Genomic DNA, 144,179 nt, shown 5'->3' with positions numbered 1-144,179 from the left:
GGTGTGGGTCCTTGTACAGTGCCAGGCTCACAATGGACATGCAAAAGTGGTTGTGCAATGGGTAAATAGTATTCAAATGATAGCTTTTATAATTGTGATAAAAAGATGAGACCATTTCTTTACTCTCTAAAACAATGTGAAAGCTTTTTATGGGCATCAGATTCACTTTTTAAATAGCGAAGTGGTTAAAGGAGGAACTTTTATTTCCCATTTTCTACACTCAGGTTTTGTTTGAAATTTTACAGTAGGTATGTGTTGCTTTTATAGTCAGAGAAGAAACAAAGATATTTGTTTTGCTGAAAATGGGAAATGGAGTTTTGGTACTGTAGGGAAGAAAAAGTGTTATCTTTTCCTCACCCATCGCAAGGTTCATGGCTGAGACACCTGTAACAAAAGACAGATTAACAAGAGAAAAGCACGCAAATTTAGCTAATAAGTTGTACATGGCATGGGAGGCTTCAGAAATAAAGACAGAAAGAAATGGGGAGATCAGGGTCCTCCAAAAAGACAGAACAAATAGGATATACAAGGGTACTTCCAAAAGTTCATGGAAAAATAGAATCTTTCCATGAACCTTTTGAAGTGTCCTTGTATATATAGAAAGAGATAGATATATGAGAGGGGATTTAATAAGGGAATTGGCTCTCGTGATTACGGAGGCTGGGAAGTCCCATGACAGGCCATCTGCAAACTGGAGACCCTGGGATTCTGGTAGCATGGCTCATTCCAAGTCCAAAAGCCTCCCAACCAGGGAAGCTGATGGCTTCTCAGTCGGAGACTGAAGGCCTGGAAACCCAGAGGGCTGCTGGTGTAAGTCCTGGAGTCCAAAGGCTGGGGAGCCTGGAATTCTGATGCCTGAGGGCAGGGGGAGGGGAGTGTCCCAGCTCCAAAAGAGGGAGAAAGGAAATCGTTTTCTCTCCCTTTTTGTTCTATCTGGGCCCCCAGGAGATTGGACAGTGCCCACTCATATGCCAATCTCCTCTGGAAACACCCTCACAGACACACCCAACTTGAACTACCATTTTTCTGGGTATTCCTTAATCCAGTCAAGTTGACACATAAAATTAACTATCACAGTGTCTTCAGGGGACAAAGTTGGAGTGACCTTCCTAGGTTTATGGCCTGCTTCAGGGAAGAAGGGGCAAGGGGGATTCTAGTTTCTATGGCCCACTTCAGGGGAGAGGGGGCAGGAGAAATTCAGAGAAAGCTTCCTGCTTCTGCAGTTTTCACAATTTCCTTCTGCTAAAAATACTCAGTATGCCAAGGAGCCATATTTGGGGGTAGTATTTCCTATACCTTATCAGTGCTTTAAATCAGTGCTGTCCACTGGAACTTTCTGCAATAATGGACATGTCCTGTATCTGTGCTGTCCAGTTCAGGAGCCACTAGCTCCCTGTGGCTATTAAACACTTGAAACGTGGCTGGTTCAACTGAGGAATTAAATTTCTAATTTTATTTATTTAATTATTTTAAATGCCAATAGCCCCAGGGCACAAGTGGCTACTGCACTGAACAGTGTAGCTTTAAACAATCGGTGTATGCTGACATACACAAGCTCTTTTCCTACTAAATTGTGCATTCATTCTGTTTATTCCTACTTCTGTAAAGAGAGTTTATATGTTAGTTTTATGTTAATTTTTGCATACTTTCCATTTTCCCACGTTATTTATATGGTATTTATACTTTGCTATTTGCTGTTTCCTATATGTTATAAACAAACCTAAAAAAGAATTTCTAAACAATGCTCTCATCCGAAATAATCTAAATGTGGGACAGTGAGGGAACTGGGAATCGACTCCTGAGGAGCACATTGTTAGGCAGACACCAGGAGTGACGAGGACGAGGATGAAGAAGAGTTAACAAGAAAAGGAAAAAGATTACACAGCTAATGTTAAGTGGGAAGGAAAGCAGGATACAACATTGTTTAGATAGTAGTTTCTCAACTATGCTAAAAACTACGCATAGAGAGGGCTGGCCAGTTGGTTAGTGTCGTGCTGATAACACCAAGGTCAAGGGTTCGGATTCCCTAGACCAGCCAGCAGCCAAAATACACATATATACACAGAAAAATGACATTGATGTATTTTCCAAAATTCTACAATGAACAAAAATAATAATTGTCATCTCGTTCTTTGTGTTTAATTTTACCAGCCCTAGTTTCTCAGTATCTGTGGATGTTTTTCTGGGCAGATATTTCCTTAGCTTGATTCTTCCAGAAGGGGCTTTGTTAACTTTCACTATTTTCATTTCACTTTTCCATGTAATGAATGTTTTGTTGAATTTCTCTGGTTTTTTTAAATTTGATTTTTCTTCTCTTGTCCTTTTGCTCAGCCACACTGGGATTATCGTCTACAGAGGTATGTTACAGTAAGAAGGCCAGAATTTACATGGATACTGCTTTTGAGGATTTTCCTAGCCAAAAATAATGTATAGCACTATTGCTTCTTCTTGTTTTTTTTATTAATGTATTTTTTTTCTGGTGGTGGCAATAGCATGTTTTATCTGGGCAAGCTCCAAGATTGGTGTTAAGTAAGAGGAGGCAAGTAAACCATGTCTTAAATCAGATGGCATAATCTTGAGTCCAGTACCCAGTGTTGTACTGGGGCTCCCCAAACCCCTGAAACTAACCGTAATGGGGTAAACAGTACCCTCTACATGGGTGTGTCTGTGAGATTATTAGCTGATCACCCACAGTGGCAGACATTTGCTTATTTAGAATCAAAGACACATGGCAACTCTGTGTAGAAGCTGGATTAATAATTCGGTTCTGCCATTGTAGCAAAGCAGCCACGGACCATACATCAGGAATGGGCATGGTTTTGAAAAACTAGATTTCCAGTGGTTCTGAGCACAGTTGCCTTTGACTGTGACTATTCTGACGTCCTGCCCCTCTGGCTGCCCACAGGACGAGGGCGAGGAATCCTGGTACCACAAAGTGTGCAAGTGCGATTGCCAAGGAGGAGCCAGCGCTCTGTGGTCTGCAGGCGCCACCACCCTAGACTGCATACCAGGTGAGTGTCCCTTCTCCTTAGGGCACCAGATCGGAACAGTCCTTTCGACCCAGCTGAATTAACGCTGTGAATGCTATGCTCTGGGTTTTCTCCAGTTGGCCTCTGAGCTTCAAGTCTCACACTGGCCACTGCTTCAGCAGACTGCACTGATGTTGTTCAGAAATAGCTTCCTGGATCTCTACTTGGCCTGGCTGCAGTGGTAAGCTGGGACCCGATTTTGTTCTTTTTCTGACCAATGGAAGTGACAGTCCTGTGCCTGGATACTATGCTCACCAAACGCCCCTCACATTTCCCAGCCCCCTTGCAGTCAGGTGGCACCCTATGAGCAGTTCCAGACCACTTCCAGGCCTGGCACTCAACTCTCCAGCTCTCCTTTTCCCTGCTGGGAAGCCACCTGTTGAGATAGTGGCTTCTTCTTCAGCCTGGTTCTTGCGTGATTAAGTGGAGCAGAACCCCCTGCCCACCCACAGTAGACAAGTCACCTGAGTGAAAAATAATCCTGTGTTGTGTGAAGCCTCTGAAATTTCCAGGACAATTTGTTCTGCAGCGAATGTAGGCTGTCCTGGCTAATATGAATGCCTTCCTCTAAGACAGGGGCCAGCAAACTTTGTCTGTAAAGGACCAGACAGTAAATATTTGTGGCTTTATGGACCAGTCTGTCTCCACTACTCAGTTCTGCCATTGTAGTTGGAAAGCAGCCATAGACAATATGTAAATGCTCAGGCATGGCTGTGTTCCAATAAAACTTTATTTACAAAACAGGTGGTGGGCCAGATTTGGCCCAAGGGCCACAGTTTGCTGACCCCTGTTCTAAGGGGCAGTTGTGAGAAATAAATAAGATGAGGCATCAAGGCATCTTGGGTTGTACCTTGTGAACTGTAGCATTTAATAAAGGTCAGTTCCTTTTCTTCCTGCCTCCTAAGAGCTCACACTCTGAGGACTTTCAGAGGCTTTTAGAGGACTGGTCAGTCCCAGCAAATATTTGCAATGCTTAATCCTTTCTAAGGTTCAGAGCCTATTTTGCATAAAACTGGCCTTGCCTCCGCTCTTCAGGGTGATGATGGTGCCCTGCAACCTCATTCACTTTACATAATTGCCTAATAATAGCTCCAAGAGAGGCAGGTTTGTGGCTATGTGAGCGAGCCTCCCTTCATTTTTTTGTTAAATTTGCATTAAAACGGCAAATTGCTGCATAGGGAGAGATAGGGTACAATGGCTTCTAAAGCCTCTGTTTTCCTATTTACTAAAGGAGTAGGAAGGAAGTCTGTTCTCCAGGGGGACACTGGCATCCGGGTCCTAAGGAAAGCAGCAAGCGCTGTTCTGCCCAGTGGACTCTTCCTCCGGGACATCCCTTCGTGCCAGGCATTAGCTCCTGCAGCCGTTACGTGTCTGTGTGATCTGCCCAGTCAATATCGAAGCACCTTCCTTAAAATCCACTTACAATTCAATTCGACCCTCTTTCATTCTGTACCTATGATGTGCCAGGCACTGAAAGGGAGATAGAAATGAAGGCGCTGTCTCCACCTTGGAGGAATTTACCATTGAGTGGAAACAAGCGTTCTTTTCAATAGAGACATAAGAACTAGTGGATTCCATTCCAAGGAAGTTCTGTCTAAGAAGAAATTGAAGAGAGATTATTTATGTGGACTGGCTTCACTGACCTCAACAACTGTGACGCTGAGAAGGGCCTGGTCCCCCAGTCTACCTCCCCTACATGAACTTGAAGTTCTAAACTTAGCAATTCTTTTAGCCTAAGTGTTCTCTCCCCACTGGTTTTTTTTTTTTTTTTTTTTAACAATGCGATATTTTCAGAAAGGAAAAAAACACAACCTCAGCGTTAAATGGTTGCTTCATTGGTATTAATTGGTTCTTCCATGAAAGAGAGGATTCAGGGCAGCAGGACTAGCCACAAGCTTCCAGAAGTCACTTGCCTGGCAGTACCTCAAATTCTCATCGGAATGTCAAGATGGCTGCTTGGTTTCTCTGGACCCTGAGGTTCAGTGCTTCCACCACAGCCCGCCTTGGGAGAGAAGAAGACCCTAGAAAACACAGAAGGACAGTGGGGTCACCTAGAGCTGCCAGGCGGAGCTGCTGGTGCACACTGCCTGTTAATGTCCGGGGCCCCACCCTCACAGCAGAAGGCTGGGTGCATTATGGCCCCCTAATCTGCAGCTTAACGCTATTAGAAATACTAACGGGTCCGTCTTTTCCACAGTTGAGCCAAGATTACCCCAGCACTCTGACAGCAGGGAATAGGGTAGAGAAGGTATCGAAAGGATAAGCAATCCAATGAGATGCTAACGCTTTACTTTTATTCTAGATTTTATATTCTATGTTATGTTTGAGTTTATAATCTAGTCCTCCACAAATATTATGCTATATATTTTATTATTCCTATCCTATTATATTGTCGTATAAATTCAAGTCTACTATATGTGCATGATACTACTCATGTCTCTCTGGAATGTCTTGTCAAGAATGTCCCTGAACTCTTTGTGTTTCTTTAGGTTAACATTCTTTATAAGTACATCTGGCCTCCATGCCTACAAACCCAGAAAGTATCGACTGAATGAAAGGCTCATTTGTTCAGCATACAAAGCCTCTTAGCAGCACATTACAAATACACCTTTATCCACCCAATTATCAAATCATGGCTCAGAAGAGCCACTTCAGCCACAAAAGATCCAGGTTTTTCCTTAAGAGTGAAATGAGGATAGAAACAGGTTTAATAGCTACAGCGACAAAGTTTCATGGGGCAGAAAACTTGAGAAGGTCATATTCTCTGTGTGTCCAATGAGGATCCCCTTAATTCCGTTGGCAACATTATTTATGTTGCTTTCTAGTTTATCCTCAGTTTACAGTGTCTTTTTGATTAGGCCAGAGGGAATTCTCTTGGCTGCAGTCAACTTCCGCTTCCTCCCTGAGCTCTCTGCTTCCTGTCTCTGCCATTTTCTTTGTGAGTCCCCAGTGGCCACCCAAGGCCGGGCAGCAGTATTTGCATGTCCCTTCATCCATCCATCCGATCACTATCTAGTGAGTGCCCAGCACGTGCAGGCATTCTGCTTGGCTCAGAACACACAATGGGGAGCAAGACAGACAAGGGGAGCTGACAATGAAGCAATCAGAAGGAGTGACAAGTGACAGGCCAGGCCCCTTATCCAGCTCAGATGGGCAGGGGAAATGGGCAGAGATCTCAAGGATGAGGAAAGTTGGCCAGGTGAAGGGGGAGGGGAAGGACAGAAAACAGCCTCAAGAGAAGGCCTCCTGGCCCGCATGGGACCTGAAGGGAGCTCCCCATGACCGTGGAAGGAGGACGGAGGGGGAAAAGAGGAGTCAGGAAAGATCACAATAATAGAACTGGAGTGCAGTTTATTTTACGGCACACAAAATGTGAGAAATGTCACACTTTTCTATTTTTCCAAGTTAAAATAAATCCAGTTTGAGCCCTCTCTCGTCATGGCCTGTTGAGGAGTCTAAGGATAGGACTTTTGAAGGTCCTTTCTCTCCCTTTCGGACTACAAGAACCCTGCTTGCAAGGGCTGCCCAGGGGCAGGGCCTGGGCTCAGGCTGGGTGCTGGGCTCCTTGCCTGGTCCACGGCCCCACTGGAAGGCAGATACCTCCTCGGTGGCTCCTGTCCCTCTGAGCCAAGCTCGGTCCTAGAGACCTTCTCAAGTTGCCTGAGGGTTTCCAGAGCACAAGGCTCCCAGGCTGTTCCCTGGTGCAACCCCACTGAGCTTAGGCCCCCACCACACCCCTGCTACCTTAGCTGGGGCTGTCACCTCCTCCTCTGGAACAATCGGCTAATCCCTGTTGAGGCCTAGATCTTCCAAATCCGTAAGCCTGAGAGATGCTGTCAAAAAGGCTTCGCTTCTCTCAGACCACAGGGAGGTGATGGTGAGGGGCAGGTATGATGGCGGCATAACAGAGTAGGGTAGAGGGGTGCTGGATTTTTCTTCTTGGTGAGTCTTCGCCAGAAAAAGATGCGAAACTCAAGAAGATAATCAATATAGTCTCATGAATCCACCCTATTACACCAATGTTAACTGCTACTTTTTAGCCAGGCTTTATGCTGCAATCTCTACAGTCTCCAAACATTATTTCACTTAATCTTATAGCAACTTTATGAAGGCAAGTACTACCATTGTGCCCATTTCACAGATGAGGAGACTGAGACTCAGAGAGAGAGGTTAGGCAGCTTGCCTAAACTTGTGCCAAGGGAGAGTGGGATCCAATGCAGTCTCCTTGACTCTAAGCAGGCATTCTTGACCTTGGCTGCCCATGACCTGTAGCTTTGTCCCAGTGCCCAGGCCCCACCCAAGACCAATTACATCAGAATCTCTGCAGGTGTGGCCCAAATATCAGAGTTTCTACAGCTCCCCAGGTGATTCCAGGATGCAGCCCAGGCTGAGACCCACTGGTCTGGAGTCTCTGCTTTGTGCCCTGGGCCAAACCACCAGGTTTCTGGTTAGGCAGCTGGGGAGCTGGAGGTGTCACTGCCTGAGACAGGGAGCAGGCTTGGAGGTCAGATAATAAAGGGCTCAGTTGGGGGCATATGGGGCACAACACTTCTTTGGGTCACCGATGTGGAAATATTCACTTGGAAAATATTCAGGGGGCAGTAGGATGAGGCTGGGACCTGGGAGTCAGGCATTGGCTCCCAGACACCAGTTGAAACCACAGGGGACGGAGAGATCATCGCCTCCCCTGGAGAGTCGGTGCAGGATCCATGTGTGGACAAACGGGTCTTTAGATCACAAGGTGAACAACAGATTCCCTGCTGCCTGGACAAGCTCTCACAGGCCTCCAAGGCCATTGCCACTGGCCAGGTCCCCCTGCAGGGCTTCAGCCCTCTCTTAACCATTATATAGGCTAATTGGGAAAAAAAATTGCAAAAGAGATGTGAGGGGAAACAGACAGAGCAAAATGCCAAAACTAAGGTGGGAGAGGTAGCAATAGATTTTTCTGTCCCCTCGGTCTCCTCCTCAGAGCCAGTGGCCCTGAGCAAACAAACAAAAAAGAAGGAGGTTCAGGTTCAGGCATCAGATGCTTGACTTGACATGGAGGGGCCTCAGAGACATCCACGGCAGAATTTTCCAGATTGCAGCCCTGCTTTCCGATGCTGGGGCCTGGTCCCTCCCTCCTGTTACGTCTTCCAGGCTGGAGGGGTTTTGGCGGAGTGGAGAAGCCTGTGTGCCCCGGGCACTCAGTCCTCTGAGTCCGCCAGCCAACAAAATGCCGTCCCTGGCAGGCCAAGGTTTTCAAAGTGCACTTTGAAAGTGTGCTTGTTAAAAATGTGGATGCTCTGGGGGTAGAACTCTGGGAACTACATTTTTAACAAGCTCCCCTGAAGATTTGGCCACACGGGCATGATTGAGTGGCCTGTAAAGTGCTCATCTCCTCTCCCCCAGGAATTGACATTATTTTAATAGACTCACAAAGTCTTCAATGCTTGATAAAATACAAATGCTGTCTCCTCACCCCCAGCCTCACCAAGCTGCCAATACTGATGGGGGTTGGGGTTCTTCCTTTGGTGCATTAGAGCAGTAAGGAAGTTAAGCTCCCTGGCCGGAGGCCTGAAGCTGTTCTTCTGTCTTTCAGCCTCTAGGGACAGGGCATGGCAGCCTCTGTAGACATTCTGGAGCCTGGGGATGGCCTTTAAGCTTTTGCATGCTTCATTCAGGTTTGCTGACTTGAAAAATTGTCTTCCAGAAAGACTTCGGCACTCATTTTACTGTTACAGGAGATGATGCCCCAATAAATATGTTCAGATCTCCAACCTGAACTCAAATTTACACATGGAGAAAATAATTTAATTTGCCTTACTTGGAGTTCATCATTCACAATCAGAAAACAAGGAGACTGTATTTACATAAGCTTATTATTTGTTTCATACAGAAATTTAGTTAGGAACTGAGTTTGGTTACAAGTAAAAGACCCCCTAAGTAGTGGCTTATTGAATTAGGAGCTTTGTTTCGACTCACGGTAAAAAGTCTAGGGGTAGAGAGTTGCTTAAGGATACCAGAGCTGAGGTCTCTGCAGTTCTCTTGGCCTTAGCCCCCATGGTGCAAGATGGCTGCTGTTGCACCAGCCATCAAGTCTTCCTTCAGTCTAGGCAACATGAAGAAAGAAGGGGCAAGCAAAACCTGACCAGAAATCCCCAGCAGACATCCTCTTACATCTCCTGGTCAGAAATTGTGCCACATGGTCACTTCTAACTGCAAGGGAGGCTAAGAAAGGTGGTTTTTTTAGCTGGCCACATTGCTGCCCCCCAATAAAATTAGGGTTCTTTAGTGAAAAAAGGAGAGAATGGATACTGAGTTGGCGATTGGCAGTCTTTGACCAGGTAATCCAGCACTGTTTGTAGTGAGAGATGACACAGAGACCAGAGGAAGCAGCAGACGGTCAGCACGTAAGAACCACCTTTGGCTATTCCCATCTGGGAAAAGCAGCTCCTTTCAGCTGTTCTTTATTCAGCAGTCGCTCAGGCACACATCATCCTTTTTTTAAATTTTCATTAGACTGGTGAGAAAACTGCAATTTACAAGTGGAAGTCATTCTCAATACATAATTGCCCTTCTTGCCTCTCACCATTGTTTTGTTCCTGTGATTGGCATCATCTGCTGCCCAAGGACAATGAAGGACCCCGTTGTCATCATGCAGGATGGCTAAACCTACGTTAATGAGGGAACTAAAGCTGTATGGCATTTAAAGATGATATTTTGCTGTGCACTTCTTGGTTTTTAGGTCTCTACGTTGGGGGAGGAGGTGAAGTATTTCTCAAAATTCCTCCCCTGGCGAGGTTGCCATAGAACCGCCTCCCTCTGCTTTCACGAAGGCTGTGGGTCTCTGTGGCAATCCCTTCACTGCATCCTTCACTCTCCTCTCGCATGAGCAGTGGGCAGTTGAAGGTCCAGCTCTACCCATGCTGAACCACGCTGACGAGGAAAACATTCTCCATCTCCTAAGCGCAAGTGAGATGGGTTTGTTTCGGTATTTCAGTCTTCTCGTGTTTGCCGAGGATTGAGAGATGAGTGTCTGAAATGTGCATTGTTTTTCCTTTCCCAGAATGCCCATATCACAAGCCTCTGGGTTTTGAGTCAGGGGAGGTCACACCAGACCAGATCACCTGCTCCAACCCGGAGCAGTACATGGGCTGGTATTCCTCGTGGACTGCAAACAAGGCCCGGCTCAACAGTCAAGGCTTTGGGTAAGCAGGGCATGTGGCCCAGGTGATTTTCTTTTACATGCTTTGAAAAAAATAGGTCTAATAAATGAACAACACAGAAGGTGCTTATTTTTTCAACAAATCTTGATTGAGTGCCTTCCATGTGCCAAGGTCTGTGGACATAGAGTGGACAAGATGGATGAGGCCCTTGCCTTCAGGAAGCACACAGTTTAGAGGGGGAGATGGACTGGAAGCACATCGGACAACTGGTTACTCAGTAAGCGCGTGTGATGAGTGTCGTGGGGGAGATGAAGAAAGAAGGCAGGCTTCATCCAGTTGAAGCACAGGGAAGTCTTTCTAAGAAAACAAATATCTAACCTGAGATTTCAAGTTAGCCAGCTGAGGGAGGGGAAGAGGCACGGGCAGGTGCAAAGGCCCTGAGCTGGGACGATACCCCCAGGGCATGGATGTGAAACAGAGAAGGCGAGCCAGGCCAGGGCACAGGGGACAGAAGGGAGAGAGGTAGACAGAAGCCAGATGGCGTGGGCCCTTGGAAGTCACGTCCCCGATTATGGTCCTTAGTTTAGGGCTATTGGGAGGACCCTGGGTGTGTACAGTCGGCCCTCTGCATCTGTGGGTTCCACATCCATGGATTCAACCAACTATGGATCAAAAATATTCGGGAAAAATTTCACAAAATTCCAAAAAGAAAATCTTGAATTTGCTGTGCATTGAGGTCTACATTGATTCCATGCAAATAAAGTGATGTGTAGGTATTGTAGTAGGTATTATAAGTAATCTAGAGATGATTTAAAGTATGCAGGAGGATGTGCCTAGGTTATATGCAAACACACCATTTTATATCAGGGACTTGAGCATCAGTGGATTTTGGTATCCAAGGGGAGTCCTGGAACCAATCCCCCACAGATGCCAAAGGACGACTGTGTTATTGGCACATGAGTTTGTTCTGCTGTAACAAAGAGCCCCAGGTTACAGTGACTTAAACAATGTGGAGATGTATTTCTTGCTCCCCTAAAAGTTTCATTAGGCCGTCTAGGGGTGTTATGGCAGCTTGATGGTATTAGGGCCCAGACTCTTTCTGCCTTGTAGTTCTGTCATCCTTAACACGAAGTTTCTATCCGGGGGCCCAAGGTGGCTGCTCGAGCTTTCACCATTCACTTCCATATTCTCGTCAGCAGGGAGGAAAAAAAGAGCAGAGTGTACGTGCTTTTCTTTCAAGGATACAAATAAATCCTACTGGCCACTTCCCATTGACCAGAATTTGGACAGATGGCCCCACCTAGCTGCGAGGGAGACTGGGAAATGTAATCTGAGCCAGGTGGCCATTTGCCCAGATAAATCTCAGGGGTCTATTGCTAGAGGAAGATGGGAAGACAATATTAGGAGACGATTAGCAGACTCTGCCAGATAGATTTAAAGTTGAGAAGTATCACAATCAGATTTGTGTTTTAAGAAAAGTTCTATGGCTCCTGTCTGTGGGGGGCGTTGTGTAGTGGGTGGGGGGAAGAGTAATCCAGGGAGACTAGTTAAGGTACGGCAAGGAATGAGGGTGACGGCTGGTGTGGTGGCAGTGAAGATGGACAGAAGTAGGATGGCTCAGACACATGTGGCAAGGGAGCCAATGGATGGATTGGACGTTTGGGGTGGTGGAGCGGAAGGCACCATGGACGGCTCTCAGGTCTCTGGTGTGAACGCCTGGGAGGACGGGGTAGCACTTAGAGAGGAGTCCTGGAAGAGGCTGGGCCAGGGGCACGGGGGGCAGCACAATGAGGAGCTCACTTTTGGACAGGGCTCATGTGCGAGGCTGTAAGGCATCCAGGAGAAGCTGTCTAGCCGGTAAGAGACTCTGGATTTGGAATTTAGAAAAGGTCTGAGATGGAAGTAAAAAGTCAGGAGCCACCCATGGAGCAAGTCTAGAAAAAGAAGAAAAGGCAGCCAAGGACTAAGTCCTGGGAAGCTAATTAATATGCAGTAAACGAAAAAAAAGGAGGGGGAGACTATAGGTTTCCACAATTTATGAGAATGTGGCTAGAAAACAAATCAGTTTTGTCAATGGTTATTTTGCTTTTACACTTGTCAAAGCCCTTCCAGATCCGTGTGGACCAGTGTTGTGCACATGGTAGACACTTTCTGAATGCCACGATGGCAGCATCTGAAGGAGACTCAGACAGGTATGAAGAGAGTGAAATTTTTTTAAAAAAACCAGACTTATGGAGAAAGAGACATCAGGAGAGACTAATGCAAAGGGAAGGCGCTGGCAGGTGTCACAGCCAGGCGCGGGCATGTCTGTTTCCCTGCCGCTGGCCAGTACTGGGGTCCACACCCTGGGCCTTGCTGTGTAATACTGCGCTAACCACTGCGCTAACCACACAAGGCTGCGCTTGTGTGTTTTGAAGAAAGACATGTTTCTTTGACAGATGAGTTGAATCTGGCAATTTTTCTCAGGAGGTGGAGGTGCAGGGCGAGAGCGACTGAGATGCAAGTGTAACAGAGGCTGGACACTTGTCGGAGACAAGGCACAGGGTGCTCTTGGACGGCAGCCTGGCCTGCCTGAGCTTTGCTGGGGACTCTTGAGGCACCAGCGTCCCCCCAAACACCAGCAGCCGCCAGCTTGTGGCTGGCACTCACAGGGAATGGCTCCTGGTGGTGATTTGGCCTGTTCTCGGCAGGTGCGCCTGGCTCTCCAAGTTCCAGGACAGCAGCCAGTGGTTACAGATAGATCTGAAAGAGATCAAGGTGATTTCGGGGATCCTCACCCAGGGGCGCTGTGACATCGATGAGTGGATGACCAAGTACAGTGTGCAGTACAGGACTGATGAGCGCCTGAACTGGATTTACTATAAGGACCAGACTGGAAACAACCGAGTAAGTCGGGCGTACCCCAAAGCACCTTCGGCTCAAACCCACTGGGACTCCCCTCCCATCCCTGTGCTCCTGTCGCCGCCCTCTGTCAGAGCACTGACCCCCTGGGCTGGTGGGTCATCTGTGTTGTAGTCCTGGTGCCCAGCACAGTTTGAGAATGAGTGCCACTCATTTGCAAAAGACCTATTTGCCTAAATTCTCAGGTCAGCATATAGTCGAATGCTCATATCTGGCCATTTGAACTACTCCAAACTTACTGGATCATCAAATGCTCTTTGCTTCATGGGTCTGGCTTGATCTGATACTGATGTGGATAGATAATCGTCCATTTATAGAGATATGGCCTCTCCTGACTATTGATTGAGATCAACTGCTGAGAAACTTTTGACAACCTAGCAAGTTAGCCAAATAACTATGCAAATAGTTAAAAAAGACTCCACCAGTGCAAATACGGATGCACTTAAAACTTTGGGCAACTCTATATCCTATTAATTTTTGAGGATTGAGACCGAAGTCTTCTTTAGAGAAGACTAAACACAGTAGGCTCCTGACTACGTATATTTGCAATGAATAAAAATGAACGAACAACCCACTAGCTGTTTGAAAATGTTAACTGTCCTTTAGCCTGAGAGTAAGGAATTCCCCAGGCTAATTTTGACATTTAATCAGGTTAAGTAGACATGTGTGGCTGAGGATCAGAAGGCTTTGTATCTCTGATGACAATTTCTACAGCAAGACATTCATGGGTTGAGGTTTCAAAGAGTTTGGACACAATAGGGAAGACCATCTTGATACTTGGGCATCTAATTTCATTTTTGTCCTTATTAGTTGGCTTCTCCAAAAGATATGAGAATTTGTTTTCAAGCCCTGCATTTCTGAAGGCCTTGATGGTTCTTTACAAAGAGGCACTCCACTCCATACCTGTGCACTCTGGCGGTGGAGCCTGTTCTGTCGTCCCCTCTTCACCTGGCTCCTGATCTGAATACACTTCAAGGATAAACAGCTTAGAGAGGGCGGTACTGGGAAGAAAGGCAAGATCATGGCAGACAAGGCCCTTCCTGTTTTGTGGATGAATGAGGTCAAATGCAACAGCCAGATTTTGCAGGAGATAATCCCAGAAGGAAATGAAACGTTCCAGCGTCATGGGGCAGAGCAGTACGACTCCGGAAAGAGTGGAAAGCATGATTTCTTTGGAAACAGTGTCGAACACCCACTGCACCTTTCCATGTTACATCCTGAAAAACACTAAGCAAACCCTCTTTCTTTCTACTCTGGCACTGCCCTTCACTTTCCAGAATCTTCCCTCTAGTTTTTGTCTTTTTGAAAAAACATTTTTCCAAGTCTAAAAGGTACTTGTCACTTGTATCAAAGTAGGAACACACATTTAAACTTTGGCTCACAACTTCGGAACCAGGCACAACTTTTTATTTGAGCCTCATTTTGGATACCTGCAGAACACGGGAACATTCCTCTTATGGGATTGTGATGTGGGTTTTCAAAACTTCTTGTCAAAATGCAAAGGATAAAAACACAAAATTGGTGATAAGAGTCAAGAGGCATTTCCTATCAGGGCTATCCAATAGAACTTTCTGAGAAGATGGAAATGTCCTATCTGCACTGTCCAATATGGTGGCCTCTGGCCACATGTAGCTACTGACCACTTGAAATGTGGCTAATGGGATTGAGAAACTGAATTTTTCTCTCATTTTAATTCATTTAAATTTAAATAGATGCATGTGGCTACCATGTAGGATGATGCGGTTCCAGATGTCCCCATGTAGTGAGTGACTCAGAGATGCCACCAGCATGTAGGTGCTGAACATCACTCAGGGTCAGATTATGGAGAGCACCTGCAAATTCTCTGTGCTTTAATCACTTCCTGAGATTTTACACGGTTGAAAGTTGGAGCTAGCTCCACACGAGAATTGTTCTTCCATTCCCCTCCTCTGATGTGACGGTGACAGGATTTCCTCTTTCCTTCTTCCGTAGGTCTTCTACGGAAACTCGGATCGAACTTCCACAGTCCAGAACCTTCTGCGGCCCCCGATCATCTCCCGCTTCATCCGCCTGATCCCACTGGGCTGGCACGTGCGCATCGCCATCCGGATGGAGCTGCTGGAGTGTGTCAGCAAGTGCACCTGACACCCACCGGCGGGGCAGGGACCGGAGCGGGCCGTGGGGTGACCCCTGACATACCACTGTGATCAACAGGGCTGTATCTTACAAGCGCTTTTCAATGCAGAGCCAGGTAGAGAATATATATATATATATTTGAAAGAGTTTCTGATTTCAGTGAAAGAGAAAGAAAAATGAACTTATTTCCCACTCAGGGCCAAAGAAAATAGGAAGAAAATGTCCCTAAAAACAATTTTCTTACAAAAGCCTGAGTAGCAGGAGTGATTTGCTGCTCTCTTTTTATCTCAGTGACACGGTGAAAGGTGCAGTCAGGGGAACTCCAAGCAGCCCTGATAATTTGAAAATTCTTTTGATTTACCACATTCATAATAGGAACATAGAGTTTCATAAAGCTTCGCTTTGAATGCAGAAGGGGAGCAGACTTGCAGTTCCTCCTAGTTAGGTTTTCATTAAATCCCGGCCAGAGGGTAGGAAGTTGAAGGTTTCGAAGGTGGCTGGGTGGCAGGGATGAATGCAGTGGATGAGATCCCTGGCCTCCTGAGAGCTTGTATACAACAAACGACCAAATGTCTGAGGTAGGAGCCTCCCCTGCTCTGAGTTTCCACCCCTAGGAACAAAGGGATTGCGGAGGGTCTAGAGTGCTCACTACACACAGCTCCATTCTGCAACACGTTTAGGCAAATTACTCGTCTGTGGTCACCATTTAGGTGAACACATATGGGACAGGCTGCACGTGTACGAAGTCAAGTTTCCCTATACTTAGGAACCCCAGATGACCAGAACACACAGGAATTTCCCTTTATCCAGGGGTACCATTCTTTAACACAGTTAACATATTTTGAAAACAGGTAGCGCATGAACTATTCCCGGCTACTTGGAGGAGGCCCATTAGCTGACTACATGCTTTGCAGGAAGTGGTCAGGATGCACATCATAAAAAGGACCATGTGGCTTCTCCTCTGGAGGCTTCTCACCGTCCAAACTGCCTCATAATACACAAACATGCCTGCTATTGACGCTTGAAACCCCTCTGGGAAGGAATGGGCCTGGCCTGGCCTTCCCTTCCCAGAGGAGCTCAGTAAGCAGGGAGCTTGGAAGAATGGCAGTTTAAGTCTCATCTGTCATCTATAGCTCAGTTTTCAGGTCCCTTCCTGTGGCGGGGCGGGGAGGGAGCAGGAGAGATATATGGAAAGTAGGAGCTGAGAGGGGGTAGAATCAGAGGATGAGGACCCTCCAAAGAGACTGGGGAATCCAAAGACTGTTCTGGCCCCTAATTCAGTGTAGCCTTTGCTAGCCACTCATTTCTGAGTTACTTTTTGTTTTCAAATGCCAAGGTGAGAGAATGGACTCACACTAACCTGATCCTGGATGTCACATTCACCTTCTCTGTGAACAGGCAGCATCCTAAAAGCCCCAAATCTCCTTCCTGGTGTTTTGGGGCTCAGAACAGCTTTATATTCAACCCAGCATCTTTCTAATCCCCACGCTGTATACTTAAACCTGGAAAAATGCTTTTCCCTGCCCAATCTTCTCTCAAATATAAACATATCACTTTGGGGGAGAGGGAAGACCCCAGTCTTAGGACACATGGACAAATCCATTTTGAATAAAATGCCTGGGCAAAGATCCTTATTTGGAAAGTTGAATTAACTTTGATCACGACACAGATCGTCAGAGAAAATGGCAGTAGCCCAAGAGTTAAGGACTTCCACAACAGGCTTCCATATCAAACACAGGAGGCAAGTAAGAGTACAGCTCAGGGAACAAAGAACAAAACACTGTGAGGCAGGGATAAAGTTCTCCAAGTAATTGTTCATGTTGGAAGCTTTTGTTTAGTGACCGTTTTATTGAAATAAAATTCACATACCATACAATTTTCACCCACTTAAAGTGTACAATTCAATGACTTTTAGTATATTGATTTGTGCATCCATTATCACAATTTTAGAAAATTTTCATCACCCCAAAGAGAAGCCCTTGCACCAATTAGCCATTCCCCCGACCCCAACCTACCAATTCGCCCCAGAACTAGGCAACCACTAATCTACTTTCTGTCTCTATATAGATTTGCCTGTTCTGGGCATTTCATATAAATGCAATCATGATTTGTAACTGGCTTCTTGTTTTTAAAGCATAGTGTTTTTAAAGTTCATTCATGTTATAATATGTATCAGCACTTCATTCCTTTTTATTGCTGAATATCATTCCATTGTATGGATATACCACATTGTTATTTATCCATTCATCCACTGATGGACACTTGGGTTGTTTCCACTTTTTTGGCTATTATGAATAATGCTGCTAAGAACATTTGTGTACAAGTTTTTGTGTGGATGTATGTTTTCATTTATCTTGGAGTGCAACTGCCGGGTCACATGATAACTTTACGTTTAACCTTTTGAGGAATTACTTTCCCAGGTGGCTGCTCCATTTTACATTCCCACCAGCCAGTGTATGAAGGTTCCAATTTCTCCACATCCTTAGCAACATTATTATATCTTTGATTACAGCCATCTTAGTATGTATGAAATGGTATCTCATTGTGGTTTTGATTTGCATTTCCCGAACGACGTTGAGCATCTTTTCATGTGTTTACTGGCCATTTGTACATCTTCTTTGGAGAAATTTCTATTCAGATCCTTTGCCCATTTTAAAATTAGCTTACAACTTATTGAGTTGTAAGAGTTCTTTGTATATTCTAGATGCAATTCCCTTATAAAATATATAATTTGCAATATTTTCTCCCATTCTGTGCATTACTTTTGTTACTCCCTTGACGGAGTCCTTTGAAGCATAAAATTTTAAAAATTTTGATGAAGTCCAATTATTTTTTTCTTTTTGGTTGCTTGTGCTTTTGGTGTCGTATTTGAGAAACCACTGCCAAATCCAAGGTCATGAAGATTTACCCCAATGTTTTCCTCTAAGTGTTCTATGTTCTACCTCTTACATTTAGATCTTTGATTCATTGTGAGTTAATTTTTGTATATGGTATGTGACAGGGCTCCAGCGTCATTCTTTTGCATGTGGATATCCAGTTGTCCCAGCACCACCATTGATTGGTCTTGGCACCCTTGTCCAAATCAATTGACCATAAATGTGAAGGTTTACTTCTGGACTCACAATTTATTACTTCACTGTCTTCATTACTGTAGCTTGGTGGTAAGTTTTGAAATTGGGATGTGTGAGTTCTCCAACTTTGTCCTTCCTCAAGATTGTTTTGGCTATTCTGGGTCCCTTGAATTTCCATATGAATTTTAGGACCAACTTGTCAATTTCTGCAAAGAAACCAGCTGGGATATCACATTGGAAAGTGCTCAATACTTCAGAATTTAGTAAACAACGAGATAGTGAGATCCATAAAACATTTGTGCATTATTTGCTTCTGACAGCATACTAATTATTTACTTCATTCAATTCATGACAGAATGTATTAAAAAAAAATAAAACATTTATTGAAGGAAATCTGAAGCCTAAGAGAATCGTGCTGTTAAACACACAAACTGCGTTTGGAGTATCATTTCTTTTGTGGGGGAAACTTTTAATTTAAAAAAATATAATGTAGCAAAAACTCACTCTTACCTTATTTTAACATGTTTCCTTTATTTTTAGAAATGCTGGAGTGTGGTCTACACTTGGAGATTTTTTTTTTTTAATTGTGGTAAAACATACACAACATTTTGCAGATTTTTAAATAATTAAATGAAATGTTATAAACAAAGAAGTAATCATTAAGTGTTGCCAATATCAAGAAAAAAATCTGAGCTAATTCTGGTACTCAGTGTGGGAGGAGGTTACTTGGACAAAGCAAAGGTATTTCAAAATAGAAGTACTGCTATAAATCCGTTCTCAGAGCCCAGAAAATTGTACCCCTTAAAGTGAGCTTTTGGACAAATGCTGTCTCTTCCCCCTGTAATCCCAAGACTAGCTCCAAGCTGGGCTGTTCTTAATCCCAACCACCTTATAGGACTGATATGAAGATCAAATAGGGTACATGCATCTAAAGTGTTTGGCAGCCACCCAATGAGCTCTCTGGAACTGGCATCAAGATTTAGTGACATTCCTTCTCAACTTCATGGAGCTGCCAACTGGGGCACAAATAATAACAATAATGTTATAATAGCTAATATTTATTGAGACTCAAGTGTTTTGCAAGTTATCATCTCATTAGATTCTCACAACAACCCTATGAGGTAGGTACTATGATTATATATCTTCACTTACAGATAAGGAAACTGAAGCAAATAGAAGTTAAGTACCTTGCCTCAAGTCATATGAGATGTAGGTGATGGAGCCAGGACTCTACTCAGGCAATCTGACTCCAGATCCTAAGCTTTTAACCACTTCACCAGTCTCTGGACCTCCAGTGACCTGTTTCAATGAAATGTTCCATTCTCAATCAAATCAATTACCACCTGCTGGGAGATGGAATGGAAGGTGGTATGTGAACTGTTGTGAACTTTTAGAAAAGAATGTCATACATTGTGAGGGCTCATCATTACATGCTCCAATTAGTATATTTATCCCATCAATAAAGACAGCCTTTTCTAAGTCTGTTATCCTTTTCCTTCACTTGACTAAGTTGCCTTTATTTCTGCACCTAGAGTCCCTTCAGGCAAACCTTTTATATACTCTGTTGGAAACTGTTTTTGAAAATTTGAACTTTGGTGTTAGTTGAATAAACAATATCTGAATGTGACCATCATTACATTCCATGTCAGTTTCTGTACATAGAGATGAAGTAACTTTAACAGTGTTTAAGGGTACAGGCTTTACAGGAAACACATTTGGCTTCAAATCCTAGTGTTGCCATTTCCAAACTCGGTGACCTTGGCAAGTTATCTACAAAACGGGGGTAATAATAGTACCCACTTCATTGGGTTGTTGCGAAAAGTCAATGTAATAATGTGTAAAACACTTGGCGTTGTGCCTGGCCATAGTAAGTGCTACGAGCATTAAAAAAGCTATAAGCCCCAGATACTTTGATTCAGTCTTGATAAAAGTATAGTTGAAATCACAGGCCACAAGTTTCCATGCCACTTAAGGAGACACTCAGAGAGAAGAACGGGTTGAAAGAAGTGCTTTTAAGAATGCAAAGCACTGAGTTCTAGCTCCTACCCTTTGTTCAGAAAGATAAAGAAAACTGAAGAATATTTTATATATAAGTTACCATGAAATTTAAGTTGTTTCCCCCAATTGTGCATTTACTCAGTTGGTCTTACACTAAATGACAAAAGTGAGGGCCTAAAACAGGGGTCAGTGACCTATGGCTGTTCTTGTAAACAGAATTTTATGGGACCACAGCCATACTCACTCATTTGCATATCATCTATGCTGCTTTTGCACTACAACAGCAGAGTAGTGGTGACAAAGACCTGACGGCCCACAGAGGTCTTTACCATCTGGCTCATTACAGAAAAAGTTTGCCACCCCCTGTTCTAGAGCAAGAAGAAACCCTCATTAGGCTGTCCATCTTTGCTTTCTCCACAGCACCAAGCATGAGGTTGCCATCTCTTCCCCTCCTCCTCAAACCACTGAGTGAGTGTCTAACAATGTGCAAAGGTAACAACACTCAAGTGTAAAAGAAAACAAAGTTTTCAAAATGCTGTAAGAGGGAAAAAGCTTTAAAAATAGGAAAAAAGTTACCAATATCATTAAGTAACAGGACTTGCCTTTCTTTACTTTAATTTCTGTCCCGTAAACTGATTACATCTTCAAAGGTCCATTATCCCATATTTGAATTCGAATGCGTTCTTTCTTAACAAAGAAAGAACTAAAATGGAGCTGCTTGCTGCTTAAACATGAAGGACCACAGTGCTCAAGATTGGGATAGCCTGGCAGTCACATCAGTCAGTGCAAAATCTGCATTTTATTAAAGACATTTGGGAAGATCCATTCAAAAATACATTGTGCTCAGTAAAAATTAACCATTTCATGCTGATAATGAAGGTTACCACGGAATAGATATTTGTATAATATTTACAGCAACAATAGAAATTTTACAGAAGTTTAGAATGGAATACATGCCAGAAAAAACTTGATAAGATGTACCAACACATGATACAAAGAGTTATAGAAACGCTTTACAAATGGTTCATAATTAGCTTGTGAGGAATTTAAGTATTCAACACTTTAAATTCAGTTTGGATTCAAAAATTAAAAAGATTAACAACCACGTCACACCCTTGCCACAGTAAAAAGTATGGAATTACACTTTATATAATGGATTATAAAGTCTGTGCAATTAGGAATTTTCACTGATTCTTCATCTACCACAAATTGGATGTCACATCTTTCTGGCTTATCCCTGTTTTTGTTTTCAAGAATGAGCAGGGTCTCAATGTCACCCTGCCCTGTGTCTTCCCAGACACCACGTTTAAACTTACTAGAGATTGAAGAAGCTCTGAATAGTTGTCCAAGTATATACAGAATAACTACCTGAATTTAAAATGGCACAAAGTAATTCTTGGAGATAGGAATTTGGGGCAACTCTTTTGTTTGGTTTGTTCCTATTAATCCAAGTTTACAGTGACAATTTACTTCTTTCAACCACCGCATTACCCATCCAAGCCTGACTCAATCGGTGACCAAAGAGTAAACAAGGAGAGGGAAATTGATGACTAGAATCAATTGTACATCTCTAGTGAAAACAGATTTTCTGCAAGCTTTGCTTTCCATTTTGGAAAATCTAAGCTGTTGTGGAGAACTTACAAATTCTCTAGGAGGAAAAGCATTGTTCTTTTCATGAAACTCTACAGAGTTTGAACTGGAGCTTTTGACAACTCTGGCAATAAACACGTTAGTCCCACAACAGGGACAAAAGTCAAGGCATCTACCTTTTCTATTCCTGGGTTTCTTCTGATTAGACCTGAAGCAGGGCACTAGGACAAGCTTGTCTACGCCTGAAATGAATCAGATCAGTCTTTTGGGAAAGTAAAATCCCCAACCAAAGGAAGTCCTGAGGAATTCTTAGCAGTCTGTCAAAACAGAGGGGATGGAGGAACAGATAAGGCCTCTTTCTCCCTGATACTCTGCATTGGAAGAGTAGCGAACAAGGCAACTTCTAATCTGCATACAACAAGGAGACCGATTTTCAGATTCCAAAGGAGGATCAATATATGACCCAAGGATCAAATGGGGTTTAGAGAGCTTAACCTCATGGGAAATGAAGGGCCTTACAAGTGAAACCAGTTTCACTGCTGTGGTTCTGCGGCCCCTACAAATCCAGCATACAGACTATTACAAATTTTTTTCTGGCAAAACAAGAGACAAACTTCCCTTAAATTTGGGAGTAAACAGTTGATGAATGAAAATGCAAGGCAGGTCATGATCTTATTTAGTAGCCTACAGGAAATACACAGAAAGGTGGAGTCAGGACTAGGCCTAAGGCTTATGAACTAACAAAGCACTGTGGGAAATGAAGATCCACGTAGTAATTGGCTCGTACAAAAGTTTATCATCTTGTATAGTACATTCAATTAAAAAAAACAAAAAGAATCAAATGGGACAGCAGGCCCAGAGTTTCCCAGCCACCTTACTGGTCCCACATTGTGTGTATACAGACAGATGAGGGATTTCATTTTCTTGCCTGGTTTCTTACTCATGGTTTCTGAGACAGAATTCTTTAATCAGCTGAACTAGACCTCTAGATATTCTCTATCTCAGCTGATCAAGAAGCAAAAGGAAGAAATCGTAATCACTTCCAAGGCTGTTTTTTGTTTTCTGTTTTTGTAAGTGGCCTTTTAAGTCTCTAAGAGGACCTTCTCGTGCAATTCTGGGCCTCGGGACTAGCGACAGAATGCTCACAGCACTTTGTACTGTCTTTCCTGCAGCCCCTTTCAAAGAAACCAGAATTATTATTTTTTAAACCATAAATAAGTTTTCTCTGCCTACACACTTTATTAGTGATGAGCTGAAGGAGGCAAGGAAATATTTTCTAACTTGGTTCAGTGTATCATTATACATTCCCAGTTCAAAAAAGTATGAATCTGTGGATTTTAGTACCCACGTGGAGTTCAATATTCCACTATAATGCAGGAGGTAACAACCTACTAGATATAAAAGCAATGCTCTCCAGAAAATGTGTTCTGACCAGGAGAGAATATGCAGATTTACTGAGTTCCAGATGAGCTCTAGCAATGAATCACAATGAGCTATTGCCCTTGCTGAAAGAGTTCGGACACCACCAGGACCTAGGTGAACAGAAATGGACAGATCCTTCTACACATTTGAAAAGTAATCCTCTAGCCTTTGAAAAAAAGTTGTATACTTATGAGTCATTCTCAATACATGGCTAGAAGAAAAATAAATGGCTTTTTTCCTTATTTACTCTAAAAACTACTTTAAGAGGTGAAGATACTATGATATTCACTAAGAGGTGCTGGGAAGGGAAATGGGATAGTGTTTCCTAGTGTAGTCCACTAATTTTCAGATTAGGAACATGCTAAACTGGCTAATTCTACAATCACAACATACTTTATAATACACAGCGTGACTAGAGACTGACCAGCATAGTTCTGAGCTTAGAATTAAAGTACAACTGCATATGGTGAATCTTAAAGCATGTTTTAACCAAAGCACACACCACAAATACTTCTATAACAGCCACATCACAACCACCAATAAAGTTTTTTGTTTCTAATCGGTCTGTCATATGCTAATATTCGTAAAGAGCTATTAAATGACTTGAATAAAAAACAAAGACATTTTCTTTCGGGAGACACAGCTAAAAGCCATGGATGCCTTTGAGCAGTTGGTAAAAATCATGCCAATCTGCCAGGCTGTTGCTTGCTTCTAAATACAAGCCTCATGGCTCTATGAAAGATTTTCTAAGAATGCTAACCTAAAATTTAAGTTCTCAAACACCAACAAAGTAACTCTGGTCTTTTCCCAAATTATGCACCTTTTAGCAGGCCCAAGACAATGGAAACGAACAATAGGATTTCAAGGATTCAAGAATAGAGGCAGAAGATTCTTTCAGGAAATGCGATGTTGAAGAATTCACACCTGCAGTTATGTAACTTGGAAAGAACAAGGCCAGAGCCAAGCTCTGCAGGCTGGTGGGCTTGGAATGGTGTAGGGCAGGGTTTCTCAACCTCAGTACTAGTGATGTTTGGGGCTGGACCATTCTTTGTTTGGGGGGCTATCCAGTGCACTGTAAGATGCTCAGCAACATCCCTGGCCTCTACCTACTGGATGCCAGTAGCACATACCACCCCCAGTTGACAACCAAATGTCTCCAGACATTGCCAAACGTGCCCTGGGAGGCAAAATCGCCCCTGGTTGAGAACCGCTGCTGTAGAGACAGCTCACTTGAGCCCCTTAGCCTGGAGCACTTTTTGGTCTTGGGCTCTGAAGAGAGGGCTAAACTTCAGATCAAGACCAAACAAGGTTCAGTTAAAGTTCATTTAGAACTTTAGAGAAGAAAAAATAGGATGGTGGAGAAGTAAAAGTAGAAAAAGAGTGAAGCAGAGGCTTTTTTCCCTCCTAAAAGGAGATCAGCAATACTTTCATAAAGCAAAGTAATTCATAAGCCTTCATTCACTTTTTATCCTTTAGAAAGTTAGGGCAGATAATAGAACATGGACGTCATAAATTCCCCTTCCTAAAGAAAGCACAAATTTGTGACTTTAAATCAAGTCCTTCCTATCACAGATGGCAATCCTTGTGAGGTCAATAATTCTTCATCAACCAGAGGGGAAAACTACAGTTAAAAGCTTAGAGAGGGCCCATTAGATCTGAGAGAAAACTACCAACCCCTTTGTGAGCAGGAAGAGAATTATGTTAGAAATGCGGATTGTAGTTCACTTACGGCTTACTGAGGACCAATGAAAAGTCAGAACAGACAAAAGCTGAGAAGAGGATAAAAGAGCTACCTCAAAAAACACTAGTTGAAAACATTGTAGATATTTTCTGGCTCAAATCTGGGAATGTACAAAAAGTACGTATTGACTCTTCATCAGTTAGGTTTACTTTGCTCTTAGGTAGAAGGCAATTATTCTATAGCCCTTCGTTGAAGAACCATCATAAATACACATGTTCTGCAAACATCTGAGATCCCAGTGTTCGCAAGGATGACAACATGGGAAACCAGCCCCTAGGTGACAACGAGCCTCGAATGCCACAATACGGCAGTGGGACTGCGCAGTTCCTAAGCATACAGCACAGTGAGAAGTCTTTCCAGAAGAAAAAATGTAATTTCTTGTTTGCAAAGGGGAATACAAGGTACAGATCTATTATGAAAAAGAAGAGTTAAATATACACCCTTTAGAGTAATTAGTATCCAGGCAAAAACTGCTGAGGATCCACCTCATTTATATAACCAAGAAGTTGCCTGGGAAAAGCCAGAATTCAGAACTACCCAAACAGTACTGAACTGGTGAAAGAAACAAGATAGAAAAAGAACTGAAGAGCATGCAAAACTATTGATTTGAATCAAATTGTTTCAATGATAGTACCCAGTTGAGTTTCATTTTAGTGCCTATTACACTTATTAAAATTAAATAAAAAGCACCTTAAAATGACCTCTATATATAATCAATACACATCATTATAGTATTTATATAAAAATGCAATATGCACACAATTTAAGCTTCAAAGAAACTAAGACCTTTTTCTCCATAATCTTCATAATCATCAGAGCTATGATTCTCAAAATCTTCAGGGAAGGTTAACAGTAACTCAGCACATTTCAATTACAGCTGTCTTAATTCAGGGGGTGACACTCAGAATTCTGGAACAAGTGATTAATACTGAGAAGTTACCTCTTTGAGGGGTAAGAGGGACCATTAAAAACATTATTGCTAAGAAACTACTTCCAAAAATCTAATACTACTGATAGATGATAGTGTTGGGTGATTTCTGTCAAGGATGGCCCAGAGACACTGCAGTATAACACTTACTGGCCAAAGGCCTTGATGATACTTGGGAGTAACTTGGGAGTTGAAAGAGATATAATGAGGGAAAGATAGATCCTGTTCTGATGGGTGTGTGTGTGTGTGTGTGTGTGTGTGATAACCTTGTTATAAATGGAAAGTCCCAGTAAGAAAAATGGATATAGCAATTTTCTCTACATCTGGAATTGCTTCAGGAGCCTTTAAAACATATTGGAAAGAGCAATAACAACAAAGGAAGCATTTCGAAATAGAAACGCCACACATGAATCTCACACTCCACCAGCCAAGAGTCTCCAGGACAGTGGACAGTATTCATGAGCATAGAGCTGGTTTGCAAAATCTGCAGACAGGTGCCTCCTTACAACCTCACAAGGAATGTTCACTGGCAAATCTTTGGTCTATACTCTACACTAATGCTAAGTGGAAGAGCACATTCTCCTGCAAAGACCCACGAGTTACGCCTCAAACTATTCTCCCCTTGCGTGCAAGTAATGTCCCTGGACACAAACAGGAGCCAAGTGTGTGAGGACAGAAACGAGGTCTGCTGGGATTCTCACTGGCCTATCCCACTTTCTTCCCCTGCAGATTTGGAAAGAGATGCTGCATCTCGTCTGCTACCAAGGATCATGTCTCGAGGCTACTGCTAGGGCCTAAAAGTTGAGCAAGATTTATACTGTTACAGTCACATGTAGCCACAATTCAACTCCCTTTATTAGAAGTATAATACTTACTTCATATCACAAATGTATAAAAATATGGCAGATAGTGTCATAACGATACTTTCTTTAAATGATTATATTTATAAAACAGACAGATATTTACCATATATATATATTTATATATAGAATAAAATACTCCTGATGCAATATATAAATGTTACTGTTTAGTTTTTATAGAAACTACTGTAGCTGTCCCACTGCTTCACAATGTTCCAAACAGCTCAAAATAACTACATTATAACATAAAAGGTATGATTGTAACAGTACAATATTAATTATAAATAAATGTTACAAATCCTATCAAATATGGAAGTTTAGAAAACAATTTAAGACATACAGTTTATCTGCTAACCCTTCGAAGGGATACTCTTGGATTACAATTAACCCCACATTTAGTCTAGGCAGAAGAAAATACATGGTAAGGGCATCGGTCAACACAAATTTTTCTATCCCTTGCAGTGCCAGGACACATCCTGGCTTCCCAAGTTCAACAGAGATTGCACTAAAGCTGGAATGTAAGGGGGAGAAACGGGCAAGAATTTCTTCTTCCTCCATGGCACACTCTATCCATTCTCACCCAAGACCTGTGGGGAGTGGTGGTCCCTAAGGAACCCCTGTGGCTCTAAGATCCCTGACTAGCATTTGCAGCTGTGAGGAGCCAGGTGGCCCCACACATGCAATATTGCACACACCTTCATAAAGCTGAAAATACTGGCTCACCACTGGCCCAGCCCATTCCCCAGCCCACCCCACCCTTCCCCTCCCACCTGGCTTGCCCACCCTCCCCGCTCCCCCCACCCCGCCAGCACAAGTTACAAGGCTGTCTCTTTTAAATCGTTCAGATTTGGCATTCGTGAGCGATTTGTTCTGTTATAAGGGTGCCCGTTTGGCCCACTCTTGGCACCTAGCTGTTCAGAGTAGGAAGGCCCCTCTGTGGCACTCCTGGTCACAGAGGACACGTGCCAACCAGGATCCATCTGACCTGGCAGCTGGAGGGCTGGCCTGCCCTTTGGTGTGGGCTCCTGTCGGATGTTGCTGCTCCCACCAGAGGCCTGGCTCAGGGGGTGAATCCGAATTTCTGAGAAGGAATTTTTGGCTTGTTGAGCTGTTAAGGGCTGGAAGCGGGGATCTGAGGAAGCCGGGTGATTTGAGGCTGAAGAGAGATGTAACAGCTTGCGCAGTGATTTTAACGGCTGGCTCTGAAAGAGAGGAGGAGAGTACATGTAGGATTTAATTTAGAGTAGACCATAAAGCTGGGAGGAAATGGAGCTCAGATCTGAGATGACAGGATGTAGCCAGGGAGGGCAAGCATGCGGGAGGAGGGACTAGTCCAGTCATATCTGTTCTTTGTGTTTTCTTCAAATAAGATTGTTCTTTAATGTAAAAGCCTAGAAGTCTAGTTATGACATCTAGGGTTGGTATGGCGGCCGATCACAGGCCCAGGCTCCTGTCTGTGTCCTATCTTTACCATGGGTTCTCATGCTTCAACCAGCAGGAAGGAGAACGAACGAAAGAAGGGCGATGCCTCTGCCTTGTGAGAAGACTTCCCTGAAACTCCACATAATGCTTCCCCTTGTATTTCACAGGCCCAAACTTCCTATTTTCCCTTTCTTTTGATATTGCAAAATCCAAATGCTCTTGTTGCACTTTTATGTTTTTATTTTGGGGTGACGGGGCGGGGAGGGTAAGGTTTGGACATTAAAAATGCAAAGCACAGAGAGACAAGTAAAATCTCTAGAGAATCTAAAAGACAATTCATTCACAGGAGGCCTTCAATTCCTAACATGGGCTCACAGCGGCCCTGCCTGCCTGCCTGCCTGATTGCCTGCCCACGGTGTGGCTGCTGGCCAAAGGCCCCACAGGATGCTGCACTGTGGAGGGATACTGGCTTCAAGGCAGAGGCTGGGTCCTGGAAGTGTTCCGCCCCTTACTGGTCAACTATTCTCAGACAATTCCTGAGCCTCAGGCTCCTCAACGGTAAAAGGTGGTTCACTCTCTTCTTCCCCTATCTCTGCCTCGGAGGTATGAGGGTCAATATCAGAAGAGGCATGGAAAACACACAGAAATTCATGGCCAGTCACTACTGCTGGAATCTGCCGCTGAGGCTACAAACCTAGTCCTGAGGGGCTGCTAATCCTTTGAGTGCCATGGCACAAGGGACATGCAAAGGGCTCAACAAAGTTTGAATAAAATGTTGAAGATCTCAAGGAACACAAGATTTGAAGGAACAGGGCACTGAAACCCAAGGTAAATGGCTTGAGAACTGACTCAAGTAGAAATCGTTCCTGGGGAAGTATCCTCCATTGCCATTCCAAAGTTTTTCCAAGAAAGCTTTGTACTCCCCACAGGAGGTAGCACAGTACACTGTGCACTGTAAGTGCGCAGAAGTGTTTTGTTTTTTATTAAATTGGTATGATAACACGATGAGACCCCTGGTGATTTTTACAGCCCTGACCACACATAACTATTGAGTAATTACAACAATCCAGATTTGGCTGGAGATATAAAGTTACTTGAAAAGAGCTTCTTGGCAAAATAAATGGTTTCACAAAGAAGGTTCTAAAGCCCCATATTCCCTTTTTTTTTTTTGAAATTGGGAATAGCACATCAGGCCCTCTTTGGGCCTGTCCGATCAACTTGGATATCTAGTTCTCTCTGCCCCTTCTGACCCCCATCACATATTATGTTAGAAGCATAAAATATAAATGGTTGGGCAAAAAGAATGGCAATCTGGGGAACTCCTGGTCAGCAGCTCTAAGTAAAAGCCTATAATTAAAGGAAGTAAGCAGAAAACCTACAAAAAGCAGACCCCTCTCTCCCCACAATACAGAAATCTGTGCACGTTTACAGGCACAAGTAATCCTACAGCCTCAAAAGCTCATGAGGGTTGTTAGGAATTCAAGTACAGAGGAATAATGGATTTATAAAATGCTGAATATGATCAAAAAACAAGGTAGATTATGTTACTATGTTCATTATGGGATACTGGAAAGATAAATTATTAAAATATTTTCAATCAATATAGTTGTTTAAAGGAGATAAACCTCAGTTACCTGAAAAATCTACTCATTCAGTTTCTGCTTATTTCTCCATTATGCCAGATAAATGCAACTATGTAATACTGTCTAATATGCAGTTCCTAATGCAACTGTTTGCCTGTTTTCTGTCAAAAATAGTATGGATTCTAAAAGTTGAAATATTCTTTCCAGAAAGCTTCTCATATCTGACTCCCAAGGCCCAATTTGTTGTATGTTACCACCTTTAACAAAACCTTAATCTTCCCACCATCTCCATCCATCCTCCCCAACATTTTATGGCACGCCTCACTTACTACCACAAATTATGGTTCTTTATGGATTTTCTCTCTCTCCTGGGCTGTACAGTATTTGTTGGCTGGGACTATGACTTCTCCCAAACACCCCTCTCCCCCAGCCAGATGAAGGCTAATGGAAGCTTGCTTTTTTCCCAATAAGACGTGGGTCACTGAAGCAAGATTCATCCTGACTCCCAAGATGCATCTGGCTATTAATGAGAGTCTGTTTTGGGGAGGTTCTCAGCCTTGTTGTAACACTGAGAGGCTAAGTTTTCTCTACCCTGCCCTGCCCCCGGTACCGAAAGTCACTGCAGAGTTGAAGAGTCAAAGACTTGTCAGGCTCCACTCACTTGGGTCTGTAGATCTGAGATCTTCTCAGGGCGCCACTCCTTTGGTCTGCTGCTTGGAGTGCTAGCAGAGTGAATGGCTTTCTGTAGTGTCAGAAGATCGGGGCCATCAGAATTGGGCACCTAGAGCAAAATATGGACAAGGACTCAAAAAAGCACACTAATAAGCCTAATTAAGATATGCAACCACACCCAAGAGGAGAACCAAACCAAAAAGCAAATCAAACCAAACCAAAATTCAACCAAAAAAAAAAAAATTAAAAAAAATTTTTTTAAAAAAAAGCAAAAAAAATTAAAAAAAAACAATCCAATACAAAGAAACCACAACTCTCCCAATGTTCACAATGCAAGTGATGCTAGTTAAAATCTGCTGCCCTCTTAATAATTTTCCCTGCATTAGGAAAAATTGACAGATATCATGCAGTTTTGTTAAAACCTCAACCCTTAAAACATTCCCATGCTGTTAGTTTTAGTCGCTGTAAGAGAGAGCAGTTAAACTGGGCTGTACCAGGAATTGCTGTCGTATCCTCATTTCACATTGCAGTTAGGTTATGAACCAGTTCAATAAAACAAAACTTTTTTCCTGCTGGGAATATGATCCAAACACTCTATTTGTTGGTGCCAAAGAAGTCTAGTGGGCTTTCAAGGATAGCAAAGTGGGAAAGATTGGTTTGAATCATATTCCCAAACCCCTACCCAGTAAATCTGGGTCTAGTGTTATGATTAGGAAAATGCTGGAAATTTGTGTCCCAAATTCCAATGAATGCAATTGGTCTATTCACCAATTTTGGTGAATGCAGGAGAATAATGCCAAATGCCAAGGAAAAGCCCTGGCTTTAAACTAAGTGACCAGCAAAAGCTAGAGCCAGGCAAGGAAAGAGCAAGTCACCAACTAAGAGAAGCTGCTTTTTCATAGAGCCTGCTAGCTCAATTTGGTCAATTCAACTTGGTTTCAAAAAAACAAACTGCCAATCAAGTGTTAAACTTCGTGAGCCAAATGCAAAGACATTTGTTAATTGTAAATGTTAATCAAATTCTTTATAGGAAATAAAGGATTTTATGAATGCTGTCTGCCAACAATTGGCTGTTTAGACAATCCAAACTAGCTTTTCACTAGTTTGTTTATGCTTCAACCTTAACTGATTCAGAAAATCCAGAATGGCAAAGAATTTACATAGCAGGGAATTTATGGAACTGGCTCAGGTACTTAACTAGCATAAAGAGAATATGACCCCATGAAAAAAAGACATGCTGCTGTCAACAGTAAAACAAGTTTACTGGAGTTTTCAGGGCTACCATACGTAAAAATGGGTACCATGGGCGGAGTGACTACAGGAAGCTTTTTCAAAGAAGAGCTATGCTTTAAATGATTCTTTGAATTAAAAAGAGGAAAGAGGGATTTCTTGATGCTTGGATTCTCCCCGCTGGTGGAATTTGTCTGCAATATAAGATACAAATAAACTAATTGCAAAAAAAAAAAAGGTGCTTTTATTGAAACTACGATCCCTTGGAAGCCCTCAAATTGTTAAATATTAACGGTCGCTGAAAGAATCTGTGCTGTGTATCTAGAGAGGTTCTGTGTCATTTCTCAGCTGGACATGAAGATGTCAATAATGTAAATTCAAGATAAGCACAAACTTCTTCTAATATGTGGTCGTGATCAATACCTACAGTAGGAATGCCCAGAGACCTACATGCATCTACTCACATAAAGCTTACAAAAAATTTAAGAATTTATTTACCATCAGATTATAATAAAGAATTGTGTTTAAGGAGCTACTGATAAACTTCAACCTTTTCCTAATTGCTAGAGAGGACTTCAGCAACTAAAAAAATCCACCTATAATCTACCTATTAGGAAAAGAAAAAGATACCGCAAAGCCTTTCAAACTTGACCAACTCTTGAACCAGAAGAAAACATCACTTGGAAGAGGAATACCACTGCTGTGGGATACTAATGTATAAAAAGCCACTGTTAAGAAATATTTACCCAATGGAAAATATCTGCATATCTGGCACAATTGAGAATACTGGTTTCCAAAGTGAAGAAACAGAAAGTTCAACCTTTAAATTGAAGCATCATCACAAGTTGAGATACTAACTAACTAGGATACAATTACCAAGTTAGTAAAGTCACCATATGCTGTGAGGGCTTATGTAACTCTCTGGATATGTAACTGAAGCCAGATTTTCCCAGGCAGCTTCCAGATTTGCTCGAGTCAAAGCAAGCACCTTTACAATACAGAATTATTTTTTGGCACTATTTTTCCCTGTTTTGGATATCTCAGTTGTCAGAGAACTAGGATGTATACGAAAGTATTCAGACCATCTTTTATGGATGTGTGTATGAAGACATTCAAGTAAAATATCCCATAAATATTTTCCTATTGCAATGATGGGAACCCCAGGGAAGGGTTTAACTTGCACTGCTTGGGAGGTGAGAAGAGGGCTGCCAGAGGCTCTCCACAGAGGTGGCCCATGGCATGGCCTATGCCTGGACTCGCATCATCACTTAGCATATCACTAGAGGAGAACCCACCTCTAGTTCTCCCAACTGATTGTGTGACTTTGGGCAGGTCACAACTTGCCTGGGCTCAGTTCCTATTATAGTGAAATAAAGGGGTTAAACTAGATTTAGGATCTATCTCAGCTTTAAAATGTCTACCTCAGCTTTAAAATGTCATCCTTCTCTACATGCACTGGGCATCAGACTTCCATTTTTTAAAATCTTTTGAAAGGCCACAATGCCTTAAATCTTTCAAAGCTTGTTTTACTTAGTTTCCTTTTGTTGAGTTCTAGAAAGTAACAAAAAATATTAACTTTAATTATATTTACATGCTCATTCAAAGAAGGCAAAATTAACCCAATGTCAGGCTTAGGAGCCTTAGGTCTGGCAGGCTGTACTGAATGCTCTTTGGAAACGTGACTCGAGATTTCAAAGCTCTTACATTTTTTTTCTTTTAATTAAAAAATGCAGAGGTACAATCAATATTTGGTTTGGAAGGCTTAAGGCATTATGGCCTGTGCAGAGATATTCTGCAGTTATTTTACATATCAAAAATGAAACATAAAAACCTAACAAAAAGTTTAAGTGGAGAGGATATTAGAGAATAGTAATTTCCCTATTTACCCTAATCTATACTATTTAAATATCTAAAATTTGAACCAAATCCTGAATAAAGTCGATCAACATGTACATACTCATGCCACAGTGAGCCAGAGCTTTAAGTTTAATGTTGGTCTAAGGCAAACAGACATCAAAATTTAAATCTATACATAAAAAACATCTTCAGTTCCTTGATCCTTACTTACTATTTTCTACCACTTAACCACAATAGCTGTAGACCTGTGGTTAAGAACATAAAGCCCAAAATGAAAATAACAGCAGTCAGGAGGAGGTAGCTGAAGTTAAATGTTTATGATAGATAATAGGCAATGATAATAGTTTTGCTTTACAAGCACTTTAAATACTTTAAGCATATCTAGGTTAAATTAGGTCTATTTGTTCATCCAGTCTAAGTAACAAATACAGTAATATTTTCTATGAACTTTTGGAAGACCCCTCATATTTTGTGTGTGTATGTGTGTGTGCAGATAGAGATACTGTTAAGTCAGAAAACGAAATTGTACTATAATGATTATTATTTAAAACAAACTTTGTTTATTTTATAATGAAATATATAAATTTAACAAACAAGCAAGTGAAAGAATGATGCAAAAGATAATCTAGGAAGGGCTTTGTTAACAATTCTAGAACATCTGTGAGATAAAAATCCTTCAGGTTATTGAATATTTTGCTGCTACAGGCTGAGTATCTCTAATGCAACAATCCAAAATGCTCCAAAATCTGAAACATGAGTATCTACATGACGCTCAAAGGATATGCTCACTGGAGCATTTCGGATTTTGGATTTCTAGATTAGGGATGATCAACTGATAAGTATAATGCAAATATTTCAAGAGGTGAAAAAATTCACAACCCAAAACACTCTGGTCCCAAGCATTTCGGAAAAGAGATATTCAATCTGCACCATCTACCTCATCTTTATTTGCTATTGAGCCATAATCCTAGAGTTTTCAGAATGGAAAGGGCCTCAGAAACATCGAGTCTAATCTACTCATTTTACAGATGAAATTAATGAAGTCCATCTGAACAAGCCATTGTAACTACATCTTCTTCCTCTTGAAATAAATGAGAGTAAATCATGTATGAAGTAAAACCAGAAACAAAACCATTTAAAATGGCTAACCCAACCTTGTCTAGTCTTGAAGGTGTTATAAAGCAAAGGGGGAAGCAGGCCTTACTTGGGTGAAGAACTGTTCCTGCTGCTGTCCCAGAGGCCTGGTTTTTCCACGTTTGGTCACTAGTTAGGAGAATCTCTGCTTGGTCACTAGCCAGCAGAATTGCTGCTCGGGTGGTTCAGGGAAGCAAGGGGAGTGGTCCCTTAGAGCGAGCCCTTTGTTCAGGCAGTGGGCTCCCAGGGGATAAGGGTTTATGTTCCAGCTCACAGTGCAATCACAAGGTAAACATGTTTTCCTACTAAGGCAAGCCCTGAAATGTCAGACGCAATCTGTCCTCTGTGACTATACAGCCCAGAAACGCACTTGTCAACATGGGAATTCTATAACCAGCCAGGAAAGAATAAGGAATGATGGTTATTTATGAATTTCAAAATTTAAACGTAAATCAAAAACATTTCCTAAGTTTTCGCATATCTTTAAACCCCTCAGAGAGAAACAAATCCTGCATCTTCATAGTTTTTATGTGAATATAAATCCACATGGATAAAAAGTTTATTGAGAGAGGCTTAATGTGTTCTCTCTCATCCAAATTAAATTTCTTCTATGCCTGGAGAATCTGTTGACTCTAGAAAAGGCTCTGTGAGAGGAGGATAGTTATCGACACTTTCAGAAAGAGACATATACAGTGTACACATGTCGTCTCAATAGAAAATAATTAATTCTGATTGCCATGTACAAAGTATAAAGTATCCACAGAATAATGCAGAAATGTATGCCATTATATATAGCAATTGGCCATCCACTTACTGTTTGAGATTTCTTCTTTTTCTTTTTCATTGACCTGAAAAAACCTTGCTTCTCCTTCTCCTTGAGTTGTTCAGAATGACTAATATTTTCAGGACTTTTCCTAAATGAGAAGACATTTTTATCATATTGATCTTTCAATCATTCTCTTGCCATTGTGTGACAAATATAATGAAGACTGAACATGCATGACACCAAGTTTGAATAGACATGGAGAATCAAGCACATAGGTAAAGAGCCTCTAAAAAAGCACAGGAGGAACCCAATCTAATCAACCATGGTTAATGATTATCCTTTGGCACAGGCTCTCTCAAATAGTAATTTGAGCATTACTACAAATGATCTGTAACTGTGCTGCAGGACCATTTCCATGCTATTGGAAACCTCAGAATTAGATATTCTGCAAAATACACGGCTTAAAGGATGCCTTTTCTGTACCCTCTAAGGGAGAAGCAAAAAGATTTTTCAATATCCTCATTTCTCTGTTTACCTTTTTAAAACCAGCTCAACAAGTTTACTATTAGTGGCTTGCCAAGATATTGAACATAAAAATCAATGCTGCTACAGAAACATTATAAATAAAAGGAAAAATCGCCCGAAATGGGAACATTCCTATTTATCAAACCTTTTATTTATAAAATTAAATTTTAAAAAGTCAAGAATAAAAAGTAGACCAGATGAATGCTTTAATACAAAACACTCATGAAGAAAAAAGCTCCTAACTGAAAATACTGACATTAAGCTTAATACCACCAACACCAGCAGATATTTTAATAAAATTAGAAAATATTAAAAGACAGGAAACAGGACACCTTGGCATTAACAAGCTGGCTACTTGTACATTAAAAGAGGACCTACATTACTTAATTTAATTACAGAAAAAGCAACTCGACTGGTGTTATTCCTGAAAAATGCACATTTCATGGTTTCTATTTTAAATTTGAACACCTATGTGAGGAAAGCCACTTTCTCAAATAATTGGATTTCTTCTATTAGCTATTCCCTAAAATCAAGAATGGTAGAAATGTTAAAAGTGACAGAGTTAATTCATATTTATGGTTTTAGAATGCCTAACAGTGATAAAGTTACTAGAATACCTAAGAAAATATAAGCAAAGCAGTACCCTGCCTTTATTTGATTAAATATGTGTAAAGGCAGAAAACGTCTATATAAACTATTACAGATCTAAGTGACAGAAACATTATGAAGCTCTTAAAAATAAATCACACCTTCAAAGAATATTCAATAGTAGAAGGAATATTCAAATGACAATATTAAGTGAAAACAGCAGGATTCAAAATTTTCTATATGGGATGAGCCCAACTGTATAAAACAAGGTATACATGTGTACATATATATGCATTTTTTTTTTTTTTTGTCTTTTTCGTGACCGGCACTCAGCCACTGAGTGCACCGGCCATTCCTATATAGGATCCGAACCCGCGGCGGGAGCGTCGCCGCACTCCCAGCGCCGCACTCACCCAAGTGCGCCATGGGCTCGGCCCTATATGCATTTTTTTAAAAGCAGGAAGAAAATAAAAAAAATATTAATTGCTATCATATCTGCATAGTAGGATTATTAACTTATAGTTTCTTCTTTTTAATTTTCAACAACAAACATGAGCTACAGGTATAATAAATAGGTTTTACAAACCATAGAAAATTTATTTTAAAAACCAAGAACTGAAAATCAAAGACAACAAGGGAAGAGACAGAGAAGTAAAAACCATGCCTGCTTGAAGAAGCAATGACCATTTCTTCTAAAGTGGCCTGAAACTTAAAGGGAATACCAGGGAAGTAAAAACAGGTACTGTAAGCCCAAGTGTTCCTGAAACACATTAGGACTTAATTTTAAAAATCACTGAGAGAGTTCCAAGTTCTGAAGTATAAGTTTTGTAATATGACACAGCCAATAAAGTAACTAGCATAGGAACTCAGAATGAAGCATTTACAATTCTGAAAGCTAGAAGACTTGAGACATGATGGAATGGATGAGAATGGAATGGTGAAAAGTTAAAGATTCTTTAAATGCAGTGTTGTACTATTGGGAAAAATACTCATCCCAATGACAGACTGGGCCTAGGCCCTGGGAATTTGGTCAAAGTTTCTTATGACAAGCACTTTTGGGATTAAGGAGATAAAACCCTTCTGCATGGGGCCTAAAGACAGACTGCCCTAAGCTAACTCCAAGCCACAGCATTCAGTCACGTGAGGGTGTTAGGGAACATAGAACAGTGTAGTTCACTGGAATCACAAAAGCATGACTCTTCAGATTGAAAGGAACCTCAGAGAGCATCTAGTCTAACCAGCAATACTATTTTTAATGTTTTGTAACTTTCAGAAGTTAAAAAATTACATGCTTATGCTACAGCTAATGCCCTTGCATGGTGGTATCTACATATAACCTAGAAGCACAACAGAATATTCAGATTAACAGGCAGAAGTTTTTGGCAACCAGAGTGAAAGTCTAACAAAATACCAAAAGTGCGTGGAGGTAAGAGTGTTTTCTGTCAATGTAGCAACTCTTTAAAGGGACATGCTTATCATGAGTGCCATCTCAGAACGAGCACAGCATTGCAGGAGAACGTTCCTGTGGGCATGAGAGGAGACAGAGGCTGTAGACACCAGGCTTAGGTGGAAGTGGGATTTTGCATGGGAGAGGAGTCCATCCAGGATGAAATAGAGTAAGATGAAAGTGAGAGGCTGGGGCAGGAGGAGGAGCAAGAAAAACAGCTTGGTGTTTGCAGTTTGGCTGTTGCAGTGTTGGGTACCCCAAACACAGGGAAGATGCGTCAAAGATCCTCTGCAAGGTCTCTTCAGAGGTGCTGGGTAAACTAGAGCCCAGGAGGGGAAGGAGGAATGATGAGGAAACCATTTTCAAGCTGAAGCTGAGCGGATGTGGTAGGGCTAAGATCCAGGCAGGGAAAGATCTCAGAGGCCAAAAGGAAAAATAAAATAAATTCCTTTTGGTGGTAACAACTAGTGGTGGAGCATGTGTATGTTTGCTTCACAAAAGGCAGAGAAGGAAGTCAGAGAGAAGAAGACAGGGAGACACAGAGAAAGAAAAAACAAAGCAAGGGAGAAGCTACACAGAAACATACATATCCAGAGGAGGAACAGAGAAACTGGGGGAGAAAAGCCCGAGAGAGAGATGGAGAGACGCAGAGAGGCTGCCTGGCACACGGGCACTTGAAAAGCTGTGTGCTGTATAAAGGAATAACGAATGAGCCTTGAACATGGACGACTGGCCCTGAGCCAAATGGGTGAGAGTGTGGCCAGTCATTTCCCTCATCTGCGCATTCTGGTCCCTGCGACTCCCCCTGGTCCCGGCAGCAGCTTTGTGCTGAGTGGGCTGAAGAGGGGCAGTGCAGGAGAAGCCTAAGTGTGGGGTTCACATAAGTCTCGTGGATAGAAGTTTGAGTAGGATCACCCACCCAGTCACCTGGCTCATTATCCCATCCAAACTGCACGAGAGGAGGGGGATGGGACCAAAACAGGCGCCTTTCTGCACAGTCATGGGACTCGGACGTTTTCTAATGTGACAGCTATTTCCATGAGGGATCAAGAGGAAAGAGAATTCCAAAGACTCACCTACATGAAGGAAGGATTAAAGCTGACTTCATCAAAGTCAACCAATATTTACTGAGTACTTTCTATGTGCCAAACCCTGTGTTAGGTGTTGAAGATACAGAGAGAAAGAGAACAAGGAGTCTGACTGCACTCAAGCTGCTCACAGACTCATGGGGGCGCGGACGACACACGACAGCCAGAGATTTGACAGCTAGGGAATGAGGACGCGACAGGGTCACACTTAGGGGGCTCTAGTGCAATCCCTCTGGCAGCAGTGTGGAAGGTAAGTTGGAGAGGTGAAGGGCATTCCTCTGTGCCACTTTCCCTGCCACCTCCCCTCCCCTGGCACTGTGTCTGGGGTGGTCAGCTCGTGTGTGAGAAGAGAAAGTGAGTGAAAAGTTCTGCAGGAGTAATTCTGAGTTATGGTGACAAGCAATACTGGACACCAACATATTCATAACTTTATAAGAAAAAAATGGGGATTACGCAAGTTACAGCAATTCTTTATCTTAACTAGTGGGATTTCTCATTAATTTGGCTTACTGTTTAAGTGTCAATTTCTAACCCAATTTTGACGGCAGTCTTTCTAAATGTATTTATATACTTTGATGTCTTTTCAAGCAAAGTGAGAGCTGCCTATTTCATAAATATACACTCTACGTGGATATCTATGATCTGTATGATTTTCCCACTGGGGGCCTGAGAAAAGAGAGAAACACATGCTTCTCTCCACAGCTACTGCTTGGGATCATTCCCCCTCCGCACTGTATTATTACCTGGAACATTTCTTAGCCTGATAACCTCAGTGCTAACTGCCAAAACTGGACATAGAAGAAATGGGGTCCGAGTGAGGGTCGAGGTATTATCTTATTAGTGAAGATGATGGAGCTGATGGCATTAACTCTTCTTTTCTTGTTCTGAGATATTTTGACCTATCTCCCAGTTCTTAAGTGGGTTCTAGATAGCAGAGATGGCCAGCATAACAGCTCTGGATATTACACTACATTGTCTATTCATCACTTTAAAATATGACATTGTAGCTTGATTTCTCCATTGCAAGAAATGTGTGCACTGTACAAATATCTTCCTCCCAAAAGAAACTTAAAGTACTAATATCAAGGAGAAATAGACTGCCCTTAGGTAAGTGATAATTTAGGAACAGCAATTCTCTACGTTACCATAACAAGTCTCTTTTATGTTTTTGTAACAGCTACCAAATGTGCATTTCTCTCAAATATAAAGAATATGGTGAACCAATCAGAGATCATGTTAAAGAAAAAATATCAAGATGAGTCAAGTTTAATTAATGACTAACACTAAGTTATACATGCTGCATGAAGAAGTGTTACAGCAGCATTACCCTGAGGGGTAGTGAGAGCAAAAGAGCCACTTCATCACTGATAATTCTGGAACTCTCTCAAGGCTCGTAACAGCAATACTAGAGTAGGGATGACCTGATGAAGACATGGCCAAAGTTCAATGGCCCAATTGTGCCTCTGATTTGGTTTAAAGCAACTGTTTTCAGGTTTCTACACATATCCATGTCTGAACCAGTTCTACTGAAACTGACCATCAAAAAGACAGAAACAGCACCTTACTTACTGCCTATTTTACATTTGGATTCAGTTTTTATCTGATTTACCTAAGTTTCGTAGGACTATGGTAATCTGTACTTGATGTTCTTTTAAACCATCACCACTTCATTACGCAATGACTATAAGAAAACCAATTCCTTCTGTTCTTCTGTGTTCTCACAATTTAGACACTATTCTCATGGCTTTTCAAAGCCACACCTGAAAATGGGCAACACCGGTAACTAAAAGAAGTTGCACCTGTGCTCTCAGGTCGATGCATACTAGATCTTTTCCACATTCTAGGGAACATAAAACAGTGACATGGAGGAAGAACATGCCAAAGTTGATCAGCTACATTAAGCGGAGGGGAAACACCTGACAAGTCATACTGAAGTTGGAGACATTAGTGCTAACTACAGTCACTAACATTAACGAGCCCTTAGGGTGCCAGGCACCGTTCCAGGTGCTTTTTATGTACTACGTCATGTAATTATCACAAGAACCCGATGAGGGAGGTGCTATTCGTAGCCCTATTTTACAGTTGAGGAAACCGAGGGACAGATAGGTTAAAGTCACATGGCTAGAAGTTGATGTCAATCAAGATATCCTATTTCTAAAATCTAAAGTTTCAGTCACTAATGTTAAGACTCTCATTTTATAAATAAGGCAACGGATGTAAAGTGTGCTTTTATAGAAAAAGTGTTTTTACAGCTTTAAATATGTTTTTTATTTTGTTTTAAGAATAAAGTAATTTTCACCACAGGGCACTGAAACCTTGATTAAAACCCTGCCAACAGAATCCAAATTGTGAAACCACATAGGGTCAGAAGTACTGACATAGAATTCTTCCGTTACTTCTGGCAACAAACACCAGAGACGGACTTTCTGACACAATGGTCTTCTTCTAAGTTCAGTGTGTTACAGTGATGTCTTTTTCTCTTTTTCTTTTTTCTATCTTTTTCTCTTGGTGGAGAATTTAGTAAACTTCTATGAAGTACATATAAACACCCCGCATAGCTAGATTCTGGGCAGTCTTTCTGGGCAGCTGAGAATAAAAAGTCTACATTATTATTATTTTTAAAAAAGTCCTGACTCCCCAGACAGATCTGCTAAGAGAACTCGATATACATTGTAATTCTCTCCCTAAATTTTTATTACATAGGACACAAAAAGATAAAAGGATAAGAAAAATTGTCACATCATTTGAACTTGTGACTACCACCATTATGCTTGTATGGTGGCATAAGGGCAGTTCCCTTATTTCTGTCTTCTTACCCTGAGTGACAGGTGGCAAAGCGTTGAAAACCACGAGCTGTGTGTGGACCCACTGAGGCCTGAATCTTGGCTTTCTCCTCCGTGCTACTGACTGTCCAGCACCAGACAAGTTCCTCAGCTTTTCTAAGCCTCAGTTTCCTCATGTGTAGAATGGAAGTAACCACTACTTCAAAGGGCGATTGTGAGAACTGACTGAGACAGTGCATAGGAAGTGCTAAGCAAAGTGTATGTGGTTCAATGACAAAGACCGCAAAAGCCATAATTCATGTCAGAAGAATGCAGTGGAAGACTTATCAGGTATTTGTTGATCCAGGAAATTTTTTTCTTTTACATGATATTTAATATAAATGCTGAACCTGAAAAAAACTCAAAACTTACAAATAATGACAAATCACATTTTCCTTATCCAACAATCTCTCTTGAGGAAGAAAAGCCTAGAGAGAATGCTGAAAAGGTTATGCACACTTTCTTTTAACTCTCAGATCTACGATTAGAAAAAAGAAGAGTAAAAACAAACCAAATACTCACCATGGATCGAATGCTGGCTGTCTTTTTGAGTGGTTGGTTCCAGAACCGCTCTCTGATGGTAGGGAAGAAACTCGGGCTGACACATTATTTTCATGGAAAGAGTTGTCTGGACGTGGAGATGGCACTGAATAAAAAAAAGGTCAGTCACTGATGTACTCTTTTGGTCAAAGCAGTTCTCATGTTATTCTATTGCATTTTTTCTTTCTAACACAAATAAAACGGATAAATACATAAAAATCCTCATCAGCTCTTAACAGAGCTTTTCTGTTTTCCAAAGGTTGGGGCATTCCAAGGAACATTCTCCCTCCCCGACTACTGTAACATTAACCTGCAAGGGTCAGTTAATACTGGGCAACATGTATTCAAAATAGGAAACTGACCTGTCCGCTGGTAAATTGAAGAACATCGTAGGACGTTTTAAAGTATGAATATCACAGCCCCATCCCTCCAAGCCCCTGTCACAGTTTTGACATTCTTTGAAGTTAAGGCTTTCCTATCACAGTCAACTGTGCTAAATCTGTTCTTAGTCTGAAGAAATTCTTAACAATATGAAGGTACACAAAAAAATTTGTGGAAAAATAGAATGAAAAGATAATAGAAATCTTTCCATGAACTTTTTGAAGTACCCTTGCATGTGTGGTGGATTGAACAAACCACAGTTTAAGCCTTGACACTTGGGAGGCAGCGTCACTCATATATTTTTAAACTAAATTACAAACAAATTTGGTTATTTGCACAAAATGTTATTTTTCTCTAAATTCTCAATTTAAGAACGAACAAAGTTAAACTATAATGTATGTGAGTAAACACCTTTCTGCTTTGGGGGGAGGGTTTACTAACTTTTCCTGTCGATTTTTGAATTTGGCCACAAATCAAAATACACTGCAAATTTCACTGCAAAAGGAATATGCTGTATATCAAGATAAATGACACCATTTCATGTGACTCTTGACCAATAGGAATGAAAATGGGAAGTATTCTGGAAACATCCACTAAATCTTCTAGGATTTAGTAGTATCACTGAAGTGACAGATGTCTCCAGATGTTTCATCTAGTTACATCTTTTCCTTCTATTTCTGAAGTTTTTAAAATTAAAATACTCTACCTGCCAAACCCTGAAGTGGATCGAGGTAGACAAATGAGGTATGTCTCCAATATTAACCAATTTAATTCATTTGCAATCAAAATAAAACTGTTTCCAGAGGTCAAAGACTAATTAATTTAAAACTCCACTAACATCTTATATTAAAGTATATAACATGTGTGGTGCATTTTTGAAGTAAGACTTTACACTGACAGAAGAAAAGGCTTTTGCTCACGTACACTGTTAATATTTTATTTTTATTAACTTTAACCTGAATTAAAAGTTTAGCCCCATAAGATTCTAAAGTAATCATGGTATCAGAAAAAAAAATGCATTAAAAGGCACATTCAGTGCTTTATGCTTTTTCCAAGGTGGGGCTGGGAGGGAACAGAGTAGCCTAATCATTCAATATACATTGAGTATCGAATAAATACTTCTATGCATTTACTTAGCTTGGCTTCCTAACTAAAATAACCAAGCAGTTCTTCATGTCGCCCTCCCCCCCAATTCCTGTCCCTTTCCAATCTGTCCTCTTAAAACCACAGAAAGAGTGAGAAGTCAGGCAACGTGGGTGTGGGAGGCTGTGGTGACGCTTGAAGGCTTTGTGAGCCGACCCAGGGCCCTGCTCCTGCCCTGTGGGCTTACTGCCATTTCCCCACCAGGGAGCTGGGATATCTGAGGGTTTTACAGTCTATCATTACATAGTTCTGCAAAGGGATTATCTTTCCCTATCAATGTTTCTTAAGTTCATATGATCCCAAAAGCATCTGTTTTAGTTGTCAGATAAATTTCAAGGTTGTGCAAGTACTCTCGAACCTTTTCTTTAATTCAATCAACAAATACTTATGAAATTGTGCCAGGCACTGTGCTACTCAATGTAAAAAGCAGAAAAGATGGAGAGAACTCAGTATCTTTGAGGGGCTTACAACCTTATGAGAGAGAAATGCAGACAAAGAATCAGTGTGATGTGGTCTGTGTTTTATAAGACAAGGTACCACGGGTAGAACAGAGAAGGAAATGCTTCACTTTGTTTGGGGTGGGCAGGAAAGACATCACACTAGAGAGGATCTTAAAGAAAGGAACAAAAGCAAGCTGCCCCAGCAGGGAGAGGAGTGCATTTCAGGCCAGAGGAGGGCAGGGCCTGTGCAAATTCCACAGGCTGGGCTCCAGAGAAGCTGGGGGAAGGGGCAACTGGAGAGAATGGCAAAGGCCAGACATGGAAAGTCTGGAATGACATCTCAAGGAATTCAGATTTTGTCCTGATACCAATGGGAAGCCACCAAAGGACTCTCACCAGGTGAGAGATAGGGGATTGGGCGGTGGCAGGCAATGGGTTGCCTAGCTCTATTTTTTTTCCCCGGTAGCACTTATTACCTTTTATTGCTCCATGTAATTATTATGTTTCCTGCCCACCTCACCTCCCGAGAATGTGAGCTCTGTGAGGGTGGAGATCTTTGGCTGTCTTGTTCACTGACATGTTCCAAGCTAGAACAGTGCCAGGCACACAGGTGACATTGACAAATATGACTTAATTGAATGAATGAGTGGTATTGTCAGAACACAGCTTCAGAAGGATCATTCCAGTGACTTTTAATGGGTACCTTGGGGACAGGGAGAGCAGTTAAGTGGCTAGGTGGGGAGACCAAGTCAGAAGCAAGGAGGGCCTGAACTAAGACAGTGAGATTGGAGGCAGGGAGAACTGTTGGAAGGTGACAGCATAGGTAAGAATATTGCTGGTCTGAAGTCAGGCAAGGCAGTGAACATGTAGTAAGGGAGAGAGGAGACTGGACCCTGGTGGCTGCTAGGGGCAGGCTTACCTCTGTAAAAGCTACCAACTCTCCTTGGAACCGGATCATTGTACAGATGTCTGTTTTCTTTCGGGGCTGTGCCGTCATCAGAGTGTGGGTCATGATACACACCACTCTAAGGCAGTAAACAAATTTATAAAAGTTAAACCCTACATTGATGACAATGTCGCCTACAAATTTAGAACCCTGCCTAATCAATGTATAATTTACTCAATGATCTGTTTAAAAGAAAATTCAAGATCATTGCATGAGGAAAACTACTTATGTTATAAGCCAGTTCAACTTATTTGTAGGAGACTGGATATGAATAAATGTTAAAGGTTAGGCTGTATTGATGCAGAATGAACAATCTTTACAGACATATTTTATTATAAAATGTAGCAACTCTGAAGAATTCAGACCTCAGACTTCTGACGAGTGTGGAATGAAGAGGTGCCTTCTCTGGAGGACTCTTTAACGGACGATCTTGCCACAGTCATCTCTGGAGGGAGCTGTTCTCCAGGCTGGAATTCAAATTCAAAAGGATTTATAAGAGCATCCTGTTCCTAGGGATGAAAATCATGATGACCTTTATTTGATATACTAGTACCTTAACCAGCTAAAATAAAAAATGTTAGTTGGCTAAAATACAAAAGAGTGAATCATCTGATGAATGTAAAGTAAGTCAAATTTAATAGAGATGGGAAGTGAAATTCTCATTAAAGTTAAGGCAAGTAGAACTATCTGAAAATAGTTCAATTAATTATTGAAAGCAAAAAAATTATCTTTCCAATATCTAGACAGTCATGCTTCTGAGCAGCACTCTGATTAGAGATTCTATTATTTAATCCAAAATTTCTCTAGCAGATTTTAGGCAGAATTCTCCAAAAAGAATTGTACAGATCCAAAATTGTTTTTCATGAAGGACTGATATGGTAGATTCAGATGAAAACAAATGTTTTTTTAATGTATCAAGGAATAGAATAAGTCCTCTTAATTTTTGTCTTAAAATTCCCTAACTACAATAGTTGACGTGCTTAAGTTCTCTTCCTCATCTTCTCTCAGATGACAGCACTCACGTTCCACTTACTTTCTAAACCATAATCATGACAGTGCTCATCTCCGCAGATGCCACCACTCCCTCTCTCAAGGAAGTGACTCACAAGATAAGAACAGCACTCAGTCCACACTGGTGTTCACTGAAGGGAAAAAATGTAAGCGTTTTCTACCCTTGGAAAAAAAGATTAAGGAACAAAATTACCAAGTCATTAGGAAGAGTTAAGCTGCATTGTGTACCTGCATATTACGCACAGAAAGAGTATTACCTCCAGCCTACGTGATATATCAAAAACATTTTATTTAAAATTTAAACTGTGATTCTTCCTTCCCCTTGCTCCCCAAATGTATTCTCGGCAAGAATTCATCCAATATATCCTTTCTTCTACTTCGTGACAAGATCTCATTTGACTTTTGCTGCCTGTATTGTTTACAAAGGCCTCTAGAAAAGTATTTTAGAAAACAAACTATTGACATCTAACCTAAACTCAGTAAGAGTCCGCAGGCTTTTGAAGGTGGCCACAATAGTTTGTATGAAAGTGATTCCCATGATTCACTCACAGCTTTAGTTACTTTTCAAGCCTTCTGCCATCTTTGTGCCTTCAAACTTGTACTTTCTTGCAGCTTGGCCCTGTACCTCCTGAACTGGACTTCAACTTCACTAACAGTCAGATCTGTGCTTAGTCCACAGCAATTGTTTATAATTAGCTTACAACCACCATTTTCACAAAAATCCTTTTTCTAGAATTCTCAGAGAGCCAGTCATTTGCCCTTTCTCTAAGTTAAGCAGTTTTTGGTTTTTCTTTTCTCTGCTTTACACTTTGCTTAATGCTAGCATACTTTGCCTGGTCTTGACTTCCATCTCCCATCTATGGGCAGCTGCCAGGCTCTAGAGAAGTTTCTAGGCTTTAGACGTTCTCTGTTCTCTACAGTGACTCCTCAGGAGCTCCTCCGACCATTCCTCTGACTCCACTCGTAGCCTTTGCAAATGTGCACCTCCTGCCCTCTCTAGTCAGCTGGGCACTAGTCTGTCTTTTCAGCCTCTCAGGGCACACCCCTGCTTAGAGGCCCATGATCACTTCAAACTCGACATATCAGCATGACACAGTGGAAGGAGTGCTGGCTTTGGGACCTGGAGCCTGCTTCCTGATCCCAGCTCCACCTCTAGCTGGGTAAACCTCTCTGAGCCTCAGCATGCCCATCTGTGAAGTGAAGGAGTTGAATGAGGTGACCTCAAAACTCCTCTCTCCCACTCCAAAAAGAAGCTCCTAGAAAAGAAAGCTGGAATTCTTCTTTTTTCCTATATTCAATCCTTCACTTCACAAATCCTGCTGTTCCTACTTCTGAGAGGTCTTTAAGACCCACTCTCTGTTTTCCCACCATCACTGATTTAATCCCGAACATACTGTCCTCACCTATGCTTGGATTACTGCAAAAGCCACTCGAAATCTTGCATTTTTCTCTCCAGCAATGTGGAACAAGTTGCAACCCCTGAAGCACGCCGTGCTATTTAATGTCTCTATCCCCCTCCTTCTCCTGCAATGCTCTTTTCTTCTCTCCCTTTAAGACTCTTTCCTGATGTCATTATCACTTTCTTCCCTCCTGGAAGTCTCTGCTCAGATGCCACCTCCTCTGGGAGCCTCCCATGACCCCCTGCCTGGACTGTCACACTCCCCTCTCTCTTTTCGGCAGACATGCCTGCCTGTAGCACAGCTGCCAGAATGCAACCTCGGTGTCAGAATGCCCTATCTGTTGGCAAGTGTCCTCTGCCTGCCCATACACTCCAAAAGGACAGGGACCCTATCATTTTCATCTTTCTAACTAGAGCCTCTCATGGTGCCTAGCTCAGGACATGCCCAAATATGTCTTCCCTCTTTAGCCACTCAGAGCTTGTCTATACATCTTAGCCCAGAGCAAGACCTTTAGTTGCTTCCTGAAGCCATTTCTAACTGCTCCTGCTCAAAATGATCTCTCCTCATTCTCAACTCCTATTTATAGCCAGGGCCATATTCACTTCGGTCTTAATCATTTCATTGTCATCATGTATAATTTAATCTTCCTTGAGAGAAGATATGTTTGTCAAGGGCAAGAACCCCATCTCAGACTCTTTTGAGTGCCTGAGAACACCCAGCAGAGAAGGTGTTCAATGTCTAAATAAAAGCCCCACCATCACAGAAGCAGCAGCAATAACTAAAATTTGTTAGACACTTACTCTGTGCCAGACTTTATGCATGAAATCAAGACAACATTACTTAAAAAATGTGTTCTATTGTAAGAATGCTACTTCTTTTAAGCAGGTTAGTGTCAGTTCTAGAGTTTAATGATCAGCAAGATGGAGGAAGCATTATGTCAAAAATATTGCCTTATGATTTAAAAACAATCCAAAAGACTAAAAATTAACATTTATCCTGGCCTGAAGTTAAATTTATCTACAGTTCTGGGTAAATCTAAAATTTAAATTCAGTTAAAATATTGAGTAAGGTTTTAGCAAAAAGGTTTGATTTAAGCAAATGTGATTTGGAGGGATTAGAGAAAATACCCATGAATTCAGTGAATTTTGATAAAACTAATACCCACAAAGCTGATGAATTCTGTAATAAATCAAAATAGGATTCTCCCAACAAACTATGCCAGAAAGCAACATTTAAGAAAGGAATCATTACTAAAAACCAACTTGCAAGTTCTCTTGAGTACTCCATGGTTGATTTAAATAATTAAACTACTTCTTTTAAAAACACAGATTAGTCCAAGTACTGCTCCCTAACTTCATCCTAGCAAGAGAGGACAACCCCCTGCAGCAGGGAAAACCACAGACGACCCTCCTCACATCCTTTGCGCCACCTTCCCCTGCCGAGCCACCAGATCCAGTCAACGTGCTGAGCTGTACCTGGGGTGATAACAGTTGCAGGCTGTTGGCTCTGGCCGCCATCCCTTGCCCTAGGCTCAAGCTTCCGTCTAAGCCTTTGGCTCTCACTTTGTCCCGGGTCACATACATGGAATGCCTATGAGGACGCTGCTGTGAGGAGAAGGGGCTGGTGTAGCCCAGCCCATAAGAAAAGGATTCATGAGGTGCAGACAGCGAGTGGGAATGGCTGCTGTCCATGTGTTCGGGCAGCTTTAACTCCTCCATCGTTTTAGAATGCCTGGTTGTGGTTCGGCGTGAGTCCAGAGTGCCCTCACTTCGGTTATTTCTCCCTGAAGGGCTGAGCAAAGTTCTCGTGTCACTGTGCCTGGTGGGGGTTGGGCTGGTGGGAGAGTTCAAGTCCAGGCAGCTGGATGGGAAGTACCTACTGGTATTGGACTCTGCGATTTGGGCCCTGGCTTCGGAAAGGTTGCTCACAGACTTGGAGTCACTCAGTGCCCCATGGCTTTTGGCCTTTGTCCTGTAGGAGGGACTCCTGGAGGACTGGGGAATGGTGTCAATATAGCTATGCCGACTCTGCTTTTCACCGGGCTGCAGCGTACCGGCTTTGCTCTGAGAGCTTTCCATGAATGAGTGCCGGTTCTGCTGAGACCTGCTGCTTGACTTGAGGTACTTCGTGCCCGGGCCTTCCGAAGGCTTTGGGTCTATATTAAAGTCGAATTCTGTTTTTGACTTGGTTTCTTTTGGGCTAAGAAGGTGTGGTATGTTGTTGTTGGTGAGATCTTTGCTGGTAGACCCAGGCTGGGTGCTTGCTTGATAGGTTTTGGTGTGCATCGGACTAAGAGTAGCTCCGGCAAGGTTTCCATTTAGGAAGCTTTCGTTGGCAGGAAGACCTTCTTCAGCCCGGGGCAGAACCACACTTAGGTTCTGGATGTCCTTGCTATTAGATCTGTGGTGAGACTGCAAAGCAGCACTTTTGCTGGCTTGGCTTCTATGTTAAAAACAGAAGTATATTAGTTTCCCTCAATAGCAGACCCACAAATAGTATCATGTTAAAAAAAGAAAAAAAGAAAAAAGAACACATACTTGAAATACCTCAAAGACTAAAAACATTAACTCTCTCAAACATGTGTCTACCAATAACAAATAAACTATCAAGAATTAAATTTCTTAAACCAAGTCACTCTGCAACACAGCACTGGTCCTGATGACGTTATTTTGACATCCTTAAATGCCTGGGCTAACAGGCTGTCAATAGCTTCTAACTGATAATCTGGTTAAAAATATGCTTTTGCTATGTTGGTACTCATATGAGTCTTTGTTATAGAACACCTGCTACGAAGAGAGCCGAGCTATAGACAAGTTCTTTACAACTCGTTTGTGTGCTTGAATACAAAAGACAACATTTAGACTTGAATATAACTGTGTTCCTTGAACTTCATTTTTCCTTGTAAAACTTATGGCCTGCCTCAGAGATACATACACATAGCACACACATACAAATACCACTGTCTCTTTTATCTTTAGCCTGTATAGTCAATGAATGCCATTTCTAGCAATATATTCAATAAAAGAAAATGATACTCTAAAAAGAAATGTAATCTGTTGGGTGAGGTCCGTTGGAAAACACGATGATCACTGTTTATATTTTAGAGAACTGGCAATTAGTTGGGGCTTTTCAGATATTTCCATACACTGAATAGGAATGCATCACTGAACTGTCCAGATCCTTCCATGTACACTAAACAGGATTCCTATACTGGACTGGATCACAGGGATCTGAGTTAATTTCTCTTCAAACAACACAATTTATTCTTGTCTTCATTTCACACTTCATTATTCCAAACTGACTGAGGGCTTCTTTAGGACTTAAAGCTTCATTTTCTACTTGGTTTAAAGTACAAAATATAAATCCAAAGGAAAACCTCTACTTGAAAGTTGAAACTGATGCCATAGCAAGGTCAGTTTGTTCTACTGTAACTATTGAAAGGACCAAACTGTAGCTTGGGATAGGTTAGAATTCTTAAAAATCAATAATGATTTACAAAATTCCTTTTTGAAATGCATTCAGAAAATTTTGCTGTAAATATTGCTATTGCTAAATATGGTTTGATTTGGGAGTTTTGTTCTGATCACACACTAATTTGGAAGAAAAGTCACTTTTTTTTCATATAGAATGGCAAGCTGTGAAACCATGATTCCCACTTTCCCTGTGAGAATCTGCATGCACAGGCATCAAATAATGTAAAGGCCGTTTTTCCTATCCTACCCTTCAGACAATAATCTCTGCCAGAAAACTACCTGTGTGTCCAAAAATACCTGATTATCGAGCAAACCTGTACCAGTGTGGAAGGGCCTCGTCTCCTAAATGCACTCATTGATCTCTCCCAGGTAAGTCATAAGAATCATGGCTTTAAATAAGGACACTTAAATATCAGCTAACTAAATGGCAAACCCCAGACCCAGAAAGAAATTATAAAGAAAGGAAAAAGCTAGGTTTCACTTTTTGTTAAATGATGTCAACAGAGTCTATCCCCAGATCAATAGAATTCTTGTATTCTAAAGGCATCAGATTTTAAACAATTAGAGTTGTGGTAACTAAAATATCTCAGCAACTTTTCAAAAACCCAAACAATGACAGACAGTCTTACAAATAAATTAGACTGAGTGTGTTGGTTATTCTCCATTTGCCCAACCCATTCTCCACCCATCCACCCATCTCTGCCTGGTCCTGGGCTTGAGGAGACCAACCACGCAGACTGCATCCCCCAGGCTCCCTAGCCAGCTTCCTTCCGGTTGGGGTTCGCAGTGGAAAGCATCACAGGACAAGAGGAGAAAGAAAGAGGTTGGGGGATGTCTTCCCTGCTCCTTCCTGGCATCGGCACCAATTCAGATCGTAGCTGTGCCCCTCCAGACGACAGCTTCCACGAGGTGGCTCCTCCTGCCAAGGTCTCCCTGAATTCACAGAACCCTATTTATTCCCCTTTCCCCTTCATGCCTACAGGTAGTAATGGCAGAGATAACACATGGCAGACATTGGGAAATGTCCTAAACTCAAAAGAGGACCAGAAGGGGATAGAGAATAGCAAAGATAGCTGCAAGAGCTTTGGGAAGTCTTAGAAATACTGATGTTTAGCACAATCCTACACTTGATCTTAGGAAGAACATTCATAGCAATGCAAGATACAATTTCTAACCTGAAAAGGGAGGCTATAAAGTTAAGGTAGAAACATTTGTCAAAGCTTTAGGCTTTCCATTAATGTACAAAGAGCCTAAACTGCTATTCTGAACGTTTCTGTCTTGGGATTAATTGGAAACCACTGAGCTTCACACATAATTGCTATGTAGAAAGGGCATCATAATATCCTCAGATTGGAGCTCTGCCAAAGCACAACAATAAAAAACAGCTTCAAAAATTCCATAGATCTCTTTGACACACAACTGTAAGGAATCTGTTAAATTGCCAACCACTTAAGAAGATTTTATATATAAACCCTCCTTAAATGGTTGGCAGGATAGATAGATGATTAATGTATTTAGTTAAAATAAGTTTGAAAAGCAAACGTCAAAGGCATGAAGCTACATTTTGACAGGGAAGGCTGGCGAAGCAGGACTAGTGAGAGTGGTGGTGGAGGGCAGTGGAAACACCATCATGCCACGTCCAAGGTGAGCAGAACCTCGGGAGCACCTGAAGCAGACAGGCAGAGGCTAAGGAACGCGAGAGGCTGCTGTCTGTCCTATAGAGAAAAGAACGTGGAAGACAGGGGATGTGACAGTATGTGTGTCTCCACGGACAAGGTAGCAGTGTGTAAATGACAACCAGTGTGATATGGTGCTATGAGCATCTTCAAAATGGCCTGGGAAGCCTGTGGGAACCACAGTCTGTGGTAAGAGTCAAGCTAGAATTAGCGTCCCTAATAAGAAGGGCTTCCATGGAGTAAGTATGGATCATAGACCAATGTGGTGAGCAAGCCCTCAGATGTATGAAAAATGAGGTAAGATCATGCCTACAGAAACCATTTAGGACTTTTTCTTTAATATATTCAACACGATGTCAATGCAAATAAAATTCTCTAGAGATTTTAATTTATTTCTAATTTTTATTCCTGTCTATTTCAAAAGGGGATTTGGGATGACTCCTCAAAGACCCATACAAATCATATCCTCTGTACTCCCTGAAAACACCATCACCACACACATCCTCCTTAACAGATCCCTAAAGAGGCTTCCCACGGACAGCCTTGGATCCCCAGGGATTAACTCCAAGAACTGTCTCAAGTGAATCACTGGAAGACAAATACACAAGCCCCCTTTCACAGTACGGGTTACACCACGAATCACCACAACACAAATCAGAAACTTATCAGTCTACTGAACTTTATAACATTGGGACAATTTTTCTTTGTAAATGTAAACTAGGGGAGCCAGTGACAATTAAGGTAGAAGAAAGACAAAAGCACCTGAACTGGGAATGACCCCAGAGAAAACACAGAAATAATCTGAACCTCCCAAATACAAAAGAGCAACCAAATGATGACTACTATTCCTTGACTTGTTGTACTAAAATTTCATGGAAACAAACAACAAAGCCAGCTAAGAATGGTCTATAAGATGTGAGAGGAAACAAAAACTGAAACCAGTCATTTTAAAGAAGAGTAAAGAGCTCTAAACATAGTCCATGCTCTCTCAGTTAAGTAGAGCAAATATGGGCTAAATGGTTACCACCAATTTATGAATGCTCTCCCCGACCTAAAAAGTTCCTGGTCAAGGGGGCTGGCTTGTTAGCTCAGTTGGTTACAGCCCTATTATGTTATAACATCAAGGTCAAGGGTTCAGATCCCCATACTGCCAGCTGCTAAAGAAAAAACCGCTTTTTTTTTTAAAGTTCCAGGTTTTAAGATTTCAAATTTCTAATCTGTTAAGAACAATTGTTCTATATGGAGGAAAGATTGAAGGTGGGGAGGGGGGGATTTAAATTCAAAAAGCTTCACATTAAGAATTATTGTTTTCTATTTCTCTACTAATATTAGATGAGATAAACTATTTCCTATGTCCCATAATCTGACCCCAGATGACAAGATCAGCTTCTTGGGAGATGAAGGAAGACAGGGACACTGTGACTAGAATATGGTCCTCCTGTAAATGCAGCCCACAGGATCAGGGGATGTCAGGTCTGGAAAGACAACCTGATTGTATGGTCCAGTCGCACGCGCGCGCGTGTGTGTGCATGTGTGTGTTTTCAGGAAACAGTGTTTTAAAAGATTATGCTGGAAAATCGTATTTTAAAAGCACCCATTTTGACTTCTGGTCAAGATGGTGAAATAGACGGTCCCAGCGTCACTTTCTCCCACAAATCAACTAATTTACAACTATTAAAAAGCAATGACAGCCAGGCTGGGGCTGCTAGAGCTCAGGCGAAGAGGAGGAGAGACCTACAGAGTATATGAAGGTGAGCCATGATAAGAAAGAAAAAACTGCTCTGACCATTTTAAACTCTGGCCGCTTCCAGGCTGGAGCTGCTGAGCACACAGAGCAGGAGCTGGCAAAAGCTGCAGCTATGCCCTTCAGATGGAGTTGCTGAGAGGCAGCAGAGGAGAAGAGGGCCTTGGTGGCCCCCAGGCCAGCAATACCACTAATAGGGTTCCCATGGACCCACATAGGACCAAGGAGCCACTCAGAGGCTGGTGAGTCATTCCAAGGGGCCGGAGCACAACCTGTCCCATGGAAAGTGTTTGGAGTATGGGCGATGGGGGAGACAGTCCCACCAGGAGAACACTGGGGCACAGCAAGGACAACTGATCTACCTCCCAATCAGTGTAGGACCACTCAGAGGAGACTGGTCAGGAATACAGAATTGCATGGAGTGCAGTTTGATGAAAAGACTCAGGCTCAGACCAGTGTTTCTACACAACCCAGGTGCAGCAGATTTCACTAAATCTGGAAGTACCTATAAAGTCAACCATTAAAACTGGTGCTGCACAAAAAGCCTTCTGTAGGGAATCAGCAGCAAAGCAGCAATTCAGCTCAACCACACAGCTCAAGTACTTATCCCACAGGAAGTCCCCCTACTTTAGAAGTAAGCAAAGGACAACAAATTAGTTCCAGCGCAGAGCTTAAGTGGTGGGAACAGCAAATAATCCAACACAGAACTGAAAGAAAAAAACAGAGTACCTACTGGGGCCTGCCCAGGGTCCTGGATCATGGAGCTGAAGACCAGACCCTCTGCTCACAACCAGGCACACTGCCAGCACCACGGGGCCTGCCTGGGGCCCTGAGGCATGGAGCTGGGAGCCACCAGCAACTAGGTAAGGAGCATGCCAAAAACATCACCTCCATGTGGGTGGCCCACGACAGCCACTACAATAATCATGGCTGCTGTGAAAGCGGCTAGATGCCACAATCACTGTGCAGATGCTCTGCCAGCCACTGGAGTGCATTGATACAAGGAGAGTCACCAGCAGAGACCAAAGAAAGGAAGAGGATGTCTCTCTCCACAAAGCCCATTCCAGAGAGACAAAAGAAGCATCTGCTCTATAATAATACTGGGGGACCTGAACACACCTCTCAGCATTGGACAGATCATCTAGGCAGCAAATCAAGAGAGTAACCATTACTCTGTCAGAAGGAGAGAAGAAATCCAGGGTAATGGGGGGGGGAGGAAGAGGGGGATGGGGAAAGATTGGATAAGGGGCATAAAGAGTAAGTATGATTTGTAACAATATATATGCAAGTAATATTGATTTGATCAACATCTCTCAATGTTGAACCCCCAAAATATGTATTAATCAATTATGATTCAATAAAAATTTAAAAAATAATAAAATCTAAAAAATAAAAGCATCCATTTTAATCAGTGACTTTACTATTTCTATTTTTTCATGAAAAATTAATTTAACTAAATGATTAAAAGACAAGAGCAACAAGAACACATGACCCTTCTATAGAGCCTGCCAGACCTACTTGGTTCAGTGGCAAAGATTGTCTTAGGTCCCTTACCACCCACCTGTGCTTAGCATCCTCACCTCCCTCCAGGAATCCCCTTGCCCTCACCCATCCTTCTTCCTCCAGGCATCACCCCTGGGTCCCATTTACACAGAATCTTTTAGCTCTTGAAGCTAGAAATCCCCTTAGTTGCTAACCCAATGCTACCTTTCCCAGGGAATGCATAGGTTTCCATAATATACTTGTTAAAGATAAGAAAAAGTCTTTGAGACCCACACAACTCTTTAATTGTGGTTCTGAATCATGTAATAAGCATAAGGAAGATATTTTTGAATAAAGAGGGCTCTCCTTCTTTTCTCTAATTGCATCATTTAAGCAGCCACCTCCTCCACCTACTTGTAAGACCAACACTGCATCTCTATTTCCTTAAAAGGGAGTATTTACCTATTAGACAATGTGCTGCTTTCCACATGGTAAGGTTTCCTTTTTGCTGACCTTGAAGGGGAACGATCCAAAAGTCTCTGGGTTTGAAATGTAGGGTGATTTAAACACTGTTCTGTCAAGTATCTGTCAGCTGGGTCCAATTTCAGCAAATTCTTAGGAAATAAAGTTTAGAATTGAAAAGAACAGTACAAGGTCAAATTAAATTCTAATAAAAACCTTATTTTTTTTTCCTTATAAAAGAAATACATGGTCATTGCAGAGTATTTAGCAAACACAGTTCAGGAAGGAAAAAACAAACACCAACTATCTAAATCACCCAAAATCTCACCACTGTTGTCCTCTTGGTGTAGATCCTCCCAGCTTTTTTTTTTTTTTTTTTTTTTAGTTTTATTTTGTCGATATACATTGTGGCTGATTATTGTTGCCCATCATCAAAACCTCCCTCCCTCCTCCCTCCCCCCCTCCCCACCACCAATGTCCCCTCTGTTTGCTTGTCGTATCAACTTCAAGTAATTGTGGTTGTTATATCTTCTTCCCCCCCCAGCCCGGTTTTTTTTTTGTGTGTGTGTGTGTGAATTTATATATTAATTTTTATTTCCCACCAATAAGTGAGAACATGTGGTATTTCTCTTTCTGTGCCTGACCTGTTTCACTTAATATAATTCTCTCAAGGTCCATCCATGTTGTTGCAAATGGCAGTATTTCATTCATTTTTATAGCTGAGTAGTATTCCATTGTGCAGATGTACCACATTTTCCGTATCCACTCATCTGATGATGGACATTTGGCTCCCAGCCCTTTTTTGAATATTTATTCTTTTATAAAATCTGACTCATATTATACACATAAGTTTTATAACCTGAACTTTCTACTTACTAATCAAAAATATTTTTACAGCATCATCTAAATATTTAAAATACATTTTTAATAAGTATAAATTCACATGAAAGAATATACATTCTTCATCTCTCTCCTGTCCCCCAGATACACAGTTCCCCTCTCTGGAGGCAGCCCAGGTTACCAGTTTCTTGTGCATCCTTCCATAGATAGTCTATATCTATCTCTATCCGTTCCTTTTATTTTACCCAAATAAGTAGCATACACACAACTGTCTGCACTTAGTTTTCTTTCCACTTGACGTAAGATCTTAAAGAGATTATTCCATATTGGTAAAGAGCCTCAACTTTGTGGAGGTACCTTAGTTTTTTTTTTTTTTTTTTTTTTTTTTTTTTTAGCAATTCCCTAATAATAAACATTCAGGTCGTTTCCCTTCTTTTATTATTATGAACAATGTGGCAACGAATAACCTGGCAACATGTTTTTTAATGATTATACAGAAGTTTGTGATGTGGACATACCTTGATTTACTTAACTAGCCTTGTACTGCTTAACATTTAGATGGCAACTGTTTTTCACTATTATAGCTAATGCTATGATGAACACCCCAAATCTTTGTGTACATCCATGATTCCTTTCATGGGATAAACTCCTAAAGATGAAACTGGTAGGTATGCAAATTTTAAGGATTCTCTTCCATGTGTTGTCAAATTACCCCCTTGGAAGGTTGTCTCAAATTATACTCCTCTCAGCAATTGTATGAGTCCACCAACTTCCTACAACCACATCAACAACAGGCATTCTCATTCTTTTTAGTACTTGTAAATTAGATATTTAAAAAATGGTATCTCACAGCTGTTTTAATTCACATCTTTGATTACTAATTAGGTTGAATGTTTTAATATGCTTATTGCTTACTTATATCTCTTCTTATTTTTCTATTTCTGCATCTACTCTTATTTATTTGTAAGTGTTCTTTATTCATTAAGGTACTAACCCCTTTGTTTTATGTTACACATATTAGATTCTTTACAACTAAAACGTTTTCTTTCAATATTATTTATCTTATTAGTAACTGGACAAGATTTTAAAAGGTGAATCATTATTAAAACTAATTTTTATTTACAAATTAAGCAAATATATAAAGAAACATTACCTACATAACCTAACACAACAGAGCACACTGAGATCTGCTCTTTGAGTGACTGCTATTCTCCCTCGGAGAAAGGAAGAAGGGTAAAATTCCAGCATTCCCAAATCCATCTCCAGCTCACTTTCATTGGTTTTGCCCATAGTTAATCTCTTTATGACTGACTTTTAAACAGTGAGAACAAACCTAGATCTACTCCCAATAAGCCAGACTTCAATTTCAGACAACCACCTTCAACCTAGCACCACAGAAAATTTGAATTCTGATCCTACCATATACTGAAATACTCACTTTGGGTCAAAAGATTCTGGTTATTGAAACCCAAGCCCCATGATCATGTTGATTCAGACACAACTCTGAAATTATCTCAATTCTTTCTTCTTCTTATAGAACAAAAACTGTAAAGGTGTATAAAATGATTTTGTTCTCACTAGCAGTTAAAACATTTAACATCAAAATGGTTTCAACTAAGGCACCAGTTAAAAACAAAGGCAAGTCGGCCCTTGAGCAGTCTTTTAAATTAGAAGTATGGGACATATGACTTTTCAGAAGCCAAATATCTATTAGTATTAGTGCTCTTTTATTTGATATCAACAGTAAAAATTACTGTACATACAAAGAACTACATTTATATTCATGAACACAGCTGTTAATTTTCAAATTACTTGAAAGGATGAAGTCATTATGAAACCCAGCCTGTAAATAGTTTCTAAAATTCAGTATTTGGGGGGAAAACAACATAATCAATTTTTTTTTATGAAAATAGAGCCAATATAATTATTGTCGCTATTCTTAAAATTATTAGGTGCTTGAGTTACTTGAGTTAATTCTGGTGAATTGCATCCCCACTAAAATGGCTAATATGAACAGATGCAGGAAGAAATGGCCATTTTAAGTACTTATATGTGGACAAAATATCAAGACAGCTTTAGGTAATGGCAAAAAGACTATTTCTTCATGAAGGAATAATTGGTGTTTTTCATCTTTCAAATTCATTTTCAAAAATAGCTAAAAGACAAAAAGAATGATTCAATTTATATAACATTCATTAGTAACAGGGCACTATTAATCTTTGGTGATAAAAGTCAGAACTGTGGTTTCTGGGGGTGGGGAAGGACAAGGATGTAAAGTCTGGGAGGGATGATAGGAGGCTTCTGGGGTGTTAATAATTTTATCGTTATCTGGGTCGGGCTGCACGTCTATGTTTACATTATAAAAATTATCTGGGATGTAGACATAGTTTGTGCACCTTCTGAGTGTAAAAAGAAAATATTTACTTCAATAAAAGCATTTGCTCCATATTAAAGAAACTTAATGGTAAATATATTAAATGAATAAGAATTAGAATGTTTAACTTCCAAACTGGTAGAAGTGCAGAAAGACTCAGGTTATCTTTCTACTTTTTTTTTTTTTTTTTTTTTTTAAATGTACATCTTCTTTTTTTTTTTTTTTTTTTTAATTTTGTCGTGACCAGCACTCAGCCAGTGAGTGCACCGGCCATTCCTATATAGGATCCGAACCCGCGGCGGGAGCGTTGCTGCGCTCCCAGCGCAGCACTCTACCGAGTGCGCCACGGGCTCGGCCCTATCTTTCTACTTTTATCTGTGCTAGCTTTTAATCAAGTATCATGCTGATACTTGGTAATTTTAGTTGGTAATGATTTAACAAAAAAGTTCAAGTATTTTTATCTAAAAAAAGACAAAAGGCAGAAAACATGAAATTGTATTTAATTCCATTTTCCTACTTTATTCTATTTACATTTTAAAAGTTACCAAATAATTAAGGTCCTGATCAATAAGTATTGACTTGCCTGAAACAGTGTTTTGACAAAACCCAACTGATTTAAGTGATAATTTATGTCTAATTAAACTGAAAGGGCTTTGAATGTTCTTTTTTTGGTAGCATTTCTCAATCTGTGTTCAAAACAATAGTGCTTTAAAGTTTTATAAAAAACAGTATTCAGTATTTAATTAAATTTGGGAAACGATGGGTGAGACAGAAATGCTTCTTTATTGTGGGATTTCTGAAAGCCTTTACAGGTTAATGAATATTGTGAATCTCTATAAAAGGTTATATGGTATGTGGCCTTTCTCAAATGCCACACCCCACCTCCTCCACCACACCTGTTTATACTGTGTTCCCCAGAACACAGATTAACATAGTTCAAAGCGTAGCAAACTTCTGAGAATGCTGTTCAGCAATTTCCAGCTGTGCTAAGTATGCCTTTTAAAGGCTCTATGCACAATATAACCTCCACTGATTTTGACAGTTGACTAAATGAGCATTAAATAAAATCGATCCATTAACAAGTGTTTTTTGAAGGTCTACTAACAAGCAGCCAACATTTGCTTATGCACTAGCTGGCTGCAGCAAAAGCTAGAGAAATATGAAAAACAGTTCTTATTCAAGGGGCTGACTGTCTGCCTACTGGGGAAGAGAAACTTGAATAAAGAAATTTGAGAATGTTTTTAGTAGTCCAGAGCAGGAAGACTTCTAGACAGGAGGGCTAACACAAGGAGGAACACTCAGGTCACAGAAGTAACAGTGATCCTGAGATGCCTGAAGAGCCAGAAAGAGCAATCTGTCTGGGAGAGGAGAGGCCAAGTTAGAAAAAGAGAAGAATTAGGTTCACTGAGCAAATCTGTATAGGCCTGGAGGCTTAAATACTATGCAAAAAAAGAAAAAAAAAATTGTAGAATCTTTCAACATTCACTTTAAGATTTGTTTTAAAACCTTATGCCTGAGCAACACTTGCATGCTAACAGGTTTTTATTACTCTGTCCATTTCAGGAATGTAATTTAGGGATCTCATGGTCCTGTCTGGATGGACTGTGACAATAAATATCACATCCTGTTGCAATTTTAAGTAAATTTCATGCCTTTTAACATGACACAGTCCCCCATTATTCACTATTATATATCGGCAAACAAAACATTTAACTCTTAAAAGCAGGCTATGGTTACATGTAGACACAAGAGAATCCACAAACCAAATGACATTTTATACAGACAGCATCAACTTGTCCTACCTTCATTAGGTCAAGTAAAACACTATTTAAAATTCCAAGGTATCTTCTCTCCAGTGACTGAGGATGGTTAACAGCTGGGAACTGTTAAGAACAAGACAGGAATGTCAGCATTTGAGAAAGAATGTGTGTGTGTGTGTGTGTGTGTGTGTCTGCATGTGCTGCGAGTGTTGCAGAAGGGAGCAGATGAGCAGAAGTTATTGCCCTAGTGCCAGTCCAAGTCAAATTCATATTTGTATATCACTTTTGGAGTCTATGTATTTTCGGTATGGATTAATAGGACTGGGTGTTAAATAACAGAAAAACTCACAGGTGAAAGATGATATTTAAATCTAGGCAGATAATACTAAGGACGTAAAATAAACTAAAATATAAAAATTTGAAACTATATTTATAGTTTATACAGTATTGTTTGCTTATACAGACAATTCAGTTCTAATACAGTATATACAGAATTTGTCTGCTTATACAGACAGTTCTTAATTTCTGACAGTAATTGGGGGACTAACAAAAGGTATACTCATAAGACATCAAATCGAATTTTTTACACCTTTTTCACAACAACATATCATTTACTCCTGAAAATAGAGAAGTAAAAAGAGAAAAAGCCTGTGAGAGGCCATTACCTAAAAGGCCACAGAAGTAGAAATAGTGAATTCAGAAACAATCTGTTCTTGCTTTTAATAAACTCTTTTAATGACCTGTTTTCAAATTCTGCCTTTTCGTAAGTTGGAACAGAAGACAAACAAGTCTCCTATATTAACAAATGCATTCTTCAATACAATGAGAAGGAGTCAAGTTTATTTAGCTGTTCTGTTCTTTCCTCTGCCGACTCACATTTTGCAGTAGCTCAGAGAATGTTAAAGCATCAGGTACCATGACCAGCAGAGCCCAGTGCCAGATACTCCCTCCAAATGTGGGGGTTAGTTTGCTTCTAATCTGTATTTCCTTTCTACTAACATAAAAGCATTTCAAAATACTGAAATCCCTAAATATGCTAAGTGGACGTGAGAATTAATTATGTAGTAAAATTTCAAAAAGGTATTTAAGGAGCGATTATGACATCATCCCCACACTGTGCTTTGTATGGCAGGATATGGGTAAGATGCAAACCTTGCTCTTGAGGAATCCCCTGCCTGGCCAGTGCTAAACAGCGCAGCTGTACATTCTAATTGAAGCGCAGAGAAAGAAGAGACCAAAGTGGTCTGCAGCTGTCGAAGAAAGAACCCAGAGGTAATATTTGAACTGGGTTTTGAAAGATAAGAAAAAAAAATATGAGGACAGAGAAAAGTAGGACAGCACCTTCCAGATAGAGGGAGTAGAAATAATAACACGAACTTAACGCAGATGCCCAGGCAATAACCTAAAACTGACTTCTGAGCGAAGCAATGCTATGCGAGGCATTTTAGATATTATTATTCTTATTTTAGAGATGAGGAAGGTGACCATCAGAAAGTTCAAATAACTGGTTCAAGTCAAGTTACATAATTAAAAAGCAACAGAACTCATATTTGCACCCAGTTCTGTGATTCAAACCCACTCCTAGGCTCCTCTCCTAAGGGAAGTACAGAGGTTCCTTTTTATGTTGCTGGAGCATTAAATATCAGCCCAAAGAGAAAGACACCTATTATGCTGTGATAAAAGACCCTATACTGGTACATTTTAATTAATATTTTACTTTTGAGGTCCATCTTATGCTGCCAGATACTCCCTTTTTTTTTACTAGTGACATTTCATTGATAAGAAAATTGGGCTGGCTAGTTAGCTTGGTCAGTTAAAATGCAATGTTATAACGCCAAGGTCAAGGGTTCACATACTTGTACAGGCCAGTCCCACCTCCACCCCCACAAAAAGAAAAGTAAAAAAATAATGGGCAAATCAGATGAATAGACATTTTTCAAAGGAAGACATACAAATGGTCAACAGACACATGAAAAAATGCTCAGCATCACTAGTAATCAGAGAAATGCAAATCAAAACCACAATGAGATATCATCTCACCCCAGTTATTAGACTGGCTATTATTAAAAAGACGGAGAATAATAAATTCTGGTGAAGAAACAGGGAAAGGGGAACCCTCCTACACTGTTGGTGGGACTGTAAATTAGCACAGCCATTATGGAAAACAGTATGGAGGTTCCTCAAACAACTACAGATAGAACTACCACATGATCCAGCAATCCCACTACTGGGTACATATCCAAAGGAATGGAAATCATCATTTCAAAGGGATACCTGCACTCCCATGTTCACTGTAGCTCTATTTACAATAGCCAAAATTTGTAACCAACCTAAGCGTCTACTGACAGATGACTGGATAAGGAAAGTGTGGTACATATACACAATGGAATACTACTCAGCCATAAAAAAGAACGAAATTCTGCCATTTGCAGTAGAATAGATGAGTCTGGAGAAAATTATGTTAAGTGAAATAAGCCAGACAAGGAAAGAGAAATATTCTGCATGTTCTTACTCATAAGTGAGAGGGAGGGAAGGAGGGAAGAAGGAAGGAAGGAAGGAAGGAGAGAAGGAGGGAGGGAGGGAGAAAAGGAGGCAGGAAAGAAAAAAAGAAGGAAAGAAAAAGGAAAAGGGAAAGGAACAGGGAAAGGGAAGGAAAGGAAGGAAGAAAGAAAGAAAAGACCACAGCAATTCGTTGAACTTTCAGAAGGAGAGAACAAACCTAAGGATACTAGAGGCAGGGAGTGGGGTTGGGGAGTGACAGGCCAGGTAAAGGGCATAAAGAAAAATCATGATTTGTAGTAATGAATATGCTAATAATAAATAATAAAAATTTTTAAAAAGAAAATTAATGCTGGAAGTCAAAAGGTATTAGAAATATTACAATAAAAAATGACAAGGCAACTCCTAACTTAAAAAATAATTAATTTATGTGCTTTTGAATGAAACCTACCATTCTAATATGAGATAATTCAACAAATAGCCAAAACTCAAGCACAGAAGCTTAAAGTATATACCAATCAGTAGTTTATTTAGTTTCTTTTTTAATCACTTGGCCAGTATTATACAATGAGAGTGCCTCTTTACTGAGCACTAGGTGCCAGGCACTGGTCTGGGCATCTTACATTTCATCTTTATACCAACCTGATCAGGTGGTACTTGTTATCATCATTTCACCCAAGAAGAAAAAGGGGCACAGGATGGTGAAATAACTTCTCAAGTTTATTCAAATAGTAAATATAGAGCCAGGCTTTGAGCCTCAGCAGTCTAGCTCTAGAGCCTATGCCCTATACTATAGGATATCAAGTGTTACTTGTTCCAAATAGCATGTATCATTAGAGCAACGTCTTGTGGATTTTCCAATCTCTACATAACTGACTCCAAATGCATGTTACACTGGACTGGTTACTGGTGAGTCTGGGGATCACAGTAGACATAGCTCACATGTCCTATGTGCTTAGCTATCTGTCACAGATATTCTCAAGTAATATCACAAAGGAAAACTTTTCCCTCAAAAGATGTTGTTAAACTTCCAAAGAGATGAAATAAAACTGATTTAGTTAAAACACCACATACATTTTTAGGCTAAAATGTAAAAATATTAGGTTTATAAAAATCAAAGTGTTATGGAAGCAGCAATTTCCCTGAAGGATATTTATAAAGCAGTGGTGACATGCTGGCTGTCTAGCATTTTATAGACAATATTGTTTAGTGAGGAGGTCTGTGAACAAACAGGACCACAGACAAAAGAGGAAAAGACAGCCTTTGTGTGGTCTATCTAATCCAAATGGTACTCATTCTTCAATATCCAATTCAAGTTTCGAATGTCCCATAAAGCCTTCTCTGATGAGTCCCCAACTATGATTTCTAACTTTCCAGAATGTCTGACACTCTCCTGGTCTAAACTATATTGGGATACATCAGAAAACAGTATAATGCAGTAAAAAAGTGCAGTACTTTGTTATATATCACACTTTCTTATAAACTGTATTGTTTCTTAATTATTTCATGGATGAAAGTCTTAATTCTCCAGCTAGTTTATAAGTTATTAAGGCTAGGTACCATGTTAGATCTGTTCATACCATCAGAGAAGGCAGCATTGTGCCTCTTGAACCAGGCCAACAACAAGTCAGCTAGCAGACCAAGCTTAATGTATCCAGCAATTAGTGTTAAAATCCTGAGGTCAAATATTCAATCATTTGCCACCATTCAACCTAGTAGGCACTATTCTAGGTGTGCTGCAAATATAATGGTGAACATAATAGTTCACTTCCTCGAGAAACTCATTAGTCCAGTTAGAACACATAATTGCAAACAGCTGCATGAAGAGGATGTGGTAGGTGCTACAGAAGAGATATGACCAGAGTGCTATAGGAGCTCATGAGGGGGAGTCTAGGAGGGAAAACATTTGGCCTGAGTCTGGGGGAAGAAGGAGGAGAAGGAAGTATGGTGAGTGTTGGGAGCATTATAGAAGCAACATGTCAAGGAAATGGTGATAGATTCAATATGGCAGGGGTCAGAGGGCAGGAAAGGGTAGAGATGAGACTAGAGGGCTAAGAGGAAGGGGTTTTTAATGCTACTCTAAGGAGTTTAAACTTTATTGGCAATCCTGTAGAGGTTTTTAAACAAAAGGGAGATAGGGTGAAAGAAGCATTAGAGATGGAGAAAGGAAATATAGTTGGGCTTCAGTGTTGATGGCATAAATTGGTTCAATCAGTCACTCAAATGTTTAGTGAGTACCTACTAGGATGTGCTAGGTTCTGAGTTAGATGCTGGAAAAACAGTGATAAAACAGAAGGTTTCTGCTCTTGGGGAACTTATATTCTAGTGGGGGAGAACTAAACAGTTAATAATTAACAAGCAAACAAATAGACAAAATGATTCCATACTGTGATAAGTGCTATAACAGAAAAAAGAAGGGTGCAATGGGAGAGAGAGACCAGGAAGGAAGTGGGGGCAGTATGCTGGGTGGCCAGAGAGAGAGGGCATTCTTTGAGTTGAGATTTACAGAATGAGAAGGGGCCACACAAGGGAAGCAACTATGGGGGAGAAGAAGCCACAGGTCCCAAATCCCTGAAGCTAGAAAAACCTTGAAATATTTATGGAAGCCAATGAACAGTAAGTGTGGTGAGAATATGGAAAGGGAGGAGAATGGGGATAGGTATGAGATGAGCTCAGGAAGCCTGAAGGGCCGGATCAGGGAAGGTCTCATAGGCTGTGGCAAGGAGTTTAGATTGATTCTCAGTGGAACAGGAAATCATTAATTATGATTAACTTTATTTTTTAATATAATAGATTTTTCCTTTCTCCTAGACTGTGGAGAAGTCCTTTTTACTGTCTTATTTTCAGCATTTAGTACAACAAATGTTCAGTAACTACTGAGCTAATCTGTTGAACCACATGTGCTATCTGTACCCTAATAAATGGTGATAATTTGGCTACTTTTTGGCTTACAAAAGCAAAAACAAAAAGAGAAAAGGGAAACTAGCCTGAGATAACTCAGACAGATTTGGAAGAGAGAAAGAAAGCAGGAAGGAGATGAAAGAGACTCTGGGTGTACCTCTGTTCATTCCTTGCACCGGCATTCACTGAGACTAGCAGGAGCTGGGACCGTGCTGGACACTCACATGTGAGCAGTAGTGCTCTCCCAAGGGAAATTAACTGAGGTCCAGAAAGTCAAAGAAAAAAACACAGTGCTTTGCAAATGGCAAGATAATATGGTTTGAGAATCATGCACTTAAGAGAAAGAAAGGAAGAGGTGGTGAGATTATTTTATTGTTTCCACAATCATCACCAATTGACATGTTGTCCCAAAAGAATGACTGAAAACTGAAAAAGTCAAGAGAAGCAGCCTATAATTCACTGGCTACTCCAATAAGGTATCTCCACAAGTTCCTCATTTGGGGAAAGTTTATACTGTCTAAGGTGCTTTTTAGCATATTCTCAGAAAACAAGTTTTGTACAAAGTTAGTGAGTCTGCCCAAGACAACACACTAGTCTGAAAAGAGGATCTGATGTTTCACTTTCAATGGACAAGAAATATGCGCCAGAGTAATAACCTGTAAATCTGTAGAATGCAAGTATTCATGGCTTTCCTCAAATCACTACAAATATGTTTGTTCAAATTAGCAGCACCCATTCGCACATTTTATATCTTTTGGGGATTCTTTAATATTTTGGATAAAGAAATGGTCTAATGTAACCAAATCTAGAATATAATAATGTATATGCTAAAAAACATTTTAAAAATTGGAACTTACTAATTACAAAAAACATTAGTAGCTCCCACTTTCAAATTCTGACCACTTTTTAAAATCACAAATAACAATATTCAGAAATAAAATATTAGAGTGGGGATTATAAACACTGTAATGGGAATGGAAATAGTATTCAAAGGATATCTTAGCACTCCATTGTGCAATGAACAATGATTTAAATACTGCAGTATTGATTCCATTTTGGGTTTAAGCAAAACCTCTTACCCGGAGCCCATGGAAGCGAGGATTACTGTAGAAGAGCTTCATCTGCTCAGAGGGAAGTGGTCCTAGCACCTTCTGAATAGTAAAAAGTTGGTCAATTTCGCTTTCTCCAGGGAATAAAGGCTGTCCATCACTAAGCTCTCCAAGAATACAGCCCACTGACCACATGTCTACGGACTTTCCATAGGGAGCTCTGAAAAGCAAAGGGAGAGAGTATCTTGGCAACTCAAGAAATACAATGTTTTAAACATTCCCAAATTATTTTGAACAGACTCATAATTTAAAGCACATTTGTGTATTTAAGGAATTAAAAAGTGCCATGTGGAGAAAAGTGAGGCTGAAAAAAAGGGATTACGAATACCCAAGAAAAAATTCAGAACACAAGTGAATAAACGTATGCTAATAAAGCCATCAGTTGAATGAGAATTTAGTTCGCATACACTAGTTTGAAGTCTATTCAAGTCTGGGTATATCTTGAACATGAATAGCTTAATAAACCTTAATACTGTGTACATGTGTGATGAGTAATACCTCACTTGGGGAATAAAATGCTCCCAAGAAATGTATTTTCTAGGTAATTATCCTTTAACTCTCTAAATGTCAAAAAGTTACATCGTATGCATATTTTGAATTCAGTCTATTAAAATATACTGACTTATATGTCTTCTTAAACAACAAACACTGAATATTATTTAACCTTTGATTATTTGGTGTCACATTTTTTTTTTTTTTTTTGTCTTTTTTGTGACCAGCACTCAGCCAGTGAGTGCACCGGCCATTCCTATATAGGATCCGAACCCGCGGCGGGAGCGTCGCCTCACTCCCAGTGCTGCACTCTCCCGAGTGCGCCACGGGCTCGGCCCTGCTGTCACATTTCTAATAGCTAAGATTATGCTAAGCTCTACTGTGTTATTTACTTGTACCTTATGAATATGGGACTTTATGATAGCTATTTCCCTCAAAGCATTTTTTCAGTTTACTCAGAGGTTCATAACTCTCTTCTAGGGTCTGAGTTTACTTGAGGGCTTTAGGATGCTTCTATTGTTAACAAATGGAGACTATACACGAAAATGTAGATATTTCCAGAACAGCTTTATACCTATACCCCAGTATCTACAGCCTTAGCTCAAATTATTTATGGCAGATTAAGAAGCCATGTATACACATATATATTTTTTAGTTTTAAACAAACAATCCAGACTTTAAGAAGGGAAAGCCAAAGTCAAATATCTGAAAAAGAATACAGAATGAAATTCTAGAATAATATAGGATACAAAACTTTGAAATTAAAGCATTATAAATATTACACAGAATATGTTTCTAGGATAATAAATCAGTGCAACAGTAAGTCAATATTTCATTTATCTTATTTCCTTCATATAAAAATCTAAGAACCATATAAGATAACTTCATTTAGATATTTTTGGTTACTTGTTGAGGAGGGAAGGACACTGATCTTTCTTTCATATCTGTTTGAGAAAAAGAAAAGTTGTTTCATAGTGCTAGATGGAAAATCTCCACATACCCGCTCAAGCTATTTTTCTTCGGTCATCTGATCTGAATAATATATGCAGCTGGAACTATTTTGAATGTCAAGGACAAAGTCTTGAGAATGTATAAAATGTAAATTCTTAATGTATAACCAAGTATCAACTGATTTCAATGGGATTTTTACACAAATATGGTTTTTCAACTACTACTTGACCATCACTTAATTAGCAATATTCAATTTAGCTCAAATTAGTTGTACTGTCCCCATCTACTTTTGGCAACCACCACATGTCTCTAAATATAACCTCAGTTTTCCTATAGGTATTATTAGGCAGCAAATACTCTGAAGATTCACAATAGACTACCCTCAGAATGACCTCCTTAGGGCCATCTTATAGACAAAACCGTATTATAACAAGTCCTCTGATGGGGTTCTAAGAATGATCTACTTCATAATCATTTCTTCATTGGCAAATAGTGTCCAGTAAATCCAAATTCCAATCCCGCCCAAATTAAATGGACTATGCATCCCAGGGAGTCGAGAAAGGTACACAGAAGAAGAAACATAGATGGACACAAAGAAGATCAATCCTTAATCCAAGATTAAAAATTAGCAAAGAAATTCTAAAACTCTGTCCACATAAATGAAGAAATAATAAAGTGACTAATTATCATTTGTTTCTCAGGATAAAGTGAGCTTTTGGTTTCCAAAAAATAATAAAGCTTTCAATACCTGATGCCAATAATTCTTATAGGCTCTAGGTCAGCAATGAATCAAGAATTACCAGCAGATGTTTGGTAGACACTGGGAAATGAATAGTTAACATCAAAATAAACCCTGGTAACTTAAAAATGTAATCATCGTGCTCTTTAGAAGAAATCCAGAAATTGATATTGCTATTATATAAAAGATATCTTTTAAAAGTGAAAAAAAAAAAAAAAGGGTTCAGATCCCTGTACCGGTCAGCTGTTGAACAAAATTAAAATTTTTTAAAAATTAAAATTAAATTCCTCATGTCCCCCACTAAAGAAAAGAGATGAAACCTACAATTTGTGCACTTGTCTTCATTGCCACTTTGTCTAATTTTGTATGTATAGTGTGCCTTCTTTCTCTTTTCTTGGGTGGTACCAAAGAAGGAAATATAATCTAGGGAAAATAAGAAAATACTGTAACCATGGTAGATGGAAAATTATTAATGAAACTACTTGATGATGATCAGGACTACAGGCTCCTCCTCAGGCTCTAAAGTTAAAATACATTAAAAAGAAAAGAAGAACCTTCTCAGAAGATCCTTTTCTGGTATTAACACACGAATGAAAGAGCACTGAAAGTGGAAGGGTGGGCACAAAGTGGATGGATGTGGAAGCTGCTGAGAAAATCATAACTGCAGTGCTAGTTTGAATAACCATTTATCATCAAACAGGATTTACAATGTTCAGAAGAAAAATGGCAATTAGTTCAATATTTACCCAATGTGTCTGGCAAAGTAGCTGGACATAAGAGGTATTCGATAAGAATTTGTTGAATGAATGAATAAATAGGCAAGCCAGAATGTCAAACTCTGTGGACATTCACATTTTTAATGTGGAAGATTATTAGCAAAGATGGCTGCAATAATTCCTTCCTTTTCTGTACCCATGCCACTTTGTAATATGTCTCTGCCACTTCTCCTACCAAGAGGTAGGATTTATTTCTCTATACCTTGAATCAGGGATTGGCCATGTAACATGCTTTGGCCAATGAGGCAAAAGTCTTGCAAACACAAGCTTGAAAAGTTCCTTTGCTTTGGGGCTTACCCTCTGGCAACACAGAATTCTCCTGCTATCATGTGAAGAAACTTGGACTAGCCTACTGGAGAATGAGTCCCCATGAATTAAAGATGGTCTGTCCCAGCTGAGGCCCCCTAAACCAACCAGCTCCCAGATGACCTGTCTGATGACTGTAGCTACATGAGCACCTTGAAGAGAGACCAGCGGAAGAACCATCCAGCTGAACTCAAATTGCTGACACCCAGAATCGTGAGCAAATAAAATGGTGCTTGTTTCATAGCATTAACATTTTCATTGGTTTGTTGTACTGCAATATATACCTGATACATTTAATTAACTGAAGTTCTTATTCCCTATAGCTGATCCCAAAGCCAATGATATAGGATTAGCAGATGTGTAGAAGTCATTCTATTTGGGGAAGGTAACTCACCCAAGTAAGAGTTCTGGGGACCGATACCACCTGGTGGCCACGTACTCTGTGTAATTAGCATTATTGCCTTCTGACAGATTCCGAGCAAAACCTGAAAGAATAATAATATCATGTTGGCAAAATATTTCAGTGCTAGTAATACTTTAAAAGAACATCAAAAGAATATAATGACTAGTATTAAATTGGCTGTTTATTAATAGTGTCCTTGTTATTTTAAAAAGTTAGCAGAGTATTCATGTCAATTAAAGTATATAATATATTTACTAAAAACCCAGTCTGTCCTCTATGCTAAAGAAATCCATGTTTTCAAAGTCACCCCATGTTTTTACAAGCATTCAAGCATACTTTTAAATCAGCTCTCACAAGAGCCAGGAGTCAAAGTTAAGTTGGCATATCACAGATAGTCATTAATTCTGCTATATAGGACTTATACAACGTATTTGTATATCTATTGTTGCTAAGCAGTTTCAGCCATTATGTAAACAACAGTCGGCAGTGATGGAAATAAAGTAGGCTAAAATTACTGTCCTCTCTTAATGACTGAGAAGCATATCAGGAGTATCTTAACCACCTTATAAGACTCTATCATTACTTTTCCTCCTACCCTTTCAAAAGGTTTTGGGGCCACTGCACAGCCACAAAATAAGGCAGCAAGATAAGTTAATTACTCATCTAACTCACCAAATGCAATATAGATTCATTGTGAATAGTTACAGAGAACATTAAAATTAGGGGTAAAAATTTAGTATTTCTTAAAATAAAATGGTAAAAAATAAAAACAACCACAACAAAAAAAGAAAACCCCTAACTTCAGTTAATGAATACTTCTTTGAGAGACATTTTGAATGGGGTTCTTCGTGCCAGACAAAGGAGCTTCACGCTCTGAGAGGGAAATCAATTAGGAAGTCCTTGCTGGGGATGCACAGGACACAGAATGCCACATGGAGTGCTGCCATGAGGAACTTCCTGACCATTTAAAATCATCTTAAGAAATAATGCTAGACACCAAGAGTACTCTTTTCCTATTATTAACCATTCTACAGGCTTTTCTTTTGTATTTGTAACTTGCTTTACAAATTTCAGCAACTTTGGAGTTTAAGCAGATAAGCCACCCACATAAGTATGCATGCATAGCAAATGGTGCATGAGGTGCATAAAGTCTCAGTGCTGGGTGGTAATCACAATCAGGGACAGGGAGTCAGAAACATATACTGTTCCTGACGATCATAAAGCTCAGGAAAGGCCAAAAATGCCAAGATTAAAACTTTTCAGTTACAGCATTCAATATTTCCTTTTTATTCTCCTAAGCACATCTTTAAAAATTCAGGATATAGCAAGACTCTTATTTTGCAATTTTCCTTATAAAGTATGAAAAAAAAAATTAAGTCCAATAAAACGTTTTTTTCCTCAGGCAAACAGGTTCATATTACTCAAATTGTTTGAAAATACTGAGTGAAAACAGCTACACATTCTTCTAATTGCTACGCTGGACAAAAGGGGTCATCCACAAAGCAAATTCTTACAATGCTTCCATTTCTCATTTGTGCGATCCGTCTCCTATGCACGAATCTAATCTAACTTTTGTTTATGATAAGGAGATGCATTCTTAGTTATATGAGGAGGTTTACATTGCATTTGTGATTATATTTGAATATATGAAAAAAGTTTTTAAAAAATCAAGTTGTTATTTTTCAGTATTCTTATTAGGCAAAATCATAATTTTAAAAAGTGACCCATGACCCAAAACCCCTATGGTTTTAAATCTTTTCAGAATTATTTAAATTTAAGTGTTTAACAGCACTTAATACAGAGTTATCTATATGGGAGACAATACACAATTTCCTACTAGGAGAAGAGTACAACTTAAAAACTTCCTTAACCATTCAATCAAGAATTGGAATATTATACAATCACCAATCGCACTCCTTGAACATTTAGAGGGAATAAATGGAAGTATTCTAAAAATGTCCTTTGACCTTACAGATATATAACTATTGCATGTACACAGTACATATGTGCGTATTTATATAGGCATATATTCAGTGTACACGAAACCTAGAACAATTTCTATCAACATTAAAAAAAATTTTTTTTTTTTAATCCTACTCAAATCAGAAGGCCATAGTGATGTTCCTAGAAAATTCTTTTTCTGTGCTCATTAGATGCTGGGCTTATGCACATACATATATTTGCTTTGAATTAATCCTCATTAAACAAATACCACATGAATTCTGCAAAGAGAGAGTAGTACTCCTCCAGCAATCAATTTTTTAACATACGATCCAAAAGAATGTTCCTCTGCTAATTTAAGTCAAAACATAAAAATTACTTTTAATATGCCTTAAAAGCTACCTCTGTGTTACATTAAATTAATTTTGTAAGTACCAGGATTCAATTTCTTTTTCACTTACCAAAGTCACACAGTTTCAGAACATCATTGTGGCTGATTAAGAGATTCTCTGGCTTTATATCTGGAGTATCAAGATTAAAAAACAATTAATAAAAATGTTCTATGTTCTCCTGATTGACACTGTTAGATCACTATAACGGCATCTAATTAGAAATATATAGATTAATTTGAATAGAAACTGTGGCAGCGAAAAGCAGAGTAACGTTTTATGGTGGTACATAAAAGTTTCAATTTCTTTTTGAGAAACATACAGACAATTTCAAAGAAAAATTATTTTCCCTTTAAATCTTAAAGGGATTCATTGGATCTCTGAAAGAAACTTAAGAATGATTGCATCTAGGCCAACCCATTTCAAGAAACTATTTTTACTTCATAAAATACTAATAATACAAACATTTGAGAAATAGAATATATAATGTTTACACCCACAAGATACCTTAAAAATACATAGAGTAAGTAGCTACCACTGTATTTACTAAAGGACAAAATACAAAGATACATATTCTGCTATGGTTTTCTATATAATTTCTATATTTACGTATCTTTTAGCTCTTCTGCTTGGTTCACAATTATCAGTGTCTAATGCCGAAGCTATACTGGATGAATCAAGTTAAAATTTCTAATTTTTTCCATGGATATTTTGAAGATGTGGTGGGAGTTGAGGGATGGAAATTCACAGACAATGTACTTGTATTTTCTCCTTGGTAGTCATCCCACATTTCTATTTTTAGAGTATAGTATCCATCATTTATATCCTAAGATAGAGGTACAAACGGAGAAAGGACAGAGGTAGCGAAATCTGTGAATTTCAGAATCATGGTTTCTACTGTTAATTTGCAACCACTGATTCACTGTACACTTAACCGTGATGGAAATGCAGCCAACTTAGTTCCTCATTAATAGCTTCAAACTACTATAATATAGACTGTTCTTAGAATCAGTATCCTAGACACTAGATGTCCCATTCACTTGGAGATCTATCCATGCCACCAGCAACCTTGATGAGGTAATTGCTATGAGAGTCAAATGCAAGAGAAATATAAACTGTCTTTCTAGAAATGAGAGCTGACATTCTTCATCTGACCTTTAAACTATTCTTAAAAGTAATACTATTTTTAATTTGATATCTTGTGCATTAGTATAGGTAAATGAAAATGTAGCATTCATGTTATCTGATAATCCAAAGACAAGAAGTGGATACTGCACCACTTTCTGGTAAACATCTTTTAGCTTCATCATTGTACAAATTTGTGGGTGACTGCAAGAAAACTCTGCAATGCAAGAGAGATTATCAGAAGATAAATGGTGTAGAGTCAAAGATGATGCTGAGCAAGTGATTTCCCTTTTATTTCTATAAACCACCCACTTCACAGTAGTAAAGGACAAAATACAACAGTTATGGAAGTAAAAGGTTAAGCAGGATGACAGTGGGTGCTTTTTATTAATGGGTAGGGAAAATTAGGAGGTGAAGATACATACTGGAGATCATTGGTCTAAGAGGGAAAGGGGAGTGCCAATGGAGTCAGTGACTTTGGGACCTAGAAAGCCTGATTCTGAGTTAGTTCACATTACCTGGGCTACCTACAGGACCAAAAGGCTACGGAGATCATCCCTTTGCTTCCCTGCTGCATGCTGCAAAGTTCGCATTTGTTGAATTCTCTCATCTTACTAGGTGTTTCTACATTTAAGCGTGGACCTAGTTATACAAACACAGAAATCTCACCATAACATCTAAATAAATTTATCTCCCATCTTTTTGATGATACAAAAAGAGATTTGGAGGACAAACGACTTATATCCTATACTTTCAAAATGTATTTAAATGAAATGGAAATGTCAGTACTTATGGAAATATTCTTAAGTCATTAACATGTGAAATATTTTGTTATCTTTATGTGATATTTTCTGTAATATTTTCCATTTCAAAAATTCCATACTCACCTCTGTGGACAATATCATTCTTATGGCACCAGTGAATAGCTTTGATTAGCTGATAGATATAGCTCTTTACTTTTTCAGGTGGAACTCCATTTGGCATTTCTTCCAGCAATTCAAGCATATTCTGAAAATTAAATAGAGAGCCATTAATCTCCAAAATTAAGTAGGCCCATAAATTATATATCAACAATTTAAAAAAGTATCTGGATGATAATTCATCCAACACACAGCATGTATTTTTTTGTTTTGCTTTCCATCTACAACTTTTTTCATGCTGTATCAGGATATTGCATTAAATCAAGGTTTTCTTTTATGAGAAATTCCATTTTTACTACTCCCAATGCTGCCTCAAACAATAACCCTGTGCACTTTTCACTCCCCACTAAAGCCTTTCAGGCATCATTTTAGAATAATTTGAAGGAAAAAGCAATACAAAGTAGAAATGTGACACTGTAATGTATAAAGGGGGGAAAACAGTCATTTTAACACAGTGCACTATGTGTCTTTAATAAAACTTTGCAATAAAATCAAGCCTTGAACATATTTCTGGGAAACCTGGACAATATTCTTAAAAGAAAAAAAAGAAAAAAAAAAGATCCCTAAGATTAGAAGTGATCAATACATTTAGTACATGAATTAAAACAGGCTAAAAAATACTTTTGAAATAAAAACTCACAGACCCCAAACAATTCAATACTCAAAAACCTTGGTTTGGAGTCAGAGACCACTCTAAAATTCACACAAATTTTTTTTATTAAGTAGAAACTCCACTTAGCCAGCCTCCACTAAATTTCCAGATTAACCAAACATTCTCCATTCCCTCTGTAAAGCACAATGATTAAGGCCCACACCACAATCATAGCTTATTGCTTGTAGGCAACCATCCAGGACATTCGGGACAGCAATTCTCAAAGTGTGGCCTGCAGATCTCTGGAGGTCTCACATCTTGCAGAGGGCCATGAAGTCGAAACTATATTCATAAAAATACTCAGATGTTTGCCTTTTTCACTGTGTTGGCAATTACACTGATGATACAAAGCAATAATGGGTAAATTGCTGGCAAAACAGCATGAATCAAGGCATTGGATACTTCAAGCCAATTAACCTTTACAGTTAAAAAAGAAAAAAAAGCAGTTTTAGTTAAGGATGTCTTTGATGAAGCAGTAAAAAATATTATTTTTACTAAACTTAGATTCTTGAGTACATGATAAAATGAGGAACACACACAAAGCACTTCAGCTGCTTAGGTGCCACCTGTACCACAGCTGTCTTGAGGAAAAGCACTGGGGTGATTTGAGATGCAAGCTGAACAAGCCACTTTGTTTGTGGAACACCATTTTTTGCTTGAAAGAATGACTGACATACAAACTTATTCATATTAAGATGTAATGAGTTTACTGCTATTTTTAGGTAAATTGATAAATATTTCTACATTGCTCAACTTGACTTCTAATATGAGAAACATTAATAGGTAAAACCCACTTAAAAAGCTCTTACAGTTCCCAACAATTTTCAGAGTGTGAAGGAGTCCTAAGACCAAAAAGTTGGAAAACCACTGCTCTAATGCAGCCTCATGATTTTGTTCCTATCCATCAAGTTGTGTACCTACAAGCAATCAGTTGCGTTTACTCCTGCACCTACTTATAACAGATGTACTTGTTAATTTAATATAATTGAATATCATATAAACCAATGAAATAATGCTTGTTTTTTAAAAAAGAGAGAGTTGCTGTTTATAAGAAAACAATGTTGAATACTTTGGAAAGGGTTAATAAAGGAAAGCCAGTAAACATACTGCTTTCTAATCAAATGTGAGCCAGACAACTATAAAACACTGGCAAGGGACAGTGCCGGTGGTGATGAGAATAAGTATTGACGGATTCTCCATTGAGATTGCTTTGCAAGCGTTTCTGAGCTTTTACTTCACTTTAAAGATGCGTTATGGGTATAATGTACATAAGAAAGACTAATCAGAACTTTGATCAGAAGAGTTATACACAAAAGGCCTTGACCCTATCTCTAAGTGATTATGTATGTTTTCAGTTAAAATAAAAATTTTAAAGTATTTATACAGCATTTTTTATGATTTTCCACTTGAATTGCCTTTTTCAATTAGGGTCCCAAAAGCACAGGAGGAATAGGAGAGCTTTGTAATACAGAGAGCAAATTTTATCTCTCATTTCATATTTCACTCTAAATTCCTCAGTGGCAGAGATACTGTCTCCCGATACCCATTTTTCCCTTACTCCACTGAATACAATTTGCAAGTGGAGGCCTAGCTGCCAAGAATGAAGAGTACATTTCCCCTCTGTGTTGCAGCTAGTACAGCCATGCAACTACATCCTGGCTAATGGGATGTGACAGCAGGAGCTCTATCCTGACCTTGAGGACAAGGGCCACATCTCAGGGGTGGTGGTGAAGGGCAGAAGCAGCTTGGGCTTCCTCTGATTGTGGGCAGAGCTGCCATACCAGCCCTGTACTGTCTACCTTTGCATTTCTATGTGAGGGAGAAAGAAGCTTCTCTTTTGTTTAAGCCACTGTAATCCTGGGTCTCTGTTACCAACCCCCTACTCCTAGAGCATCTTTCTCGTTGCCTTCCTGAGACTCACTGTCGATTGTTAGGCACTGCTACTGATGCCACAGGGGTGAGGGAAGAATCCCAGGCCTGGGGATCAAAGACTGGAGTTCTGGTAGCAACTCTGCCACTTATCAGCAGAGAGATTTCAGGTATGTCAAGTAGCCTCTCCCAGTGAGGAAACAGATACATGGAGGTGATTTCTCCATTTGCTATACTAAATTGTTATTAATCTTGGACAATCACCATGAGCAGAGCAGAAATAAAAAAAGATAAACTGAAAAAGATTTGTCAAATTTTATTTGGCAGTGAAAACTCAAAACTGCGTGATTATTTCTGACAACTAAAAAATAAAGAACATCTAATTTTCCCTGGAATCCTAGTACAGCAATCCTTTTTTAACAATTTCATTTTTCTCAGAAATGGAAAAAACTATCCAGATATTTATATGGAATGACAAAAGACCACGAATAGCCAAAGCAATCCTGAGCAAAAAAAAAAAAAAAAAAAAAAAAAAGCTGGAGGCATAACACTACCTGGCTTTAAACTATACTACAAAGCTATAATAACCAAAACAGCATGGTATTGGCATAAAAACAGACACATGGATCAATGTGAGAACCCAGAAATCAACCCATATACCTACAGCCACCTGATCTTTGACAAAAGCACCAAGTCTACACACTGGGGAAAAGACTGTCTTTTCAGCAAATGTTGCTGGGAAAACTGAATTTTCATATGGAGAATGAAACTAGACCCGTACCTCTCACCATATACCAAAATCAACTCAAAATGGATTAAAGAATTAAATGTACATCCTGAAACCATAAAACTCCTTAAAGAAAACATACGGGAAACACTCCAGGAAGTAGAAGTGGGTACAGACTTCATGAATATGACTCCAAAAGCACAAGCAACCAAAGGAAAAATAAACAAATGGGATTATATCAAACTAAAAAGCTTCTGCACAGCAAAAGAAACAATCAACAGAGAGAAAAGACAACCAACAGAGTGGGAGAAAATATTTGCAAAATATACATCTGACAAAGGATTAATATCCAGAATATACAAGAAACTCAAACAACTTTACAGCAAAAAAAAACCCAATTAAAAAATGGGCAAAGGAGCTGAATAGGCATTTCTCAAAGGAAGATATATGAATGGACAACAGACACATGAAAAAATGTTCAACATCACTCAGCATTTGGGAAATGCAAATGAAAACCACTTTGAAATACCATCACACTCTAGTTAGGATGGCTAATATCCAAAAGACTGAGAATGATAAATGCTGGTGTGGATGCAGAGAAAAATAATCTCATACACTGTTGGTGGGACTGCAAAATGGTGCAGGCTTTATGGAAAATGGTACGGAGGTTCCTCAAACAATTACAGATAGATCTACCATATGACCCAGCTATTTCACTGCTGTGAATATATCCAGAGGAATATAAATCATCATGCCGAAGGGATACCTATACTCCCGTGTTTATTGTAGCACTATTTACAATAGCTGAGCATTGGAATCAGCCCAAATGTCCATCATCAGATGAGTGGATAAAGAAACTGTGGTAGAGCTACACAATGGAATACTACTCTGCTATAAAAAAGAATGAAATATTACCATTCACAACAAAATGGATGGATTTAGAGAAAATTATATTAAGTGAAACAAGTCAGGCACAGAAAAATAAATGCCACGGGGGTAAGAAGACACAATAATCACAAAAATTCCTAGAACTTGTTAAGACAAGTGAACAGATATGATGTAGTGGGGGAGGGGAGAAAAAGAAGGGGGAAAGAGGAATGGGTAAAGGGATGTGAAAATCAACTACAATGCATATTGAGAAGTTAAAATTTAAAAATGTCAACTTTTATTTTTATTTTGATAGGAAGATACTTTAGGGGAACACCTAAATTGACACAGAAAAAGAAACTTAAAACAGATTTTGGAAAAGAAACATAAAAGTAGTGGTTTAAAATGACAAAGAGCCTTCTAGTATTTTTCAAGTTTTGCTAGTAATAAAATTACTATATATGTATTTTTTTTTTATTTCAAAAAATAATTTGTAATGGCTGAATGAAGTCAAAGCCACATTACTGGTCAGTCGTCTTGGCAACACTGCTTTCCATGTGGTGATGACAATGGTGGTGGCATACTCTGTCATTTATGGCAGAGGAAGCAACTGGGAATTGATGTAAATCAAACATAAATCTTTCCAGTTTCAAACTGCTTTAGATAACAGCATAGGACATCAACAGGGGCCATTCACTCATCAAGGAAACCTGTAAGAGGTCCATCTGGATCCAGTTTCTTCTACTATTGTTTAGGCACTTATTTAATTTCTTGACATAAAACTGCTGTAGGTCAGCTGCTCTCCAAGAAATTTCTAGGCACACAATACTGATTACTGTAGTGTACATTTGCCCTTAAGTCACATCATTAAAACTGTCACTGATAAGTTGGACATTGTTTTTGAAAGCACTGATGCAAGTGTGCAGACAACTAGGACAACATATGCTTTTCTTCTCTCATGCTTCCAGTTCCTTACTTGTGGTCTCACCTACCACCTCAAGCCTCACTTAGGCCTCCTGGCATGTCTCCTCCCTTCAGATGAAACCAAAGCACTGGCAGGTCACAAAAGGCTGTTTCATGAACCCATTCATTCACTACCCCAGGTATGATTCAGACCAGGCCTATGCTTGCGTGGCATCTTCCACACACCTCCACCAGCCAGTAACATCACTGTCAATTTACCCGCCTCTCCCTCGGAGGCCTTGTTTAGGTTTAATTAAAATAACAAGTCTACAAATTATTTGTTGGACACAGATTCTAAGACTTCAGAAGCCAAGTCGGTATACTGTTTAAACTTAAGATTATCTCTTTCAAGTTAAAATGTAAAAATCATTAAAATCTTTAAATATATTTCAGGACTTCAGTGATCATGGATAATACTTTCAATTTTAATGTCCTCAGATCATGAGTACACTGACAAGTAATACTACATAATAATACTTTCTTCAATGTCAGAAATAGCCCTAAATAAAATAATCGGGCAAATATGCACATTGGCAATTAATGACTTACTTTTTCAACATACTCAAACACCAAATACAACTTCCCCCTCCGACGAAAGGCTTCCTTCAGCTCCACAATGTTTTCCTGTTTGAGAGTTCGAAGCATTTTAAGTTCTCGTAAAGTCGTTTCCTTGACTTCTTCATTTTCTAGAATGTAAACAATAGTGAAGAAAGTAACATTAAAGGTTTCAAACTACTGTTCGAAGAATTCCAAGAACAGTGAAAACATCCCAACTTCACCTTCCACTTTGAGTACTTCTGCATAAGAAGTCCAAGGATGGAATGTTAAACAATGCATTTTCTTGTTGAAAGGATCAAAAATAAGAAACTTAAAGAAGAAAAGGCTTACTTGACCAGCACGCACCTACTTTTCTGTTTGTATCTTCTTATGCTCCTTATTGCAAAGTGTATGTGTAAAAACACAGACTTACAGATACGACACATGAATCCATTGTCATTTTAACTCTAACGTTCTATATTGGGGATGAGGAGTTTAAAAGGGTAGTAATACAGAATCAACCATATCAGTGTGCAGAGGAGTCTCTACGCAGCCAGCGTCTGCAGCAACTGATGTTTTTAAGGTTGGCCTGAAGCTTTGTCTTAAAAGAGCATTTTATTCCTCAGGCTGCATGTGAGTCACCTCATTGAGCAGGGATCATGTGCCAGGCAGCCACAATGCAACTCACAGCCAAGGTGCAGGGTAATTTAAAAGTGTCTGATCTTCTCTCTCAAAGCAGCTGCTGTAGGTTTCTGCTGTCCTCCTGTGGCATGTCCATCTGTCCATCCCAGATGGTGTAGCTGTTCTGTGATGGAGAACTTATGCTAAATCAATATACCCTCTTCCATACCATCAACTTCACTTATGATAACCTCCACAGACTTGGAGGAAGGAAAGAAGTTACATTAACTCTAACAGATTAATTGGCAGGGGAGTGGGGAAGATAATATTTCATTTTATATGAGTTTTTATGATAGCTTTAAACTACCATGTTTTCGTGTGTGTGTGTTTGCGTGTGTGCGTGCGTGTGTGCGTGTACAGGTTCATAATCCCTCATCTACAATTCAAAAATCCAAAAATCAGTCTGAAAACTAAAAGCTTTCTCTAAGTTTGTGGCAAATTCATTTAGAGGCAAAACCTGAAGTGAAATAAGACCACTTACAGTCTTTCTTTATCTTACCTAATATGAATATTCATGTCTTATGTGATAGAAATACTACTTATTACAGGGTGTTATACAACATGCTGTATTTCCATTCTAAAATTCAAAAAGTTATGAACTCTAAAACACACTTGTCCCCAAGATTTTGGTTAAGGGCCAGAATCATAGCTTGAGAGTTTAAGTTGTGGGACGCTCAGGTTCAGACATGTCTTCCAGTCTGAAGAGGAAGAAAACGAAGTTTGGGGATAGGGGCAATAAAGACTGATATGCCCTCTGGGAAGAAATGTTTTCTCAACAAGGTGCACAAGAGGAGAAAGGCTGAATGGGGCAAAGGGAGAGGGCAGATTCTAAATGCAGTGCCTGGAGTACTTCTCAGATTATTTTCTATCCCAGCCCCCTCTTCCAACTCCCATTTAAACTGGGTTTAAAGAAGAGACTGTAATAAAAGTAGGGGCTTTGTAGCACAAAAGTATCTGTAATAAGCAGGAAACATAAAGTCAACACTCCTTTGTGAAGTGGTTACATAAGTGAAGTATTCCCCTACTTCAGCCAGAAAACTGTTGGAGAATGCTGGAACACAAATTAGGACAGGACAGAGAGAGATAATGCCTATTAGAAGATGAGAGCCAGCAGTAGGCAAGGCCACCAGCAGCACACGCAGGAAACCAGCCCAGCCCACATCAGGGAGGTCACCTGGGAACTGGGCACTCACAGGGTCCACGTCAGGGAAAAGGTGTGGCAGTGGATGCCATCTGGCAGTAGGGGGAATGTGTGAAATGCAATCAGGGGACTTTCCAAAGCGGATTAGAGATTTGTGAGGGGACAAAGGTCCAGCTGTTCTGCAAGTTGGGGCTGAGCCAGAGAAGTGGTGTTCTGTGACTGATGGAACGCTATAGTAGCCCCAGCTGCTGAAGCCGAGGGACTACCACCAGTCTCCTAAAGAAGTTAGATCAGGAACCCTCTTCTCAGCTATCCCCTCAGAGTGACTCTCAAGGTTGTGGTAATCAGACTATAATCTATCTCCAAGAGACAGAATGACACATAGATCTCAATAAGAAGCAAATGACCTAACAAGGGACAAATATACTGATTATTCATGACCTGGTCCCTGCCTGCCTTTCCATCCTCATCTCACGCCCCTCTCCCTCTCCCTCACCTTAGTCTTTCAGTTCCCTAAAATAGCCCCAAACTTTCCTTCTCAACCTTAGGGCCTTTACACTTGTGCCCTCTGCCTAGGACACTCAGCCTACTTCCCAGGCTCTTTCTACAAGGCTGGCTCCTTCAGGTTTTAAATGTCACTCCTCAAGAGCCTTTCCCAGACCACTAATGTGAGTAGGCCCCCATCCCCATTATTCCTTATCACAGTACTCTGGACTTTTCTTTCACAGGCCTTCTCACCGTTTTCTTGATGTCTGTTTGTTTACTGGTTTACCATCTGTGCAACCACCTGTAGTAAACCAAGAGATCTAGGAGGACAGTACTAAGTTCCCTACTCAATAATATACACTCAACTACCTAAGGCTGTAGCTGGCACAAAGAGGTGATCAAGAAACACTTCCTATACAAATGCTTCACCTGGCATCATTTCCATGTGGTGTCTTCCTGCCACACTGCGGACACGGCACAGACCAGTGATGGGTGGCTGACAGTAGGCACCTTGCTCTCTCAGTTCTCAGTGCAGTGCTTCTTTCCACCTTCTCTTGAGAACTTTGAAGGGGCTGCTCGTCAGGCCATGAGACAAACTGAATTTATTTTCCCCTACTCAACTCTGCCCTTGGTTGTCCTTACAATATGTGATTATGAAAAATGGAGGATCCAGAAAACTGATAGTACGCAGGGTCAAGAATACACACAGACACACAGACACACAGACACACACACACGCGGGTACTTCAAGAAGTTCATGGAAAGATTAGAATTATCTTTTTCTTTTCTTCTTTTTGTTTTGGTGGCTGGCTGGCAGTGGGGATCCAAACCCTGGGTCTTGGTGTTATTAGCATAGTATTATCTTTTAAATCCATTTTTCCACAAACTTTTTGAAGGACCCTCTCTCTATATATAATCTTTAAGAGCATCCATAAGCCATTCTGGATGGAGCTGGGTACAAATAAACGTTATAACAAAGTTACTAAGTAAATACAGCTGGTATATCTTCCCTGATCAAATGCTTGGTGAATTTTGGTACCCGAAAAGCAAATGAAAAAAGGGGCGCTTTATACTATTATCAGCTCATGGCAGTTTCACTTTGCCAACAGATAAAGCCCCCTCAAAATGGCTAAGTCAGAATGGCTTTAGTAGAAGGAACATTGGAATAGGACTAGGGTGACCTAGATTTTGGATTCAGCCTTTTAACCAACTAACAGTGTAACATGTAACTGTGGGCAAGCCACTTAACTTTTCATCAGTAAAATAAATAAATAAATGTCCCCCTGCCTCAGAAAAACTGTATGGTCTTTTCCAAATCTAATAATCTATTTCTTTTCATTAAAATCTTATTGATTAAGCCTAAACCTCAGTGAATTTTGGTACTTTGTTATATATACATTATTCAATCTATACCAACTCCACTTAACAATGGTTACAGAGAGAAGATAAATGAATTTTCAAAAGAAAGCACACAAAATCACTTAGCATGTTGTGCCAAAACAACCTCATTTGAGCAGCCATTTTTAGGAAATGAAGGTGTCTCTGTTTTATGACAGTCATAGGTGCTAAGAGTTGAGGTAAGCACTTGAGCACTAACATTGTAATAAATGGGAACAGGCAGGAAGTAGAGCTATTAAATCCCTAAATGCAAACAAAATATGCACTCTTTGTTATCTGGTACATCCTATAATTTTGATTCTCTAAGTACTTTAAAGGTTCCTGTCCTGGCCTGTACTTTATGATGAAAATTGGGGCATTAAACAATTAGATGATGGGGAAAAAGAATGCACATTCCACTTATACATGCTTCTCTCAGAGATTCGGAAAGTAGCAAAGCACTTCAGTGAGGTAGTTTTTTAAAGATGGAAGCACAGCCCACTGAAATGAGCATAAAAAACACTGCCTACTAATTGAAGTAATCTTTGTAGATTCTTTAGGCTAGATCCTCCAGCTTACAAATGAAGAAACCAAGTCTGGAAAGGATAACTAACTTTCTCAGGGTGAGTGAAATTGAACATTCCGTCTCATAGCCTAAGCACAGCACAGGGACATAGGTGGCATGGGGTAACACGGTGAGCTTTAGAGCGTGAGTCATGACACCCAGATTCAGGTCTAGATGCTGCTACTGTTTAGCCAAGTGGCAGAGCAGCAGAGCATAAGTAGAAGAAAAGCTCAATAAAGATCCTGGGTCTGCATTTTAGTGTGTTAATCACATATAAGCTGTGCACCTTTGGGCCTTGGGGCCGGCATCAGTAAATTGGGGCAGGGGTTATATTAGATTATTCTGAGGGTCTCTTCCAATTCTAAGAGTCTGTACTTCCATGTGATAGGTGCTTATGTGCATGCTGACTGACTGACTGATCTAGTCATCATCAGTTACCAGTGAGGGGGTTAACCTGAATGCAGGAGCAACTCGGACAAAGTTATGCACTGAGTGAGGACTAAATGGCAGGGTAGAAAAAGGATGTTAAGTAAAAACAAATAATCAAAAAACTGACCTACTTCTAAGCTTACCAGTCAGGCAAGTTAACATACCTAAAAATCAAGAAAGAATCACTAAAGTAAAAGAGAACAATTTTTAAGAAGAAAGATCACAGGAGCAAAAGAAATTCAAAGATAAGTAAGTAACAAAAAGAGAAAAATCTAAAGATGAGCAGAAACTATTGTAACTCTATTTTTAAAGAACTGTGGGCTTAAAAACGAAATCCAGGAATAGCTGTAACCTACTTTATGAAACCACAAACTGACATCTTTGTATAGCCAAAGAGGCCCCCCAAAATGGACCTTTAAACAGATGTACTGTTTAAAGAAGAAAAGTCAGTTCATCCTTCTACAAAACCATGGGGGTGCCATGTTTGAGTCTGGTTGCCCTGATTGAAGAAACACCATCAACAGCAGGGTGATTAACATGCTGGGGGGTTCGAATGCTGGTGCTGCTGTTACACATACCAAAAAAGATGAGGTCCCTTCAATCTTCACAGATGAAGGGCCAGTAAAAGCACAGTGGAAATTTATTAAATCATGAAAGGAGCAAAACGGTTACCAAATCCTAGAAGTATCCCTGAAGTTTGAAAGAGATCCATTTTGGACATGAAAAGGAAATGGGGTGAAATCATGACTAGCCAGAATGATCAAGCTCAGTTAATCGAATTCTTTGTTTAATTGAAGGTTGGAAATTTTGCTTCAAGGCCTCTCTTACAGAGAAACTGGGCTCTTGAATTTAAAGACTCAAGATCATTAACTTCTGTTTTGCACCATAATACAAAATAAGAGACCAGAGAAGCTCTGATCCAAAGACCAGCATAGAGCTTTCTAGTGTCTGAGTAAAAATAAGAATGAAATAAATTGGAGGAAAGAATAGTTGATCAATTAAACATTTTTTAATTATTAAGATGAATACATATGTCCATTTCAAGAGAAAAATACTCATCTATAGAAAACATAAGCAGCAGCAGGACAGGACATGCAAGCAATTTTATTTGCTATAAAAGCAGAGACACAACCTAAATTCCACCTTGAACGTAGGCTGCTGTGCAGCTCCCTGGAGTCAGACTACCTGCCATGTACTGAGGCCCAGTGACAAGTAGGGAGGATCCCTCCTCATGCCATCTGGACATTCAAGGAAAGATTGAAAAGTTCAAAGAAGCAAAAGGGAGATCCAACTGTATGTAAAAAATAAATTCTAGACCACAGGTCCCCCTAAAGTCAAGGTTGAACAGACAATATTTTAAAATCTTGCTGGTCCAAAGCTATCTAGTTATCATAAATTATTTAATAGACTGAGGACAACAGACACTTGCATATGTGTATACATGAGAACGATGATCCAATAGTAATAGAAGATTCTCATCTGAACATCAAATCTCATTGTACACGACTAGAGTTATAGGAAGGGTAGGAGAATTAGGCTAAATTTATATTTATATATAGTCTGAAAAGTGCCTTCTAACTAGATTGATAACCTCTAGTATCTTTATGGTCTGTGGTCATTTTTTTCTCTTCTCAGAAAATCCAAATAATGAGCAGAACTAATTCAATGGAGACTTTTGGTTGATTAGTATTTGCTAGTTAATGTTTCTCTGTGGGAACTTACATCAATAGACAAACTTATAATACTGTCATTCAGGGTATCATTAAGAATTCATCATTTGAGACTCCAAATTTATGATGAAGTATCAAGAAGCAGAAGTCATCGAAACAAGACAAAATTAACTAATTAAGTGATCTCGGATAAAAATTTGTTATCACTCAAACATTCCTCTCTCTCTCTCTTTTTTTTTTTTTTTTTAAAGATGACCGGTAAGGGGATCTTAACCCTTGACTTGGTGTTGTCAGCACCACGCTCAGCCAGTGAGCTAACCAGCCATCCCTATATAGGGATCCGAACCCGTGGCCTTGGTGTTATCAGCACCACACTCTCCCAAGTGAGCCACGGGCCGGCCCTAAACATTACTCTCTTTTAACAGAAGTTCTTATCCCCACCCAGCATGCCAAAGTCTTTCAGGGAGAATCACTAGCAAAGACACTGATAAATGATCTGACACAGTTATATCAGCTAACAATTGGAGAATAAAAGCCTGAAAAAGATGAAGACAGAAAGACAGAAATTTAAAAAAAAAAAAAAAAAAAAAGGAAGCGAAAACTGATGAAGCCTGCTGTGTATTCTTTAATGATCCTCTTTTTATTGTGGAAGTCATTCAGTGGCCTAGCCTACAATTTTACGTAAAAATTGCTCCTCCTCCCAAAAAAGATAACACTTGATTCTTTCTTCTAAGAAATAGCACATACTTGCTATTTTAACCTAAATTGTGTTAGCTATAAAGTAAAATTATTATTTTAGTCTCATTTTTCCCACTTAAAGTCCCAATAAAACCTTTCATTTACTGTGAAATTTCGGTTCCCATTTATCCTGGGATAATGAGGACCTTTTGAACTAAATAGCAGTCTACCCTAAAATATAGTTTCAAAAATGTTTTCCAAAAATTTGTGGATACACACGAATTTAACAAGAAAGTAGAACCTTACCATAAATCTTTTAAAGCTACCAGAAGGTAACATACTGTATGCTTTCACAAAATATCCCTTGATATCATCAGTGAGAGAATACTGAATTAGCTTGAACATGGGTCAGATCAAGTACAGATCCTATTTCAACTGAACAATATTTTCACAGGATTATCTCATGATCTTCACAAAGATTTTAAAACACTGGATTTAGAATAATCACTATCATAATATCAAAAGAATATTTTCAGAATAACAAATTAAAGAGATTAATGCAAGCTACATGACAATAAGGACAATATTATCATAACACTCTTTTTAAAAAATTTTTTTCTTAATTGACCAATGATACTTGTGTATATTTCTGGAGCTAATAAACCGATTCAGAATTAAATGGTTTACATAGAGGTTGAATGGACAACCTCACACTGTTCAAAACTATGTACACTTTACACTCCAAGAAGGTTGCTCACCACACATATATGCTTTCATTCCATTAAGCAAGACCCTATACTCTGGCAGGAGGAAAAGGGTAAAGACAGAAAAGAGAGAACTAGATCTCCCAGGGGGAACTGGAAACAGTAGGAAAATAGGCCTATAATAGAACTGGAACCAAAAAGTATATGAATAATTGGATATGTCTCCAGTTTCTATCACAGAAATGTTCTGGAAGTGTCCCTCTAGAAGTACGCGTAAGCATATGTAGGCATCACACTGACACGAGGTGAGTGATAAGGCTGCATGCCTGTGAAGGATGCTGAACGATGATGGTCTGGCAGAGGTGAGGGCAGAGCGGATTAATGTTTTGTTGGTTCAATAAAATAAGAACAGATCAAATATTTTCCATGTCTATACTATTCATGCACTCCTGGATGTCACAGCTAAAAACAATCTCTCTCTCAAAATGATGCAGGTTCCATGTCGCCATTCAGGCACTGACTGTTCCCTACTATGCTTTATCTTAATTTATTTACAGGTCTTAATTATACTAATAGGTCATAAGCTTCTTGAAAGTATCCACACGAGTTATCTTCATAGCTCTTACACCACCTGGCTCAGTGCTCAATGAATTTCAACAGATAAACTATTGATTGCCACTTTGAAAGCAGCATAACACAGGTAAAAATATAATTGAGGCTAAGAACTGGTATACAAATGATAGAGACTGTGAAGAATATGGTACTTAGTTTAAAAAAAAAAAAAAGCAATGGCATACATGGCCTAGATTACACTTCTTTTTAAAAATTTGATGACAATTATTTTTGGTGATAACCGATGCTTGCCCATGTGCCCTGCAAGATGAATGCACAGCCAGAAGTCTTTACAAGCAGGTGAAGGCTGTGTTTTGATCTACTGTTGCAACCACTCTTTTTTAGGAGATCACCATTTGTCTCTTGGCCACCTGTCGTTAGCCCAAAGTCACTGCTCAAAGGGCTCATTTTCAATAGTCTCTCAGTGGGTTGGCCTGGGCCTACTGCTTCCTGTTAGATCACAGGTCCACCATTTGAAGCATGTTTTTTTCCCCCCAGAACAAGCTAAAAGTATTTTTCTATTGCACTCCCTTTAAGCCCACCCACACAATGGCTGCTGAAGTTCCCAGCTGATATGCATGTGCTCCACATAACGGCACATCAGAGCTGGGCTATATCAAATGTTACTGAATGTATCCCGGGACTTTCTTGTTAGCAAGCCCTTTTTGTTATTTAATGTTTGCTAAGTCTCTGAGGTGAGGGTGATGAAACTGTTCATAAATATAGAAGCTGGTGTCTTACAGTACTTAGCAAATGTGTGCTGGTGAAGGTAAGCTATGACTGCTATTTGCATACATCTGATTAGATATGAAGGTTGATGCTATGCTGGTACCTCTTACCATTAGACCACTGGTTTTCAAATGGCAGATTGTGATTCATTAGTGATGAAATCAATGTATTTGATGCCACAATAGGCATGTATGAATGTACATGAATGGGAGAGAACAGAAAATGGAGAACCTCACCATAATACAATAAAGTAGTTTGTGACACTTTTGCTGCAGTTACATATAGTACAGTATGTGGGTGGACACTGGGTTAGGATATAAAATATATTTCTACTGTGGGTCTCTGCTGTGAATTGACTGAATTGTGTCCCCCAAACTTCATATATTAGAAGCTTAATCCCCACTGTAACTGTTGAGGGCAGGGAATCCTATTATGGTAACTGAAAGGTGGGTCCCTGAAGAGGTGATTGGATTGTAGGACTATGCTGCAGTGAATAGATTAAAAATGATGGTCTGGGCCATGGTTCTGAGGGCTTTAAAAGGAGAGCACATGAGGCTGAGTGGGTAGCTCAGTTAGTTAGAGCATGGTGTTGTTAACACTAAGGTTCAGGGTTTGATCCCTGTACGAGCCAGCTGCCAAAAAAAATAAATAAGAGGAGAGCACATGAGAATCTTTCTCTCTCTGCTCCAACATTTTCTCCCATGGGAGACCACTGCACTGCTGTAAAGCCACCACCAAAGATCCTCACCAGATGTGTTCCCTGGACATTTGACTTCCCGGCCTCAGAAACTGTAAGCAATAAAACTTCATTTTCTGACCATCACCCAATTCCAGGTATTTTGTTATAAGCAACAGAAATGGATTAATATAGTCTCTGCCCAAAAAAGTTTGAAAAACTGCTGCCTAGAGCTTCTTAAAGGCCATGAGTATTTTCGTGATCAGTTTCTCTGCTTGGCTGTATTTGGATGGCCAACAGCCTACATTTAAAAACTAATGAACTATTGAAATCCTTTATTTTAAACTTTCTTACTCAGCATAGGGTAATTTTAATACTCCATATGAAATAGTCTGGATCAAGGCCTCCAAGTATGGTATTTCTTCTGGAAAAACTTTTATTCTCCCAATGAGTTATTCTAAATATAAAATCACTCCCTCAATACCGTTTACCACTTATCCTTGTATTTCTGACTTTGATTAGAAGCCGGAGATCACAGTAACTAACACTGAAACCTTTCACATGGCACTTGTTACTTGTGTGAACCCACAGAAATATTTACTTTAAATCAGTTTTTTCATTTTAATAATATTTAGAAACAGCATATATAACATGCCTTTTATCCAGCCTTTAGAACAAGATTTCCCATACTGATTGTAACTTAAAATACAAAATGAATTTTCTAACATCATGAGATTTGAAAAGATTCACACAGAAAAAACTAAATGTTTCAAAGTAAAGCATAATAAATAAGCTATATGAGACTGTGACTTTAAAATCTCAGGGACAGGGTCTAACCAGCTAAATCCCACCTATTCCACACTGTATTTACAAAAACTTAATACAGAAAGGGAAGAAAAAAAAATATATATATATATATATATACCTTCACTGTCCTTGAATTTCTTGATTGCCACAATTTCATGTGTTTCCTGTAAAAGAAAAGAGGCAGAAGGAAAGTCATTCTCCACTGTTTTCCCAACTGGAAATCCCAATTGCCTGGGGGTATATTCTGGGACATAGTAGCAATAACTGAGAGAGTAAAAAATAGATCATTCTTCTCTCCAGCCCTTCATTTTTTGCTTCCAAAATTCTCTTGTTTACCACCCTGCAGACATTGTCAAGGAAGGAAAAGAAGGGTGGGGAGAGGGTGGGGACGAAAGAGCAGAGATGGTGATAGAAGTTTCAGGAATCATAAGTGAAGTGTCGATGTCTTGAGGCTACTCAAAAGTGCCAGGATAAGCGGCACACAGTCTTCTGTTCTGCCCTCTGAAACCCAGAGACACACTTGAATTGGGCTTCTGAGACTGAGAAGGGTCCTCTACCATACTTAGTAGCTGCTGGTAGCAAACACCTCTTCCAACTCACCTTCCTTCACTTACCTTTTCCTAACAAACACATCTAGTTGTTCACTGGCTTTTCCTTATTGATGGTCACTACAAATCCAAAGTGAGATAAACATTCCATCATCAAATACCAATCATCACCTTCTCCCTGTCCTTAATTATCTCTTCTGAACAGAAGTAGTTTGTGAGCAGAATCCTACTTGAAACTAAAATGTGACAACTCTTTTTTTTTCTTTTTGGTTGGGAGAGAAGAAAATAAGGGCTGGAAATGAGATGGAAATGCTAATAACTAAGTATCACTAGGCTAAATAACTTGTGAATAGCTTTTGGTAAAATAATACGGATTCTTCAAAGCCAATATGCCAGATAGAAAGCCAGACTAAAGAATGACTCAGTCCTGCTCCTTACTCTAAGTGGGTACACTTTCAGATCAAATCTTTTAATAAAACACTGACCCTGCATCAAAATGAAGATGTTAAAACTGGACACAGTACCAGGCAGTAACCAACAGGATATAAAACATTAATTTATTAAAAGTATAAGCTTTTCTTTTAAGTCCTTTTCAAAAGGAAGGGGAATCACAGAAGGAAGGGAGGGAGGGAGGGAGGGAGGGAGGGAAGGGAAGACCATTTTTTGATCATTATGCTGAAAGACAAACTGATTCCTATGTCTGTAAATCAAACCTTTTCTGTTTCTCACCTACCCATTGATAAAAAGATATATCAGCTTTAATATGTTATAGAAAAAAAGTTTATCTTGAAAGTACTATAAATTATTGAGGGCAAAAAGGATACTTCTTAAGGGTATCACGTTTTTGTTTTTAATGGAGGAATAGATGGAATTGTAGGTTACAGACAACTTTTGGGATATAACCTATTTGTACATTAGGGGGTCATCTGACAAAGAAACTCAGTCTTCCAGTTACTTTCTCATGTTGTAACTGTTTTGTTACTGAGAAGGAATAACTTCCAATTCCAAGTGGTGTAGGAGATTATCAGCTGTAATAGCACTGGTAGTACAAGGGTGACTCTTCTACTTATGCTACTCTCTCATGGTACATTGATATCACTGTCTTATCCTGCTCCTTTTCAAATGGCTCTAGCTAGTAACCTACCTACAGCTTAACTAAAGGACAAACCCTATGAGAAACCTACTCTTGCTTTGCTCACAGTACTTCCAGGAACAGAGGAAAACTGCTCACATCCCAAATGAACATCACTCCAGGTGGTGTTCCATCCTATATTCCTCTCTAACTGAAAGAGTCCCATATATCCGAGCCTACAAACTTTGATTTTATAAATGAACTTGCTCAGTTCAAAACTGTCTACTGATAATGACTACAAATTTAAATTTATAATTAGCACACTTACATCACCCTGAAGAAATTCATCAGTGATTTTTTTTTTCTGGCATCTCATAAATAGAATTTACTGTATAAAACAGGTGGCTTAAGAGGCTCAAATAAAGTGAAATGTTTATTCTTTTATTTATCCTTTCACAAATACCATGGAAATCCACTTTCTCTCACACACACACACACACACACACACACACACACACACACGTATTCTCTTTCAATACAGTTTGTATATTTACTTAAAGAATAAAGCCAAATACAGTAGGTGAAGTTTTCTACATAAAACCAACCAATTCAATGTTTAGTGGAAAACACATGCAATTAAGAGAAGATGCTGGAAAGAATTTAACATTTCACTTGTATTCAAACTGCTTATAAAAATAATACAAACTCATTGCAGAAAATATAAAAAGAATATAAAGGGTTTAAAAAGAATATAAAGAATACATCAAAAATATTCATATAATCCTTGTTAACATTTTGGTATAGTTTCTCCCAGTAAATTTTTCTCAAATTGGAATAGTAATATTGTATAATTTGCTGTATATTGCTTTTATTTCCATTGATATTGTGTAAACAACATTTTGATCCGTCATTAGATAATTTTTAAAACCAACACTTTTAATGGATGGTTATTTAAACAGTCTATCCATGAACATACTTCAACATCTGCATCTTTATTTCCATAGAGTGATATAATTGGCTCAAAGGGTATGTATGAGTGTTAAAGGCTCCTAAAACAGACTGCCAAACTGACATCCAAAAATACATCATTTCACAGTTCCCTTCAGCAGTGTATGAGAATACCCAGTCTACAACCATTGCCAAAATGAAATACAGCCATTAAAAAAAACTTTGGAATTCAATGAGATTAGAGAGGTTTTCTTCTATCAACTGGAAAGTGAAATGAGGTCTACTAGAGATAATATTTTCCTTACTGATTCATGGATGAGAACTTGTTGCCAAATTTTGCTACAAATACTTTCCCTAGGTGGTTGTGATCATTAACTATTTAGGGTTTTGTTGTTGTTGAATATAACTTATTATCACATAGTCAAATTTATTGTTAAAAGTCTTTGTTAATTATGCCCACTACTTTTGTACTCAAATTCCTTACATAGCCTGAATAATATTGGCTAAGAGTCTTGCACAGCTATGCATCTTGATATTTTAATGACTTAATTTCTTCCTTTAAACCTTTATCCATTTGTAATTCATTTTATGACACAGTGAGAGAATCTAGATTTAATACAATTTCTAAATACTGAACCAATTTTCCCAATACCCTTTACCATGGATTTTTAGTTCTTTGTTATATCTTAGTATCTATCTATTTATCTATAGTCTAGATTTGCTTTCAGAGCTTTCTAGTTGACTCTAGTCTAGTCTAGTGTAAGCCAGTGACCTGTTTTTTTGCCAGAACCAGTTTAAATTACTGTGACCTTAAACCATTTTAAATTAATCTGGGGTTATACACCCTGATTCTTCTTATGCCATTTTGTAAATAAATTTATTTTTGAAAATATGTTTTGGCTGTTGAATTTAATTTGTAATTATACACCCATGAACTATTACATTTCATCTCTATTTCTTTAAAATATTCAGTTGGCTTCACTGTTTACCACCAGTTCTTTTCTCCTATGGTTTCCACATATTTGAGTGCTTGATTTGCATTAATTTTTTTGCTCAGCCAGACTGCATCTACGAATGGTTTTCTGAGGAAGTACTCTACTTTTCCAGTCTTTGCATATCTGAACATCCTCACACATGCATGGCAATTTGGCAGGCACACAATTCCTGGGAAGGCAACCTCATGTTCTTCAGGATCCCTGTCAGCCTGTGTGCACTGCAAAGCCCTGGGAAGTGTCATTCACATCACAAACACCATAGATCTGCTTATTAAAACACCTTTAAAGCAGATAAAGTACTGTGTTGTAACAAAATCCATATACTAAGACACTTTTCCAAGAAGAAGAAAATTAAGGGTCTTAAAAGAGAGATGCCACTTTCTAACATAAAGAAATTATAATAATATTACATAAGGCTCCAAATGGGGAGCAATACTCTGATGGTTTCTGGTATTTAGTGCTGTAAGAAAGAAGTCTGAGGCCAATTTGCTTTTTGTTCCCATGTAGATAACTTATTTTTTCTGCCTGAATAGTGTTAGGACCTTTCCTTTTTCCTTAAAATAAGAATTTTAAATTATCAGAATATATCCAGAGGAGTAGGGTGTGTGTGCGTGTGTTAACTAATATTACCTGAAAATCAATGAAATTAGAAAAGTTTTCCTTTAGCAATCTTAAATGTTGTTTCTACTATTTTTCTAGTATTTTCCACTACAAACCTTATAATTTTGGGGTTGGATCTTTCATAGTTACTTAATATGTTCTGTTCACTATTGCATCATCAATGCCTAGAAGAGCAGGCACATAGTAGGTGTTCAATAAATATTTAATGAATGAACATTTCATGAGTGAATTACTCAAAACTGCTGCATCGATTTTGTCCTTTACTTCCTCCATTTTGGGTTTCTTTATCTTCTTTCCTTATCTCAGCTAACGCTGCATTTTTGCCCCATTTCAGCTTGTTCTCTCTCTGTAGAGACCATATCCCTCCTGACTTTCTTTCAGGAGACTAAGTAGATGTCTTAACTTCATCTGCTTGTTAGAAAAAAATCATTTTCAGAACTATATATTGCTTCTAAATCTTCAGAGCAATGTTGTCTTTAGCTTCCCATGTCTTTTCCTAGTGTCCTCCCTGAGGCCCCCGCCTCTTAAAAAACAAAACAAAAAAAACCCAAACTCATCCTTACTGAGATTGAAAGAGATCCACCAGGACTGCCATCTGGCAGAAAAAAGGGTAGTTGGATTTTTCAGCCACCTGAATTTCAAATACAGACTGATGTACCCCGAGCCCAATTTCAAAACCTGGATTCCTAGCAAACATTCTGCTTGTTTGGGCTGGCTGGTCTGAGGCTGGCTTGCATGGGCAGGGCTGTTGCTCCCTATGCGGCGCTCTGGAGACCACATTTTCTAGCACAGCCTGCTCCCACAACACTTTCCCATGGAGGACTATGAATCCTAGGATGCTACATGCCTCTCCCAATCCTCCACTACTTGCCTTACTGTATTTGGGATGTTTTAGTCTGCGGAAAGATCCGGAAATGCAGATAGTAATGTGGGCCACTGGGGGACTGAGAACTCAAGCTCCAGAGAGATAGTTACCTTGATGAGATGGCTGCTGTTTTTCAGCCCCTGGGGGCATGGGTCCAAGTCTTTTCCTACTCCCTTCAGATATTTTGCCTGATTTGGGGTCACAAAGTAGAACAAATAGCATGATGTTCGAGACTATGGTTTTCAATACATTCCTGCTAATGAAATAAATTCTCCCTGGACTTGCCAACAACCTTTGATGTTTAATTTTTGTTTTAAATTTCTTCATGGGTTTTTAATGGAGAGGTAGGAAGTGACACGCAAACTTATTACTTATTCTACCACCACCATGAGATGCTATACATAATATAGGTGTACAGAAAAAAGAAAAATATATGAAAAATAACTCTTAAGAACTTGTGTTTTAAATTCAGTTTATTCACAAAAGCATGCCATTGCCCCCACAACGTCTGCAACAGAATGTCATCAGCTGTAGTTAGCAAGATAGGCATAATTTGCTGCTTGTTTCAGTATCCTACTCTGTTTAAATAATGAGGTAGTTAAAAGCCTACATTTTAGGCAATAAACTAAGAATGTGATCAAATATATCAATAACCCATTAATAATAATTCCATACCTCACCCTTAATTCTACCTGAAAATTGTGATTACATTACTTTGGAAGGTAAAAGGAAAGAATAGGTAACTTTTAGATAAAGGTTCCTGAATGCTACCTACTATCTCTGTGAGTGAACAAACTAAATCAAGGCATTTAACATTTCCCAGAATAAATTTCCTCAGCTAAAAAAAAAGATTAGAAAGATAGTGAAAAATAAACTTTATTAGTAACAAATACAAAAATATCTGGGGGCCTATAGTTCTTCCAATATTCTCAAGATCTCCACCTCATAAAAATCAATCCTCAATCACTAAACAACCATATTGGACCAAAAGACTTGCAACCATAAACTCACTCCTGTTAGTGATCATCTAAAACTTCCAAGTAATTGTTTTATTCTCAGTATTAACTGTCCCTTACTCAAGATTCTGGCAAAGCAACTAATTGGTATTGTCATAAAATTTACTAAGTAATTTTAAAATGCAATTATATAACTTTATTATACTCTGAAACACTGGATTCTGTAAACTCATACACTGTGCAAGGAAGTAAGCAGGAGGCACTGTTGTAAATGTTTTGCTCTCATGAAACAAAACAGAAAAAAATATTGATTCTATTTTATTCTACTATTTATGGATTAAGCCGTTTCAAAGGTTATATAATTCAGTGTCTACTCTGAGGAAGCCCTTCCTTGGGAGAAATTTTCTATTTCTTCATCCAAGTAACAAGGAATACAACTTGACAACTAAAGTATTTTAAATATGTCTGTTCATGTCTTACATGTAAATATCTCAGCTGTCTACCTGCTTTTACACACTGACACTCTCCTTCAGTAGGTGCAAAATCCTACAAACACAGACACTACTATTATTTTATAGACGAGTATAGCTTTATTTTAGGTTATTATTTTTAAGTTCTTTTGCGTATGCCTCATAGTAAGTGCTTCCCGTGGATTATATCATTTAATCTTCAAATCATCATTCTGAGAAGGATCTTCTCTTGCTCATTTTATAGATGAGGATGTGAAGTTTTAATGAAGTTCCATAATTTGGCCCAAGGTCACATGGCTAAGATGTAGTAGAGCTGAGATTTTACACCCAAGAAGACTGATTCTGGATGCCATTTCTCAACTATGGCCATGCTACACTGCCTTTGCAAGTCATACGTAAATTTTGTTGTGGAAAAGAATAGATTACGAAACACACACACACACACACAACACACCCCACTGAGGAGGAATCATTACTTCCCTTCTGTGTTTTTCTCAGAAATACATGTTAACACCAATATTTGCAAAGAGTTTTCTAATTACATCTATTATAATATTTATGCACTTAAAAGTGTATGCAAATATTTCATTATTTTCATCTTTATTCTGACTTTTATTTCATAGAAACCTTCTTAAATAACTTAGGTCGAAAATTATTTAAGTTATTTTTACTGAGCGAAATTATAAAATAGAAGTGAATTCAAGCACAGGGTACATTCCATTGCCCTGCTGTACACAGCTAATATGTGTTTGCCAAATGCCATAGAAATACAAAATATTATCCATTATATGCAATGATAAAAGCTAGATTTTTCCAAGAAATTCCTTAGAGATCTTGACTTGTATTACTTATTATTTGAAAACTACCATAGTTTGTTAATACTAAGTCAGATTTACTGCTACATTTAAGTACCTCAGACCAAATCAGGAAGGAAACAATCTATAGCAAAGAAGGGGAGTTGTTCAGTCAACTAACAAACGTCTATTATGCCTCTGCTTTATGTAAGGTTTTCTGATCTCATGTCATCCTGTACCTGACACAAGTGAGTAAATGAAGCTATCTCATGTATACAGAAGCTTACAACCTGGTATGTAGTCATGCATGACAGAAAGTAAAAGTGCATGACAGCAAGTAAAAACGCATGACAAATTTAAAAATGTATGATAGTGACAAATGTTATATGATATGCCACAAGAGGTGAAAAAAGATTAATCATGCAAGCATACAGAAAAACCATACACCCCTTTCAGATTTAACAGTTGATATGCTATTTTGGCTTATTTACTTCTGATCTCTCCCTTGCCTTTTGAGATGTAAAATGTCATACATATAGCTTCATTCCCATTCCCTCATCCCAGTGGTAACTTCTATCCTGAAGTTGGTATGTATCATTCTCCCCCCACATTTTTATTACCAGAAATGAATTTACCCATAAATAATTTTACTACTGCTTTGTACATTAAAAATCATGTAACTAGCATGTCATTGTATGCATCTTTTTGAACAGCTTTTTTGTTTTTTGTTTTAACATAACCACATAACCATGTGTATCTGAGATTGAAATCTAAATCTAGTTTGGTAGTTCTCAACTGGGGGCAACTGTCCCCCCCTCCCGTATCTGGGGACACTTTTGGTTGTCACATAGACTGGCATCTGGTAAATAGAGACCAGGAGAGCTGCTAAATATCCTACAGTGCACAGGACAGTCCCCACAACAAAGAAACAATTATCCAGTCCCAAATGTCAACAGTGCTGAGGTTGAGAAACTCTGCTCTAGTTTATTCATTTTAACTGTTTTCTGGTATACCCCTATAAACACTCCTCCTTAAAAAGGTGAGACTGATCATTTGCTGAGATTAGGTAAAGCTGAAAAGATTAATATACTGTGAAAAGAAACTTTAATTGAAAATGATACAATTAACAGATCAATTTCCAAAAATCATCAAAATTATTAATCATAGCACTAAAATGTCTACACTCATCTCATTTTCATAAAACAATGATTACTTTCATAATAACTTTTGTAATTTGGCTCTATTAAAATATTATATAGTGAAATATACCAAAAGATATACTAAAAACATATTATTTACTTTTTTTGTTAAAAATTCAGGATGATTTTCATTTGGCCAAAAACAATTTGGCAGAGTCCCACCTAAGTCTACACCAATAGTTGGCAAAACTGCTACTGAGATTCACTTATGGAGATATTATTACAGGAAATATTGGTGTAAACTTTAAACTGTTTATAATTTGAATTAATCAGTGTCCTAAGAATACTTTAAGGAAAATCTTACATTTTAAAAAGCATTACCAGGAAAACTCACAAGGTATTTACTTCATGCTCAGCCTCTGAAAATAGGATAGTCTTATGTTCTTTATTAAGAACATGAGACATCATACAGCAAAAAGGGGAAGATTTGAGAAGTAGGATCTTACAAAGAAAGAGATTTTGTATAGAACTTCAAGCCAAGTCAGTGATAAAATTCCTACACAACAAACTATTTTCTCATCTATTTCCATTAAAATTTCCATTTATTTCCCCTTCTCCCCTCTCTGGGTTGGATCTGCCCTCCATGAATCTTTTATTGAGATGGACAATGACAATACCTGGGTGTAAAATATTTCGATAGAATGTCTAACCATTCCCACATCTTCCCACACTAAACCTGGGCCTGTCTCCTGTCCTCTATCTCAGTGAACACCACACCCCGCTCAATCCTTACTTGCTCAGAGGAGCTTCTCACAGCCCAGCATACGCCTCTTCTTCATAACTCGCATTAAAGTTCTGCCTTTACAGATTTATGTGACTACTTGGTCAAGGTCTGACTCTACCATTAGACTGAAAGCTTTTGGGTGAGAAATAAATGAAGAACCAGCCCCAAAATGTGCTCAGCAAGAAAGAGGAAGATCTAGCATGAACAGCTTCCTGTACTGCACCACCATGAAAACATACAGCCTGCTGACCCAGCTCAGCCTTCTTCTTGGACATATTTACTAAATTCACCAAAGCTTAACAGAGAAATACTTTTTCCTACCATGATTTGAAAAAAAGAAAAAAGACATTGCTTGGTACACAAGGAAAAACAAACAAACCAAGAACATAGAAGACAAATAAGAGGGTACTTCAAAAAGTTCACAAAAAATAGAATTAAAAGATAATACAAATCTTTCCACAAACTTTTTGAAGTACCCTTGTATACACATTTCAGTTTTTTTAATGGTAATATATTCCTTAGAAGATGTATTAGGATAGATCTGTTCTTTTACGCTTTAGAAAGTTTCAAAAAAATGAAGACAACCCAAGGAAACAATATAAGATCCTTCAGAACTTCATCTGGCCTTCTCCAGAAGTCCTTTAGTAGGCAAGAATTTTGAATTAGCTCTTCAAGTTAAGAAAGAATTATATTATCTTCATTAAAAACCCCTTTTGCTGCTCGGCTACTCTGGCCTCTTGCAGATCATAAAAATGTACTGCAAAACCACTATTGCTTTCTTTCTGTCAAAAATTTCTTTCATACCATTACTATAAAATGATTGCATTTACTAGGTTGCCAATATATATCAAGTTATATCAAATTTACATTTAAAAATTATTATTTATTGATCAATTTCTCCACCCGAAACAATAAAATAAGGATTATTCTCTTTCACTGTCATCTCTGTTCCATTCTAAACTAGTTAAGATTTCCTCTAGCCTGGCAAAAAGTAAAATGAAAACAGAGATGTTACATAACTACTCACATTTATATTGTCTGAGATATTCCCAGTGAGGGAATAGTCATGGGACTTATAACTGGCTATGTTGCTTATAGTGCTGTGTAGTAACCTGATCACCAAATCCTCAGGCCATAGGACTTCCCACAGTCCTTAGAATGAAGTCTTGAACTATTTTTATTTGCACATTAAAAGTTAAAGTATCTGGTAAGGCTGTGAGACTAGGGGCCACCTAGATGGCTGACATCTGAGTACCACAAATACAAGAATAACAACACATAAAAGTCTCAGACCACTTAGTTGATAAATGCAAAGAAACCCACACACCCAGAAAGCTTTTCTAAGTCCTTCTAATATGGCCCAGTATAACTGTTACAGTGGATCAGTATTAACCTGAAGGGACACTGGTTGATAATGTCAAAAGATGAACTAAGGGGACTAGTTCACATAGCTATACACTTAAAATGGGTACATCTTATTGTATATGTGGGTGCATTTTTTGTATGTACAGTATACCTCAATATGGGTGATTTAAAATAAATCACTTAAAAACAATTCACCTCATAGTTATAGACCAATACAAATTTACTATGCTGTGTTCATATTATAGATTAGGCAATTAATAAAATGTTCAAAAATCAAAGTTATCAAGATGAAAAATGAGGAATCCAAAGAACAATTTTCACTAACCCCTCTGGCAGAGCAAATAGCAACTCTTCAATAGAAAGGAAGAGACAGGCGAACTTTCAAACCAATCTAGCCCCATATTTATAAGTCATACAAAATTTGAGATCCATCTGATTTTCATATAACTCATGCTTTCATACATTATATGTAGATGCCCTCAAACCACCTTGTCTACCAGATTCAGACAGTGGTATATCAGTAAATGAATGAAAATTTTAGAGACGATTACACTGTAGTGATGCCTGTCAGACAGCATTTCAGTTTAGTAATATTATCCATCATGTCTATACTACAGTTATTGTGTTACTACTTCATTTTGCCTTTATTTTATAACAATGAAGAGATGAGAAATGAAAATTCCACTTCTAGTGATCAAGTCATTGAAACCAAGATAGCATTAATTAGGCATGCCAAATGCAGGCAACCTACAACCTCAATCAGACAGTCATTGGACTTAAGCTATGTTCAGTTGTGAACAGAGTACAAAATTTAAATTTAAAATGTAGGAAACATATCCTCAAAGACTATCTTGCTGTGGCAGGAACAGTCATTTATAGCACACTAAATCTAAGCTGTGCCAAGAAAAAATATAGCTTTTAAATTTTCTATAACTGATTTTAACCTTGCTTTTCAAGCCCCCACCTTGACTTTAACTTGCCTTCTATGGTAGCTCAGTCCTTTCTGGTTTTAGTCTCTTTCAGGTAAATGCTCAGTTTTTCCAGTTTTCTCTCTGCTTCTACCAAGATGGCAGCTGGGTGTATGGATGTTGGTGGGGTAACAGAACCTCACTGTAGTAAGGGAGGGGCTCTCAGGTCTCCAACACAAGGTTCCATATAGGCCTGTACCCAAGACACCGGGTTGCTATTGGAACCCATAGGGACTGTAGACTCAGGTGTGCTCTCTTGACTCAGAGCCCAGGTGTCTGGCTCAGTTGGGTTGGCTCCTTTTCAGCTTTAATTGGTGCTGAAGACATCTAGACTCCATAATCTCAAGCAATATTCTCTAAAGGCTTCAATGAGGTCATCGGTTTTGCACACAATAGGTATTTAAGATATGTTCCGCTGTCAATCACAGGAATTCAGGAAAAGAATTATGTATTACATACCATGCAGCCTGGTGGCTTTCCAAGGCTTTCAGGATAAAATCCTAATTCCGCACTTTATCTCCTGACTTTTAAGAGAAAGCCCCCTTGCTCCTGTCACACCTAATCATTTGCATTGTCTCTGAGCCTTCACACATACTTGCTTTTATCTGCTCACACTCTGCCTCAAGCATTCATAACTTCTTCATTCATTCATTTATTCAATCAACATTTTTCAAGCTCCTACTATGTGATAGGCACTAGGCTAAGCACTGGGAATACATAGGAAACAGGACAAAGGGGGCACTGTTCTTACAGAGGTTACATTCTGAGGGTAGGAGACATATAACAAGTAACAGAACAAGAAGATAACGGTAACTGCTATAAAGAAAACAAAACAGGGCAACTCAATATTGAGTGTTTGGATGGGGGAGTATCCAAGGAGGTGATGCTTTAGCTTCACTTAATGACAAGAAGCCAGACCTCCTACTTCTAGTTCATTTCTTTTTCTCCTTCATATCCCTCCTTTAGAGGCACTGCAGGATCCCCCAGCTTGTTTTGTGTACCCCTTTTTAGTGATCCCCAGCACTCTATCCACACCTCCAGCAAAGCACTGACCACAACTGAACTGGAATCTGTAATTTGCCACATGGCCTCACGAGATGGTGATTAAGATCCATGAGGGTAGGTGCCTCATTTAATTCTGTGCCCCTAGGACATTGCAGAAAAGTCCTCCAAAAGGATGGGATGAATGAGTTAGGCATTTCAGCTATTCTAAGCATCTCTGATGAAACTCACAGTGACCAAGAAGGAACGAGACAAGGAACATACTTGGCAAAGAAATGAGAAAGTTTATTGTAACTAAAAACACTGCAGAAAGTAAAGACTAAAATATTATCTTGTTAAAAGGACTAACCACTTGAGCTTTGAAATAACCTGTTTTTTACATTTTTATCCTCTGACAGGCTGTGATCTCCTCAAGGGCAGCAAGCAGGCCCCATCACTATGCTGTCATGAGGCTTTCCCTTCTAGAATGGGGGCTCTCAATAATCACTGACCATGCCCTTCTCATCCTCTATCCAGCATATCCCAAATATCCAGCACGACTCACAACAGCAGGTGCATTAACAAATGTCTGTTTAATGAATTAATCTGAAATTTTAAAGCTCACTCCTGTGGTTTCTCTTGAGCTAACACTAACAAAGAATCTTTTAATATCAACAATATGTACTCAGATGGCATGGTTGAGAAATCAATATGAATTTGAAAAAAATATCTGTTTCAGATAAATGACATAGTGGCTAAGTGCCTGTGGAAATTTAAGAGCCAAATGGACGAAAAAAATGCAAATTAATGGATGACTTTAGGAGAAATTACACATTATTACCTAACAAAACACAGCAGAAAATTTGTATTGAACACTGTGTTTACAAGGAATAGAACAAACTGTGAGATTATAGTACCAAGTACACAGAATATGTATGTAAATGAAACTTGATTCCACATTTCAAATGAATGGAAAAATTTAAACATTTTCACTGAAAAGGCAAGGTAAAGGGCAGCATGAATCTTTTCTGAACAAAGGAACTTGGCTACATTGTAACTGCTTTACAATAAATCCCTAAGGTAGAATTTAAATCTATTGGCATGGATAATATTTATATAATGACTTGTAAAACATGTCTTCCTATCTTGTTATTCTACCACTTGTATTTGAAGAAAAAGACATCTAAAGCAATAGAAATTATCACAAATGTATAAAGAAATGTGAAACAATCTGGTTAAATTTTCTATTGAGCCCTAAACAACTGAACAAAAAAGCAAAGATTTCTGGAAAAAAAAAAAATCATTGTTTCCTACTCACAGAAACAAACCAAAATATCTGGTTATTAGAGGGCTATTCTCCAAATTGTTGAAAAATGTAAGCTATGTACTGGTTATTTTTCATACTGCTGTTGCCAAATCTACCTATGTGGTTTCATAAGAAAGAAAACAAAAACAGTTTCTAATTAGAAGCATTCTTTAGTAATATATGTGTGATATCTTTTAGAATCCCAGAAGCACTTCTTTCAGATACATCGATCTTGATTTCAAGCAAATAATAATAAAGCAAAGTGAAATTCAAATGTTGTCACATCTCCAAAAGAAGGGTAGGAATTTCAGTTCTGGAGCCAGACTGTTGGATTTGAGTCCGGGCTCCAGTACCTATTACCTAAGTGGCCTTAAGGGAGTTACTTAACTTCTATGTGCCTCGATTTACTCTTTGGGAAAATTGGGTCTAACAATATCACTTATTCCTGAGGTTACTATTAGGATTAAATGAGAAAATATAAGTAAAATGTTCAAAACAGACATAAGTTAAATAAATGTTATCACCGTTATCACTGTCATCATCATCATCAAGGAGAAAGTTCAAAATGTTCTACTTTTGGGCATTCCCAAATCATCAAAAACAAGTTTCCAAAGGAATTCAGAAAGCATGGAGTTGTGTGCTTAAGGTCTAGCTTCCCCTGCCCCCAGGGAGAACTAATAGTCCTTATTAATATAAATCCCAGACTCACAAAGGCAATAGAGCTGAACTTCCCATCCAATAGATCAATATCAAAGAGAGGTAGAGTTTCTTCAGGATTAAACAATCTTTCAGGACTCGGAGGATCATGGGGCTGCAGCTTCTGCATGAGGCAGGGGGTTGTCCAGGACTTTTGCAGAGATTCCTCCCATCTGATCACTAAGCACCACAGCCTGGAGAGCTGGGGCCGGAGAAGCACTGCCTACTGGATGGCAGCTCCTGACAAAGGGTTTATTGGTAACCAGTGTAACAGTAATGGTAACCAAGGTACAGGGTGCTAAGCACTAGGCCCCTTCTCCATTTGTTTGGTACCTCATAAAACAAAGGAGGCTTGTCCCAGCCAATGAGAGAAGTAGCTGTAGAGGATTCATAAAGCAAATGTATTTCACAGGGTCTGGTTTTCCAAAGCCTTGCAGTTTCAAATATTGACCTTGCAAAGGACAGGAAATTTCCCCCAGGCTATTGAATCTCTGTTGCAAGATAAGAATTGTAACACAGTGCTGGCTCACAGACAGACAGGTTACTAATTGATATGTAAAGTTACTAAAAAGCTGCTGGAGGGAAAAGGAATGTTTGCTAGATCAAGCCTTTGTCGCAAATTGCATTACAGGTCACCTTGCTTGACTTACTGAATGTTACCAGCTTCTATTGTTAAACTTGTTAAACTGTACTTAGCAAAACCCCACCTATGTCTCTTCCTGTAACTTCTTGGTCTGGAGAATATATGCAGGAAGAGAACCCCAATTTGTAGTTAATTTCCCAAATGGAAGAAATGCCTCGCACTTGAGGAAGTTCTGGGATATTAATCCCTTTCTGGGGCTTCTCACTGCTCAAAAAAGATGGGCTCTGAGTAATCTTTGCTGACCCCATCACCCAGGCGAAAAGGGGTGACAAATCCGTGGGAGGCAAAGCAACAGTAGCTCCAATAGTACCCCAAGCCAGGTAGTATGAAGCTAGAATTAGTTTTATTTCTAAAATAAAGAATTGTGAGTGTTTTCCACCCTAGTGTCACGGGGCCAATTAAAATTTATTTCACAGGTCTTTGAACTCTACAAAACAGTGAGGTATTTAAAAGTAAGAACTTTGAGGGTACTTCAAAAAGACAGTGGAAAAATAGAATTAAAAGAGAATATGAATCTTTCCACTAATTTTTGGAAGTACCCTCCTATGTCTTTGTCCTATCTATAGTCCCAAGGGTCAGTCATAGTGCCTGATACATAGTATACAGTCATGAGCTGCATAACGTTTCAGTCAACAACAGACTGCATATACAATGGTGGTCAGAGCCATAGGTTGCACCATATAGCCTAGGTGTGTAGTAGGCTATACAGTCTAGGTTTGTGTAAGTACATCCTATGACGTTTGCACAACAATGAAATCACCTAACGGCACATTTCTCAGAATGTATCTCTGTCATTAAATGAATGAATTAACATTATCATCATATAAAACGTATACAGAATTTGGGCCGGCCTGTGGCTCACTACGGAGAGTGCGGTGCTGATAGCACCGAGGCCGTGGGTTCGGATCCTATATATGGATGGCCGGTGTGCTCACTGGCCGAGTGTGGTGTGGATGACACCAAGCCAAGGGTTACAATCCCCTTACCGGTCAGTCAAGGAAAAAAGAAAAAGTTTACAGAATTTATTTAGGAATTTTCATTATACACACTAAACACACACACACACACACACACACACACACACACACACACGGAGACTTCTGGTTTTGGTAACGATGGAGTAGCCCCATTCCTCACAAGTCCTCGTCCTTAAAACTGAAAATTCCTGGACATAACAAATAAGCATGGAAGACAAGAAAAAGGCGGTAGACTGCCTAGGACTTTTGGGACCTGAGGAACAACATGGCATTGAGTTCCCTGGGTTTGCTTATTGCCTCCCATATAACCCCAATAGGGCCCTGCAGAAGAGGTCAACCTGGAACTTCCCACAGGTAAATACCAAAAAAAAAATCCAAGAAAAGCCTGTTCCACCAGCCAAAGGAACAGGAAAAGAATGTGCTAACAACAGATAATCTTTCTGGCGATACCTGCTCTACTCTAGGCAAATATCAAGGGAAAAGCTGTACCACCACCCCACTGAGGTTTCAGTGGGGCCAAGCAGGAAGACACTCTTACACACACAGCAAGAAAGCAGGCAGTGGTGCTCCAATTCCCCCACCTGGTGGGTCAGTGGGGCTGAGCAGGGAGCTGATCTTCCATCACCAATCAGGTAGCAGCACTCTGGCTCTCCTACCAGGGCAGTGTCTGCAGGACCAAGCAGAGGCAATAAGGCAGTGCAAATCGGTGGTCTACATTCACTGGGAAGGTGCTCGTGGGACCAAGTGCTATACCTCAACAGGGTGACTGCCTGTTAAAAAAAAAATTAAATAGAATCCCGTCTTGTAACATCCAAATGACCAGGATGCAATCACTCGTCATATATTAGGAATCATGAAAATTACAACTTGAACGAGAAATGACAATTAAGAGACATCAACATTGAGATGAAGCAGATGTCGGAATTATCTGACAAGGATTTTAAAGCAACCTTAATAAAACTACTTCAACAAGTAACTCAGAAACGCCATGGGCACAGACAAAAAATAGCCCCAACAAAAGCCTGCTCTCTCCAGCTAAAGGACCAGGAAAGACGCAGACTAGCAAGACAGACAAGTTTTACACCATAACTACTCTACTCCAGCTAGATGAAACTGAAAACTGCAGCCCCACCCATGCCAGGCTGAGTAGAGAGTATGTCCAACCTCCTGCCAGGGTGGTGTCAGTGGAGGCCATATGGTGAGCAGTAATAAGGGACTCCCAGCCTTCCCTGCCAGGGTAGTCAGCAGAGACCTAGTGGGGAGCTGGAATTCCCACTCACAATATGCAGTAACAAAGAACCCCTCCCCAGTGGGTGTCATTAGAGGTGGAATGAAGAAACCAAACTTCCAGCCAACCTGGAACACCCCTCCCTTGCCAGAGCAATGTCAGAGAAGTCCAAATAAAACAGGATTAAATAAAATCCAGAGTCTAATGACACAATATCTAAAATGTCCAGATTTCAACAGAAAATCACTCATCATGCTAAGCAACATGAAAATCTCAGCATTCAGAAAAGACTACCAAGAGATGAGAACAGAGATTACAGAGATGTCAGAATTATCTGACAAGGATTTCAAAGCAGCCATCATAGAAATAATTCAACAAGCAATTACAAACACACTTGAACCAAATGAAAAAAATAGGAACTCTCAGCAAAGAAACAGAAAATACAAAAAAAGGACTTTATGAAATAAAAAATACAGTATAATATGTGAAATAAAGAACTTCATCAACAGGCTTAATAACAGAATGGAGAGACAGAGGAAAGATCAGTGAACTTAAAGACAGAATAGAAATTATCTGACAAGAGGAAATAGATGGAGAAAAAATGAACAGAGGCACAGGGACATGTTGAACTATAACAAAATACCTAATATTCATGTCACTAGGACAGAACAAACAGAGCGGAGCTAAAAATGAAGAAAAACAAATGAGAAGTAGTTGCTAGCAAACCTACCATTAAAAGGATAGCTAAAGGGAGTTTTTTAAACAGAAAGTAAATGATAAGTAAAGAGGTTTGGAACCTCAGAAAAAAAATATCAAAATGGGTTACAAAAATGAAGGCGGTGGGGGTAGAATATAAAATTATCCTTTTTCTTTCTTTTTTTTTTTTTTTTAACTTTTGTTGTTGTTGTTGTTGTTTTCGTGACCGGCACTCAGCCAGTGAGTGCACTGGTCAGTCCTATATATAGGATCCGAACCCGCGGCGGAGTGTCGCCGCGCTCCCAGCGCAGCACTCTACCAAGTGCGCCACGGGCTCGGCCCAAAATTATCCTTTTTCTCATGAGTTTCATAAATTGTATTCGATGGTTGAAGCAAACCATAAATTATAAAATCATCTGATGTGGTGCTCAATGTATGCAGAGGAAAATATGAGGGTACTTCAAAAAATTCGCAGAAAAATAGAATTAAAAATTTCTATTTTGTTTTGTTTTTTGGGCGGCTGGCCAGTATGGGGATCCAAATCTTTGACCTTGGTGTTATAACATCACACTCCAACCAACTGAGCTAACTGGCCAGCCCTAAAAGTTATAATAGGAATCTTTTCATGAATTTTTTGAAGCACTCTGGTATTTAAGACACATGTATTTTAAAAGTGGGGAGGGTAAAGGGGCTTAAAGGAAAGAAAGTTTTCTACACTTCACTTGAGGGGTAAACAATAAGTTACATATATATACTGTAGTACATAGATCAATGACTGAGAACACAATACAAACTGATATACTCAAAAACAAACAAATCCAGATGAAATCCTAAAAACCTGAAGACTAGAAAAAATAAGAAAATGAAACAGGCTCTCGCTGACATATGTAAAATACTATACCCAACAACAGTGGAATACATACTTCTTTCAAGAGGCCATAGAACATTCAGCAAAATAGGCCACATCCTTGGCCACAAAACAAACCTTAACAAATTATAAAGAACTGAAATAGTACAGAGTATTTTCTCTGACCACAACAGAATCCAACTAAATATCAATAAGTGAAAGGCAACAGGAAAATCTCCAAACACTTGGAAATGAAATAAAACATTTCTAAATAATCCATGGGTCAAAGAAAATTTTAATTTCACAGAAATTAATGAAAATGAAAATACAACATGTGCCAAAACACGTGAGATGCAACTGAAGCAGTACAGAGAGGAAAATTTGTAGCACTAAATATATACATTGAAAAAGAAGAAAGGTCTCAAATCAATAAGCTAAATTCTTATCTCGAGACTAGAAAAAGAAAATAAACCCAAAGCAAGAAGAAAGGAAATAATAAAGATAAAAGCAGAAATCAATAAAACTGAAAGAAATCAGGAAAATTACTGAGAAAACCAATGAAGCAAAAAGCTGGTTCCTCAAAAAAGATCAATAAAATTGATAAACTTCTAGCAAGACTGATAAAGATAAAAAGATAGAAGACAAAAATCATCAAAATATCAGGGCTGACTGGTCAGTTTAGTTGGTTAGAGCGCAGCGATGATAGCACCAAAGTCCAGGGTTTGATCCCTGTACTGGCCAGCAAAAATAAAAAAGCAATATCAGGAATGAAACAACAGAAATCCCTGGAGATCCTACAGACACCAAAAGAAAATAAAAGAGTACAGTAGTCCCTCTATCTGTGGAAGATACATTCCAAAACCCCCAATGGATGTCTGAAACCACAGATAGTACCAAGTCCTATATATACTATGTTTTTTCCTATATATACATAACCTATGAAAAAGTTTAATTTATAAATTAGGCATAGTAAGATTAACAACAATAACTAATAAAAGAATAATTACAATACACCGTAATAAAAGCTATATGAATGTGGTCTCTCTCAAAATATCTTACTGTACAATACTCACCTATTTTCAGATGGCAGATAACTGAAATGATGGATATGGGGGAGGCTACTGTATTAAAAATTTTACACCTTTACACTCATAAATCTGATAACTTAGAAGAAATGGACCAATTCCTCAAATACCAAACAAAGCTCAACCAAGATGAAATAAACAACTTAAATAGTTATAAAATTATTAAAGAAATTGAATTTGTAATTATAAACTTTCCAAAAAAAGAAATCTGCAGGCTCAGACGAGTTCACTGAAGAATTCTACCAAACACTTGAAGAATTAACAGCCATCTTACACAATCTCTTCCAGAAATTAGAAGAGGAACAGAGAACCAGAAAAAGAGCCACACGAATCTGCCCAACTGATTTTTTACTGCAAAAGGAATTCAATGGAGGGAGGACAGACTTTTCAACGAATGGTGCTGGAGCAACTGGACATCCATAAGGGGAAAAAAAAGAACTTTGGCCTGTATCTCACACCTACAACAATTAACTCAAAATGGATCATGGACTTAAGTGTAAAATGTAAATCTACAGAACTTTTAGAAACAATGATAGGAGAAAATCTTTAGGACCTAGGGCTAAAAAGAGTTCTCAGACTTGACACCATAAGCACAATCCATAAAAGGAAAAAACTGATAAATGACTTTACCAAAATTAAAAATTCTGCTCTGTGAAAGACCCTGTAAGAGGATGAAAAGACAGGCTACAAGCTGGGAGAAAACATTTTCAAACATAGCTGACAATGGATTTAAATTTGTAATATATAAGAACAAACTCGACAGTAAAAAATTCAATACAATACAAAATGAACAAAAGACACAGATATTTTACTGAAGAAGATACAGACACCAAATAAACACATGAAAGATGTTCAACGTTGTGAGCTATTACAGAAGTGAAAATTTAAACTACATACTTATCAGAATGGCTAAAATAAAAATAGAAAATAGTGATAATACCAAATGCTGGTGAGCACGTGAAGAAAGAAACTAGATCACTCATGCATTGCTAATGGGAATGTAAAATGGTACAGCCACACTGGAAAAGAGTATGACAATTTCTTACAAAGCTATACATTCATTTATCATACAACCCAGCAATTGCACTCTTGGGCATTTATCCCATGGAAATGAAAACCTCTGCTCACAAAAAAACCTATATGTGAATGTTCAAAGCAGCTTTATTTGTAACAGTTCAAAACTGCAAAAAATGCAAAGGTCCTTCAACAGGTGAATAAATTGTGGTAACTCCATTACTAAGGAACTACTCAGCAATAAAAAAGAACTATTAGTACACACAATAACTTGGGTGGATCTCAAGAGAGTTATGCTAAGTGAAAAAAAGCCAATCTCAAAAGGTTATACAGTGTATCATTCCATTTAAATAGCATTCTTGAAATGAAAAAATTATAGAGATGAAGTACAGATGAGTGGTTGACAGGGGTTGGAGAAGGGAAGGGAAGAATGTGGCTGTGGTTGTAAAAAGGTAGCATAAGGGATCCTTGTGATAAAACTGTTCTGTATCTTGACTTTGGTGGACACACAAATCTACACAAGTGATAAAATTACACATAACTAAACACACACATGCATAAATGAGTGCATGTAAAATTGGTGAAATCTGAATAAGGTTGATGGATTATATCGATGTCAGTTTTCTGGTTATGATATTATACTATAATTATGCAAGACGTTACTACTGAGAGAAACTGGTTGAAGGGTATATGGAATCTATTATTTCTTACAACTGTATGTGAATCTATAATTATTCTTAAGATAGAAAGTTCAAAGGAAAAAAGCAAGCCATACATGAAAACGGACGTGAAACAAAGTAAGGGTGGCAGTGTCTGATCTGATCCCAAGGTTTCAGAAGGTTTGTAGCACCCAGTAGACACACATACCCCATTAGAAAATAGTTGCGATTACCCCTCATGCTCACGAAAGGGTTTGTGAGAAGGAAGTCTGAAAGACTCATAATTTAACCAAGAGATCAGGTTTTCTCAATGAGACTGTTTAAACTGTCAGAGCAAGATGCTGTGGATTGGCAGGTTTAATGTTTAGGTGGTCCTGTCTTCTTCCCTCAATGTCCTGGGGTAAGAAGAAGCTTCTGGTGAAAAGTAGATCAGTTAAAAGAAAAAAAAAAGAAGCTAGATTTTTTTGCACATCTGAAAGTAGTGGTTGTATCTGTGATCCTGCTACATATAATTAAAGATGCTAATACCAAGACCTATAACATAATCACTGTGATTCCATTTCTAAAATTATGATTCTAGTGTATTTTGGTTAAAAGGTACCGATGAAGAATTCAAAAGACTAGGAAAGATCAGTGCAGCCAGAAGTTCTCAGAGGAGGCACACAAGGCTCTCTTAAAAATTTATTGAACAAAGAACACTCTCTAGAACATATGATATGATAGACTAGGTCCACATTTCATGCAATGAAGCTGAACGACAGTAGTTTAACATCAATGTTAAGCAAATTAGTGTTTCTCGTTGTACAAAACTGTTGATGTAGCCATCAGGCAAGAATAAAATATGAAGCTCAGCATTTTCGCCAATCATCTGTGATGAGCTTTAATAAAGGCAGTTGAAAAAACTTAGATTTCTTTAGTACACATTTCAAATAAATTAGTTACATGAGTACTACTCAAATCTCTTTCAACCTCTCATGATTTCCAAATGAAATCTTAGTACAAACATCAAAAACGCCAGTCACCCCAAAGTATAGACTGCCAAACTCATAACAGAATATAAGGTCTGAATTAATGTGTATTAAGTAGGGCAAAGCCAAGAATTATTAGTTACTGCCAATTCATGTAAGCACATTTAATAGTCCAGCTCTAAGCGTTTTTAAGTTTCTCACATTACTGAGTGCTATTAACAGTACCGAAATTCTATCATTCAAGCATCAATGACCACATTTCAGAAAAAGGAAACATTCATGTCAGCAACAGCATCACTGCTATATTCTACAAAAGGGAAAAAAAGAAAAAAAAAGAATCATAATTAACAGAACCAGTATCCATAATAGTATACGGGGGTGGGGGGTGGGGGGTATTTTAGGGAGAAAAATGTACTTTACTGTCACAGAAGGTATTGGCCCACACCACAAAATTCATGAGAAAGGGTCAAATTTTAACACTGTGTGTACATTATTTTTAAATCTATGTTCATGAGTTTATATTGCATCTGCTTGTATCAATACGCAGCAAATATCACTCTTTCACATATGTTGAAGCATTCTAAGGGCGTTTGGGAGAGAAAAAGCCCTTACTTATACATCACCTAATGCAATTTCATTCAAAATCTAAGTTCTTTGAGTGAACCACTTTAAATACCAACATATACTTCCTGTTAATCCCCCTCTCTCCACCCTCCTATTCCAGACATGCCCAAAGGCACCCTGGTCTAATGTCTGCATCTGCTAAGCTTCATGACTGAGGTTGCTAAGTACTACCTCCACTGGAGCAAAGGTACACTTTCTACTGCACCTTTCTTCTCTTTAACAACCAAGCAGAATCCCAATGCTTTCAGGCACATATCTCGATCCCTAGGTCATCGGGTTGCTGCTGGCATCACTGTTGGCTGTGTGGGATGGCTGCTGGTCTACAGTGGCTAGTGCCCACTAACTAAGTTGTTTTTTTGTTTTGTTTATTTTTTGTAGAATTCTACTTATCGGCAGGGAAATCAAAAGGCTTTGTGTGTGAGTTAGAGGTGATGCTTCCCGCCTGCCTCATTTGGGGCAGTGCATACAGCTATGCCCTGTATAGTGCATATAGATATGCACTGTAACTGGCATGGTTTTGCATACTTCCTTGTTTGCTGTAACTGTGGCAAGAAGAATTGTTTCTTCTCCAGGAGCCAGCTTATCCCCAGGAGGAGACGTGGTGCAGAGATGAACAGTTGATGAGAAGCCATTGGAGGGGCTCTGCAGACCAGTTGTATCATGATAAAGATCACTCTCCTGATCCTTCACATGATCCTTAATACTCTTAAATAAGAGACGGAATAACTCAACGACGTTCAAGGCAAGAGACACCAAGGACACCTCCAGCATGAAGATGAAGAAGATGCTTTTCCCTGTGGGGTGAGAGAGGAAGCAGTCCACCTGATGCGGGCAGGGGTCTTGTGTGCAAGTGTAAACTGCACTCAGGCTGAATCCATACATGTATCACTGGATCAGCAGGAAAGCCACCTCGAAGACAGCCTTGAAGAAGACACTGATGGTGTAGGTTCACAGCAAGTCCCCTTGGACTTTCACCTTACCATGTTCTTCAATGCCGTACTGAACTTCCTCATCTCAATTTCCAGCAAGTGCATCTCCACACTGACACCATTGCTTTGGACAATTCTGAGTTCCTCCACCTATTCATTCAACTTCTCCTCTTTTTACATCACACAGAACAAGTGCGCTGGTACAAAAGGATGGGCACAGACACAAATATGATCTGCAGGACCCAGAAGTGCACATGAGAGATTGGGAAAGACTGGTCATGGCAGACATTTTCACAACCAGGCTGTTGAGCGTTACAACGAAAGGCAAACTGCTCATCATCCCAGGCTGGCTCAACCGTGCGTGGTCCCCAGGAGCAGGATTCCGAAAATGAAAAGGACTGAAAGCCACACCTTCCCTCCAGCTGTGGCGTAGGCTTGAATATTATCCAGGAGTTTGCCTAAGGCACTCCAGTCACTTACATTGCCTGTTTGCTGCTCTTTCGCTTAAAAGAAGTAAAGTAGGCACGCCAAGTAATCGCACTCCTTGGAAGATGAAGTGAAATGAAAAAGTAAGTTCAAGTAGTCAAAACTGTTTCAAGTCTAAAAGTCTGTTGTTGTTTGGCACCTTCCGCACTCCTTCCCCCTAATGGAAAAAACTTGCTGATACCAGGTAAAAGCTTATATGGATTCTTTTTCATACATGGCGAGTACTCCTCAACAAGGCCATACAGACAGCCATAATGGGACAAATTACATAAATGGGGGAACAAAACAGACAAACCTAAAGGTCTCCTTCAATTCCAGAATAAGGTAATCTCCAAAAATAATGACTTTAAAGACAGAAACTGAATTAACAACTCATACTCATATGCTGACTGATTCATCTGCGGAAGAATTAGGGCCAAGATCTCCCAAACAGATAATAATATTCATCCAGCCATTATTTATTTAGTGCCTACTAGGTGCCAGGTACTATACTAGGCACTGGTTCCTACTGCTGAGTAAAACAGACAGAATTCCTGTACTTGTAGAATTCACAATCACCTGGGGTAAACAGATAATTAAAAGTGAAGCATTTTATTAAATCTAAGACAAAATCAATTGTAAGATAAATCATCATTTTACTTACCACTGAGAAAGGAATCAAGGTATCCAGTGTAAGATGCAACCCAATTTCAGAAATGTGGGGAGAAATACATATCTCAGAATCAAGAAAAAAGGCTAAGTGAGCAAGTGAATATACAACTGCAAGTTTAAATAAGTGCCAAGAAGAAAACAAATAGGAGGCCCCAATAGAGAGTAATGTGAAGAAACCCAGACCAGACTGAATAGTCAGCCAGGCAAAGAGTGGGAAAATTGTTAAGGAAGCAGCATGTGCAAAGATTTTAAGGGGAGAAGAATTCACTGTATTCAAGGAACTAAAAGGCAGGCAGTGCAGTTACCAGATGGTGGGCAAAAGAAGAGGTAGCATGGTCTGAGACTGCTGCCATTGGGGGCTACCTCGGGCATTGACTTGGCCACAAAGTGGCCCAGGGACAGAAGGCAAGATTACACTGAGAAGCTGGGGCAAGATCAAGGCCATGGTAGAAATTACAAATGGCTGTTCAGGAGCTCTAGCGGACAGCTGGCAGGTTAGGGAAGACGGGATCAGATTGAGAGATGTACAGAGCAGTACAGGGATGGGTATTCTGTGCCAATGGATGACCAGTGAGAGTTGGTGGTGACAAAAAATAAAAGAGGATGTCAAGAATGATGGGGCTGGTCCTAAGTCTCTGAAGAGGGGAATGGGCAATTAATCCTGGTGCTGTGGTCCTGAATGCTTTGCTGAATGAGGTGGCATTTTCCAAGGGTAGTTGCCAGTCCAGTTAGCATGAAGTAGCAAGAGCAGTACAAGAGGAGCTGCTGTTCCCTCACTATCTGGTGACAGAGTTTGGATGTGTTGTCCCCTCCAAAACTCATGTGGAAATTTGATCCCCAATGTGGCAGTGTTGGAAACTGACTGAGTCATGGGGGCAGATCCCTAATGAATGGATTAATGCTCTCCCTGGGGGAGGGGGGATTAATGAATGAGTTCTTGCTCTATTAGTTCCTGTGAGAGCTCGTTGCTTAAAAAGACCCTGGCACTTTCTCTCTCTCTCTTGCTTCCTCTCACCATGTGATCTGCTTGTACCCACTGGCTGCTTGCCACTTTCTGCCATGAATAGAAGCAGCCTGAGGCCCATGCCAGATGCAGCTGTCCCAGAATCGTAAGCCAAATAAACCTCTTTTCCTTATAAATTACCCAGTCTCAGGTATTTCTGTTATAGCAACACAAATGGTCTAAAACATCTGGGAATTGGAGGTCAGGTCCCCGGCCAACAGGGGTCCCAATTTAAATATTTATTTAGTGAATACAGACCACCTATCTTCAGTTAAATTGTCAGCAAATGGAAGCTTTCTTATTAAGACTAAGTTACTGATATACTGTGTTCATTCTTGTGAGTTTCTTCTAGGTTATTGTTATAATATATGAAGAGTTTTAAAAAAAACACTTTTAGGAGGAGCAACAGTGATACCACCTCACTAACGTGCTGAGGGTGGGTAGAACAGGAATGGTGCATAACACATCTCCACGCCACTACTGAGGGCCTGTGAGTCTTCACCCATTTCCTCCTTACAGCCCGAATTTCTTCACAAGAAACATGTCTAAGCAAAAGTGTAGTGAAAGGTTTCTGCCTCTAATTCAGAGCATGCTAGACAAATGGATCTACCTTAAAATGGGCCCAGCTAATTGATTATTACATGGCAAAAATAATTATTTTCAACCAAATCCTTGCAATACAGCAAATCGTTTTAAAACAAATTTTATTTAGTATATTAAAATTACATTCATAATATTTAACATTTCAATTCTCCCTCTTCAAAAATATCTTTAATTCCCAAAGACAGATACTCATCTTAAACAACTGGGAAAAATCAAGAGAAAAATATTTCTTAAAGTAAACATGATATAAATTTGCCAACTAATAAGCAATCTTAGATATCATACAGCTTATTTGTTTCTTGGTTTAATGGCTGTTCCTTACAGCAGATTCATTGAGAAAAATAAAACTTAAAACGAATCCTTAAAAAATGGCAAGGTTAACGAAATGTACAATGTCCCAATCACCCAAGGTTGGTTACAACTATTATCCAAGGATAAGAAATGAAGCCTCCCAAAATGCAAATTTTTGGCAAGTAATCAAATTATAAGGCTTTAAAGTACATACAGTACTTTCTCAGTTGCTTAAATAACACATTTTAGCCAAATTGTCCTCTATCTCACAGATTCTGAAAGTAATCCTATTAAGCTAAAGTCACCAAGATGTATAATTTAATACATTCTTCAAGGTTAATTGAAAATAAACCATTGGCAGCATAAGAGTTTTGCATTTATTTTCATTGGTTTTTCAAATTTAAACAGTGCTTAATCTCTAGAGCTTTCAAAGTGCCTTGGAAAATTGAGTTACTTCTTCAGAAACAAGTGGGGTGAAATAATAAGTGAAGAACAGAATCCCCAGAAATACTTTAGAATGGTTTATAGAAGGCATCTGATAAAACAAAAAGCAATGCTAAAGGGAAAAAAGAAAATCAATAGGTATATTAATTCTAGTTAATTTAGGATAGAATTATTAGCCATTTTCAAGAACTAGATGAAGTTCTTAAGTTTCTCAAGTATTTTGTTCTGAAAAAGTTCTTACTGTGTGCATGAAAATAAAGACATCTGAGATTCAAGGGATGAAAATAACTAAGAATGAGTCATCTCAGCTAAGCAAGTGGTTCAGAGGAAAGTTAAAAACCTCTTGCTAAACATTATTTTTAAGCTGGACCAGATATTTCCAATTTTAAAATATAAACGTAGGACTGCCAGTTTTAGCTTCAAAACACACAATGCTTGGACATCATCACTCCTGTCCTTACAAAAAGAAAAAACCCTAACATTGAAAACCAGCAACTTTTCTTACACCTACCAGAGAACTGAGGTCACAGGGCAACCTGACCTCCTGAAATCTAAAGAGACAGGCAAATATGTAGAATCACATCCAAAATCAGCTTACCTGGAGCAGGAAACACTAAACTCATACACTAGTAAGAAAACTTAAATGATAATTTTGGCAAATGAGAACTCTGGGGGACCCAATCTTAGAAGGCCCTCCACGCACTTGTGGCTTTATCTCTAAAAATCTCACCAGGCTCTGACGGTGAAGATCCAAGAAAAATCTCCTCCCCTTTTGGGTGAGAGGAGAAGAAAAGTAACCATTTTGAAATATGCCCAGGGGTAAGAGCCAATAAAAATCCTCTCTTCTTTTGGGGAGGGGGAAGGGGAAAATAACCATTTTGAAATGCACCCAAGGGAAAAGTAACAGTTTTGAAATAAGCCCAGAATGTTCTTCATAACAAAGGCCAACATGCCAAGAGAACATTTACCAGCCTTATGTGTCCTAAGAAAGGGAAAATTAGCCAACTACAGCTTCTGTAGCCTTCCTGTTTTACCTAACAGGAGGGAAAAGAAAGAAGGGGGTGGGTGGGGGTGGTTAAGAAACACTTCCGCAGCTTGTAGCCAAGGACTCAGGGTCAACAAATAACTGAGATTATAGAACACTTTCCCTTCCTCATACCCTTCCACCATGTCAACAAGGCTGTTACAGTACGGTAACACTGGAATACAACTGAAAGAGTTTCAAGACACAAATTCTATTTAAAAAGGAGTTCTTAGAGAAACCCAAAGACAACAGGGTAGAAAAAAATTAAACAAAACAAAAAAACAAAGGCACTAGAGGAAACTAGAGGAAACTCTGGCACCTATACCTACATTAAACATGGCTCAGCTTCTAGCCAGATTAACATAAAACCTTACACTAAAGGCCTATTTACCTCAGTTCCTATTAAACAATACATCATATCCAGCTTTAAAATATATATATAAGGCATATTAAAAGGCAAGAAAAAAATGCAGTCTGAACGTAAGCATCAGAACCAGATTCAGATATGACACAGATTTGGGAATTATCAGATAGGGAATTTAAAATAACTATGATTGCTATGTTAAGGGCTCTAATGGAAAAAGCAGATGACATGCAAGAACAAATGAGTAATGTAAGCATACATGACCTTAAGGAAGAATTAAAAGAAAATGCTAGAAATCAAAATCACCGTAACAAAAATGAAGAATGCCTTTAATGAATTCATCAGTAGATTGGACATAGCTAAGGAAAGAATCAGTGATCTTAAATATATATCAATACAAATGGCCCAAACTAAAATGCAAAGGGAAAAAAAAAACTTTTTAAGCAGAACAGAATATCCAAGAATTATAGGAAAATTACAAAAGGTGTAACATACAAGGGTACTTCAAAAAGTTTGTGGAAAAATATAATCGAATGATAATATGAATCTTTCTATGAACTTTTTGAAGTACCCTTATACATGAAATTGGAATACCAATAGAAGAAAATGAGACAAAGGAGAAGAAATATTTAAAAGAATGGCTGAGAGTCTTTCAAAATTAATAACACCAACTTACACATCCAGGAAGCTCAGAGAACACCAAGCAGAATAAATACCCAAAAACATACACCTAAGCACATCATATTCAAACTACAGAAAACCAAACACAAAGCGAAAATCATAAAAGAAAGCAAAGGGAAAAAAGAACCTGACCTATAGAAAACAAAAGTAAGAATTACACCTGACTTCTTCTCCGAAACCATGCAAGCAAGAAAGTGCAGTAAAATATTTAAAGTGTTTTTAAAAAATTATCAACATAGAAGTTATTCAGTGAAATTATCCTTCAAAAGTTACAAACATGGTTCATATTAATCCAACTATATTAATTATTATTATATGTGTGAATGGCCTAAATATACCAATTAAAAGAGACTATCATAGTAGATTAAGAAAAAAACCACTTTAAATATAAAGACACAGGTTGAAAGTAAAGAGATGGAGAAAGATATACCATGTTAACACCAATCAAAAGAAAGTTAAAGTAGCTGTATTAATTTTAGACAAAGCAGATTTCAGAACAAGGAAAATCATTAGGGATAAAGAGGAGAATTACAAAATGATAAATTCTCCAAGAAGACATAATAATCATTAATTTGTTAAACCAAACTAGAGAGCATCAAAATACACAAGGGAAATACCAATAGAACTGCAAAGAGAAACAGACAAATGCACTATTATAGTTGGAGATTTCAGCACTACCTTCAGTAACAGATACAGCAGGCAAAAAAATGAGTACGGATATCAGTAAACTGAACACCATCAAACAACTGGATCTACTTCACATTTATATAATGCTTCATCCAACAACAGTACAATACACACATTCTTCTCAAGCTCACATGGAACAATCACCAAGATGGACCACATTCTGAGCTATAAAACAAATTAAAAAGAATAAAAATCATACTAAGTATGCTCTCATACCACAATGGAATTAAACTAGAAACCAATAACAAAACAATAGGTAGAAAATACCCAAATATTTGAAGATTAAACAACATACTTCTAAATAATACATTGGTCAAAGAATAAGTCTCACGAGAAATTTAACTTTTAGAAGGAGAGAGTAGAACTGTGGTTACTAGAGGCAGGAAAGGTCGGGGAAGGGAGATAGTGAGAGGCTGGTCAACGGACACAAACTTACAGCTAGATAGGAAAAATAAGTTCTATTTGTGTACAGTCAAAATAGGCATCTATAATTAACAATTTCCTGCATGTTATCAACTGGCTAGAGGAGAGGAGATCAAATGTCCACATCACAAAGAAATGATTAAGTTTTACAATGATGAATATGCTAATTACCCTGATTAAACCATCACATATTGTATACATGTTTTAAAAAATACTTTGAACTAAATCAAAATTTATATAATGCAGAAAAAGTGGTGCTTACAGAAAAGTTTATAGCATTGAAAGTATATATTAGAAAAGAACACATACCTGAAATCAATAATCTAAGCTTCCACCTTAGGAAACAAAAGAAGGGCAATTTAAGCGTAAAGCAAGGAAAAGAAAAAAGTAATAAAAAATTACAGTGGAAATCAATGAAATTGAAAACAGAAAATCAATAGTGAAAACAATTCTTTGAAAACATCAGTAAAGTTGATAAAACTCTAGCTAGATTAACCACGAAAAAAAGAGAAGAACACAAATTAATAACATCAGAGATGAATGAAGTGTCATTAATACCAATCACCAGGACATTAAAAGGAAAATAAAAGAATATTATGAACAAATCTATGCCTAAAAATTTGATAAGTCAGATGAAATGAACCAATTCTTTTTAAGGAACAAACTACCAAAATTTACACAAGAAATAACAGATAATCTGAATAAGCCTATATCTATGAAAAAAAGTAGATCAATACTTACCAACCTTCCAAAGAAGAAAGCCCATACTCACAAGGTTTCACTGGTGAATTCTACCAAACATTTATGGAAGAAATTATACAAATTCTCTACAATCTTTCCCAGAAGATAGAGCAGAGGGAATATTTCTCTTAACTCATTCTATGAGGTCAGCATTACCCTAATACCAAAACCAGATAAATACATTAAATGAAAAGCAAACTAAAGGACAATATCTCTTGTGAACATACATGCAAAAATCCTCAACAAATATTAGAAACTGAATCCAGCAATGTATGAAAAGAACTATATATGATGACCAAATGGGATTTATTCTAGGTATGTAAGGCTAGTTCAACATTGTAAGATCAATCCAAGTAATACACCAAATAATACATCAACAGGCTAAAGTAGAAAACTCATACAATCAGATCAATTGCTACTGGAAAGCATTTGACAAAATCCAATATCCACTCATGATTTAAAACAAAAACAAAAACCTCTCAGCAACCTAGGAATAGAGAGGAACTTCTTCAAGTTGATAAAGAACATCTATAAAAAACCTACAGCCAGTGTTAAACTTAATGGTGAGAAGCTGCACGCTTTCCCCCTAAAATCAAGAACAAGGACGTCCCCTCTCACCAACTGTATTCAGCATTGTACTGGAAGTCACAACCAATACAATAAGACAAGAAAAGGAAATAAAAGGTATACAGATTGGGAAGGAAAAAATAAAACTTTTGTTCACAGATGACATGATTGGCTATGTAGAAAATCCCCCCAAATTTACAAATACAAAACAAAACAAAGCAAACAAACAAAAAACTCCTGGAACTTATAAACGATTATAACAAGACCACAGGATACAAGGTTAACATCCATAGCCATTTACTTTCCTATATACCAGCAATGAACAATTGGAATTTGAAAGTAAAAACACAATACAATTTACATTAGCACTCCCCAAAGAAGTACTTAGATATAAATCTAACAAAATATTTGCAGGATCTGTATGAGAAAAACTACATAACACTGTTGAAAGAAATCAAAGAAGATCTAAATAAATGTAGAGATATTCTGCATTTACAGATTGGAAGACTTGATATTGTTAAGATGTCAATTTTTCTCCATGTGATCTACAGATTCAACACAATCCCAATCAAAATCCCATTATTTTGTGGATACTGAAAAACTGATTTTAAAAATTAAATGGACAGACAAAAGACCCAGAATAGCCAACAAAATTCTGAAGAACAAAGTCAGAGGACTGATACTACCTGATTTTAAGACTTACCATAATGCTACAGTAATCAATACAGCATGGTATTGGTGAAGACCTTCCAGTGGGATAAGATGTAGAGGTGGAAGGAAGAAAGTGATATTGATGATCCTGACCCTGTGTAAGTCTAGTCTGATGTGCGTGTTTGTGTCTTAGTTTTTAACAAAAAAGTTAAAAAAGTAAAACAAATTAATAGAAAAAAACATAAAATAAGGATATAAAGAAAATACTTTGTATAGCTGTACAATGTGTTTGTGTTTTAAGCTAAATGTTATTACAAAAGAGTCAAAAAGTTAATAAAGCAAAAAAGCTAAGGTTAATTTACTACTGAAGAAAAATATTTTTTTATAAATTAGTGTAGCCTAAGTGTACAGTGTTCATAAACTCTACAACAGTGTACAGTAACTTCTGAAGCCTTCACACTCACTCATTGACTCATCCAGTACAACTTCCAGTCCTACAAGCTCCATTCATGATAAATGCCCTATACAGGTGTACCTTAAAAAAAATCTTTTATACCTTATTTTTACTGTACCTTTTCTATGTTTAGATATACAAGTAGTTACTATTGTGTTACAATTGTCTACAGTATTCAGTATAGCAATATGCTGTACCCGTTTGTAGCCCAGAAGCCACAGGCTATACCACGTAACCTAGGTGTATAGTAGGCTGTACCATCTAGGTTTAAGTACACTCTATGGTGTTCACACAACAAAATCACCTAACAACACACTTCTCAGAATGTATCCCCATCGTTAAGCAACACACAACTGTATATGTTTTACCACAATAAAAAAAATCAGTACTATTTCTATACACTAGCAATGAACAATCCAAAAAGAAAATTATGAGAGCAATTTCATTTATGACAGTATACAAATGAATAAAACACCTAGGAATAAATTTAACCAAGGAGATAAAAGACTAGGGCTGTGGACTGAATGTCCCCTCAAAGCTCATTGAAACTTAATCCCCACTGTAACAGTGTTGAGAGTGGGAAACCCTATTATGGTAATTGAAAGGTGAGGCCTTAAAGAGGTGATTACATTGTGAGGGCTATGTCCTGGTAAACGTATTGATCCATTCATGGAGTAATGGGCACAATTCTGATGGCTTTAGAAGGAGAGCAACTGAGAAACTTTCTCTTGTTCAGCCATTTCACCATGAAATACCCTGTGTCACTATAGCATCACCACCAACAAGGCCCTCACCAGATGTGTTCCCTGGACTTTGGACTTCCCAGCCTCTGAAACTGTAATAATAAACCCTATTTCTTCATAAATTACCCAGTTTCAGGTATTTTGTTATAGGCAACAGAGACAGACTAATACAGATAATATGCTGAAAACTACAAAGCACTGCTAACAGAAGTTAAAGAAGACTTAAATAAATAGAAAGTTCCCATGTTTATGAATTAGATGAATTTAGAGTTAAGGTGACAATACTACACAAAGCAATCTTCAGATTCAAAGCTATCACTATTAAAATTCCAATGGCATTTTCCCCCCTGAAATAGAAAAGGCAATCCTCAAATTCCTATGGAATTGCAAAGGGCCCTCAATAGCCAAAACAGTATTGAAAAAGGGAACAAAGTTGGAAGACTCACACTTCCCAATTTAAAATCTTACTACAAATCTACAGTACTCAAAACAGTGTAGTACTGGAATAAAGATAGGCACATAGCCCAATGGAATAAAATTGAAAGTCCACAAATAAACCCACACATCCATGGCCAATTTGTTTTCAACAAGGGTGCCAACACTAGTAAATGAACAAAGAACTATCTCTTCAACAAATGGTGCTGGAACAGCTGGACATCCACATCTAGAAGAACGAAGCTGGACCCCTATTTCATATCGTATACAAAAATTATATAAACTAACTCAAAATGGGTCAATAACCTAATAAATATAAGAGCTAAAACTATACTACTATACTATTAGAAGAAAAAACACAGGTGTAAACCTTCATGACCTTGGATTTGGCAATGGTTACAAAAACATAAGCAATAAAGGAAAAAATAGATAAATTGGACTACATCAAAATTAAAAACTTTTGTGCAAAGGACGCCATCAAGAAAGTGAAAAGGCAACCTACAGAATGACAGAAAATATTTGCAAACCATATATCTGATAAGGAACTTATATTTAGGTTATATGAAGAACTCTAAAAACTCAGCAAGTAAGGCAAACAACCCAATTTAAAAATGGGCAAAGGACTTTTGAATAGATATTTCTCCAAAGAAGGTATACAAATGGCCAAAAAGCGCATGAAAAGATGTTCGATATCACTAATCATTAAGGAAATGCAAATCAAAACTATAATGAGATACCATTATACATCCACTAAGATGGCTACAATAAAAAAATAAGAAAACAAGTGTTGGTGAGGATGTGGAGAAACTGGAACCCTTGTATACTGCTGGTAGGAATGAATGTAAAGTGGTGTAACTGCTGTAGAAAACAATTTAAACAATTCCTCAAAAAGTTAAACATAGAATTCCATATGACCTAGCATTTCCACTCCTAGGTATATACCCCAAAGAACTGAAAACAGGGACTCGACACTTGCACATGAATGTTCACAGCAGCACTATTCACAATAGCCAAAAAGTGGCAACAACCCAAATGTCCATCCACTGATGAATGGATAAACAAAATATGATATAAACATACAATACAACAGAATATCATTTAGACATAAAAAGGAATGAAGTACTGATACATACTATAATGTGGATGAACCTAGAAAACATTACGCTAAGTGAAGGAAGCCAAACTCAAAAGGTCACATGGTACCTGATTTCATTTATATGAAATATCCAGAATAGATAAATCCATAGATACAGAAAAAAAGACTGATGTTTGCCAAGAGAAGGGGAAATGGCGAGTGAGTACTTAATGAGTACAGGGTTTTCTTCTGGTGTGATGAAAATGATTTGGAACTTGAAAGAGGTGGTGGCTCTACAACACTGTGAATGTACTAAATGCCACTGAACTGTAAACTTTCAATGGTTAATTTCATGTTACGGAAATTTTACCCCAATTAAAAAAAAAAAAAAGATGGGCCTAAAATGGGGCTTAATTCCTGGCTGTACCATCTACTAATTTGTGTGGACTTTTACTAACTTGTATCAGCTTATTTGAGCATCGGTTTCCCCCATGTAAAAGGAGGATAATTTCTTTCAACATTTATAGTTATGAGGATTTAAAGAAAAATGAAAACGAAGCAGCTAGCACAAAGCCTGGAATACAAGAAACACTTGAAACAGAAGTTACAACTATTTCTTTTAATTTCTCACTTTGTCCACTTGAGTCATATTAGGAAGATAGCTCAAATTTTTTTCTCCAAAGAATTTCTCTTCATATTTGTAAGAATGTCCTCTTAAACTGAAAGATTTTTTCATAGTCTTGATAAAGACTATTTTCTTCTTTGTATTCATCTTTGGGTGAAAAGAAAGCTATTCAAGCCAGTGGTAGGACGTAGGGTGAATAGGTTGTGTGTGTCTCTTTATGTGTAGTCCCCAGCAAATTCCACTTCCCTGTTCTGACAGTTGATATATGAAAGACATAACCAATACAAAATTTCCTACCCAGCCACACAAAGGATTTTACCCAAATCCAGATCAAGGGAAAAGTAATTTTCAGTGGAAGTCCCCCACCTTATTAACTTTATTCCTCAGGCTCCAAGAGCACCAGGGGCAGAGAGACGAATAGAAATTGACATTGTTGGTTAACTAGGCCACTATGCTATTTCCACCATATTCTCCTAGTTAGGGCTTACTCAAAAGCAGAAGTCAACAAACTTTTTCTGTAAAAGGCCAGATAATAATTTTAGGTTTTGTAGGTCATACAGCCTCTGTCATAACTACTCGACTCTGTCACTGTATCACAAAAGCAAGAGAAAATATGTGAATGAATGGGTGTGGCTGTGTTCCAACAAAACTTTATTTATAAAATAAGTGGCCCATTAACAGTAGTTTGCCAACTCCAGATCTACATTGTCAGGGATGGTTCTCCTGCCCATCCTAATATGACCTGGGCCTCACAGATCAAGTTTCAACTGTACCATTTGGGGAAGGTTCTACAATCCATCATTACTACACCAAGCATTCTGGGCCCTCTGACACTCGGAGGTAAACAGAGGTTGTCACTATACCATTCTCATTCAGTCTGTCATCAACTAACAGTGCTACTTCCTAATTCTATTCCAATCTTTGCAGTAGTCCTCTTGTGTAGTTATGGGAAATGCTTTTTTTCCCCTTTATTACTGACATGAGTTTTTCCTAAGCAAGTTTCAATGGAGAATTCATTTTAAAAAAGGGAAAGGTTTTACATTATCATTTCAACTACCATCTTCCCTCATATTTACCTCTCCTAAACTATATTTTAAGCTTCCCAACAATAGAAAACATGACATGACATCTGTTAATTTATCCATGTAGACTAAATTCCTCCAAAGAAAGAATTACATCTTACCGATTTTTGCAGAGCCAGTGCCTAGCTAAGTGCCTGATATTTTGTAGGCACTCAATAGATTTTTCTTAAACAGGTATTTGGTTGACTTTTACTTTATAATGCCATGCCAAGAACACAGTGCTTTAAGTATAGGAGGCAGTACCCTCCACACCCCAAGTACTGGTTTCTTAAGTTAAAATGCTTTAATACATGAAAAAAACCTTTAAATTAAGAAATATTAAAGCTCAAAAGCATTGTAGAAAATGAACTATAGCTTCTAATTATATAGTATTTCAAGGCTGGATTACTTTTTATATAGGACTAGATCACCATGCACTACTTTCCAGTCACTGGTTTCAACAAGTCATAAATGATTATGCTTAACTAACTTAAGAGTATCCTCTATAAAGGCATTTGTTAATCACTTCTTTTTCTTATATTATCAGTGAATATATATTTCAGGCCTGTGTAGAAAAATGATCCACACTCACTTTTGCTCCTGAAGTTTTGAAGAAAAGTGGCATTAAGGAGCTAGTAAAAAATGACTTAAGCAAAGAAATTTATGAGACTAATGAAATTACTCATCTTAAGAAGGTGTAGAAAGAATGTTCTCTTCTTTGAACTAATTATGTTTTTATGATTATCATGAAAGGGACTTTAAAGTCAACCTATAAGTGTTCAATAAATAATAATGTTGACTTAAATTAGACAACCAAAAAGAAGAACGCAGTAGAGAGCTGGTGCATAGGAGGAGGGAGTCAGTCCCTGTGGAGGAATCAAAGATGGTCCCAAGGATTTGAATGGGGCAAACTGGAAAAGCATCCTAGCCAACTCATCCTCCAGATGAGGAGGGGAAATGATTTAGGAGCCGAGTCACTGTAAAAAGGATGAACGAAGTAATGTCTTCTATGTAGACAGAGCTAGTACTGGCTAATTCTAATATGACTGTTCCCTTACCCCATTTTCCAAACTACAAACAAACAAAAAATGAAATCCAGATTAAGATGATGAGGATAAAGGCAACCAGGAAGGCTGCAAAGGCTCAATATTCTTCTAGTCCCCTAAAGAAGTCAAACCCACCTGGAAAATGACACAAGCCATTATTCCTTTTATTGGTAAAAAGATAACAGAAACATGGGTAGTGTTTCCTGTATAAACAGACCAGTAGACCTGAAATACAAAATATTATAATACAAAGAAGATTTTGGTAAGACTTTTGTGGTGTTCCAGAGACTGTTCTACACTTAATTGGATCAGTAACAAAAACCAGGTCAAGAGGAGCAGAACCCACACAGAAGTAATGGTTCTATATGCATGCCTCTGTAAGAGGAGACACAGGATCTTTTTTTTCCCATTAATGATTCCTGCTATCTTTGTTACCAGCCTGAAGTCCAGTTTAACAGTGGCATCATATTGATTTCCATAACCTGCAGTTAATTAATGCCATTTAATAGACTAGTTACTTAAAAAAATTATTATGGGAAAATAAACACTAAGATATTTCCAGCATTTTATGATCTTTATTAAAAACCCCAAGCCTCACTATAATATTTTTCAAATGCTAGAAATTTTGTACATGAAAAGCAAGAACCCTCATCTTATTTTTATTTAAATAAGGAGGAAAGTAATGTTGACTCACTTAAATTTTTGTTTTAAAAATTCAATTTGCATATAAAATCTAAAACTAAAACTTAAAGAAAACATTTGTTTTACTTAATGTGGGAAAAAAACTGAAACAATAAAAGATTGTTTTGTTTTCGTATAAAATAACTGTATTGTTTTAGATGGTAGCCACTTGCCCAAGGCAAATATGTCCCCAAATAACTATCCATTAAATTGGTGATGGTTTGTAGACTTTTTCTCAAGTATCTTCATAAAAGTTTGGTTTATAAAAAAAAAAAAAAGTAGCCAAATCCTCATTCAGCTTTTTGGTAGAAAAATAAAATTAATCTGAAAAAGAAAAAAGGGATCACTAATTCAAAATGTACAATGCTTGCTAAAAATGCAACCTTATAATAAAAGATAAACTGTAAGAAGTAATAACAAACAGCCAAGAATGCCTTTTAGTAGGGGAAAATATAGGTATTCCTGACTAGTCAATATTTAATCAAGTCTACTCTTCCTAGTACTCTCAATCTCCATTTCTCAATTCTCAAAAGACAAAAATGGCACAATCCAGATTTCCTCTTTCTACCCTCTTCTTAACCTCTTGCAACCGGGCATTCAATGCACCATCTCACATAAAGAAGTCATTAATAGATGGCGTTGTTAAATGAAATGTTAATTACTCACCCTCAATCCTTATCATCATGGATCTTTACAATGGATTTTTACAATGGTGGTGAATACCATCTTTAAAAATCTTTCTTCCTTGCTTCAAGAGGTTCGCCTACGTCCTCCTTTCAGTCTCACAATTTTAAACATCCCCTTCACTTGGCTCTGTACTCCCTCTTGGAAGGTTCATTATCATTTCACAGCTCCATCTCACACTCAAGTTAGCTATTTCTGGAGTCAGATCAAATCCTAGTTCCAACACTTACCAGCAGCATGATCCTGGCACTGTTACACTGCCCCTCTGTGACTCAGTTTCCTCTTCTTTAAAATGGGGATAAAAGTAGGATTGTTGTGGGGATTAAAATATCTAGTAGAGTGTCTAGCATATGGTAGCTGCTCAATATGTAGTATTTACTAACATCAGGTTTTATAATCTGACATTTTTATTCTTTATTATTAAAGCCAAACTCATTATTTCTCCCCCCAAACTTATACACTTCTTATAAGTTTTCCAGTCAGATTAAATAATACCAGTGCTTTCCAGTTTACCACGTTCAAATCCTTGGGATCATCTTCAATCCCTCCACAAGGACTGAGTCTGTGCTACTCCGCAACAGCTCTCTACTGCATCCTTCATCTTCATTTCTTTAACTTAAGTCAACGATATTATTTACTGAACACTTAGAGGCTGTACCCCAATACTGGATTGTTCAAGGCTTTGTGCAATTAGCTATCCCAAGAGCATATGTCACCTACTACTTGAAAAGAAACAAATACGCAAATAAAAAGAAAATCTACAATGCATATCTGCAGGGTAAAGGTCCAAACCAGAACATCTTCCAAATGTGAATAGTCATAAGAAGTCATAAACAGAGGCTTAACAGTCATTGCTAAGAGGTTCCATATACATGCCAATATATGTATATATAAAAATAAATAGAAGCTGTCAAAAAGAGTACAAGCTGTACATTTATTTCAGTAACTTAAGAAGTATGGTCTTTGGCCTGGAATAGCCCAACATTGTATTGTGTTCACAAAAGACAGCATATACCTGTTTATAAACATGACCTCTAAATTTTTGCAACAGTACTCAGACTAAAACAGTGACTTTCTTTCATACTTGCTCAAATATACAATATGCTAAGAATTATTTAATTATATATATAGCCACAGCCAACCTTTTCAAAAAGATATCCAATTCATGCATAAGTAATCACACAGACCTATGCATAAGTAATCATAGACCTGATCTATACATTTTTATAAGCATTTCACTAAGTTTTTTAAAAGTATGCAAACTATATTGGCATGATTATTTTACATATAATGGGTACAATAGGGAGGATTATATACATTTTTAACTATAACATCAGTTTCACAGTAATCCATTTGTTTGATCCTAAAGTATAAATCTTACCAGAAACACCAAGTTCTCTATTTTTGGGAAATGGGGTATAGATCTGAAGGTTTGATTTTAGCTGAGAAAAGGATATATTCTAACAAGTCTTATGACTAAACAGCTGCTGATTCTAAAAAGAGTTTTATATTACTCTGAGTTAGGCACTAATTTATGCTTTAAATTTTCCATCCAGTGATATCTTTTTAGATGCATGAAAGGAAAAAGCAACAATACTTAGCTGGCCTGTCAATACCCTCATTTAGTGAAGGGCAGCAAAAAGAGAAATTTTTTAGATGCAATCTCATTTGCAGCAACCTCATGAGTTATTTTTTAAAGTATCTATTCTATCTCTTCAGACAAACCGTAAGCCATATAAGGACAAGGAAACTATAGTTTGTTCAACCTTATAATTCAAAGTGCACTATACATAGCCACTAGAAATTTAGTGTTGGTTTCTCAAGAGCAGAGATGCCCATTCTCATCCACTTCACTCTGGGTCCATACAACATATTTTGATAAATGAGTAAATGGAAAGATAAAAACAATATATTTGACTAATAAGCTTTATTTTTACATAAAAGGCAGGAGACCTTCGATAAGGTCAAAAGAAAACATAGGGAAAATGGTCACACATCAAAGTATTACAAAAACCAGGAGAAAACATTTGCACAATTTGAATTACATATATCAGATATATGTATATATATAATATATATGTACGCGTATATGTGTGTGTATATGTATATATCTCAGAAATCCTTGAGTTTTAAAACCCAAGATTAAGATTTGGAATTGAAGCTTCCATTGCTATGCTGTATAAACAGAACCATAGTATAAAAAGAGATGGTATTATGTTCACGAGAGGCAAATTTAACTTGGAAACTAACAGCCTATTTTCACCTAAGTAATATCCACCTGAGAATTTTATATATTTTTTAAGCTTCAGAAATTTATTATAACCCAAGGCAACTCATTAAAAGCATTGCATTTCATTAGGGAGCTTTCCATTTGTTTAACTTCAAACTGTAGTAATATTTCTTAATGAGGTGTTCAAGGTGCTAAATTTATTTTGATTACATTTAACTTATTTTAAATTCTCAATCATCCTTAATCAAGAACCAATAGTACTCAATTTTTGAGGATTTACTGGCAAAGAGATCTTCAGATAACTATCATCAACATAAAATAATCTGAACACCCAATTTCAAGAATAATAGAAAAGAAACTGCATTAAAGTAAGAGATCTGTGATCTAAAATGCAAAAATATATGAACTGACATGAAGGCTTAAATCCAAAAGGTAGGTAGTATTTTGTAAAATAGGAAAGAAAAAGCAAAGATAAAGATTTATATCATCCTTTACACACACACATACACACACACACATTACTATTGATAGATGACAGATTCAAGAGTTTAAATTAAATGTTTTGGGTTAAATTACTAAATTCATCTCAGACATAAATTATATCACTATAAAATATCACAAAAAAACTTCAACCTTGGTCTTAACAAATTATATGCAAAATAACATGAGGCCAAATAATACTCAGACTAGGTATACCATAATAGAAAAATATTTAACCTAATGTTTGAAATTGTTAGTTTCAACACTTGCCATCTTACAGGCAGTCTCCAAGTAAAACATACCACTGAGCAATAGCTAACGGAAACTTCAAATAACCAAATAACTTCTCTGAATAATTTGTGATTATTATCAGAGTCAAATAACTTATAATGTTCATTTGAAAGCTGTTCAAGGGTGATCAATTAAAGCCAGCAATCATAAGCATACACTATTATCCCGAGTCCTCATCCATAACCAAACACTTATCCACTACCTTTCAAAATCTGGATTCAAACCCATCAAGCAATCTTTTTTTTTTTTCCTTTTTGTGACCGGTAAGGGGATTACAACCCTTGGCTTGGTGTCGCCCGCACCGTGCTCAGCCAGTGAGCGCACCGGCCATCCCTATATAGGATCCGAACCCGAGGTGGGAGCACCACTGCGCTCCCAGCACCGCACTCTCCCAAGTGAGCCACGGGGTCGGCCCCCATCAAGCAATCTTAAGTTACTAGGTCTACATGAAAAATACTGAACAAAACTCCTACTTGCTGATAAGTACTTGAACATAAATTAATTGTCTTGTCACTATTGTGTTCTCTTTTCCCCATCCTATCACCTTTTCTCTCTTCCTATTTAGCAGCTTTCATAGGTTCGCCTATACATAGGTTGGTCGAAAAAAATTGCACATGATTGCAAAGGGCTAATGACTACTTAACCATGATCGAGCTTATCCAAAAGAAGCCTCTTTTTTTCGGGTTCACATATTACTTCTACTACGTTAAGCATCATCATCATAACCAGACAGTTTTAATTATATGCCCACATGCACACAGCACTGCATTAATTTCAAAATAGTTAAACATATACAGATATTTTCTTTTTAAAAACCATGCACTTGCCTTGTGTCTGCATTTAAGTACAACTCCATAGGCTCCTATAATAAAAAGAAGTAAACAATCAGGGACACATATATGAACCACAGCTCTTGAAGAAATCAAAATTCTGTTATATTTACATTGCTTATCAGCATATATTATAATAATGATGCCTAAAATGACAATATTCTATAGTGACAATGCAATAATGAACCACATACCAACAGAGCACATTTTTTTTTTTTTTTTTTTTTTAAAGATGACTGGTAAGGGGATCTTAACCCTCGACTTGGTGTTGTCAGCACAACGCTCAGCCAGTGAGCTAACCGGCCATCCCTATATGGGATCCGAACCCGGGGCCTTTGTGTTATCAGCACTACACTCTCCCGAGTGAGCCACGGGCCGGCCCAGAGCATGGCTATTTTATTACATATCTTTTAAAAATGAAGAGTATAGACAAGTCATTTCCCCCAAGTATTTTAAATGTTTCTCTTTTTAAAGAAAATTTCACTCAAGACATTTTTTAATTTAGGCTTAAACATTTTTGGAGAGAAGATTTGGTCATAAGAACTTTGAGAGTAAATGAAAATTAAATCAAAAGATTCTAGAGAACTTACAACTTAAGAGCTAATGACTTCCCAATAGTAAGCTCAAGCGCAGAGCCTACCTAATACGCTATCTGTCCTAGGGGACATTTAAATCCTCTTCTAGAATACTGGAATGTCTCTCCTGACTGGCAAAATAATACTGGCCTCAGGATTCCAATTAACTAGCAGGAGTTGCTATCTTTTTGCCATAAATAAAGATAAAGTTCAAGGGCACAGGCCACAAGCATTCCCCCTTTCTTGGGTATTTTTGATGAGATTCATCACTACCTTTTGGGTTATGCATCCTATTATCTAGGTGATAAACTACTTCCTTAGATGCAGAATAGAGTTGACAGCAAAGTACCCAGGAAACAGGTTAAAGTTATACTGTGAAAAATCTAATTAAGAAATCAAAACGTGATGTATGATAACTGAGCTTTGTAGAAACATCAAGAACATTGACGTTAGCAGACAGGCAAGGCCTGCGTGCATCTATAAGAAAGTGACTTCAAGGAGACAAAATTGGGAAATGTTTCTCCCACAGAGTCTAGGAGATCTGAATTAGTCTCCCTCACTTTGGTGGAGATGGATGATTCTTATTACCATAGTTAGGATGGAACCAGCCTTTATGACCATCCAACTTAACTCCACAATCACCAGGCCGTTGTTCAATCCTCATTTACCTGCCCATGCCAGTTTTTATATGGGGTGAAAATGCACTGTTTAGGCTACAGGAATGAAGAATTTGCTTGACAGATTTTTTATATACTTAATATATATGTATTTCTTAGCCAAAAAACATCTGAGATGGTGTTTTTTGAAAGAAGAACAAAGAAAAAAATATACAGCAGTGATAGTTCTAATTACAACTGAAACTAACATTTCTGATTTATAGAATAGTCTGGTAATTTTGGTTGATCTGTGCCAGTCCCTGAGAAAATGATTACCTACGGGTATACTGAGAAAAATAAGGTTATGATCCAGAAAAACTTAGGCTCAGAATCTGGAACATTTCAACCTTGTGCTGAACTTCTCCAGTCAGCAGCTTCACCGTATAAGTATATAATTGCAATACTATTGGAAAATAAAATACGATAAAATAAGCAAAAAAGACAGCTATTATAGAACAGATAGTAGGTAAGACACTGAGAATGAATTTTATTTACATAATCAATATGAAGAAATGGAAAAGGAGTTGACTAGTGAAGGAAAGACTCATTCTTTTCATATGATTTCAACTTCAGATCTTGAAACAAGCATCCAGTGATTAGACTCTCTATTTTCATTGTTTCTACTTAGTTGAAAAGGATTTACTGACTTAATATTAAAATTTTAAACAGCTTTGCTGTTCACATAGGTAAATTTTTAAACTTCTTTTGAAATTCAAAATTTATTGAAAATTCTGAAGAATGAAATTTTTGTAACATTTGCTTTAAAGATATAAATGCAAATAAACCATAATTTTAGTCACTTATCCCATTAAAAGAATTGTTTATCAAAATTTCTATAAAATTATTTTTAAGTCAAGAGCAAAAATCACTAAGCAGGAAAAAAAACTGAACACATACAAATAATTTTTTTGTTTTTTGGGAAGGGCAGCTGGCCTGTAGGGGGATCTGAACCCTTGACCTTGGTGTTACCAGCACCATGCTCTAACCAAGTGAGCTAACAAATAAATTATTTAAAATAAGCCTAGCTGATATAAAAATAAAATGTAACAAAAAAAAAAAAATGTAAAGAAACCATGATTGCTAATGAAAAGAATGAAATGAAAAAAGTCTTAAGAAATCTTTGATTTATTAAACTTTAAAGGGTTTTTAAATGTTATTGGCTTTCAATTATAGTAAGACCCAAATAGTTTAAGAGCAATTTTATTTTTAATATTTCACTCTTAGATGCACATCCGAATTGATATAGGTTAAATTAACAGAATCTGAATCAGTAACTTTTTGGTGGTAGGTATAACTATACATTGCTCGAAATTCAAGGAATGCAAAAATTGCAACTTACCTTCACCTACAACCCCAAGGATCTCAAATTTATTCATCACATTACCAATGTTAGGAATCTTCATGAAGACAAACTCCTCTTTTGATGCAAGCCACGGAACATGGCACCAAAAAAGGAACTTCTGAGAGGGCTATGCAGTAAGTAGAACAAAAAATGTCCGAAGAAGAAACTCTCAATGATTGACAGGAACTTTCACATATTTGTTCCAATAGTGAAGTATTAAATGATTCCCTGAAAGAACAAACATAATTAAAAGCCATAAGTTTTATATCATAGTACTCTAATAACCACTTCTACTTTTCGTATAATTCTTTTAAATCCATGTTAATGTTTCATATGCTAAAAAAAAAAAAAAGAAGAAGAAACAATAATAGGAGGAAAGAACCCCAAATGGAATGAATACAAACAAATGAACTTCCCTGTATGAAATGAATAACAGAACCATGCTGAAGGGGACCAGGGCAAGAAAATTAACCCCAGGTAACTTTTGAAAACAGTATTTTAACTATCTACTCTCAAGCTAAAGACAAAAAGAAATATAAACAAATACTGTACTCTACTTAGATATTTGCTATTATACAGTGATATGAAGCTTCTTTACATGTATTCTAGGACTGACAAAAGAAGTAAATATATTGTGGATAATGGAGACATTGGTTTCTTATTTTCATAAAAGGAAGTTACAAATATGAGAAGGCGGAAGGCTTGAAGTTGGAGTTAACAATATAAGCTCAGTTTCTAATATATAGAGCTATAGAAATAGATATAAATGTTTGTAAATACACACACTCACATATATACATGTATTCCCTAGCTCTGTCTACTTAGAGGACCTAGAAGCAATGACACCCCAATAGCTATGAGAAATGGCTGATTACAAGGATAGGGCAGGAAATGTACGAATTTAGGATATATTTCTGTGGTGCCAGAAAGTAAGGAAATGCTCAAAGCGTGATGAGAGCATGTCAAAAGGACACAGGAGTCAGCTTGAAGTAACTTCCATTGGCCAAATGGGGACTATCTGAGCAACAAAATAAATAAGGATAGTAACAGATCATAACCCATAGAATAAAATAAAAATGCATGAGTCCTTACTGACATAAATAAATAAATAGGGGAGAAGGGAAAGCTCTTTCACAGAGTATAATTGCAAATAATAAATGTAGTGATGGAATTAGAGAATCAACATTTGGCAATCACCCTGGTAATAATTTCAAGCAAGTATCATCAATATATGCTAAAAGTAGTGGTTGAAAGTTTGACAGAAAACAGGATATTATCTAGTCTCAAAGTATCTCCCAACAAGATACCTATTAATTACAAAGGGAAAAATGGTAATTTCACAGTGAAGAATCCTGCCAGACACAACCTTAATTAAGTGATCAAAGTTAACATCATCAATAATGGGACAAACCAACATTATATGCCTCCTGATAGGATGCACCTCATCACCACTTCTGTGACATTCCTGCCAGAAATGTAAAACCTGAATCTAAACATACGAAGCAATAGATAAGCCCAAGTTGAGGGATGTTCTACTAAATAACTGTCCTGTATTCTTTTAAAATGTCAAGGTCATGAAAGATAAGTAATGACTGAGTAATTGTTCCAGACTAAAGAAGATTAAGAGACATGATAACTAAATATATTGCATGATCCCAGGTTGGATCCTGGACAAGCAAAAACGTTTTTTGTTTGTTTGGTTTTTTTTGGCTATAAAGGACAACTGATGAAATTTAATGTCTAAAGATTAGATAATAGTATTATATTTGTGATAATTTTCTGATTTTGATAAACGTACTGTAGTAATATACAACAGTGCTCTTGTTTTTCAGAAACAGCCCAAAGTTTTTAGAAACAGAAGGACATCGTGTCTGCAATTTAACCATTCAGAAAAAAATACACATGAGTGTATGGAGGAAGAGAAAAAGAGAGAATGATAAAGCAAATATGGTAAAATGTTAACACTTGGGGAATCTGGGTAAAGGGTATAGGAAATAGGAAACTCTTTGTACTATTTTTGCAACTTTTCTCTAAATCTGAGATATTTTCAAAATAAGTTCTTCTGGTTCAAAAAAACCCCTATCTTATCTCTAAGAAGAACAGTGGTACCAACAAAATATCGGTTTAAAAGTCAGAAATATAAACAAGTAAAGGAATTTTCTTTGCTGCCTATGAAATTTGGAACTTTATAAACGTAAGAATAACCCCATGTTGTGTGGATAAGTATTGACAAGGAGTTCCCTCTCATATACTGATGGTAGGAACGTAAACTGGTACAAGCTTTATAAAGAGCAATATGTCCATAATGAAATGATTTTAAAATGTTCATATTCTGATAAAGGTATCTGACAAAACCTACAACAAAAATCATTTTTAAATGTAAAATATTAGACACTGTCCCTTTAAAAATTAAGAACATGGGCCGCCCGTGGCTCACTCGGGAGAGTGCGGTGCTGATAACACCAAGGCCCCGGGTTCGGATCCCATATATGGATGGCCGGTTCGCTCACTGGCTGAGCGTGGTGCTCACAACACCAAGTCAAGGGTTAAGATCCCCTTACCGGTCATCTTTTAAAAATAAATAAATAAATAAATAAATAAATAAATAAATAAATAAATAAATAAAAATTAAGAACATGACAAGGAGTTCTACTATTAACACTTACTAACATTATTATTAAATATCCTGGTGGGTTCTAACCAGCCTAGTAAAATAAGAAAAAAATAAATGATAAAATGTATAGGATTGGAAAGAGGGAAGCAAAACAGAATTTCTAGATATTATCTACATAGAAAATGCAAAGGAATTTATAAATTATTAGAATTATAAATGCTTAGCAAGGTAGTTGAACATAAGCTTATATAAAAATATCAACTGCTTTTGTAAACATCATAAGAAACAAAGAATGTAATTTTTAAAAATCACATTTACAATAACAGAAAAAGTATTTAGGATTTAACCTAAAAGATATTCAAGACCTCTATTCAAATATACATAATATAACTTTATTCAAAGGCATTAAGGAAGACCTAAATAAATCGATTTATCTAAGTTTTAAGGCTAGGAAAATTCAATACTATAAAGATGCTAATTCTTTTCACATTAACCGATAGTCAGTGCAATCCTAATCAAAATACCAAAAGGGTTTTCAGAGGAATTAAGACAAGCTGATTTTAAAATATACATGGAAGAACAGAATTCCATGATTCTGAAAAGTAAGAAGGCTCAGCCTTGAGGGGATGCCTTACCAAATTACATTGAGGATTATAATGAGCTATGGAAATTCAGACAGGGTGGTTTTGGCACAGAGATAGACAAATTAGCCAGTGGAATAATGTGAGAGCCCAGAATAGACCATACTTCAGTATCCGTATAGCTTCCTAGTTTTATTGACAAGAGTCACAGTAACTCTTTAGGATAAGTCAGATCATGTCACTTCTCACTCAAAACCCTCTAACAGTCTCCCATATCAATTAAGAGTGAAAGCCAAAGTCCACATGAGCCCCAGGCCTTGACCTCCCCTCCTCTGATACCATTTCCTACTAGTCTCTCCCTTGGCTCACTTCACTCCAGCCACACTGACCTCCTCTTTCGCTATACATATTTTAGAAAAATTAACTTTACTTCAGTGGAATCACAAGTTTTTAAAGGATTACTGTGACATTTAGAGAAAATGATGCCACAATTTGAGAAGAAATATTTATCCTATTCATTCATTAAACAACCAGCTACTGGCTGCCTCCCATATTTCAGGGAATTGGGTAAATAAGACAGACAAGACAGTGGTGAAGATAGGCAAGGTTCTTGCCGTCATGAAACTTTACATTTTCCTAAGAAAATATACAAGATTATTATCCGATACTGACACATGTTATGAGGGGGGCTAAAAAGGTTGATTACTCAGATAGGGAGAGCTTCTCTAAAAAGGTGACATTTGAGCTGAGATCTCAATGACAAGTAGCAGTCAGCCATATGAAGATTTAAGTCGGTCACATTCCAGGTAAAAGATGCTCAGAGTGCTTCTGAAAATGAATCAGACTTTCATTTTCTATGGCTGGTTTGGAAGAGCACCCAGTAAACATTTAAATATTCTACTCCCTGCCAATAATGGTATGGCTCATTTAAAAGGAAACTAGAAATAAAAATTAAATCATTCCCACTAAGAAGACCCAACACCCAAAAAGTTCCATATATGAGTATATGTAAAGAACATTTGGTCCTACCTACTCTCTGTGGCAATCAAAACTGAGTAATGTAAGCTGGGAATCAGAATTTAAATACGTGAGTGAATACATAACATACGTGTTAAGAACAGTCTTTTAACTACCAGTATTCACACTGAGAAAGAAAAAATTTACGCCAAATTGGATGGAGCTGCAAATTTTTTTTTTAATAGGAATAACGCTGATTAATCTTTAAAAAAAAAAAACAGCATAAAAACTCACTTTAGCTTCTGGTAATGGCAAACTACATAACTTGGATGAAATGTCCCTTTGAGGACAAATACAAATGCTGGAGGAAATACTTTTCAAAAAGAGCTTAAAAGCCCCAAACACTTATGACTGTGAAGACTTACCTGCTCAAAATCAAGGCAAAAGAATAGAAGAACCCAGAGAGGCAATCCAAACCACCCCAAACCATTTTAGCCCTTTTGGTATTTGAAGATCCAGAAAAAATAGATGAAAAACAGGCTTGCTCTTGAAACTCTTCCAGTTTCAAGATCACAAAAGTCAAAGCCAAGGGTGTTTTAAAAGGAGAAAGTTTGATAAACCACCACTCACTTGAAGCTGAGACCCCAAAGAGCTACATTCCCAGGATAAGGGAAACCAGCCCATGGACAGAATTGAATTGTAGCTTTATGCCATCTGGGTGAGCTAGATAGATAAAACCTCTAATAAATGCACCTTGTATTAAGGTGGTCCCACATTCAGATTGATAGTACCATCATTTTCCTTGGTGAAGAAAGAATAAAAAAAGCAATTGCAGGAAGACGGCATCAACCCAAGCCTTGCAATATTGCTACAGATAATTTCTCATGTACAGTGTGTGGTAAATAATCAAAGATGGCCAGATACACAAAGTAAGGTAACCATGAACAAGAACCAATAGAAACGAACAAAGGCAGAAAATTACCCAGAAAGACTTATAATACTAGAACAATCAGGAATAGCCTATAAACAACTATTGGATTGAAGTAATAAAAGCCAAGGATTGAACATTTTGACAGAAGTTAAAGGTCCAAAAGGTAAAAAGATCAAATTCGAAAAGTAAATTAGAATGCTAGAAAGACAGAATAACAGGGGAAAAAAAAAATCCTCAATCAAAAAGAAAAGTATCAGGATACAAAAGACAGCCCGAGCAGAGAACCCACGCGTGCCAGGCCAGACTTCTGACCCACAGAACGATGAGCTAATATGGGTGTCATTTGAAATGGCTAAACTTGTGTAATTTGTTACACAACAGAAAACCAATACAATGGCAGTGTTCCATTTATACACAGTTTTAAAACAGGCAAAGCTGAACTACAAACTATATTAATTTTACATATATAAGTGGTAAATCTATTAAAAAGGTTACCAAGGAAGTATTATAAAAATCAGGATAAGATTGAGAGGAGGACTTTCTGGGACACTATTCCTATTTCTTGACTTGAGTGATGGTTAAACAGATATTCACTTATAATTATTCATTATGTTTTATATATTTCTATGTTGTTATATTCTACAATAAAACAAGTTTTTAAGAACTCAGAATAATTCTGATAATGGCATTATATATAAATAGTTCCTTGGTCATTTATATGGAAATAAAAGATAATTTTTATCAAAGATAAAGCATTGAAATAA

The 144,179-nt window shown here is 38.4% G+C and overlaps 2 protein-coding genes and 1 pseudogene across 2 annotated transcripts; 1 reads left to right on the top strand and 2 right to left on the bottom strand.

Moving 5' to 3' along the window:
• Positions 1-2,306: 2,306 nt before the first annotated feature.
• RS1 (retinoschisin 1) lies at positions 2,307-15,202 on the top strand (the record flags this gene model as incomplete). The annotated part of the gene is made up of 5 exons (XM_063084514.1): positions 2,307-2,357; positions 2,906-3,011; positions 10,078-10,219; positions 12,868-13,063; positions 15,050-15,202. Coding segments are annotated over 5 exons (648 nt in total), but the record flags the coding sequence as incomplete, so codon positions are not given.
• A 12,416-nt stretch (positions 15,203-27,618) lies between these two features.
• CDKL5 (cyclin dependent kinase like 5) lies at positions 27,619-138,402 on the bottom strand. Its single transcript, XM_063084019.1, has 17 exons — positions 138,330-138,402; positions 135,757-135,791; positions 92,449-92,494; positions 81,788-81,924; positions 76,128-76,248; positions 74,188-74,247; positions 71,777-71,867; positions 68,089-68,278; positions 61,652-61,732; positions 56,636-56,787; positions 49,274-50,240; positions 45,753-45,854; positions 45,361-45,466; positions 42,460-42,583; positions 35,516-35,615; positions 30,470-30,589; positions 27,619-28,005 (listed from the first exon to the last, which is right to left on the bottom strand). The coding sequence occupies exons 1-17, from the start codon at positions 138,391-138,393 to the stop codon at positions 27,619-27,621; spliced, it is 2,883 nt and encodes a 960-aa protein (XP_062940089.1). The 5' UTR covers positions 138,394-138,402.
• On the bottom strand, positions 116,027-118,090 carry LOC134367034 (gap junction alpha-1 protein-like; annotated as a pseudogene).
• Positions 138,403-144,179: the final 5,777 nt, after the last annotated feature.

This window comes from Cynocephalus volans, chromosome X, assembly GCF_027409185.1.
Source record: "Cynocephalus volans isolate mCynVol1 chromosome X, mCynVol1.pri, whole genome shotgun sequence".
NCBI classification, from domain to species: domain Eukaryota; kingdom Metazoa; phylum Chordata; class Mammalia; order Dermoptera; family Cynocephalidae; genus Cynocephalus; species Cynocephalus volans.
Note: the sequence above shows the minus strand (reverse complement) of the source record. Positions and strands in the feature narration are given on the sequence as shown.

Coding starts and splice junctions, on each gene's coding strand:
- CDKL5 (XM_063084019.1), bottom strand. CDS start 138,393: ATGAAGATTCCTAACATTGGTAATGTGATGAATAAATTTGAGATCCTT. Junction 135,792..138,329: donor CCTTGGGGTTGTAGGTGAAG/GTAAGTTGCAAT, acceptor TTTTTATTATAG/GAGCCTATGGAGTTGTACTT. Junction 45,467..45,752: donor ACACTCGTCAGAAGTCTGAG/GTCTGAATTCTT, acceptor TTACTGCCTTAG/AGTGGTGTGTATCATGACCC.